At 41.3% G+C, this 144179-nt stretch overlaps 1 protein-coding gene across 1 annotated transcript; it reads right to left on the bottom strand.

Moving 5' to 3' along the window:
* Positions 1 to 67720: 67720 nt before the first annotated feature.
* foxo6b (forkhead box O6 b) lies at positions 67721 to 127027 on the bottom strand. Its single transcript, XM_041967287.1, has 2 exons — positions 125446 to 127027; positions 67721 to 70311 (listed from the first exon to the last, which is right to left on the bottom strand). Exons 1-2 carry the CDS (start codon positions 125947 to 125949, stop codon positions 68587 to 68589), a joined length of 2229 nt encoding a protein of 742 aa, XP_041823221.1. The 5' UTR covers positions 125950 to 127027; the 3' UTR covers positions 67721 to 68586.
* Positions 127028 to 144179: the final 17152 nt, after the last annotated feature.

Here is a 144179-nt window from a genome sequence, read left to right as displayed (position 1 = left end):
TCCACCCACCCATCCATCCACCCATCCGTCCATCCACCCTTCTGTCCATCCATCCATCCATCCGTCCATCCACCCTTCTGTCCATCCATCCATCCATCCATCCATCCATCCATCCATCCATCCATCCATCCATCCATTTTTTTCTGCTTATCCAAGGTCAAGTAAAAGTCTAAGCAGAGAGAGCTGAACTTTCCTTTCCCTGGCCACTTCTTCAAGTTACCCCAAAGGAATCCTGAGCTGTTCCCAGGCCAGCCGAGAGATGTAGACCCTCTGAAGTGTCATGGCTATTCCCCAGGGTCTCCTCCTGGTGGGATGTGCCCAGACAACCTCTCCAGGAAGGAGTCCAGGAGAATCCTGAGCAGCTGTTCTACGCTGATCTCCTCCCGGATCACCAAGTTTCTCCCCCTATCTCTAAGGGAGAGTCCAGCCAGCTTGCGGAGGAAACTCATTTTGGCCTCTCATATTCAGTCACTGCCCACAGCTGGTGACCATAGGTGAGGGTAGGAACCCAGATCGACCAGTAACTCTAGAGCTTCTCCTTTCAGCTCAGCTGCTTCCTCACTAGGACAGACTGATGCAGAGTCCACATACACTACAGTGATCCTCCTTTAGATCTCCCGCTCCATCCTTCCCTTACTCGTGAACAAGACCCCAAGATACTTGAACTCCTTCACTTGGGGCAGGACCTCATTCCCGACCTGGAGAAAGCACTCTACTCTTTTCCGGCTAGGGACCATTGAGGATTTGAAGGTGCTGATTTTTATTCCAGCTGCTTCGCACTTGGCTGCGAATCGCTCCAGTGGGAGCTGAAGATCACGGCCCGATGAAGCCAACAGAACCACGCCATACACAAAGAGCAGAGACCCAATCCTGAGGCCACCAAACTGGATCCCCTCAACACCTTGGCTCCACCTATAAATTCAGTCCATAAACGTTATGAACAGAATCTGTGACAAAGGGCAGCCTTGGCGGAGTCCAACCCTCACTGGTAACTTTTCTGATTACTGCCATCAATGCAGACCAAGCTCTGGCACCGGCCATACCGAGACCAGACAGCTCGTACAACAGGGTCCGGCACTCCATTCTCCCACACGAGTCCCTGGGGGACATGGTCGAATTCCTTCTCCAAGTTCACAAAGCACATGCATACTGGTTGAGCAAACTCCCTTGCCCCTCCAAGACCCTAAAGAGGGTGTAGAGCTGGTCCCCTGTTCCACGACTGGGATGAAAACCACACTGCTCCTGCTCAATCCTGGGTGTGACTCTCTGATGGACCCTCCTCTCCAGGACTCCTGTATAGACCTTACCAGGGAGACTGAAGAGTGTGATCCCCCTGTAGTTGGAGCACAACCTCCAGCCCCCCTTTTGAAAAAGGGGGACCACCACCCCAGTCTGCCAGTCCAGGGTAACTGTCCCCGATGTCCACCCGATGCTCCAGAGGCGTGTCAGCCAAGACAGCCCTACAACATCCAGAGCCTTAAGGAACTCTGGGTGGATCTTATCCATCCCTGGGGCCCTGCCACTGAGGAGCTTTTAAACCACCTCAGTGACCTCAAGGTGGGATGGTAGAGCCCACGACAGGATCCCCAGACTCTGCTTCCTCATCGGAAGACATGTCGGAGGGATTGAGGAGATCTTCAAAGTATTCCCTCCACCGACTCACAACATCACGAGTCGAGGTCAGGAGCCCCCCATCCCCACTGTACACAGTGTTGATGGAGCACTGATTCCCCCTCCTGAGCCACCGGAGGGTGAACCAAAATCTTCTCAAAGCCATCCAAAAGTCATTCCCCATGGCCTCTCCAAACTCCTCCCATGCCCGAGTTTTTGCCTTGGCAACCTCCAAAGCCACGTTGCGCCTAGCCTGCCAATACCCATCAGCTGCCCCTGGAGTCCCACAGGCCAAAAAAGCCCGATAGGACTCCTTCTTTAGCTTGACCGCATCCCTTACTGCTGGTGTCCACCAATGAGTTCGGGGGTTACCGCCACGACAGGCACTGACGACCTTACAGCCACAGCTCTAGCTGGCTGCCTCAACAATAGAGGCACGGAACACAGCCCACTCGGACTCAATGGCCCCCGCCTCACCCGGGACATGGTTGAAGCTCTGCCAGAGATGGGAGTTGAAACTCTTTCTGACAGGGGACTCTGCCAGACGTTCCCAGCAGACCCTCACAACACATTGGTCTGCCAGGCCTAACCGGCATCCTCCCCCACAATCTGAGCCAACTCACCACCAGGTGGTGATCAGTTTACAGCTCCACCCCTCTCTTCACCCGAGTGTCCAAGACATGCGGTCGCAAGTCCGATAAAACGACTACAAAGTCAATCATTGAACTGCAGCCTAGTGTCCTGGTGCCAAGTGCACATGTGGACACTCTTATGCTTGAACAAGGTGTTCGTTATGGACAGTCCATGACAAGCACAGAAGTCCAATAATGAAACACCACTCGGATTCAGGTCGGGTGGGCCATTCTTCCCAATCACATGTCTCACTGTCATTGCCCACATGAGCATTGAAGTCCCCCAGCAGAACAATTTAGTCAACAGAAGGAGTGCTCTCCAACACCCCATCCAAGGACTCCAAAAAGGGTGGGTACTCTGAACTGTTGTTCGGTGCGTAAGTACAATCAACAGTCAGGACCCATCCCCCCACCCGAAGGTGGAGGGAGGCTATCCTCTCGTCAACCAGGTAAATCCCAGCTTACATTCGTCATGTCACCAAATAAACGTTATTGAACTTTCACTTCCAGTGTTCTGTCTGTTCCTTCAGTCCAGAATCCCAGCTTGGGATATTATCATGACCAACGTTATAAATCAGTAGGCTGGATTGTTGGTAAAGTAGATTACAAGCCATAAAAATGGATAAAAGACACACACACACACACACACACACACACACACACACACAAACACACACAATAATAACAAAAATGTTTTTAATAAAACAATGAAATATGCATGAATTATTTTAAGCCATGAATGGATTTTACAAAGAAAACTTTAAAACAATATATAAATTTAGGACCACTTCCTTCCTCTGATATGAACATTTACAGCTAGCTACCTGATAATATCTAATATCTTTCTTTTTATGTATTTAAGCTTCTGCCTGTATGTTTCTTACTGCTTCTTCCTATCAGAATTTGAAAATGAGTTTAGCTCATGAATCATTCTTCAGACAAACTGATGATACTGAATGTAATTACTAAGGGTAGTACAGCAGGTCAGCTACTTCCAAACAAGAGATATTTTGAACAGGGAAGGAAAGAAATAATGAGAAGCTGCAACATGTCATTTCACAGATGCTGCATGCCTGTGTTAATGAATAAGACCTGATAGTAACTAATCAATTTCTCCATAACTTTTAGGTTTAGTTCATCATTTTGTAAATGTGTCATTATTCTTTCATTTTTATTTTATTTATCAATTCATTTCAAGCACAATAAGCAAGGTTGTCAAGGGACATTTTCATTGTAGATGTCAATCCACTAAGAGGGAAACAATACATCAGTTTACAGCAATACATCCCTTAAATGGTCATTAAACCCACATCATTGATCCAGATTGAAAATATCAATCAATCATTGACTTCTGGCTCCCTACCCAGACCAAAAGATTTATGCATTTAGGAGCAACTTAATCTGAACCACCTTCTAGTAGCCAGTTGGACTCTTTTTCCCTCCAGAGCTGCCTTAATGCTTGCTGTGATAGATGGAAGCAGGCGGTGGAAACTTTCCTCAGAGGTTTTCTCCATATTGACATGACAGCATCACACAGTTGCTGCAGGTTTGTCGGCTGCATCCATGATGAGAATCTCCCGTTCCACCACATCCCAAAGCTGCTCTACTGGACTGAGATCTGGTGGCTGTGGAGGCCGTTGGAGTCCAGTGAACTCATCGTCATGTTCTAGAAAGCAGGTGGAGATGATCTGAGCTTTGTGACATGGTGCATTATCCTGCTGGAAGTAGCATCAGAAGATGCTCCACTGTGGTCGTAAAGGGATGAACATGGTCAGCAACAATACTCAGGTAGGCTGTGCTGGTTAAACCAGGCCACGTTGGTACTAAGGGGCCCAAAGTGAGCCAAGAAAAAAAAAAACCCCACCATTACACCAGCAGCAGCCTGAAGCTTTGATCCAAGGCAGGATGGATCCATGTTTTCATGATGTTTCCAGCAGATTCTGAGCCTAGCATCTGAATGTGGAGCTGAAATGGAGACTCATCAGACCAGTAACATTTCTCTTCTATTGTCCAGTGTTGGTGAGTCTGTGAGAATTGTAGCCTCAGTTTCCTGTTCTTAGCTGACAGAAGGCACCAGGTGTGGTCTTCTGCTGCTGTAGCCCATCTGCTTCCAGCCTGGACGTGTTGTATGTTCAGAGATGATGTTCTGCTTCCTCATTCTGATGTTCAATTAGGACTTCAGCAAGTCATCTTCACCATGTCTGCATGACTACATGATGCCATGTGATTGGCTGATTAGATATTTGTGTAAACAGGATGCTGAAAAGGTGGATCTAATAAAGTGGCCAGTGAGTGTATGTGAAAATCTGCACAAACCACATGTGCTTAGGTCTAAGTCTAAGTCCTTTTGGAAATGTGTTTAGACTAACTAGCAGTGATGTATTCATTGCCATTACTGTATATTTAATGCGCCAGGGATGGTGGGCGCCATCAATCTGTCATGGGTTACATAGACATAAGGTAACCACAAAGCAGGAAGACCCATATTTCAGGGAGGCATCAGTAGTGTGCTGACCACAGTGAGACCAACATCTGGATGGGAGCACATTCCTAAACTGTTAACTTCTAAACTGAAATGGTTCAGTTGCAAACAGTGAAGTGTTGCCACAGCCAGTGCTGGAGTGGAAGTATGTCTCCAATCCACAGGGTGTCCTTCTTCGACTCATCAGAGGGATTCTGGGCTTTTCTGATGATGGGGTGTGACTGTGGTTTCTGGGGAGTGTCTGGAATGGGTGCCATCTCTCTGCGGTGCTCCACAAAGACCTGATGACGGGAAGAGAGGGGACATGTCACCATTTGGTTGTGGCCATTGGTTGACACAGAAGGATGAGGAGGAGAGGGAGGAGATTGGGAAGCGAGTGAAGACAGAGAGTTCCTGGGAATGGCTCATTCTCTCTTCCACCGCCCAGCAGCTCTGGCATGTCACCAACGTTATGGTGGTAATTGATTTTCTCTGTGCCATTAGTCTCTCAGGCAAAGATGCGCCAATGAGGGGGTTGCTGTCGCTTCAAGGCTGGCGTAGAGCCCAGCCACACACTATCTCCTGCAGACAAATAGACACATGCAAGGTTTTCTCATTTAACAGGTGCACACATTTAGTTTTTCACACAGATACAGAGGAAAATTTTATAAAATGACAGCTGTCAAGGTCTTTTAAAAGAAGAACGTTGCTCATTGTCAAACAGGCCAAAAATCAACAGTATACAGCACAAAGAGGGTTAATGCACAAGTCTACTCAGAGAAATCAGTGGGAATGCAAATGTTGAAGCATCAGGATTGATATTCTCCTCTTACACATGACATTATTCTGTTTGTGCTGTGGTAGTGGGGTTATTGTGTTAGCAGTAGAGCAGCATTCCTCTAAGAGACATACACTCACACACTTGAATTTAAAAGAAGAACTCCCCAGACAAAGAGAAAGGGCATGTCTTTATCTCATTAAAGTTAACGAGAGGCTGCTGTCTTCTGCCTGCAGACCAGCAGTAATCTGATACCGAGGTCTGTGCTGTGGGCATCGGGCCTCCGAGCCGTCGCTACCAGCGGCGCAGCGCTCATCAGCAAACCCGCAGCTGCTGTCGCTGCTGCCACCTTGGTGCTCATCACAGTCATGATGCTAATTCACCGGTCATTACCGAAATCTTCCCCATCGCCATGTCATCGCCTCAGCTGTCGACACGAACGCCAAACATTGTATGCCATCACCATGGTGATTGTCTATTGTCATTGTCTGTGATGCTGTTTCTCATCACCATGGCCACAGGAGCATTACCTTCTTCACACAGAGAAAGTGAGGCAGAACAATAGCAGGTAGAAAAGACTTACGCACACACATACTAACAGAGTGTGTGCACTGAATGCCAATTAACTAAATGAAGGATAAGCTGGTGCTTACAGTGGCCTCTCAAAGTCAGTTACAAGCTAATTAAAGAACATATAGCACACAGTCTGAGATCAGTCAGATCAGTTTGCCCAGAGGTGCTGAGCTGCTTGTTAAGCGTTCTTCCAAACCTATAAAATGAGCTCTCAATAAATGTAGGAGATGGTCTGTAAAGTGATGGCACACTTCCGTCAGTCCAGCCAGTTAAAGCAGCCCTGGCTGACTTTATTCCTTCTACTACTTGGATGCTCTTTTGGAGTCTGTAATTAATTGCCTCTACTTTTTTTTCCATTTATTTTTGTTTGGCTGTTGACCGACGTGTGGTCCTCTTACGCGTTCATCTTCAGGTCGACGTGGCTCCCTAATTAAGACTCCAGAGGACGGCTAATTGCTGTTGCGTGCCTCTCGGCGGAGCAAGGGAGCCTTCTCCCGGCGCTGCCCGGAAAGAGCGCCCGTGTGCCGAATTAAAGGGGCTTATGTAAGTCTGCGGTGGAACTATTAAACAGCAACCAACTTTTCCTTGTGAGGAGTTGCCACTTGATTTAATGGGCCTCATTAAAAGTGCACATCACAGAGATCCAAACCGCTCGCTCCAGCTTCACATAACAATGGGATAATGGTTCTTCCTCCATGCTGTCAAAGACTAATCCCAAATATTGAGCAGTGCTATTGCTTCTGCAGAACGATGCAAAATGGGCTTCAGCATTCTTAAAAGGAAGGATTCACATCATTTGTCTTTTTTGACAAGGGCCAGAAAGGAGGAATAGGTGGCACTGAGCAGCCCTGTGTTGTTTATTAGGAAAGGTAAATGGAGAAATCTAGAGCTGAATGAAAATAGATCCAGTATAAAAGCTAAAATATAGGTTTTACTGCACTCTTTAAAATTTTGAATGAGCTTCCTGTGATGGGGGGAGAGACCAGATACGCATTGGCATTGTTTGTTGAGTGACTTATATGGAAGAGATCTGATTAAATGTCATCCAGTAAATGGTCACATCTATCATCTTTATGAACTCAACTCTTTAGAAACATCTTTAAATTGAGTTTGATATTGAAAAGTATGTTTCATTTATTATTTCTGAAAAACTTGGACGCATACGTTCAGCGGCTCCTTTATAAGGTCCACCTTCTAGCATCCGGCCGGGCCAGGTGGCTGGTTATTTGTTAAGTAACTGAGCTGGTGGTCGGTGTCTGTATGGTCTAAATGTACCAAACATCCTGGCAGCATCGATGACTGCGTGGCACACACACACACCGGAGGTGTGGATGAGGTAAAAGTCATCAGCTTTTGCTTGTCTAAAAAAACCTGTTTGGAATGAGGTAGACCGAGAGCTAAATGAAAATGTTATTGTAATTTTATAACTAAATGACTCAACATTTTTTGTAGAAATTATGGAGCTAAAGAAAATATTGGATTAGATAGAGGCTTAGAGAGATCCTGCAGAAAAGAAGAAAACCCAGCAGTAAAAGTTACTTAATAGGTATAAGGCACGAGAACCACAAAGACCACGACCACAATAGAGCAGATACCCTTGAAACATTCCTGCACTTCAAACATATAACTTGTGCTTCTCATTGAAAAAAAAGCTCTAAAAGAAGAAAGAGATGGTTGGAAAAAAACAAAAACAAATCAGGAAGAAGCTGGAAATGAGTGCATTTCATGCATAGCTTCAAACACTCCATCTTCAAAGTTGCATAACATTAAAACCCAAGTCTTCTCCGAGCTCCCCACATCAAATACCAGCCAGCATGGAGGGGACGCAGGCGAGCCTGCTCAGCCATGCCCTCACTCTTAGGAAAAAACATACACCCACCCTCCTCTTCATCTTCATCCTTTCTTGTCCCTTCCTGTCATCCTTAGGGTATTTGCTACAGCAGAGCAATGCGACGTTATAGGTAACAGTTGGGTCAGGTTGTATCACACATAATGACCCAAGAGAAAATTATAAAACACAGATGTCCTGTGAATTCTTTCCTCCTGAATGCACCACATGCACATATTTCTGTTTGTGTAGGAGAGCCTCTAACCATCAAGGCTGGCTGGAAACATTTTTTTGGATTTTAATGATTATTTTCTAATTGGATATTTCTTCAAACGCAATCGTATTCTTTCTTGGGCAACATTAGCTCACACACAAAAAAAAAGTTCACACCAAAAAAACAGCAAAAGAAAAATGTTTCTTTGTATTTTTGCTTAGACAAAAATAATTAGAATAAATGTTTGTTAGCAAATGGTTGAGATAAAAGTTAACAGCAAACAATAGCGTAAAAAATGAAAAAATTTAAAACTGCACTGGGATAAAAACACTTAGGGTATTACATGCCAAAATCTGTTGGTAGAGATGGCTGAGGTGGGGTTAATTCCACTTTTTTTTTACATTCATCATAGTCACTGAAAATTTGGCTCCACCAAAGGGTAGAAGATTCCAAACAGTCTGAAGAAAAGTTAAGGATTTATGATTTAATTTGATAAAGTTATTGAATATGCAAATTTTAAAAGGGTGAAAAGGACCACCGTGGCCATTGTGGTGTCAACGAACCCTGAAGTAACCTTGATCAGTTTTAGGATTTGAACGGAAATGCAAGGCATCTTCCCATCATAAAGACATTACCATGACTTCAATTTCACCCAACTGACGAGGCAAATGTGGCTCAATGTGCATACAAACAGTCCAAGGACAGCTGGTCCTGCAGAGCAGAAGTTCAGATCTTCCAAGGAAAGCTTCTTCATTTTCTTCATTATATAAATTTCCACTGCCGGCTAAATTATAATCAGAATGATTTAGTTCAATCTGAAATAAATTCATTCACCACATTAATGTAGTAAATCAACTTTTTTCAGATTAAACGAAATAATATTATTTTTGTTTGTTTGTTTTAGCTGGATTTTCATTTTCAAATTTTAATAGTATGTATTTTTACTATATTTATATATATATATATATATATATAATAAAAATGTAAAAGTGCTTTGAGATGACAGTATCGTGAACTATCTCTATAAAAATAAAACTAAATTCAAATTCCAATGTGACCCAGAAAGTTAGCGTGGGGTATCTGTTCCCTCAGATAACAGCAGGATAGATTGAATTATATTTTTAATTCAGTGCAGACCATTTATGACCCTAAACTCTTTATTTATTAATGCTATAAGCAGTTTGGTGCTTTTAGCCCAGAATAGCTTCTGTTTTGCTGTTATGTTTCATGAAGGAAAAAAAAAAAAAAGGTGAGACATTTCTAAAGTGGGAGTACTTGTTTGCAGTCTGCAGACTTGCATACCTACTCTGTGCTTAATCTTTATTAATTAATAGACTGTAAAGCAAATTCTCAGTTTGCCATCAAGTCATCATCTTCTCTAGAATGGAGCCCCTACTTCCTTCTCTGTGCTTTCCACAGTATCTCAGCCTGCACCCATAATTGAGGATATCAGGTCTGGTGGTGCAGCCCAACTTCATTACTTTGTTCTTGTGGTCAGAAGGCGATGACAATGCCAGGGTGGGTGCCATGGGGCTGTACTATTGAAAAACAAATGACCATTATTTAGTATGGAAGTGGCCAGTAATGTAACATCTAAGCCACATCCACACTATCTCAGCTCTTCTTGGAAACCACAAATATAAATATTATCTGTCTGATTGTTTAAGAGCTGACCAGCTGAAATGGCTCCAATAACTGAGACAAAGGCCGCCATTGTACAAGGATATCTTCTCATGGCTTCTGACTGGAAATAAAATAAAACTTTCAGTGCGTCATGTCATCATTAACAGCTTGTCACAGACAATTAAAACCTAATTTGGCTCCAGTGTCTGAGCTGCAGAGCTTCAGTTGTAGAATCTGGGGCATAGCCGTTGGCCATATGTTGAGGCCCCTGCTGGAGCCCCTCCTGTAACACCACCCCACAAAATTCACAACAGTTCATGCTCAAAGCTAAAAGACAGGGCCAGCCCGAGCCTTTATGGGGTCTAAAGTGGAATTTAATTTTAGGGGCCCCCTGACCACCTCAGAACCACCAGAGCTTAATTATTACTGGTGTTTGATCATTTTATCCCCTGCAAATGTCACAGAGCCAGACAGTTACTGGAGTACCTATCTCAGCAAAATGTTCTAGTTTTAATTTACACTTTTAATATTCAGTGATGTACGAGTGTGTCAAACTGAAATTCTGTATTAAGTAACAGAAATCATCAGCATAAAAATGCTCCATTTAGAGTAAACAAGTTAATAAGTCAGCGAAGGATGGGCATCCTGTCCAGGTGAACCTGCCTCTCACCTGTTAGTTGCTGGGATAGGCTACAGTTTCCCCGCGACCCCCACTGGATTAAGCACTACAGAAAATGACTCAGGAATGAAGCCAACTTATCGTTGACTTCTTACGTTACTGACCCTCAAAGGTTAGCGATAGCAGCAGCGGCTTGAACTGACTGAACCAGTAATTTTCATGCTCTGTTTTATTTAAATTACTGTGTGCATTATCATTTTTATTTAAATTATTCTGCTTTATATTTGTAATTCTTACTATCATTCTTGACTTTTCAATTGCTAATTTTTTGAAAGCTTCTCTTTTTTCTAAACTGTGAACAGGAAACCCAATTTTCAAGCTACATTTACAAAACCTCAGACTCTTCAAAACCAAGCTCACCTCAAAACCGTTCAGTCTGTGCACAAAACTGAACTGTGTTGTCAAATTCTGCCCTGAGTCAATTCACTCCAAGTTAAATGCATGTTGCAAAACAAATAACCTGCATCTAGTGCTTGTACAGGAAGCCTACATAAAAATAAAGTACATCATATACAAATGAGAAGTGCATTACTCAGCCACAGCATCAGCTCTCCGTACTGGGTCAGGCCACGGGACTTCATCCACATGACAGGCCACATTTTGTCAGGCCAGGCAACGGGGAAAAAACCCACTGGCATGCCACATCCAGGCTTGGCATGCCTCCATACCTGCTGTGATAGGTGTGGAGGCATGCCAAGGAGAGTCACCCTGGTGTCAGGTTGGCATTCATGTACCTTACACCGCCATTTTGTAGTCTTTCAATTCTACAAAAAGAGAATGTGCAGTTACAGAAATATACATGGAATACTACACTCTTAGAAAAAAAAGTGCTGCCTATAACCATATATGGTTCTTCGGCTTGTCCTCGTAGGAGAACCCCTATTGGTGCTTGTTAGAACCCTTTGTAAGGGTTTTAACTGAAACCTTTTCTGAGATTTCCACGAAGAACACTTTTATATCCCAAGGGTTTCATCCAGGACCCTCACAGAGAGTTCTCGACAGATTGAGGATCCAGAAATGCTAACTACAGAACTAAAAAGGAAATAACAGGTTATGTTATGTCTGTAACCATCACCATTTTACTCATGATGCAACATGCAACTTATAAAGAATGTGGTTGGTGGTGGTTTCTTTTACTCTACTGTTCATTTCACTCATGGTACCAACTTTAAAATTCAAACCGGTCAGAACTTTCTAACATTGTCTAATTGTTAACATAACACAGGAGTTAAAGCACAAATCAAATTTATAGCACAGCAATTAAAAAAGGTTAAATTTCAACTGCATCTGCATTTCCCATGAGCCTTTGTGGTCCACATATGTTGAGTTTTGAAAGTAGCCCCGCCCCCTCTAATAGAAACGTAAGTTTTCATTGCTAATCATTATTATTACACTGCACAATGTAGAAAATATTAGAAACAACTTATTTGTTTTAGTAATGAGACACTTTTTATATAAAACATAAAATGCTAATTAATCAACACTAAAAAGTTTATGTTCAGTCAAATCTGGGCTAAGAATACAGCTAAATTGTAAGGTTAACTGGCAGAAGCAAACCCCTGAGATTCTGTCCTCCTGGCTACTGATTGGCTCTATTGTAAAAATTCTGCCAGAAGTCAGCCTCATGGTTTAAGTCTTCACCTGACAGGTCAGCACAGTTGTCTATCATGAATCTCAGGGTTCCAGAGCCAGTCACTGGGTGTGTCCCAAACCGCGCACTTCTATACTTCGAACACTACATTTAAGTGCTTAGTGCGCTGACACAGAAATTTCAGTAAAAACTCAGTGCACTGAAAGTACCCGGATGCTGCCCTAAACTCGGCCAACAATCTTGTGCGAAACGATGGACACTACACGCACTAAATGTTGCTGACGTAGCGGAAGGGGAGGGACTTTCAACCAGTTTTTCAGAGCTGGCAGCCACCGACTCAGCGGTACCGATGCATGTGGAGGGTATTTTCTACTGTTCTAAGTATGCAGATATTTGATCATAATTCTAATATAAACTGCAGCATGCTTCTTATCTCTTCTACCCCTGATGACAGTTATGGATCTGATCATTTGTTGGAGGCTGCAGTAGAGTTAGCCACGGAAATGTTAGCAGTTTTATAGACAATTTCGCGGATGTAGATGGGCTATAAGTGTTAAAAATGATTAATGCTATAGGTTCTGTATGTTTATTCATGATTGTTGAACCTCCAGATTAAGCACTGCGGGGTCTCTGGCGTAAACGAAATGGTCCTTAATCTGAAAACTGATTAGGAAACACCGCTGGTTTAGAGAACCGGCCCGTTTCCATGGTACTGCTGACGAAGCCGTAGCTGTACATCACTTTAGATAAGCGTCTGCAAAGTACCCATAAAGTACATAATAATGTTATTCTGTGTTCACCGTAGGTCACTGTGGTATCAAACTACAGAGCCAGTAGTGGCACTGAGGCATTTACCACCTGTGGGCTAGGACGCTGCTGTGGAGAAGAGGAGGCGGCAAGAGAGAAATGTTATAATAAAAAGTTTAAATAAAATGTTTTCTGCATCCCTGTTTTAGCGTCTTCATTACTGCATTTCATATTTTAAATGATGATTTCTAGTAAAATCGGTTTCCTGTTGCCAGGCGTGAACGTATCAGAGTAAACATCAATGAAAACAGATGTATAATGTAAAGTACTTTAATTCAGTTAAGATATCTTTTCATATTTAAAAGCTGTTTTATTAGTGTTTTAAATTGCACTTTATACTAACAGGTATGGGGGAGACATTCAAAGACACGAACGTGTGCTGATGGTTTCTATTGTTATCTACTGAGATAGATTAATACAATGGAGGCCACGGTTCTTTGTTTCATTAATGAGGCCTTTTAAAATGCATTTAATAGCATAAAAGTATGATGACATGCAAACACGTATGTTAACATGATTTTGGATTTTGGAAGAAAAAAAAGTATTAACGGAGCGGCGCTGCTAAGCTGGTACGTCACTACCGGAAAGTGCAAAACTTTAGTGCTCAATCTGGATCAGCACTTACCCACGATAGTGTCACTACAGAAGGTAGTGCTTAATGCGCACTACACACTACCTTCCAGTGCATTCATGTAAGTGCGCGGTTTGAGACACACTCACTGCTTTGCTAAATGCTATACATTTAACCAGGCTATGACAAGACATAAAATTTCATTTTTTTTTTTTTTTTTTTTTTTTTTTTAACTTGTCCTGTCCAGCATCATAGCAGCAAAATGATAATCTGGTTGTTGTATCGTGCTGAACAAATTTGCTCTGCCAAGGGGAGGCCTATGGGTAAGGCTCCTCTTGATAATCTGATTCATTTATTAATTTATTTACTTTGAATCACGGAATCTATGTAATCTTGCTGGACCTGACCGGAGGGGACAGAAAAAGATGGAAAATAGCGAAAAGTGCAAAAGGGAAAGAAGAAAGGAGACAAAAAGATCACAGACAGAAGGAAACGACCCTTCAATCCACACCATCACCAGACAACAAACTGTTACACCTGTACATGAACACACCAGAAAATTTCCTACAACTTTTACAAAAGCAGAAACACACACACAGAAAAAACAGGGCTGCCAGTCATGAAGAGTTTTTAAAAAATAACCAAATCAAAAAGACATAACAGCGACCAGATACTAACTCACAGGAAAAATACAAAAAAAAAAAAAAAAAAAAAAATTAATAATTATCGCTTAGTATTAAAACCCACTAGACAACTCAGTGACTGTGTCAGCATGCAGATCATGAGAAACAAGCATGAGAAACAAGGAGTGATCAGTGATGAAGGGGTGGTGAGTGAGATCATGCAAATGCGACCTCGCCTCCACGGAGGCCAGAGGCAGACCAGGGCCTGGGCCGGGCCCTCAGCAGCAGACCCGGAGCACCAACCCAAGCCACCCCACCACAAAGACGACTCCAGCCCCACCCGAAGGGCGGCAGAGGAGAGCCCCAGCAAGAGCCCCCCACGGTCCCGGGGCACAGGCCCCAGTGGGCCAAGATCAGCAGCCGCCGGCCCCGCCAGGGACAGGCCACCCAGGGCAGCCCAAGCGAAGGGCCCAGGGCCCCAGGAGCCCAGAGGCAGCCGCCCCACCCCCCAAAGGCAGAGGGCCCGCAACATGCCTAGGAGGACCAGACCCCCCCAGACAGCCACCCGGCGTAGGCCAGCACACACCCCGATGTTCCAGCCGCACACCCCAGGAACCAGCATCTTTTTCAAGACATGAAATTTCAGACTTTGTTAGAATCAGTGAAATGAAGTGGTGAGAGCATTCCAGACACATGCATTAAAAATACTTTTTAAAATATGAATATTTGAGGGTGATGATCTCCTACCACCTGTACTTTCGCTAGGCCTTAAAGAACCTTTTCTCCCAAAAAAAGGTTCTTTGTATTAAAGGGGTTCCTATAGGAACCGTAATTCTTACAGAGAATCCTTGAAGAACCCTTGATTGAACCTTTTAATGAAAAAGGGATTTTCAGACGCAAATGATTCTGGGTAGAAACTCTGCCCTTCATGGAGAACCCTTTTGGAACTCTTATTTCTAAGAGTGTAGGCCTACAAACAGTATACCGTGGCACAGTATGTAGTATAGTCATACAGTAATTGCTGTCAACATTTACATACTGTAATGTCAAGAAAGGTAATTACCTGTTCTCTTCTCTAAATCTTGGGATCATGGTGGACACAGTGGATCTACTGGTTTGGTTGTTGTCCGGCCTCCCGCATGCTCATACCATGGACAAGAACATGGTCAATCACAGTAGCTCTGATTTCACCAGATATTACTGTTCCCCGTCTTCACTGACCACCTCTCACACACCTCTCACACGCCTCTCCTCCTCTCTGAAAGTGCTGATGGTTTTTCCAAAAGAGTAACTGATTGACTCAGTGGGTTTAGTGTTTTAGCAGTTGAGAAAAACTGTAAGTCAAGTTATCTTGACATTTCAAGCACACTTGGGGCCCCCAAGCGGCCGCTTAGTCTGCTTATCGTTAGCCTCATAGCATAACTGCCTAAGTCATATCTTGTCTAAACTGTGACATCTGTCTAACTTAAAACATATTTACCAATCCACCTGTCTTTGCAGTCATCAATAGACAGTATGAGGTAACAACAGCTCATTGTGACACCTATAAAACCTAAATATGATGTAGGCAATTATGCTATGAGGCTAACAATATGTCTCATGTCGGCTCTGCTAAAATATAAATCGAATGTAAATGTGGATGAATCAGGTTTGTGAGTGTGAAGGCTGGTACAGATGATTCCCTCTGCCTGTGCTGCTGCAGTTTCTGTAAAAGTAAAGGCTGTTCAACATTTATTAGCTTTCATATAGTCGTAGAACTGGAGTCACATCCTTCAAGTTCTGTTTTTGTTGATTAAGCAGAGTCAGAAATCCTGCTGTCACTGCACAGCACCTCAGGCAAATGCTGCACAAGCATTCTGCTTACAGACGCTGCCTCTTACCTTTGCTCCCACGTAAATTAGCCTGGCAGTCAGGCGTAAGCAAAACGTACCATAGTAGAAACATTTCTATGGGACATTTCACACAGACAGAGGAGGTACTTTTAGCAAGACTGGAGAACCAGGACCACATATGATAGCTTTCTAACTGGATTTTTCTGCATACAAAAGGTTTGGGGACCTTTAGGTGAAATTTAAGGAAATGTAAAAGGTTGATGCTGCACTGATGTTATATTCTGAATGCAGGATATTTAAGTAGAATCGTAATAGTTCCTCCATCTCAAGCAACTTACTGAAGAAAACCTAAATGATGTCTGAATGTGAAGAAGAAGCTGTCATTGAACCAGAACAGCTAGCGCTCCATTCATGGTTCAGACACTTTTCTGAGGGTTTTTTGTGGTTCTTCATCTTGTCAGAGAACATGTTATGTAACAAGCCCTGAAACACTGAACTCTTGCATGTGCATTTAAAAATTTAGATATCAAATCAAACTTTATTTATAAAGCACTTTTCATGTTTGGGCAACACAAAGTGCTTTACATGAAAAATCAATTCTTCCATATTAAAACAAAAAGAAAATGCATAACGGGAGAAAGAAGAAAGAAAGAAAAAACATGCATTTATACACACGTAGCATATACAAAGGAACAACCCCCAACCCATATTCGGCACATGACTCTTTGATTTCTTTCTCTGTACTAAAAGTATTAAACACTTGAAATGATAACCATCTGGCTTGATGTTGCTGCTGTGAGGAAACAATATCATGGGGATCCATCCACACCAGGAGCCAGTCAACCCATGTCCTACAAAGGCTGCCATCACAACAACCACCTGATCAGAACAGACCGGGGTCCACACCACAGCATATGATCTAATTAAGTTCACCTGTAAAGGTTTTAGTGTGTTTTAGGTAGCTTCTGAGATCACACAACAAGCCAAATATTCCTAGCTTTATGTGAGTATGGGGACTTGAGTCTGGGACTCACTCAAGTCACTCTTAAGTCGCATTTCCAGTGACTTGAGACTTGATTTGATTTTCTCTTAGCTGTCATTCGCCAGACATAACACTGATGCCTCCGCATGCAAACTAAATAAAATCAGCGGTAGGCTGGGTGAACTTTTTAACTTGTGGGTTTTACAAAGTTCATACAAGAGACAAATAAAAGAGGATGTGAGGAGAGTGGTGAGGACAGCAGAAGAAAACCATTGGATCTCCTCTCCCTGCCGTCCAGGACGTTGCTCTGCAGTGAACTGGCTCTATGAGTACCGTCGCTGTGGACTTCCACCACATCACAAACTCCCATTTGTTCATGTCATCCATTTTGTTTTCATTTGGTTATTTTAATTACTTTTTCATCTAAATTAGTCTTTTTTAGCCTGTTTTGTTAAATTTATTATTGCTGTCATGACCGTTGCAATGAAATCTTGTTTTATACATCTGAATGAGTTGAGCTGATATTATTATATACACATATTAATCACTGCATACAAACAAAAGTTTAGGAACAAAATAACCTGAGGGGTTACAGTTATTTACGCCAAATATTTTAAATACATTTCTCAACTTCTCTGAGTTGTTGCTTGTAAAACTCTGAACTGGAAAATAATTCTGCAGTTTGCATCAGCGGGAAATCAAAAAATGGGAGGTGACAACAAGCAGATTGTAATCAGCAGGTTCAAAGTATCATTCAAGACAGAACAGATCTATATGAAGTAATGCAGATCAACAACTCAAGTTGGCTTTTCCTCTCGCTCACTTCTAAATGCCGCTGACAAATTCTCCAATATACTGATAAACACACAAACCTGCCCACACGGCTCTTCACAAGCACACCTTTCCACCCACATATGGTGACACACGTTCATGAACAAACTGGTAATGTTCCATCAAAGCTTATAGCGCCCATTAAAACGCAGAGACACACGCAGAGCCACGCTTGTGGTTAACACCCACACACTCTTGATCGGTGTGCCTTTCCATCACTGGGATTGCTGGTGACAATCATGTACCCCACTCAATTACACTCTGCTAATTGTTGAGGTGCCACATTACCATAGAGAAACACACCTTATGTTGTGTCCATGTATAAACATATACTCAGTGCTCTCATCATTCTGAGGACACATATAGTATTACAGTTATGCATAATGTAATCAGATAATGGATTATTTAAACACTGGTCTTACCATTCCACACGAACTGATGAAAATATTGTAGATTTTCTTTCTTTATTTCTCTCAAACTGACACACATGCACAGCTCACACTTTGCCTGAAGGATTTTAATTTGAGATGCAGACTCCAGTGTCATAGTGAATGATATTAAAAGTCGTATCATGAATAAATCAGGAGACACAGGACTCACTTCGGCAATGTGACAGATAAGCAAAGAGAAACAGCACACAGGAGGAGACGGAGAGACAAGGAGGAAGAGGTTCAGGATGACAGAAGAAAGACCAATGAATAAAGTCACTTGCATTTTAACAATCCAGCCAGCAGCATTATGTGATTTGGGCCATTAGTTTATGGTATGACCCCCCCCCCCCCCCCCCCCCCCCCCCCCCAAAAAAGACTGTAATGACTTCAATAAATCCAAAAAATGCCTCCATCTGATTGCTCTTTTTATTTTAGTTTTTAGGAAATGTTTTAAAACAGGAGAAATGTTCATGATGAGACCTTCTCTGGTAGAAACCACTCAGCTGTAACATCGGTAAAAATAGACTATTTGTCAATTTGCCATGTAGCAAACAAGAAAGGATTGTTGAGGTAAACCCAAAACTTCTGAAGGGACAAGAATTTGTTCAGCGCTGTCAATAATTCAAACTAGAAGAAACTAAGAGCGCAGACCTCCACCAAGCCACCATCATCTTTTTTCTTAATGATAGTGGGCATTATTTTTGAGTAGAAGCTCTAATGGCTAAATGATCCCTGTCTCCCTCTAGAAAATAAGCCTTTAAAACATTCCTGAATCCAGGCGGTGAACGGATCACCCCCAAATTCTACTCACTTGTTCCCTTAAAATTTAATTAAAATTCATCCATAACTTTTTGAGTTATGTTGCTAACAGACAGTCAGACGCTGAATACATGACCTTCGCCGTGGAAGCGGTAAGAGAGGTGATGCACAAAGATGAATGTTCTGGACAGATTTTTACCATCAGCCTCTCACATGTGATCACGTTTACGCTCAGAAAGACACCTGTTCCTGATGCATGTGCACGTATCACCTAAAAAAGGCAGATCACATTATATTTGTGCACGGATCAACTTGCATGTTTATGTACAATTTTAAAACTCTTTTCATGCATATGCAGCAGCAGCCCGGGAAGCGTTTCACCATCGCCATTAAAGAGAAAAAGAGACCTAAACACAGTGTGACCAGACGATACAAGAAGGGAAAACATGGAGCTAGCCTTCTCCAGGTAGGAGCTCAAGCAGAAAGATTTTTTAAAAAGATGCTGAAGTTGCAGCTTTCTCCTCAATAAGCAAGACAGTGGTGCTGCCTAAACTAGCCTAAAGCTAACTTTTTTCATTGGGTTTTGTTAGGCAGTGTTACTGGTTACCATGGTTACCATGGGAGGCATAACAGTAGTTTCTGCTAAAATACACCAGCCTCGTTAGTACAGAAGTGAATGTTTACATGGTTTCAATCACTTTCACATTCATGGTAAAAGCAGGCTTTCAATCGTGGTAAAGCCGGATTAAAAGACCACACCATTAACTGCCTCATATATTATCAAAAGATCTTTGGATCAATGTTAATAAAAATAATTGCAATGATAATATCATCATCAATAATAGCAGCAATGCTTATACTTACATATTCAATAACCATAATGATAATACATGTACTACTAATAATATGATAAGAAAAAGAAGAAGAAGAAGAAGAAGAAGAAGAATATGACCAATGAAAATTACTGCCCCTCGTTTTTATACTTTTGGACGATCATGTGCTTATATGATGATGTAAATAGTGTATATCTGGACATGGTCTGTGTTTGCCCCGCAGCCCATCCCACAGTTCAACCCACATACAGAAACACAGAAACTTCCTTCTGCTTCTTATCAAGAGCATTTTGAATATTGCATTTCCCCGTAAATTCTCATAAATAAACAATGCATCTTCGATCTTGAATAATGAAATATCTCAGATGAGAATCTTTGGTCACAAATAGTGGAATGTGTTGAGAACAAAATATCATCAAAATAATTGATGTGAATCAGAATTATCAACCACTAGAGGTCTGGATTCAGGCTCCATATGAACCTGGAAAGTTCAGATCACCGGCTGACCCACCTTCTGGTCCTCTAGACCTATCTTCATTGGGGACCCCCTTCATGCAAACATTAAAAAGCCATGGACCCTCTGCACCACCCGGGCTGAAACCATTCTGGTTTTATGTTTAAAAAGTGAGATTCTTACTACAAATAATGTATTCTGGCTGAGTTCTTTCCTCCAATAAAGCCAAAGTTAAATTTAAAACATACAGCCTTAGTTTTTCTTAATATAGGGACAATGTGTGGACATTAATCACATTGGCTCTTAAAGTTCAAAAACTTGGGGACCCCCTGTACTCTTTGGGGGACCCTGTTGGGGGGTCCTGGACTTCAGGTTGGAACCCACTGCTCTAGACTTTTCAGAATGAGGTTCAGTAGTGGGCGTGGCCTCCAGCTGCTTTCAGCACTCACTACAAGATCTGGCCTCCTGATGAAACCACGGATGTTCTCCTGGATCAAGGTTATAATAGTTTGGGATTTTTTATTAGTTTTAGTTTTTATTTCATTTTGACTTTTTATTTTCAAATTGGGTTAGTTTTAATTAGTTTTTAGAGCAAATTTTCTAGTTTTTATTAGTTTTTGTTTTTTAAAAATGCTTACTTTTAGTTTAGTTTTTATTAGTTTTAGTGTTATTTTTAGTTTTTTGTTTGTTTTTCTAATTTAGGGTATTTAACAGGTGCAAACTTCTAAATAATCAGAATAAACACTGTATAATAAAAACTCAAAAGATACCATTTTTAAAAACTATATCAGGAGGAAACATGAGCAGCCATCGACAAATAAAATACAACAGCCCAGAAGATAGCAGCCTTAAGTAAAACAATGTGTGCAATGCTGCTTCTGAGATAGTGTGTTAGGTAAAAATCAACGTAACAACATACTAAAGACACGCATCAACATAACAACATTAATCCATTCATGCACTAAGATATAATATAAACAGGTATAAAGTAAAAACGAGGCAATAAGGTGCAAGTAAAGTATAAAATAGAATGCAATAAAAAAAAATATATAAGTTAAATAAAATAATATAAACAAGCACTGCACACAGTAGAGGTGGTACAGATTCCCAGTTCACTTATTGCACGTATAAGTATCTAACTTATCATGAACAACTTTAACAACCCAACAAACTCTAGACCAGAGCTTTAATTCATTCAGATGAACCAACTCATTATTAACTATAAACAGAAGGGGCATTGGACATGATAATGCAGTGAATGTTTTAGAAAATGAATGTGTCCAGGCCAGAGTCCAGACCAGAATCCAGACCAGAGACTAGGCCAGAGTCCAGACCAGAATCCAGACCAGAGACTAGGCCAGAGTGCAGACCAGAGTCCAGACTAAACATGGAGAAGCAGCATTTAGCTGTTATTGTTAAGTGGAACAAACTGCCAGCGGAGATTAAACTTTCACCAAATGTCGACATTTTTACATCCAGGTTAAAAACATTTCTTTTCTCATGCATCTATGTATGAAACCTGCATCCTAACTTTTAACTCATCTTGCTTTTAATCATTTTAATGTAATTTATTATTTTATTGTGATTCTTGGTCTGTGTTGCTGCCTTTTACTATTTTAAATATCTGTAATGCTTTTGTTTTATGTTAAATTCATGTTCCTTCCCATGCTGCTCGGCCTGGCTAAAGCTTCTTTTTCTGGGGAGGGGGGCAGAGAGGCTACCTGGTCCAGGTACTCCTGGTTAGCCTTCTTGTGCAACTTTTCAAATGAACTTTCAGCTTCGTGGTTTTTCCTTCCACATATTGTGTCACCTGCTTCTTCTACAAGGCACTTTTATCTTTGACATGGTCATAATGAAAGAAATCCCAAATAGGAGTCCTTTCTTCTAACTTTCTCCGTAGCATCACGCTAGCCAGCGCGGGCGAACATGCTGTTGACACGTGACGTCACGGACCTTCAGGTGCCGTACGAGGCAGACCTGGCGTAAATCTGGCAGAGCGAAGTAAATAGATTTCATATCAACCCGAGGGCTTATGTATGAAATAAATTTACAAAAAATGAAAAAGAAGGACATTTTGCAAAAATTTTTGTTTGTTTTGTAAACACACAATACAGTTTCAGTTAGTTTTAATTTTTTTTACTTGTTTTTATTTTTATTTCAGTTAACGAGAATGTTTTTTTCCATTTGTTTTCGTTAACTATAATAACCTTGTCCTGGATCTGCTCCCAGAACTGGATCAGGGCATCAGTCAACCCCTGGGCAGTCTGTGGTGGACGTGGCGGTGGATAGAATCAGACATGATGTCCCAGAGGAGCTGGACTGGATTCAGGACTGGTGAATGGGCAGGCCAGTCCATAGCATCAATGCAGTCATCATACAGGAACCGCTGACTCACTCCAGTCATACGAGGCCAAGCATTCAGCAGAACCCAAGTCCCACTGCAGCAGCATGTGGTCTAACAAGGGGTCTGAGGATCTTATCCCAGTACCTAATGCCAATAAGGCTACCTTTGGCTAGCACATGGAATTCTGTGCAGCCCTCCAAGGATATGTCATCCCAGACCATCACTGACCCACTGCCAAACCGGTCCTGCTGGAGGATACTGCAGGAAGCAGAACATTCTCCACGGCGTCTCCAGACTCTCACGTCTGTCACATGGTGTCCATGTCAACCTGCTATCATCCATGAAGGTCGCAGGGAGCCGGTGGCCAACCAGCCAATCCTAGTGGTCTTTAGTAAATGCTGACCAGGCTGCACGGTGTTGGGCTGTGATCACATGGTAAAATGGTAAATGGTCTGTATTTATAAAGAGCTTTTCTGTACCTGGAATGATACCCAAAGCACTTTACATTATACATCACATTCACCCACTCACACACACATTCACACACTGATGGTGGAAGCTGCCATGCTTTACTTGTGGACTTTGGGCCCTCGTACCTCCCTCATGGAGTCTGTTTCTGACAGTTTGAGGAGAAACATGCACATTAGTAGCTGCTGAAGGTCATTTTGTAGGATTCTGGCAGTGTTCCTCCTGTTCCTCCTGGTCCTCCTTGCACAAGGGAGCAGATAGCAGTCCTGCTGTTAGGTTGTTGTCCTTCTACGGCCCCTCCATGTCTCCTGGTATACTGGTCTGTCTCCTGGTAAACTGGCCCATCTCCTGGTAAACTGGTCTGCCAGGCTGCTCTACCTGAACATCTTCTGTGAGTTGCAGACCCGCCTAATGTTCCCTCTAGTGGTGAGGGCACTGGCTACATGCTAACAGGAGCTAAAACCAGCAAGAAAGGATGAAGACAGGGAAACGGTCTGTGACCTCCAGCTGCAGGATCATTCCTTTGTAGGGGTTGTGTTGCTAATTGCCTCATTTCCACCTGTTGTCTGTTCCAGAAGGTGAAATTGATTTACAATCAGTGTTCCTTCATAAATGGATGGATATCCCAGCAGTGGAGCTGGTTTTGAATTACATGTTAATGATTATGTGTTCCATTATTTTTTTGAGCAGAGTATGTTCTTTAAGCTTTTGCTGCATTTGGCACTCAGTCACTGGCTAGCTCCACTAGTGCTGACTGATACCTTTGGACAGGGGACATCAGAAAGTGGTTAAACAATAACATGAAGAAAGGAACATGTGTCAAGTGTCCCGCCATGAAAATCAACCTTTTCCAGCAGCTTGGATGATTCCAGCAATGTGCTGAGGCCTAGCTGGTCCCTGGTTCATTCATCCTTCTTCTCCTCTTCCTCCGTAGGCATCATCTGCAGCTCCTTGAAACTCACTCTGGCTCTAAACCATCTTTACAAAGGGTAGTAAGTCACAATGACATTTTTACTGACATTATTTTTAGTATGTTAGGTTTTTGTCTGCTGCAGATGTTTCCTTTATGTTTTATTGTGTGTAGGTTAGTTACTGAGCGTTACACCACAGTTCCTCTTTGACTGAGATGTAAAGATTTGGCGAGTATTTGCTGTGCACCTGTGTTGTTTTGCATGACATGGAATCTCTTTATTAACCGTAAAGTGTAATCACTGGAATTACTGGTGAGATAACAAGACCAACTTTATCCTACTTTCGGTTAAATGTGTCACAGTTGATATTAGCTGTGACCAGTGTTGGTAAAAGTGTTTCTTTTGTGTTTTTGTTTTTAGATGAAAATACTTTTTATGGTATTCTGTACCTAATCTGCTTTGATATTGACCAAATATTGGATTATTAAAGAGGAATTTGTCCTCTTATAAAAGGCTAAATTAATTTGATAGGACCTGCCTATGTTTTTATAACCTAACAATGTAAGATGTTAGGTTAGAAAAACAATAATTAAAGGCATAAATCATTGTGTTAAAAGCAGAATCTATGTCTTAAAAACAAACAAACAAAAAAAAAAAACATACTGTACATCCAGCCTGTCGCTGCAAGATTAAACGGGCACTTTTGGGCTTCCGTACATCTTGAAACATCAGCTTCTTCAATTCTGTTTCTAGGTTGATGAAGGTCCTTCTTTTCCAATAAAACCAGCTGTAGTTTGCTAAAGACCTTGATTTCCCTCCTTAAGGCTGAAATAAAATTCTCAAAGTCTCTCTGAACACCCATCCATGAGACCCACCCACTCAGAGCCCTTCATGGGGGTCAGGAGGACAAATGAGCCAGGAGAGTGAAAATCCGCCTGCTTTGAGGTGCATGTGGGAGGCGGCATGTCATGTGTGGCTCAGAGCAGGCGAGATGAAGGTCCTCCACGTCAACTGGTGTCTTATGTGTGCATGTGTACATACGTGTACATGAATATGCATGTGTACTCGTGCATCTCTGTTGTGGTTACCTCAGAGGGAGGGATGGTGGAGCTGTCGGCAGGTTAATCCAGCCCTCAGGCTAAGCATCAAACTTTCAGATCAGACAATCAATAATTCAGACCGCAGCTTGTCAGGATCTTTCACAGAACACAGACTGAGACAGGCAGCGGCACGACAAAGGCACAGAGGTGATTTACAGCCTCGCGCAGCTCACACACATACAAATAAAGCTGTTTGCATACTCATTGCGTAATTGCGCACAGATTCACCGGCCCACATCCCAGCCATGGATACATGCATGTAATCCTTAAAATGTCTATGCATACATTTCCATCCACATAAAGAACTGCACCTTTACTTCAACCCAAGCTGATTTTAACGTGTTGTCAAGAATCTGATTGCCAGAAATACTTTTCTTTCCCAAACCTCTGAATCTCAAGTCATTCCTGGCAGAAATGCATCACAGATCGACTGCTGTGCTTAAAATCCACCTGGCAGTCCTTGAAGCGTCTAGCACCATATTAATACAGCCGTGGCTCTGCTTTAAATCCCCTGCAAATCAGAGAAACATAGCAACAAACCATCGCTGTTCAGTGTGCATTGTGGGGGAGTGAGCTGGTAGGGGGTAAGCAAAATTGAGGGATATTTCAGCGTGTGGGTGTATAATGGCTATCAGAGGTGACTTTCAGTGGGATCAACTCAAAACACTCGTGCAAACACACAAACAAGCCTTTTTTTTCCATCCCTGATAAAGAACTTTATACACAGAACATTAGCTTATAGGAATAACCATCTTAAATGATCATGCAGCATGGTAGCAAGCTCTGCTGTTGCATGTGAGTGTGACTGCATGAGGCAGTCATAGTGTGAAAGAGCGGATGCTCAGAGATGTTTTCCTGGAGCAGAGTGAGCCCCTGCAGGCCTGGTAACCTTGAGGTACAACCTGTGTGTGAACCCAGAGCCTGACAGTGAACGAAGCAGGTGAATATGTGTGGAAGTGTATGTGCATGGTCCAACCCTTCTAAGCTACACTCAACAGCTATTTCATCAGGTCCACCTTGATAATACCAAGTTGGACCCCCTACTGCCTTCAGGACCGCCTTAAGTCTTCGTGACATAGATTCACATTGACATGACAGAACCCTCTAAGCACCAAAGTTCAAAATTGTGACAAGCACCAGGTTTTATCTCCATAAAGAAAGCGTAACCTATTACCACCTCCCAGCACTAGATGGCAGACAAGTGAATCTTCAATGTAATACGAGGGCGTGGGGGGGGCTTTGAGGAGTTTGTGAGGAAATCGCGTTTGAAAGACAGATGTGGTGGAGGGAGCAGTAGAAGTCCAGACAGTCAATGATGATGCTAGATAGAAAAAATTAGGAAGTACATCACTGGGTATTTTGGAAATTAATATTAATAAATACTAAAGCCACTGATTATATACATGAGGGCAGCACGGTGGGGGTTAGCCTCACAACAACTCTTTCAGGCCTCGGTTGAGGATGGGTTGTAACAGCGGCCTTTCTGTGCTGAGTTTGCATGTTCTCCCCTTGTATGCATGGGTTCTTGCTAAGCACCCTTCCTCCCACCATACAAAGACACGCATGTCGGGCCGATTGGTCATTCTAAACTCTCCCTAGGACTGAGTGTGAGTGTAAGTGGTTGTTTGTTTCTCTGAATTGGCTCTGCGATGTTCTGGAGACCTGTCCAGGTGTGCCTACCTCTCACCTGCTGATTGCTGGTTCTCCAGGAACTGGAAAGTTTGGCTAGATATTTCCCGACCTTGCCCCCATTAGGGGATATGAATGTTCAGCTGTGGCGCTGCCCCTATAGCTCCGGGGACAGACTGATGGACAGGTACCTTACCTTCACCGGTGTGGAGAGAATGAATAATGGATTCAGTGTAAAGCACTTTGGATGCCTTGAACCCAATTAATCTAATCCATTAGTGATTTTTTATTCAGTGTTAATGCTTTGTCTAGTTTTTAAGAGAAAATAAAACTATTCGTAGCAGCTCATAAGTTCAGAAGAATATTCTTGCTAGTTTCTCTTGTTTTCAGATTTTTTACACTGAAAGAAGCATTGACATGGTTTTAAGGGTTTTTTTCACTCAAAAATGGACTTGAAATGAGTGTAACTTATTTTAAGAAGTGTAGTTATCTTTTTGCTCTGACGGTGCATTTTACTTGATTATAGTCTGAATCTTCTCAGTTTAAATGTTTGTCCTTATATTAGGATAACTCATTTTTGCAGTGTGGGAGGTCTTGAAACAAGTTTTAACAGCTAAAATTAGGTGTGAAAGGTACAATGTGATCTCAAACAGTGTCTAAATCAGAGGATTTACCTTAATATCAGTATAAAATAACCACTTTTAGAGACTAAGCAAGAAATAAATAACATTTACTCTAAAAACATGATTAATAAACACATTTTCCCATTAGATTTAATGGGTCCGATATTGTGGACAGCTGTGAGAGAATCAGAGGGGCTTCATAACAGGAGCAGGACAAGCCCAAAGAAGCAAATACACTCAGAAAAAACAAGCCCAAAAACTGGCAACTGATTACTTTTGCAAGAGATTTAACAGAAAAACCAGCCCAAAATCACTGAAACGGGCATATTTAGCAACTCTGCTGCCTTTCTCCGGCGCAGTCGCCTTTAACCCTGCTTTGTTTGATCTAGCTGCAGTTTACTGCCACACCAGGAGCCTCACGCACTGATTGGCTGAGGGCACCACATGGGATGGCTTACTTCACTCGCAATTGGTCTGCGTGTTTCCTGACCGCTACTGTGAAGACTGCAAAAGTTGTGCCAGTTAAAGTAAAAGCACCCCGTCAGATTTTATATTTTAACTCCATGTCCATATGGGACATGTTCTGGGTCAGAATCTGGACTGCGGTCCACTTGTCAGTGACCTCTGGTTTAGGGCGTGTTGGGCGGTTGGAAACAACTTCATAGCAGGGATAGACCAGTACCGATACTAGTATCAGAAATACTCACCGATCCTGCCAAAGGTACAGGGATCAGTATCCGCGAGTATTTCTGTCTAAACACCATCCGATACCATGGAAACGGAATCAAAATTCTTTGTTTCCTGCCCAACACAACCACACACAGACAGGAAGTTACGCAGTCCTGCCGTTGTTTTGAGTTGGTAGGTGGAGAAGCAGCTGCACTATTGTGCTAACATTTAGCATTAAGGGTATGTTAGTAATTTGGCATCATTATTTATTAGAAAATCCCGCTAGCATAACAGCGACATGCCTCATATGCTGGGCTGAAGTTTCCAGAGGCGTCATGAATGCTGGCACGTTTACCACCAGTGAGTTTATAAAGCGGTTTGGTTAAAATCATGTGAAAGAGCGGGAGTTTGTTGCCTTAAAGGAAATGCACAACGAACCACAACAATAACAAATGTTGACAAATGCTTTTAAAAAACATGAGGAATTTGCAGAAGAAAGTAGTAGTAGTAGTAGTAGTAATAGTTGTAGTAATGGTAGTAGTAATATTGTTATTGTGAATTTGGGGGTTTTAAAACAGATTGTGAGCTGGTCATCTTGGCCTTTTAGGATTTAAATAAAAATAACATTTATTTGATGGAAAACTGTTGATTTTTCCTCAACCGCCCAGAACTGAACGCAGTGAGCGACATAGAGAGCAGATGAGGGGGTGTGACCTCCAGAGGAGAAGCAGATAAAAAGATAACAGGATAAAGAGGGATGAGAGGTGAGATGAAGGATGTGAGGAGCAGAAGGGACAATCTGCCTGCTTCCTGTGTTCGTCCATATTTCACAGCCCTTTCAATTAGCAGCACGAAGCTGCAGCTGCAGGTTGGCTGAGAGAGATTAGGAATGAGCTGGAGAGAGAGAAGTCCAGGTCATATCCTGGGTACAGCCTCTCTCTTATCTTTCTCTGGATTTAAATGCGTTTGCAAACATCAAGTCTGTTTGTGTTGGCCTGAAGCTACATGACCACTCTTGGATTGTTGAGTTCATATTTAACTCAGGTTATTTTTAATGTGGCAAAACTTCCAGCACGCTGCAGTTTATCAGAAGAAGCCACATGGAAGTATATCTTTCATTCACAACTTGGGCGGGGGGGACTGCTTTACAATTTGTTCCTCTACGGCCGGGCAGATGGGGGGTCGAGTTCAAAGTCCAAACATGCAAAAATCTCAGACTATGATGTTGACAAGTACAAATTCCCCTTCATGCATGAAATATGACAACCTCAGGATTTTCTAAGCATCTTTAACTTTGAAAATAATCTTTAAATAATTTTTTTTTTTAATGTACTTTTCATAGAGTTTTTTTTTACATGTTTACTTATGTGTGCATCATGGATTCTGACTATTAAATATGTATCGGAGAAAGAAATAATATGAATGTATACTTCAAAATATAAAATAACAAAGACTATTATTTTGAAATAGCACATTTTAATATTTATCTACATCTATTATTGTCCAGTAAAAGTTGAAAAATGAACTTGTCAGCGTCTCCCCTCTTGATGCTCGTGTTTCATCCCTTCAGGTGTCATTCAGGTTTCCAAATAAATAAATAAAATATACTGTCTGTGAAACTAAAGAAGGAGGAACTGAATGTCTTAATGATGACTGATCTCTGATTTTTGAACCTCAGAACAGCAATCTATCAGTATAATAAAGAACACTTAATTAGATCTACTGGTTCTGATCCCTCAACTTTTACTTTCCACTGAAAGTGATTTCAGTGGTTTTCTTATTATTCTACTTTTATTAATCCCAAGCTGGGAAATTATTTCTCCCATCCTAGGAGCAGTGGGCTGCCAGATTCCAGCACCCAAGGAGCAGTCAGGGAGTTGAGGGCCTTGCTCAGGAAACCCCAGTGGTTTACCTTAGTTGCCAGCCCGGGGAGTTGTACCCAGGTTCTCCAGACCCAAGCCCACCTCTGTAACCACCAGGCTACTACTCCCCCAAATATATATACCAAATATTGCTGCTTTTTTCTGTCCTTGGGCTCCTGAACATCCTCAGCTCCTTCAGCATCTTCAGTTTCACTGTCTTCACAGCTAGAACACACACATTTAATGAAGTAAAACTTTATTTTTATAGCACCTTTAAGATATAAAATCACAAAGTGCTTCACAAGAGCCAACAATGCATAAAAACAAGAGACATTAATAAAAAATTTAAAATATATGCTTTTAACTGGTTTTTACAAGGAAGAGAGTTTCAAAGTCTGGGGGCCACTGAACAGAAGTTTAGCATGGGGGCACCATCAGCAGGACCTCAAGGACCTGCAGGGAATGTGTGGGTGCAGAAGGGGTGCAGAAGCCCTCTAATTTAAGGTAATACAAGATACCTGTCTTTGAATGTCAGTAATACTAATGATATTGTAAATAAACCTTTATCACAAGCACAAAAAACACCTCTGTAGCATCTTATTGGTCCTTACAACGTTAAAAGCAAGCCTACATCCTTGTTCAGAATAGTACACAAAATAGTGTTTATGTTACAAACATGTAAGTTACAAACTAAAAATTTTAATACTTCATTTGATGCTGAAATAGTAACTGCTGTTGATGTTTCGCCTAGAACTAAAGAAGTCAAGACTTAAGTAAGAGTAAGAATTCTGTTGAAATACAGCCAGTGATGCATGATGTGCATTTTAATAGTTTACTGCCCTTTAAATGTCCATAAGTGCACCAACCATGACGTGATGATTGCAACCCTCACGTAATGGAGTAAACTGGAGAATTTCAGGTGCAGCAGAGATGCTTTGCTCTGAAACACTCCTGGTGGGACAGAATTCCAGGCAGAAAGCTTGGCATAGCTGCTCCATTTTGCAATTTCATCCCATGTTGCAAACATGTAGAAAAATCTGTATTTGTCAAAATATCTGTGTACATGCTGCTGGGGTGGAGGGCTGGGTGGGTCTGGGGCTCATGGGGCCCTGCACTCTGCAGCCTGGGGCCTGTGCTCCATGGCCGTAAGGGCTCTGGCTGGAGCCATGTTCTAGGTGGTAAGTGGTTGTCCCACCTAAGATGGAGGACTGGCTGGGTTTTGTCCTCCATGGTGGCTGCTGGTTGCCTGGGTCTTGGGGGCTTCACTGCATTTGTTCCATCACACTCATCACTGAACACATTTCATTCATACTTTCACTACGGCACCAGCTCATACAGTTACAGTCCTGTCCTGCAGGTTTGATCACTAACAGCTACAGTTATATTTTCATATACTTGTTGCTAATGTTTTATTCATGGTTTCCTCACTTTTTCTTACTGGTACTCCCAATGATTGTCTGCTTTGTTTTCTTACTGAGGCTGTAGGATGTTTGCTGTTTCTTTCCAGGTGTTTTAGCTGGTGGTCTGCTTTCTCTGTTCTGGTTGTACAGTTGTTGCTGTTTCTGTTTCCCCTGATCAGGTCCAATATAAACATGTAACTTAGCAATAGTCAAAATAAGGAGGAATACTGGAGTATCATGGTGAGCATTAAATCAACAAAGCTTTATTTCTGTTATATCCATTAGGCTCTTTTTGGCAAAGCCAACTTGTTTGGCATAACACGACAGCCAGAGAGGATGATGGTGAAAAGAAAAACCAACGTTCTTGCAAACAGGCCCTGAGACAAGCTGAGCCAGTCAAAAGCTCCTCCATGTTAATTATCGTCATCAGACTTGTTACAAGACATTGTTGGTCCATATGACTGGTTTTTAGGACGTAGGGAAATTAGTTGTGTTTCCATCTGATTGTGAATTTAAACCCAGCTTTTCACCACCAGCCTCCCCAGTCTCTAAATGTGGAGATCTGTTGGTTTTAATACAACCTGAATAACACACAGGTATTTGTATGACAGTTAAAACAAACATGTGAGTGTTTGTCACAGAAAACTGCTAAATGACTTTCTGTTGACAATGTTTCCATGGTGATGTGATATGTTCTGGTTAGAACACTTTTCGTGGCACCACAGTTTAGTGTTACAGATGGTTGTGGTTGAATGTTTGTGGAAACAAGTTTATAGAAATTGTGGTTAAAAGTCAACACATTAAAATACCATGAATGTCTTTAATTACAGCTTTGCACAAAAGACTTCCGCCCCCTTCATTTATATATATATATATATATATATTTTATATATATACATACATGAGAAAAAACTGTAAATATGAGCAGATATTTATTTAAACTCATGCAAACATAAATGGAAATACAGCATGTGTGGTAAACAAAAAGTCACAGGTTTGGTTGGAGCAGCTTCATCACAGTTTGAACCCTCTTAGACGAGCTTTCTTGTAAGTTCTTTGAGTAGTCTTCAGGAATAGTTCTCCAAGATGCTTGAAGGGCTTTTTCAAAGCTCTGGTTTTAATGTTTCTGCCTTTTGTTCAGATGATGCCACACTGCTTCAATAATGTTGAGGTCTGGGTTCTGGGGAGGATCCATCCCCCTATCAGACGCATTAGGTTCCAGGTTCTGGGGAGGATCCGTCTCTCCATCAGACCGTTAAGGTCCAGTGTCTGGGGAGGATCCACCCCCCTATCAGACCCGCTATGGTCCAGGTTCTGGGGAGGATCCATCCCTTCATCAGACTTGTTGCCACTGATCTTCAGTTCAGTTCTGGTGTTGTGTGACATACCCCAGCCTTTTTTCCCTGTTTCCCTTTTAAGAACAACTTCTTGACAGCTACGTTTCCATGGAGACCATTTCTGATGAGGTTTCGGCCAACAGCTGATGGATCACCTGAAGATCCAGATGTATCTCTCAGGTCCTGTTTCAGGATTGCTGGATTTGTTTATTACTTCTTCAGGACATCCAGATCCTGTTCAACTGCTGTAGATAGTTTTTAGTCCTGACTCTTCTTTTGTCCTCCACGTGTCCAGTTTCTGCCTCCATGCTGAGATATGCCACGTTTCCAGCTTACAGCTCTTTGGGAATCACCTTGTTGCTGCTAAAATAAAATTTCATGTTTTCCAAACTAGTATTTCTTTTAGATGTGACACTTGAGGCCTTGGAATTAGGAGCCCATTTTATGCTTGAATGATTCATAGTTCAGTGTTAATGGACTTAAACAAAAACACATTAATCTGGAAATGTTCAAGGACTGGACTGAAAATGAGTAAGCCAATAACCTCAGACCTTCAGAAAGTCTTGAGAACTCTTGATCAAGACCACTTTAAAAGATTCAAAGGGGATCTGGCTGATTTGAAATAAAATATGAAGAAATTAGAGGTGGCTCAAGACTTTTACACAAACCTGTACCTCAAGATTTAATAGCTTCATGTGGTCGATGTGATAATGTACCTCAAAAAATCTATAACTATACACACAGGTAGATGTCTTGCTTGTTTAGACATTTACTTTGAACCACAAACGTCAATCTGCTGATGCAGCATGAGGACGGGTCCTAAGTCATAAAGGTGTTGCAGTTGTAAATGAATGTTTGCAAATGTGCAGACAAGGGTTTGCATGGATGTATTTGTAAAAATAAAAATAAAGTTCTTCTGCAAAAACCCTTTTAACAGATGCAAAGCACAAAACTGAGCGCAAGACCCTGAAGTTGGGGTTTCATCTCCATATCTTTACACTTCTATCTGATTGGATGGTGACAAATAAAATTATCCAATCAGAGAGCAGACGGCTTCCCGTCCTTCTGCACCATTGCAGACCCTTTTCTGCACATTTGCAAACTTGAATTTTTCAGGCAGATTGTTTTTACAGGATGAAAAGCTGATTTACAGATGTAAACTCTAAAATTTTTTGCAAACATTCATTTACAACTGCAAAATCTTTATGACTTAATATTGACCCGACAATCATTTAAGCAAGACACATCATAAGAAGACCACAAATTTTTTGGTGTCACCACACCGAATCATCTGCTTCCAACTCCAAGTCAATTAACTGATTCACATATTGATTTAGCATAGGTTTTACATCACAATCTTCCATCCAATATCTCTTCACTAAACACAAAAAAGAAGTGAATGTCATAGTGTTTCTGCAGGAAAAGGCAGAAAATATGCAACTTCATCGAGCACCTGAATGAGAATGTTATTGCTCCTGATAGTTGTAGAGATATTAAATGCCTGGGTTTCAGTTGCTGACTTACTTAAGTCTGTTAAACAAAATAGTGGTCAAACAAACCAAAATGGTTCATTTTATGCAAGGAAGATGTAGGACAAATGGACATTTTCATGTTCTGGATGAAAGTTCATGTGAAAGTTAAGCTGTATGATTGCATAAATCCTTTTAGCTTAACCAAGAAAGATTGAAGCTTCAAAGGCTTGGAAATCAAGGACCATTTGGGACTCAGTCTCTTCATGACAAAACCTGTATTTTTTCGTTGCTTGTAAGTATAAAATTTGGTGGTGTTATTATAGTGTTGATACTATGTATGTTTTGTGCAAACAAACCACAACCTGCTGTTTCACTTGACTCGTGTATAAACTTAATAAACATCCAATTCTTAATCAAATGTCTTCAATGTGACATTGGGCCACGACTTCGAGCACTAACAACTCTAACTCTTCTGGGAAGGCTTTCCACAAGGTTTAAGAGTGTTTATAGGAATTTTTGACCATTTCTCCAAAAGCGCATCTGTGAGGTCAGACACCAATTGTAGAGGCAAGGATGTGTTATTCTATTTCCTGTCACTAGGGTGTGTGTGTTTGGAGGTGTGTGTGTGACTGGAGCTGAGTGATTGTCTAATTAACATCACCTGTGTCTACCTGTGTTTTTTTGTTTGCTTGGTAAAGAGAGTGAGGGTAGAGGCAGGGTGCCGATATTTTCTGTTGACCGCTAAAAGTTTACCGCAAAGGGTTTTACTGATAAGGTAACATGTAAAATCTGATAAGTCCAACTATATACAATAAATACCCTTAAATTGCAGTAAAGACTCTGGATTGTCTTTGGATTAAGTGTGTCAGACAGACCCCTGTGCTCTCCTCTCAGCGACAAAATTTGTAGTCACGATACATTGTCAACAGAAACCAGCTTAAGATCCAACGCTTCTGATGCTTTGCTAGAGATGTGCATGTAAGACAATGGACCACTCAGCCACTTTGGATGCTGACCGTGAGTAAATGAGAAAGAAATGATGGAGCACAGCGCAACCTGTGGTATGTTGGACTCAGTTTACTCACACTGTGAAGTTGATACTTGCCTGGACACAGTTGATGCTGATTACTGCTGCATATTGGATGCAATTAGCTGCTGTGGCTGTTGTTGATGTCATTCTTGCCATATTGCTCAAGACTGAATGAATCTTTGGAAAAGTGGATCAATTGTTTGTGAGCATTAGAAGTGGAAGTTGGATTTGGATGTTTCATGCAGTTACTGCTGATGCTCAAGCCTGAATTAAAGTTTGGATTTTGTTCTTGGACACAGTATTGGATTGTTCATGTATGGAGGCAGATTTGTGCCAAAAGCTGAAAGTGGATTGATGATGCTGAACTGGATGTGTACAATTGCTCTCTGAGTTTGTGATGCATACTTCTGTTTGCTGGGTTTCAATATGAGCGGATCAAAGGCTGGTTCACATGTGGAGGAAACACATAACATTGAAACTGTCAAAAGAAAAATCATTCCCACTGTAAAAGCTTTGGTGTCTAAAATGGAGAAGCTTCAAAAGGAACGCCAAGCAAAAGTGAATAAAATAAAGGGGGTCATCATTGCTTTAAAGGAGCTCATGGATATTGATGATAATGTTTCAAAGGTGGAATCTCAACTGGGCATTTTAATGCAAATGAATGAAGAAGCTATTTCTCTGCATGGATCATTGATTAAGATAATTCCTGAGGAAGAAAAAGATAAACAAAATGAGTGGTTTGGAAGCATCAATAAATACAACAAGGGATTTATTGAGGATGTGACACGATGGATCTCTGAAACTAAGAGACCAGTCTCAGGACATGCAACAACTGACACTGTGGAAACACTACAAAATGACAAGGAATGTAAAAACCCTTCAAGCTTGCCACTGACCAAGTCTGAGGTTGATAAGATGCCATCAGATGTGGGACAGGATGACTTGTCTGAAAAACTTGGTACAAGATGATATTCAACCAAATGACAGCATTTCAAATGTTGGAAGCAGGAAACATGGATCAGAAACAAGGACTGCAAGAAGTTTAACCTCTTCTGTTTCATCTTCACATGTCAAAGCAGAGGCTGAAATAGCTGCTCTTCTTTCTCAACAGAAATTACTCAAACAAAAACAAGAGCTGGATCATCAAGAGGAGGAAATAAAGAAAAGGAAAGAGAGATTTGAGCTTGAAGAGGAGATTGCAGCTGCTCAGGCTAAGATGGATGTTCTAAGACTCTCAGGAAGCAGTGTGAAAAGCAGCAGAAATAACAAATCAGATGGCATGGAATCCTACATGGCCAGAGGGGGTCATGCTGCTCTTAATCCCGAGATTGATCCATTTATGCCTGGTGATCAAGGAGTGCATGACAGTCATATTGAACTCAAGTCTCATCTGACAAAGCCAAAAGAAGGGAATGCTGGATCTCAATTAGCTCAGCACAGACCATCTGGGCCCCTGACGGCTCCTAATATAATGAATGATGTTTCAATTTTTTCTCAAGCTGCAGATCCTACACATACTCAGGTGCCAGTCATAAATGACAGTAACAACTTGCTATCTATAATTGCAAGGCAAAATGAAATCTCCACTCTTCTAGCACAACAACATAACATTTCTAATTTGCCAAAACGGGAAATCCAGATGTTTAATGGAGATCCTCTTCACTATCATGCCTTTATGCGAGCCTTTGAGCACAATGTAGAAGGAAGGACTGAGGATTATGGAGATTGTCTGCATTTTTTGGCTCAATACACAAGGGGAGAACCACAAGAACTTGTTCGAAGCTGTCAACAAATGCCTGCAGACAGAGGATATCAAAAGGCAAAGGCATTGTTACAACAACATTTTGGGAATGAACAAAAGATTGCTTCAGCTTATTTGGACAAAGTAATCTCATGGCCTATGGTGAAAGCAGAGGATGTCAAGTCTCTCCAAGCTTATGGTCTCTTCTTAAGAGGATGTTGTAATGCGATGGATGACATAGTACATGTCTGAGCTTAACATGCCTGTGAACATGCTGATGGTGATCAAGAAATTACCGTACAAGCTAAGAGACTAATGGAGATCAGTAGCCTGTGATATTCAAGAGACCCATCACCGTAGAGCTAATTTCTCTGACATTGTGAATTTCATTGAGCGCCAAGTAAAAATTGTAGCAGACCCTATATTTGGTAATATACAGGACACTTCAAAGACAATGCAAATCAAAGATGGCAGGACAGATAACTACCAGCATCGCACACGAAACCAAAGAAGTAGTTTTGCAACCACAGTAGCAGCAGTTAATGGAAAGGCCCATTTTAAGAAAGGAGTGCCACAGAACAAAGGGACCTGCTTATACTGCAAGGGTGAACATGCATTAGAGTTGTGTTTTCTATTGGGAAAGAAAACACATAATGAAAAGATCGCTTTTCTGAGAGAACATGGAGTCTGCTTTGGCTGTCTGTGCATAGGGCACATAAGCAAGGACTGCAGGAGGAGACTGTCATGTAAAACATGTGGAGCAAGACATCCTAGCATGCTTCACATTCACCCAAAGAATAAGGATCAAAATGAAATTCAAGCAGGTGTGACGGATACAAACACAGCAGTGAGCACCTCAGTGATGGCGGTGCAAAGCAGTGGACTCACTGGGGCCGATGATCATGACTGCAAGCTCTCCATTGTACCAGTCAAGGTTAAATCTAAAAAGGGTGATAAATCTGTGGAAACTTATGCCTTTCTGGACCAAGGCAGTTCTGGCTCCTTTTGTACATCAAGTCTCATGAACAAGCTTAACGTATCAGGAAGAGGAACTAAAATTCTTCTACGTACTATGGGTCAGGAAAAGCTTGTGGGAAGTTGCGTTGTATCAGACCTGGAGGTAGCTGGCCTGGAAAGTGACATCTATTGTGACTTGCCAGATGTCTTTACACAGAAGAAAATGCCTGTGTGCAGGAGCAACATACCACGACAGAAGGATTTGGTCAGGTGGCCATATTTGCGAGGGGTGCACCTACCTGAAATCGATGCAGATGTTGAGCTTTTGATCGGCTTGAACGCACCAAGAGCACTAGAACCAGTAAATGTGATTCCAAGTGAAGATGGAGGACCATACGCTGTTCAGACATTGTTGGGATGGACTGTAAATGGACCAATGTCTGGTGATGCAGACTTGAAGCAACCTAGCATCACTGCTAACAGCATCTCTGTGGTGACATTGGATGAACTGTGGAAGCAGCAGTTCCGTCTAGACTTCCCTGAATGCAGCAATGAAGAACAACTGGGTCTGTCAAGAGAAGATTGCCAGTTTATGGAAAAGGTGAAAAACTCTATTGAGCTGGTGGATGGTCACTACACCATTGGTTTGCCTTTAAAGAAAGAAAACATATGCATGCCTGATAACCGCAAGTTGGCAGAGCAACATGCCTTGAGTCTGAAAAGAAGGCTCCAACGAGATGCCATACTTCATGCAGATTACACCGCCTATATGCACAACATCATGTCCTGCGGTTATGCTGAAAAGGTGCCTATTAAAGACCTGGCATGTAACAGTGGCAACGTTTGGTATATTCCACATCATGGTGTATATCATCCAAAAAAGAAAAAGATCAGAGTGGTGTTTGATTGTGCTGCATCATTCCAGGGTACATCGTTGAATGCACAGCTGCTACAGGGACCCGATCTTACCAGCTCATTGATCGGTGTCATGACTCGTTTCAGAAAAGAATCCATTGTTTTGATGGCAGATATAGAGGCCATGTATCATCAGGTGCATGTTCCAACTGAAGACTGTAACCTCCTGAGGTTCCTATGGTGGCCAAATGGGGATTTCTCACAGCCCATGGAGGAGTACAGGATGTGTGTCCATCTGTTTGGGGCGACATCATCGCCAAGCTGTGCGAACTTTGCTCTGACGAAGATGTGCAGAGGATAATAGCAAACTCCTTCAGCCAGCAGGTGGTGGATACCATTAAGCACAGCTTTTACGTGGATGACTGTCTTGTCTCTGTTCCTTCTGAATCTGAGGCCATCGATCTCTATCACGACCTTAAAGCCATTTGTGCAAGAGGTGGATTCCAGCTAAAGAAGTGGATAAGTAACAGTCGAAATGTGTTGGCTGCTATTCCAGAAGACGAAAGGGCAGTGGATGTAAAGGAGATGGATCTAGACTGTGACCCACTCCCTGTTGAGCGAGTACTAGGAGTGCAGTGGTGTATGCAATCAGATGCATTCAGGTTCAAGATTTCAATCCAAGATCGACCTTTGACCCGTAGAGGAATCTTGTCTGTGGTCAGTTCTATATATGATCCACTTGGCGTGCTTGTGCCAGTTGTGCTGAAAGCCAAACTGATCTTACAGGATCTGTGTAGGAAAGGTATTGGGTGGGATAAAGTTGCACCCACACCAATTGCAATGGAATGGACAAACTGGCTACAGGAGCTTCATCTACTTGAGGATTTCAAGGTCAGCAGATGTTTTAAGCCTGAGGACTTTGGCACTGTAACTTCTGCCCAATTACATCATTTTGCAGACGCAAGTGAGGTGGGTTATGGAACAGCTACCTACCTGCTGTTGCGCAACACTGATGGAAAGCTACACACTATCCTGGTCATGGGAAAGGCTAGGGTGGCACCATTAAAACCAATCACCATTCCCAGATTGGAGCTAATAGCAGCAGTAGTAGCATCACGCATGGATAGATTGTTGAGAAAAGAGCTGCAAATGCCATTGCTAGAATCTGTCTTTTGGACGGACAGCACCTCAGTGCTAAAGTACATTACAAAAGAAATATCGAGGTTCAGAACTTTTGTGGCGAACAGGGTTTCTGAGATCCTTAAAGCATCTCATGCAGCTCAGTGGAGATATGTGAGCACTATGTCTAATCCTGCAGATATTGCTTCAAGGGGACTTGGAGTGAAGTCATTTCTGAAGGATACACAATGGGCATGTGGCCCACAATTTCTGCTGGAAGAGGACCAGTGGCCTGAAAACCCAGACAGCTCAAAAGAACTATCGGAACAAGATGATCCTGAAGTCAAAGGGAATGTTTTGGCTAATGTTGTTTCAGCCAAAGAAGAAGTTGACTCAATTTCTCAACTGATTGACCGTACATCATCCTGGAACCATTTGAGAAGAGTGATGGCTTGGGTGTTAAGATTCAAAAATAAACTCTTGGACTTATGGAAGAAGAGGAAGGAAGTCAAGGTGCGGTTGTCACATTCAAAGAAAGATGAGAAACAGCAGAAGGATATTCAGCTTCAGAATGTCAAGGATTTGTTCCATGTTTCTCTCACTGTGGAGGAGGTGAGAGAGGCAGAGCTGAGAATAATTGGATTGTGTCAAAGGAAAAGATTCCCAGAGGAGTTCTCTAGTCTCCTAAAGAATCAGAACGTAAAACGGACAAGCCATTTATACAAATTGAACCCATCAATTGATAATGGCATCTTGAGGGTCGGTGGAAGACTCAGTAGGGCAGCAATGCCTGAAGAATCAAAGCACCCAGTGATATTGGCCAAAGATCTGCATATCTCTGACCTCATACTGAGACAAGTTCACCAAGAAGTTGGCCATGGTGGAAGTGCTCATATGTTAGCACGGCTACGCCAAAAATACTGGATTACCGGGGCCAGTGCAGCTATAAGAAAGATCTTGGCCAAATGTGTTGTATGCCGACGGGTTTGTGCAGTACCAGCCAGCCAACAGATGGCAGACTTACCACTCAACAGAATTTCCCCAGATGAACCACCATTCACCTCAGTGGGAGTTGATTGTTTTGGTCCATTTGAAGTGAAGCGTGGCAGATCTAAAGTAAAAAGATATGGAGTGATATTCACCTGCTTAGCTCTAAGAGCTGTGCACATCGAAGTAGCTGTATCATTGGAGACAGATTCCTTCATCAACGTCCTACGTCGCTTTATAGCAAGAAGAGGACAGGTCAAAGAGCTCTGCTCAGACAATGGGACCAACTTTGTTGGTGCTGATCGAGAGTTGAAAAGATCATTGGAACAGTGGAATCAGTCTCAGATACACAATGAACTCTTGCAGAAAGGAATAAAGTGGAAGTTTAATCCTCCAAGTGGTTCCCATCATGGGGGAGCTTGGGAAAGATTAATACGTTCAATCAGAAAAGTTCTTAACTCTACTCTGAAAGTACAAACTCTGGATGATGATGGTCTCCACACTGTCCTATGTGAAATTGAAGCTATTCTCAATAGCAGACCAATTACAAACGCGTCCACAGATCCTAATGATCTAGAGGCTCTGACTCCCAACCATCTTCTTCTCCTTAAAGGTCAGCCATCTTTTCCACCTGGTGTCTTTCAAAAGGAGGATGTGTATGCTGTACGTAGATGGAAACAAGTACAGTATATGTCCAACCTGTTTTGGAAAAGATGGACAAAGGAATATCTACCACAGCTGCAGGAGCGCCAAAAATGGAACAAAATCAAGCGCAACTTTGTTCCTGGAGACATTGTGCTTGTTGTGGATGACTCTGCACCCCGCAATTCCTGGATCATGGGGAGAGTCATCACAACTGTTCAAGATAAAAGAGGACTCGTTCGTCAAGTCAAGATCAAGACCAGGACAAGCTGTCTCGACAGGCCTGTCACGAAGATGTGTCTGCTTCAGGAAGCCGAGGATCCCTAATGGATTACTTTTTTTTCTTGACATGACTTGATTCTGAACATTATGTGGGACAGATGATGTTCTATTAAGTTCAGGAATTTCTGATCTAGAGACACTTGGAGACATGTGAAGAACCTTCTCTTACATTGAAATACATTGAAAATGGACTATCCTCATATTTGTATCATCTATGTTTTTCTTTGCATATATTCTATGATTAATTATTCCATATTGATCTTATTAGTCGGCAATTATTATGTTATAATAATTAGGGGCCGGAATGTAGAGGCAAGGATGTGTTATTCTATTTCCTGTCACTAGGGTGTGTGTGTCTGGAGGTGTGTGTGTGACTGGAGCTGAGTGATTGTCTAATTAACATCACCTGTGTCTACCTGTGTTTTTTTGTTTGCTTGGTAAAGAGAGTGAGGGTAGAGGCAGGGTGCCGATATTTTCTGTTGACCACTAAAAGTTTACCGCAAAGGGTTTTACTGATAAGGTAACATGTAACATCTGATAAGTCGAACTATATACGATTAACACCCTTAAATTGCAGTAAAGACTCTGGATTGTCTTTGGATTAAGCGTGTCAGACAGACCCCTGTGCTCTCCTCTCAGTGCCAAAGTTTGTAGTCATGATACACCATTGTTGGACAAGAAGGCCTGGCTCTCAGCATCCGCTCTGATTCATCCCAAAGGTGTTCTCTTGGGTTGATGTCAGGACTCTGTGCAGGCCAGTCAAGTTCATCCACACAAAACTCCTCATCCAGGTCTTCATGGACCTGTTTTGTACACTAGTGCACAGTCATGTTGGAACAGGAAAGAGTCATTCCCAAACTGTTCACTCAAAGTTATGAGCATGGAATTGTCCAAAATCTGTTGGTATACTGAAGCTTTTAGAGTTCCTTTCACTGGAACTAAGGAGCCAAGTCCAGCTCCTAAAAAACAACCCCAAACCATAATTCCCCCCTCCACCAAACTTTATACTTGGTACAATGCAGTCAGACCAGTACGGTTCTCCTAGCAACTGCCATACCCAGACTCTTCCATCAGATCGCCAGATAGTGAAGTGTGATTCATCATTCAGCGTGTCTCCACTGATCCAGAGTCCAGTGGCAGGATTCTCTACACCTCTGCATCCAACGCTTTGTATTGCTTTTGGTGATGTATGACTTGGATGCAGCTGCTCAGCTGTGGAAACCCAATCCATGAAGCTCTCGTCGCACTGCTCTTGAGCTGATCTGCAGGTCACATGAAGTTTGGACGTCTGAGACAATCAATTCTGCAGAAAAGGCTAAATGTATGATGAAACAGTAAGCTGAGACTTACTACAGAAGTGTCAGAATTAAAAAAATATGTACTACTGCGTCAGAGTAAATGCCCCTGGAACACAGTAGAAAATGTAAATGTTATCTCCTCCTAAAGAAATCCACATTACTTTCAGTGACAACCAGAAGATCACAGCCCAGTTCATCTAGAAATGAGTAAAGTAGTCCTAGCAGTGAGTAAATTAATCTTAGGAATGAGTAAAATAGTTCTAAGAATGAACAAAGTAATTCAAGGAGTTAAGTAATCCTAGGAATCAGTAAAGTTGCCCTAGGAATAAGTAAATTAATCCTGGGAATGACTAAAGTAATCCTAGGAATGAGTAATGTAATAATATGAATGAGTAAAGTAGTCCTAAGAATGAGTAAAGTTGTGATAAGAATGAGTAAATTCATCCAAGGAATAAAGAAAGTAAGGCAAGGCAGTTTATTTGTACAGCACATTTCATGTACAGGACAATTCAAAGTGCTTTACATAAAACAAAGACATTACAGATATTTAGAATAGTAAAAGGCATCAACACATAATCAACACATAATCACAATAAAATAATAAATTACATTAAAATGATTAAAAGCAAGATAAGTTAAAAAAGTTACCGTGCAGATTTCATGCATAGACGCATGAGAAAAGAAATGTTTTTAACCTGGATTTAAAAATGTCTACATTTGGTAAAAGTTTAATCTGCACTGGCAGTTTGTTCCATTTGTTTGCAGCATAACAGCTAAATGCTGCTTCTCCATGTTTAGTCTGGACTCTGGTCTGGACTCTGGTCTGGACTAGTTGACCAGAGTCTTTGGACCTAAGAGCTCTGCTAGGTTTATATTCTCTGAACATATCACAGATGTATTCTGGGCCTAAACCATTCTGGGATTTGTAAACAAGTAATCTTAGAATTTGGTGATGCAATCCTTGGAATGACTAAAGTAATCCTAGGAATAAGTAAAGTAGTCCTAGCAATAGGTTAAGTAATCCTAAGAATTAGTAAAGTAGTCATAGGAATAAGTTAAGTAATCCTAGGAATAAGTAAAGTAGTCCTTGGAATGAGTTATGTAATCTTAGGAATGAGTAAAATAATGCTGGGAATGAGTCAAGTAGTCCTAGGATGAGTTAATTAATCCTTGGAATATGTAAAGTTGTCATAGGAATAAGTAAAGTAATCCTGGGAATGAATAAAGTAATCTGAGGAATGAGTAAAGTAATCCTAGGAATAAGTAAAGTAATCCTGGGAATGAATAAAGTAATCCGAGAAATGAGTAAAGTAATCCTAGGAATAAGTAGAGTAATCCTGGGAATGAATAAAGTAATCCTGGGAATGGGTAAGAAGTGTATATGGACTCCTATTAGGATTTTAAAAATTAAATTAATTATTAATTATTGGTTGTCAGTTAAATTTAAGTAAAATGATTTAATTTCTTGTTCTTCAGGGTGATGACCTCATCTACGGCACCTTTCTGTGTTACGGCGCACCTGAAGGAGCCTCTGACTGAAAAGTCTTGTGTTTTCTCTCTGTGTTTTGTAGACTTTGTGAAGAATTATCCATTATGTTCAGCAGCTCTCCTCTCATCTGCAGGAGCTGCAATTATCACCAACACAACTGAAGTGAAATCATTTACAAACCTCAACCAGGTGATCTTCAAACCTTCAAAAGTCATATTTCTCCATGTCTTTTCATAAAATGCTTGACTTCCTCTCCCTTTTCTATGGCTTCATGAGAAACCCTGAAATAACCTCCATCTGTTTCACATTTTCAACAACTGGAACAACCAAAAACAACAGAAATGCGAGGTATTTTTCTGAGATCAACAACACATTTGCCACACACACTCTAGTCAACAAGCTGGGCTGATCACCTGTTCATGTTAGGCTTTTAAAATGACTATGATGTCAGCTAAAACCCAGAATTTTATATTTTTCATTAAAAGCACAATATTAAAAAAGGAAAAACACATCTTTTTTTTGTTTGTTTGTTTGTTTTTTAAGCAAATGTATGCCATAAAGACAGAACAAAGTCCAACTCATTGGTTTGTTATCCAGCAAAACACATTTAGGTGTGAAAATCTGGTCTCACAAGTCAACGCTGGTAAAGTCCTGCTTCTTTCAGAAATCAAGCCTCTCTTGTCTCCTGTTTCAGACTCCCTTCACTGGCTACCTTTATCTATGAATCTATTTTATGATTGTTTATTTGTTTTTAAGTCTCTTAATGATTTTGATCTTTTCATTTGTCTGAGCTGCTTCATCCTTACACGTCATCAGCTGCTCTTAGATCAGCTGACCAGATGCTTTTAAGTGTCCTGAAGACGTTTTATAATCCAGAGGAGACGCAGCCTTTTCATTTTTAGCTGCTAACACATGGAACAAGCCGTAGGTTAGACGGCTTCTTTTAAAACTCGTTTAAAATCACACTTTTATGTCTTAATCTTTTAGCCTTTGTATGTACTTGAGTTGTTTTATTTCATCTTTATTTGTACTTTAACCCTTCATCATTTGTGCTGTTTTTATGCTTTTTGGCTTATTTTTCAGGACCTTGTCAGCAGTTATGTTGTTTTTAAAGTGCTTTAGAAATAAAATGGTACGGTAGATACTAAATAAATTCCATGTATTATAAATCTCAACACCAGGATCAACATCAAACATGCAGCCAAAGACATTTTCACACAGATACAAACCACAGTGAACTGGTTCAAATGGAGAGAAGGATTTCAGTTTGCGTGTAAGGAAAGAGCATTCCTGCTGCATGCAGCAGCTGTTCTCTGGCACCACCTGCTTCTCCAGGGAGCCAAGGCCTACAGAGAAGGGACGCCAGCCCTAAGGCATAACCCCCGGCGATGTATGTCAGCCATATGCCCGCCCTGATGCAGGGCCCAGTCAGGAAGATAAAGAATGAGTCCAGTGTTGAGACCGAGACAGAGAAGCACTGTCATTTCAGGTTGAACTCTGGCTGGCAGCTCGGCCGACGCCAGGCCAGGTCAATCCTGGGCCACGGAGGACGAGGGGTTCAGCTTCATCCCCTTTAGCACCACAGTGGACCATTTTGATGTCAAACATCTTTGATAAAAGCAGAGCCATGGGACTCAGAGCAGAAGATATGACTGCGGGGAATGACGAAGAGTGACTTGTCAGGAAATTAATTAACGCGGGAGAAGTGAAGCACCTGCCTCCGGGCGTGCAGAGCTGAGCAGCCGTCCAAATCAATGAAGCCGTGTTCGGCTCTCTTTGACCAGCCGGCCAACCCGCGGCACTTAACAGCACATGAAAGTGTAATGAGATGTCTTTTTCCTCGCTCAACATCACTCCTTCCGTTTCATGCTAGCCAAAGCTGGATGGCAAGACTCAGACATGATAGCGGCAGCTGACACCTCGGGAATTGTAGAGAATTGTCCCCCTTGTTACAAAAAAAATAAGGGAGAAGAGTCTGGAGGCAGACTGTGTTTTGGGGGGAGATGATTCTTCTTTGATAGATGCAATCTAGCTGCCATCCAATCTAACACTCCTCATGCCTCTCAGCTCAGACCGATACTCCAGGTTTCCTCGCCCATCATCTGAAATGAGGTTTTCATCATGGTTGGATGATGATCTGGGAGCATTTTTGGTTTTTATCTTGAGCAAACCTTAGTTTACTAAAGTCATACAGTGAGACAAATGCTGCTAATAATGGACATGGTCTCCCATCGTGTCTGCAGCTCATTGCTTCTTTATTGTTGATACCACTTACAGCCAGAATTTTACCCTCACTTCAAGGCTTTATATGTTATACGCTACATAAATCGTGTTTTTTTCTGTCAGAAAACTGTTTGTTTGTCCCAAATTATTTTCTTTTTATCGAAGGGTGCACATATATAATTATTTCTAGTTAAAACCTCCGGCAGAACCAGACTCAGGAAGGGAGGCCAGCTTCATCAACGGGTTGGGGTGGAGAGGACCGGACAGAGAGCTCAACAAGCACCGTAACTTTTATCCAAGCAATGATTCTCCATTTTCAGATAGTCATCAAATTGTAAGATATCAAACAGTTTATCTGATTATCATCTTGATACGCAAGTGTCTTCTCTTAACTACAAGGTGGAGCCAGTTTACCAAACTGTTTTCTAACTACCAGGAAAAAAAAAAAAAAGCAGAAGAAGCTTCACGGCTTCTGGGCGTGTTGCTGAGACGTGATTGTAGAAGAGAATTTATATAAGAAACATGCAGAGACAAAGAAACAACCAGTAAAAAGTTCTGTGTGGAATAAACCAAAATGGGGTCCAGTTTAACCTCTGCAGGTAAAGCTAGCAGATCATCCGTCTACCAGGACTACGGACAGTCGGAGCAAGGCTGCCAGGTTTCTTTATATAGCACGTCATCAACTACGTTCACACTGCTGGGTTATAAATCTGATTTTTTTTGTGTGTGGTTGTCCACATTATTATGTGAAGCATCTATGGGCAGAGAATTGTTCGGAAACAAATACTCCAAAACATTTACTAGAATTTGCACTGACTGCTGAGGTTTATTCTTTTTTTATCTATATTTTGTGTATAATTTTTAAATCTCGTGTGGTAGATTTTATATAGGTACATATTTTGAATGTGCTCAAAGTGCTTCACATACAACATTAGGAGCATTACAGGAAGAGGCAGAAGAAGCATTACAAATGCGAGAAATTAAACTAACAAAAAATAAAACATTATCTTTGTAAAGATTTCTCCCAATCTAGTCCTCCTCCTAAATCCTCCCCAGTCTGGGCCTTCTTTGCTACAAAAAAGCTGTGCGTCTGGACGAGAGGGTCAAGGACCACTAAATGCAAATTTCTTCCCTCCTGTTTCTCGCTAGCACATCCCCACCTCCCTATCGGAATGATGAGAACAGAAACTTGGAATTTCTGATCCAGAATTATACTAAAATGTGCTCGTCAACATGGTTAGCTTTGCCACCAGATGAAGTAAGTTTGATGTTAGATGAGAAGAGCAAATAGAAGACTGGATCTCAGAGATGTCAGCGAAAGATATGCTTCCATAGGTTATGTTGAAGGTTTCATGGAATAAGCTGAGTTTGAGTTTAGAGTCCCAAGTCCAAATTGAAGAATCTTTATTATCTCCTCGAGCAAATTTAGTTTGACAGCAGTTGGAACAAACATGCACAACAAAACAACAAACACATGATCACATCACAACTAGGAATGTCACGATTACCTAATTCCACAATTAATTGCCGTATTAACACCGCGATTACTTAATCTTAAAGACTGTCCCTTTCCATGAAACATTAGGTCTGAATCACATTTGTAGATCAGCCCAAGTTGCCCACAAAAGAAAGAAAACAAGACACATCCGAGTGTTGCTGCTTGTGTTGTTTTGGTTCCATGTGAGTTGCCGAAGAGTCGTGCCTCAGTGGGAAAGTGCGGCAGAGGAAGAGTCATTCTCTCCAAACTCACGGACTAAACCATCCTTGTCTGAAGGTGTGATTGTGGAGGACAGCTCACCAGCCTGGAAAGCAGAACATAAAAACTAAATACATCCAATGTTTCACCACCTGCAGGATAACAGCACCTTTTTACGCTAAAGTAAATGTAAATGTTCCTAGTTTTGGTTTAATGATTTTATCTAACGTTAAAATTAAATTAAATCTTTGTGTTTGCACTTTTTAATCATGTGTGACTCTGGTTGGGTTTACAGCCCCGTAACGTGCTCAGCAACATCACTGAAATACACCTTTTTAGTTTGGTTTCACTGTTCAGACGTAACCGAAAGTGTCAGTGTTTATGGTCTGTAGAGGAAACCATATTTAAGTACAGATTAAGGACAGCTGGAAGTTGAAGCCAGCCAGGTGTTTTTCCTGCTTTCTAAAGAAATGTTCTAAAGCTTTTTTAAAATATGGCTTCCAAGAAGGAAGCCTCCCACATCCAGGTAGCTTCTCTCTGAGTTAATATTCTGCACACAGAATAAATAAATAAATGGTGGGGCGGCTGTAGCTCAGGAGGAAGAGCAGTTGTCAACCAACCTGAAAGTTGGTGATTCCAAGCTTCTCTTGACTCCGTACCAAAGTGTCCTTGGGCAAGACACTGAACCTCGTGTTGCCTCCCAATGTGCCTATGGGGAATGAGTGTGTGTTAAAGCAAAGCAGTTAGTATATAACAATAGTGTCTTAAAAAATCTCTTAACACCTTCGTTCCTATTGGTGAAAAAAATGCACCACATCAACCAATCAGAACATTACATGACAATGTGACACATCTGGTTGCTGAGGAAGAGGAGAAGATGTGGGAGTGACCTATATCCACCAAAAGCAGATTGAAGTGCTGCCTCCGGGTGGACAGGAGGACTAACACACCCCGGACATGTCCAACCTGTGATGTCCTACCTTTTCTTTGGTCGCCAGGGAAAGGTTTCTGGACTAGAACCAACCATTTATGTGGCATCTTATGGTGAAAACTGTTTTTATAAATAGCTGTAAAAAAAAAAACACCTGAAACATTTCTTGAATTTTGATGTAAATGTATGTTTAGAACTTCGTTTATTAAATTTGGACATACGTTATTGGTTCATTAAACATGTTTGTAGTTTTCACACAAAAAAAATCTAAATTTTTCCTGCTCGGATTTTATGTTTTTGTTTGTTTGTTTTTTTTTGTTGTTGTTTTGTTTTTGTTTTTTTATTTTAGGTCCAGTGTCAAAATGGAAGAAATAGGTGTAAAATCACTGATGTGAGGTTGTACTGAAAAGAATTGAACTCAAATAGGTGAAGTAAGGTTTAAAGGTGAAATATAAAAGGTAAAAACAACTCGGACCAGAGGGTGAAGTTATCTGAACTCTTCCCATCAGAACCAGACTGAAGACACCGGTGCTACTGTACATGAGCTGAATGTTGAAAAGCTGTCTCACCAACACAGTCGCATGAAACTGGAAATAACACAGAGATGTTCTGGAGATAAAACTGATGAAAATCAAATATCTCAACCATGCCAGAGAAAAGAAAAACTAGATCTTTGATGAATGTCTGTCACTGCAAGCCTATAAAAATGCTGCTTTATTTTGCCTTAATAACAAACACGTCCTGTTCCAGTACAAGGACATCCAGAGTAGAAAAGGTCAACAAGGTTCAAACCTTTAAGCGTCTAAAATTCCATCACAGCTCTCTTTAAGGTCGGATCACCAACACGTTAAAATCTGAGCTGATGTGGCAGCAGGAGGGTTTTGATTCCACACAGGCACCTCTCCACCAGTGGTCTGCTCTCCTGCTCTCCAGCGTTCCCAGCATTCCCAGCATTCCCAGCATCTGATATGGTGTTGCATTGATCTGTTTTCCCTCTCGCTTGTCTTGGCATCTCAACACGAAGTTGACATGAAAACATCCCAGAGGCGGCAGAGAACGGCTAGAAGCAGGATCACATGTCAATATGTCAGAGACGAACATGAGGAAACTTCAGAATATTTAAATTATGCTTTTTTTAAGCTTTAAACTTAGTTTTAGGATCATGTGATTTACTTATTTGGAGGCTGAAAACATTTGTTTGGAAAAACAAATACAAAAAAAAAAAAAAAAAAGATACCCAAACAAAGATTTTTCTTCCTCACCATAACACAGTCTTCCTCTTCTCACATCGGACTGGTTATGGAATTACTTTAGATGGTATTAACTTGGCTTCCAGTACTACAATGAGGAGCCTTGGATTCTGGACCAGGATCTGTCCTTTAACCTGCATATAAAACAGGTTTCTAGGACCACCTTCTTTTACTACGTCATATTCCAATAATGATGGACACTGTGTCGGAGTGATGCAGGAAAACTGCTCCATGGATTTGTTTCTTCCAGACTGGACGGCTGTGATTCCTGATTATTGATCTGAAAAGTCTCCATCTGATCCAAGATCTGCAGCGAGGGTTCTGATGATCATCAGAGATCATATTTCCCCAGTTTTATCTTTTCTTCATCGCTTCCTGATAAATCCAGAATAGAATTTAAATTCTTCTCCTCACATATAAAACTCTTAGGGACTGAGATCCACTAGATCCTAAAGATCTCAGAGTTCCAGATTTCTCCATCAGAGCTTAATGAACACAAGTGAGTAAAAGACATGGAGCATGTTGATAATTAAATGGTGAAAAAAGAGAACTAAGGGGCATTTTTATGACAGCAGTAATCAACCAATAAAGTACAAGTTCAGGCAAAACAAGGTCTGAAATAAGAATGTGAAGCAAAAGCAGCGAGCCGACACAAAGGAGCAGGTTCTGCAAAATAACACATTTAATAAAACCAACCGTGGCACAAAAGAAAGATTTATCTATAAAATAGAACAACTAGAATGCAGAACATGGAACTCCAAAAACAAGGCCAAAAAATGGAACTAAAACTCAAAGTTTTCTTATGCTGGTGGTGAAATGATTTCCCATCAGGGAATAAAACCACAGCAGCCTGCTGAGTGTGTTAGCATGAAAGATGATGAAAGAGCATGAACACAAAGAGCACGGGTTCGTCCGGAAGAGACCGACTTACTAATGTGAGCCGGATTATTTCATTAAAAACATGGAAAAAAGTTAGGAAGCACTCTCAGACTGACCCAGGATGGAGCAGATCCATGCTGGAGAAGAGGGCTCTGCTGGTGGTCTTCCCCAGTAAGGAGGTTCAGATTCACATTATTTACTGTCATTAAAGAGCATTACACCAGAGATGCACTGCAGAATGAAATTATGCTGCATCAACCCACCATAAAAGCAACATGTAGATAAAAAAACATGGTCAGAAAAAGTAACCAGGTATAAAAGTAGAGGAAAAACTCCTATAAGAATATAAGTAGTTGTGAGTCCTCTGGTGGGTGGAGCTGGGGTGGTGGAGGGTGTCTGCGTGATGAGGTAAGGATTGAATAAACAGAGATGCAGTGGAAAGACTGAACACATGCAGAGACTGGATGAATTATAGAACAGGAAACAGGGGGTTAGATGAAGGCTAGACCAGAAAGGGAGAGCATGAACAGACCAGGCTCGGACTCATCACCCAGTCACTGATAACGTTCCTCGTTATTCAGTCTCAGTGTGCAGAATGTTTTATACCTGCAGTAAAATGAAAACATACCTGTGTACTGTGGGCATAAAATACAAGCTAATTATAACGTTAGTCACATTGGCCCTGTATTGCAAATATCCACAATAGTTAGATTTAGACTGAGAAAATACTTGTTTTTATTTATGCATGCGCGTTTTTACCATGGCTGCTTTGCATTTGTTTAAAGGGACTTTTGTGCACATCCTCAGAAATGAACAGGGTGTAATATAAAACAACCAGTCAGGAGCAGCATGGGAGGTAATTTGACTGGACGTAAGGTCACAGGGTCAACAGTGGTAAAGATCACAAAAGTTCCGAAACATGGCATGCTCAGTTTAGGGACCTTATGCACCATCCACCATTCTGCAGCCATGAGTTTTAAATTTAACAAATGCTAACTCTCCTCTACTGTCGCCATTAGGAATGAACGATTTAGAAGAAAAAGTCCAGTTATGATTCTTCTGACAATTATTATGATTTAATCTGTTAAATTAAAGTTGAGACACAAACATCTACACTCACCAGCTGCATGATGCAGCCTGTGGCCAAAACACTGAAGTTTCCTCTAGAGCAGGTTTCTACTTTGTCCTGGCAGTAAAAAGTAAACGGTCTGATGTTTCAGATCCGGTTTTCACCACAGCTCCTCATTTCTCTCTACATGATTTCTGCATCACACACAGTCTCACCCTGATGCCACACAGGCAGGTGATCACACGCCAACAGCAGCCAGGAAACATGTGGGACCACACGTGTCTTCATCCTCCTGGAAATCACACAGAAATCCTGCTTTTCTAAACTCTCCCAAGGAGGTGACGATGCTGAGAACTTCATGTCCATGGTTGAGATGCAGCTGAACAAGCTGAATCTACATCATTGTAGGAATTTCTGAGTTGTATGGCGGCTTAACCCTTGAGGTGCCGAAGTCATATTGTAGAGAGAAAATTTAGATTATGTACCAGAGTTCATGGTGGCAGTAAAATCATTCATCTAATTTCATATTGTGGCATCACAGGTAGGCAGCAGCACTAGATTTCATGACTTTTCCTATAAACTGCACACACATGCACACACACACACACACACACACACACACACACACACACACACACACACACACACAGATATATATATACATATATGTATATATATATATATATTAGTGCTGGGCAACGATTAAAATTTTTTATCGCGATTAATCGCATGACATGCTGCGATTAATTGCGATTAATCGCATCGTTATGCGCAAAATGTCTCTTTCCTTTAAAAGAAGGCCTACAGCTATATAAAGAATTTTGGTTTACTAACACACATCAGGGGTGTTTAACCTGCGACTCTGGACCTTCCACGATGCCTCTAAATACGTGGCTAAAATATTTTTTTTAAATCTATCTTTCTTGTCATTAGGTTGGAAACCAGGGACTTTTTTTTTCTTTTACAGCATTTTCCACAAATATCTACATTCCTTATAAGAAAGTCTGTCTATCCTCTTTTTATAAAGGTTTTATGTGTTTCCTTTATTTTATAAAAATGTGGTTCTTCAAAAATAACAAACATCCTATGGTGGCTCTTTATTAAAAATATATATTAAGTTTCCTTTTTGAAAAGTCCGGTAACATCTGCGTCTCTAAAGGAGTTTTATTTAGCTGGCTGAGGGAAAAATGTCTCTTTGGATTGGAAAGGCTGCAGACTCCTGCACTAAACACATAAACAGGTTTAGCAGCAGTTTTCTCTTTAAACACCAACAGTTAAAATATTTCTTCATATATATTTATAAAATCAACTATTTATGAGAAAGAAGGATGAAATGTTCAGGATTTACTAACTAAAAGGTAAAAAGTCAGCAGGATGAATTTAAAGCTGTGAAGCTGCTTCCTTCTAAACACAGAAGGAACAATATGTGATGAATATCAGCATCAGGTGAACAGACAGAAAGCAGGATTAGAATCTCACAGCTTCTAGATGGTGAGGAGAGAGAAATATTCACAATATGCACAATAACTTCCATCCATGCACCTTCACTGCTTCATTATCGAGGTTTCTGGCCTATAATTTCTCTAAACTTTACTTTTCAGCCTCCGCTACCGGGAGTTAAGGGTTAACATCTCGTTCCGGGTGTAACATCAGGTCTGTAGATGTAACTATAAACATGTGTGGTATCCACAGAAAGTCCAGAATCTCAGCTACCAGCTCAGTAAAACCATTTCTACCACCAAACACAGTTAAGACAACAAATAATTTAAAGAGCAGCTGCACAAAGTCCGAAAAATATGTAAACAAATTACGTTTCCCCGTGTCCACCCCACGGCATGAACACGAACAAACGACTCCTCTACTGAAAGCTCACATCTCACAGATTCCACAGCTGGAAGTTTCATCTCGCTACGACCAAGATTCACCGAACCAGAGACAGAAGAAGACCCGATTTATGCTGCACGTTTTTAAAAGTCAGAAAGCATGTCTTACCTTTGCTGTCTTACATAAATTAAAACCGTATTTATTAAAAAAAAAAAGTTCCAGACAGAAAACGTCTCTTCATTTTAATAAACCCGCTCTCTCCTGATCATGTCAGACGCACCGCTGCAGCAGGGAAGGGAGACATGGACGCCATGTTTCTGTCATCAAAGCCAGCGGCCAGCAAAAAAAAAAAAAAAATAAATAAATTAACGCGCAATTAAAAAAATTAACAGCGTTAATTAAACATTGCGTTAACGCGGGATTAACGCCTTAACGTGCCCAGCACTATATATATATATATATATATATATATATATATAAATTGTATGTATATATACATACATACATATTTCCAGCCAGCTGTTGTATTTTAGTGAGTAAATAAAAAGTAAATTTTATTTATCGAGCACTTTCAAGAGCGATTGTCACAAAGCGCTTCACAATATTAAAGCACAATCATGCAATAATTAAAACAACTTTTAAAACAATATTAAGAGCAGAGTAAATAAAACACAACAAAACTCAAATATAAATTTTTTTTTTAGCTTTAATTATTCCCCTTTGATTGAAACTGCTTTATTAAACTGCTGGTTTTTTCTAATTTAAATAAATTAAAACCAGGAAAGAACAGCTTAATGAGAAAAGAAAACTTTTTTTTAGCAACTTTAAGATGTATATTAAAGGAGCCTTATACCCATAAAGCTCTGCTTGGCAAAGCAAATTTGCTCAGCACTAAACAGCAGCCAGACCATCATTCTGCCACCACCATGCTGGACAGGACAAGGTAAAAAATAAATAAATAAGTAAAAAATATGTATATTAATATCCTATGTCTTTATTTTACTATACAATACAGACCAATACATGAATGAAATATGGATTGTATTCTCAGAGTAACACGTTTCTGTACCAGAGAACAGTTTTTCCAAATCTTCACCCTCCCCCACATCAGTAACAATCAGCTTCCTGGTCAATTAGCATTCAGTATCAAATCTCACAGTTTTCTCAGCCCAAGCCACGTATTGTTGAGGGGATAATTGCTGCCTTGCGGTGGTTTGAAGTTGCTTGCTGACTGACACTGATACATACACATACATGAATATTAATTACTATCAAGCACATAAAGACACATAAAGAATGAGTGACACTGATAATTAACACACATGCAACACATGCACTCCTCTGTTTTGTGCCTTTCAAAGAGGCCTGTGTACGCCACCGTCAGAATAATCCATCTCCATCATGTCGACACTGCACTGTCGCTGGGATTGTTGCACTCGCTAATTACTCTTTAAGATAATCAGCCTGTGTGGCTGGAGATGCAGCTCCCCTCCATGGCTCTGTCTTCTTGGGGAATGAGAGGTTTAATCTGTGGCGAGATCAGAGCTACTGGGAGCAGGGGGAGGAGGGATGGGAGGAGGATGGAGGGAGGCGGGTGGAAATGAGAAGGAATTTGGGCATCTTAACAAACTCTTAATTACGTTTTCTATCCTCTGCTGGTGGCAGGCATAAATGGCGGTCCCCAGGGAGTCTCTGATCCACTTTCTGATCTGCACAATTCACAGCCGAGCCGCTGATCAAAAAGATGGAGCGGCCTAGATGCTTCAAACACTTGGGACCTTTTTCCAGCATGGGACTCATAGCTTGTCATTGAGCGGAAGTTTGAATTGTCGAAATTCATGCTCAAAAAGAAAAAAAAATCCCTATTCCTCTTTAAAGACCAGAAAAAAGAGAATTTGAAGAGACTGTGAGTTTTCAGTGTCTCCATGAATTGATAATGAGCATTCATGCAACGTGCTCAAGGCGTTTGTCCCATATATGAGGCAGGATTCATTGGAGATGACCTCCACCCACATTCGTGCTGTTCTAATATGGCAGGCATGGCTTTGATGTTCGCCATCAGCTGAATCCCTGGGGAGCTTCTGCTATAACAAACCACAGCAATGAGCACGCTAAAACATACTTAGCAGCAGGAAGTCCTTTCAGCTCATCGCATTGGCTCTCTGGGAGCTGAATGGGGGTAGCAGGGTGATGAGACCCGATCAGGACACATGACTGCACAGTGTGTATGATGTCCGCCACTGTCATCTGGTTTCTGACTGGCTTACAGGCTTCTTTCAAGATTGCATTGAAGCATATGTTTCGTTCAATGAGTCAAAACACTGACACCTGGCAGCTCTCAAACCCTCCAAGGCAGGGCATGAGAAAGACTTCTGGAGGTGCCCATGGGTGTCAGACATCAGAGCGTAAAGATGGATTTATACTCGCGCTGCGTCTGTGTGCTGTCCTTTATGGCGTAGGTGATGCTGGTGAGTTTGCTCTCGCACTCGAGCGTAGAGGAACGCGTGGTTTTGGTGTCATGTTGCAATTTCTCCTCCTAATCTGAAGGTGGCAGCAGGGGTGGTATCAGCCAGTAAACCAGGTCGGAGTTCTTTTGATGGTTCACTTCAGTTCCTGTAGGTATTTCCTGTTTTAAAACAGCAATGCCGTCCAACATGGTGCAGTGTCTTGTGGAAGCAAAGGATGAAATAATTCGATCAGTTTGATCCATTAGGTGTTGTTTTTAAAAATGGCGGTTACCAGAAATTCAGTAAGAAGATCCAGAAATACAGAAACGCGTAATCCCAAACTGACCAATTACAATGGAGTACTTCCACATCTGCGTAGCAGGGGTGCGCATCAGGTCTGGAAGAGGTGCACTGTTTTTTTAGGTTTTATTTCATTTTTCCACTGATTGTCGGCATCATTTTTTAGTTAGAAGCTTGAATGGCAGAATGATTCCTATCTCCCCATAGCAAAGTATCCTTTAAAAAAATTCTCGATCTCGGAAGAAATCTGGATTAACCCCCAAAAACAAATCACTTCTTCCTTATTTAATTTTTTCTTTATTGTTCCTTATTTCAGATTTTTTCCTGGAAATTTAATGAACATCCATCTATAACTTTCAGAGTTATGTTGCTGAAAGGCAGACCGACCGAATATGTGACCTCCTCCTTGTGTTCATACAAACCAGTTCATAAACACCAGTAAAAACAATCCTCTAGCTAAAGAAACCAACAGGTTGGATCAAACCGTCAGACGGGTTCAATCCACTATCCCGAGCTACACAAGGAAACAGTGGAAACGAAAACCTCCGTCAAAACCAGACCCAGGAAGGAAAACCTCCATCAAAACCAGATCCAGGAAGGAAAACCTCCATCAAAACCAGACCCAGGAAGGAAAACCTCCATCAAAACCAGATCCAGGAAGGAAAACCTCCATCAAAACCAGATCCAGGAAGGAAAACCTCCATCAAAACCAGACCCAGGAAGGAAAACCTCAATCAGAACCAGACCCAGGAAGGAAAACCTCAATCAGAACCAGAACTGGGAAAGTAAACCTCCGCCAGGACCAGGATAGAAGACCTCTAACAAAACCAGAACCAGGAAGGAAAACCTCCATTAAAGCCAGAATCGGGAAGGAAAACCTCCATTAGAGCCAGAACCAGGAAGGACGGCCATCTCCCTGGACTGGTTGGGGGTGGAGAGGAGAGGAAAGGTGAGTGAACCAGCAGCAGAACGTTAATCCAGGGATTCCTGCTGAGAAAGAAAAAGAGAAACACAAATGAATGAAACAACAAAGTAATTTGTTTCTACATGGAGAGTAAAGAGAGTAGAGAGGAGCCCAGTGCATCATGGGATGTCCCCCAGCAGCTTTGGCCAAATAGTATTTGAGTTGTAGTTGATTTTTTTTTTTTTTTACATAAATTCTCTGGATTCTTTTGGTTGGTGATAACAATTTACTTTTGTTGATTCAAGCACAGAGAACCAGTTTAATTTAATTGCTTCCATTTGTTGAACAGAGTTCTTCCAGGTTCATTTATTAAGTTAGTTCAGATACTCAAATAATTTAGTCCCAGTTATTTAGTCTGCAAAGACCTAAAAAAAACTCCAGGTAAATGCATGTTCTCCTCTGCCCTCCACGTTTCCATACCAGCTCCCACCTTCCTCTTCCATCCATCCATCCATCCATCCATCCATCCATCCATCCATCCATCCATCCATCCATCCACCCATCCATCCATCCATCCGTACATCTCACTGTTCCCTTTGCTCGCATCACTACCTTCATGGTGCAGAGCATTCAGCTGCTCTGCTCCCCAGTTAAAGAGCTCACTTCCCCCTGATCTCTGAAACACTGAGTCATTTCTGCTTTTTAAATCCAAAATCAGTTTAAAAAAAACTCTGAGACTCTCTGTAATCTATTAGCTACCAAACTTCTTTTAATGCATTTTATTTCATTGTATTTTATTCTATTATGAGGCGATCTTGAGTCATGGAAGGTCTTCAAGAGATAAAAAATAATTATTTATTATTCTTATTCTTATTCTTATTCTTATTCTTATTCTTATTCTTCTTCTTCTTCTTATTATTATTATTATTATTATTATTATTATCATTATTATTATTATTATTATTTTCACTTTAAGCAGTATTCCTAAAATGACATTTTTAATCATCTACATATCTCCAGGTTTCAGCTCAAAATGTCCTGGCCGATTTTTTGTCCCAGTCCAGCCCTGCTTCAGACTGTAACTCCATTTTGTTTTCCAGGAGACCATGCCAAGCTATGTTTTGAAAGACACCTCAACCAGCCCTGTCCTCCAAATGCTGCAGGAACAGCTTCACATTTACTTTGAGTATACTTTTTCTTCGGGTGTTCCTGCAAAAGATTGCAGGAATGACGAGGGGTTAAATACCGAACTGATGTTGCCTGGAGATATGTGGTCCATCATTATGCAAATGATAACGATGAAAGACAACATCACTATATCTATTATTATTATTATATTACACAAAGCTAACCAGATTATTATTATTATTATTAATATTACTGCAAATTTTATTTGTGGGATTTATTTTAGAAAAAAGTGACCCACCACTTTTTTTTCTTTGCTTTTGTTTTCATTTTACTTCAGCAATTTGGACCGTTTCTGTATATTTTATGTCATGTAAATGTCATGTAAAATCCCTTCAAAAACACATTTAGAATGCTACTTGTATATTTGTCCCAGCTTCTATATGTAAAGTCTCTCAGTCTAACTATGACATCCGTCAACTATGAGTTGTTTTTTCTTTAACTAGCTTCATCAGAACTGTAGGTTACAATATCTTATTATTACCAGCCAGACACTGAACTATATATATATATATAGTTCAGTGTCTGGCTGGTAATAATAAGATTTTGTAATTATTCAGTGTAGAAATGGTGACTCTTTCTTTGGACTGCACTGCACTAAAACAGTAAAAGGGAAATAAATCTTCATGATTAATCCCAAAGAGAACTGATTAGCAGTCAGAGGAGTTCAGCAGAGACTGTGAACCTTATAAAGCATGGTATACAGTTTATTCAGTTATCATACACCAGAACAAAGCTCACATATCAGCCTGCAGCCTTTGTCAGATCACAAAATTCCATATCCTGTGAAATATGGGGACATCTCTGAACTAAGCTGAGGAACACAGGAGATTAGGGGGGAAAAGTGCATTAAGATGCCCTGGTTGTTAATATATACAAGGAGGGAGAGCAGGAGAGGGAGAGGGAGTGTAGGTTTTTAAGTTGCTGTCACCGGGCTGTCACCGTGTCTGTCAGAACAAATCCATCACGGCTCTGACACGTCAGGCTTCACATTTGCATGGAGTGCAGCAGAAGCCGTCCTGATTATGCATTCTGTCGCACACTAACCTTCTTCTCTCCACCAGATGAACTAACTAGCATCCGAGAGACATATTTTACAGAAAGGCATAAGCCAGAGATGATGAAGAGCTGTTATTGGCTTTTGACAGCATCTGTGTGTGTGTGTGTGTGTGTGTGTGTGTGTGTGTGTGTGTGTGTGTGTGTGGGTGTGTGTGTGTGTGTGTGTGTGTGTGTGTGTGTGTGTGTGTGTGTGTGTGTGTGTGTGTGTGTGTGTGTATGTGTGTGTCCCAGATGCCGCCATCTTCCCAGGTGTACAGAGATCAGCCATCTTGTCAGGTGAGCTAACTTAGAGTTTCTTTGACTGTCTCTCTGCAGGCTCACACCACACACACAGTAACCGAGGGGGGGGGGGGGGGGGATAACAAGGACACATTGTGGGTGTATACGTGTGTGAATTGTGCATTATGGTAGGGCAGATGCAGTCAGTCCCCCGCTGAGGAGGCCTCCTCTGGGACAGACACAGCTGTGGCATGGTATCGGGTTGCTAACAAGCCTTATCACACAGGCGATAGACTAAAAAACACACTTAAACAGCTGCATGTGCATGCAGACATACAAGGGTTGTGCACAAATACACAATCAGACTTTCATAAAACTGTGTGTGTCTGCGGTGATATACAGGTGGGTTAAGTCTCCATGATGTACATCCATATAAATATACACTGCCTGGCCCAAAAAAAGGTCACATACTCTAATATTTGGTTGGACCGCCTTTAGCTTTTATTCCAGCAGCTTCTCTGTGGCATCATTTCTATAAGCTTCTGCAACATTACAAGATTTATTTCCATCCAGAGTTGCATTAATTTTTTTACCAAGATCTTGTACTGATGATAGAGAGTCCGACCACTGCGCAAAACCTTCTCCAAAAATCCCAAAGATTCTCCATTGGGTTCAGGTCTGGACTCTGTGGTGGCCGATCCATGTGTTAAATTAGCTACATTTGCATGAACAAATATTTCATCTAACCTATTAAAATCAGTCCGATTGAAGATTCCTGCTGACATGTTTATATGACACATTTTTATTCTGATTGGACGTTCAATCAAATTAAAACTGCTCCATGTAAACATGGCTCGTAATGTCTCCTGTTCCCTGAACCGCTCTATCACAATCTGAGCCCCATGAATCATGGGGCCATCAGGGAAGACGGAATAACCTGTTCATTCAACATATCCGCTGACCTCATTCTTTGGAAACATAATGTTACTGACCCAGACCTGAACCTAGACCTGACCAACTGCAGCAACCCCAGTTCATAGACTGCCCCCACAGGCTTGTACAGTAGGCACTAGGCATGATGGCTGCACCACTTCATCCTCCTCTCTTCTTACCCTGATGCTCCCATCACTCTGGAACAGGGTAAACCTGGACTCATCAGACCACATGACCTTTTTCCATTGTTCCAGAGTCTTCATTCCCCCTAGCAAACTGAAGCCTTTTTCTCCGGTTAGCCTCACTGATTAGTGGTTTTCTTATGGCTACCAAGATGTTCAGTCCAAACCCCTTGAGGTCTCTTTACATTGTTCATGGGGAAACAGTCCCCAACGGGCCCAACCAAACATTCCTGGCGACAGAGTTCAGGAGGTTGAGACCACCAGAATCTGCTTAAACACAGGTCCTGGCGTTAAAGGCAGAGGAGGTGTGACCTTCTCGGAGACGTGAACCCCAGGAGACAGGGAAGGTGCAACTACCTTGGAAACTTGAACTATGTCCACATGGCACCGATGCCGGTTCAGGTGTGAAAACGGTGGCAAAAACTAGGAGAAAGGCTTCAACATCTGCACGAAACTGCCATAGTACATGCTACAAGGCTGTAGGGGGCACTACGATGATTAAAGAGCTAAAACAAGATATAGTACATGCACAGATAATGACATATCTGCTTGCTCCCGCTGTTGATGGTACAGTAGTGTAATATTGTTGTAAAAGCAGTGCATTTTAGCGCTAAAGATGTACACAAGCCAGGAATATCTGGAGCAGCACCACAACACAGTTGGTCACAGTTGGTCACAACAACCATTATTGTTGTTGTGTTTGGCGCGCGTCACACTGACGTCATATCTTCTAGTGGTGAGGTTACGCTGTCCTCACCATACCACAGACGGTGGAGGTTTCAAACCTATCCACCTTGGTACCTGGTTTCAGACATGGTCAGTTTCATGGAGGCTAATCCATAGCTTCGTGGGGATGAAAGGGTGGTTTGCTAAAATACTTTTGCAGTTTCAATGCAATTCAGCGCCGTGGGGACAGCCCCTTGAAACACAGGAGATGAAAGAAGTGTGACCTTCTTTAAGATGTGAACCACAGGAGATGGAGGAGCGTCCCGGCTCGAGACCCCCTTGGGAACATGGACTCGAGCAGGATGAGGAGCATCCCCTCCAGGGATCCCCTCGGGAGGCAGCGTGAATCTGGGTACCAGAGATGGACGCTAAAGAAGATCTGGCGTGGAACGCTGCAGAGCTGGAAGAGACTATGGAGACATGGACCGTGGAGCTGGTGACGACACTGGGGACGTGGACCGTGGAGCTAGAGGCAACACTGGGGATGTGAACCGTGGAACTTGGGGAGACACTGGAGACATGAAGCAGGGAGCTGGAGCTGACACTAGAGATGTGGACCATGGAGCTGGCAGCAACAGTGCAAAGTGAGGTCAGGTCGTCTGGAGCTTCGCCTCCTTCTGGCCACCACCATGGTCCATGCAGACCCATGAGACGTGGGTCTTACAGGAGGCATCTAGACCACCTGTCTGGACCCCCAGAATGGCGACCTCTCAGGAGAATCAAAAAACACAGAACTAAACATGACCCTAAACACCAAAGACATAAACAGGAAACATGATCACCCCAGAACATGAAACAACATAAGTAAACCAAGGAGCATAAACCGTGAATCATGACACCGTTCGCCAACCACATAACTCGCTTCAACAGCAGCATCAGGACCTTCTGGGCCTCATGGAGAAGCTTTGCTGAGAAGTTCATTCTCTGTGTAGCTGTGTCGCTCTTTTATTCCTCTCATCTCCCATGTATTTTTCATACTGCTTTCTAATGGCTAAACATGGGGAGACCGCATTTCTTTAAAACCACAACTTATTCCTTGTATATGAGGCATGTTGGACTTCCACTGAACTCCACAAAAAAAAGAAAAAAAGACCTGCACCAAAAATAATTTAGGTGCACAACCCATATTTGTGAAATATTAACCTTAAATTTAATCTCAGAAAATCTTATAAAATAAAAACATACATAAAAAGGGGTTTTTAAGTTGAGTTTTTGAAGTCTGTTGTAGTTTTTAATTAGTGCTTAATCACGATTAATCACATTATTACTTACAAAACTTAATGAACATTTAAAACTGGTTTATTGAAAACATTTAAATGAAATGTTAAATACCTCTATTTGGACAAACGTCCAGAAACCTTTGGTTCATAAATACACATAAAAAATTCTTGTAAATCTCAATTGAAATATTTGAATAAACTAAAATATTTATAAGAAAGAAGGAACAATATCTGATGAATTTCATGCCATCAGGTGTGTTTACCTGCTGGAACAGACAAAAAGCAGGATTATAATCTTAGATATTCTATATTGTGGGCGAATAAGTAATGTTTCAAGGTAAAAAATAAAGATAATGACCTCAAACTTGTGTAAATATTCAGTTAATCTACAATTAAACATTTTCTCTAAATTCCCGTTTTGTCATATAAGCAGTATCTAATCTTTCCTGAATTATTCCGGGAAGTGGGCACAGCATCGAGTGCGCCCTTGTTTTCTCGTGCGGGGAAGTCGACAGTCACCTGCTGCAGCAGTCCACACAGTAGATCTTAATGGCTGAGAAGCAAAAGAACGGTCGTCCACAGCCAGGGCCACCAGAGCTTGTCTGTGTATTCAAAACCAGCAACAATGAACTTAACATTGTGTTAACACACAATAAAATAATTGTCTGCATTGATTAAAGCGATAAGCATCAACATGCCTGGACCAACTTTTAATAGAGTCTACAACATGTAACAGCAAAGCATTTATAAATGTAAATGTTTTGTCTATCTACATTAAGGTTTAACCACACCCTCTACTTTCTGCGTAACTCCACCCACTGCCAAATTTTGAAAATGCCAGAAACTGCAGGGGTTGGGGTGAAAGGTGTGGAGGGAGAGTGGGCGGTTCATGAATACACAGGCGGAAATTACTGAATGACAGTCAGCAGCTCTGCGGCCACTAGGGCTGGACGATACCGCAAATTCTGGTATCAGTCTGATCACCAATACTGATATTTTTGGTTAAAATTTCACAATCATTTAATGAGTTTGCTTTTAATTATCTATCATTATTATTATCATAATCAAACACAGTATAAAGACTACTGTCAAATAAATTTTTTTTTATGTATGGCAGAACTAAAACAAATTAATTTAGGCTTTTTGTGTGTATAAACAATAAAATAACAATAACAACAAGGTAACAAAATAATAAAATAATTCTGTTATTCCTCTTTATCACGTTTGAGAAAATTAAGTCAACAGTGCAAATTGTCTAAACAGAAGTAAAACCTATTATCGGCTTTATGTCTCATTCACATTTTTTGGCTTTTTGCCCTCAAAGCACTTTAAAAGAAAAATGTTAGTCTCATCACGCTGGTATCAATCAATCCTGATACTAGCTTTGGCATTGATAATATCTATATATCTATATTCATTCATTCATTCATTATGTTGACCGCTCCCTTACGGGTCGCAGGTAAGCTGGAGCCTATCCCAGCATTTTAACAGGTGAGAGGCAGGTACACCCTGGACAGGTCGCAGGGCCAAAAACAAAACATCACAGCCCAGACCTACGGCCCACCACCCCCGAGCCCACACAGGCCTCCCCCAAAAGTTAATGAAATCTGTCCCATTGCTGCAAAATTGTTTTCAAAAGCTCTTGAAAAGTCTGAAACTTGTGAATAAACATCAGATTGACTCCAAGTTCCAGCTGTCCATATGCGTCTGTGGGCCTGGTTTCTTTGCCTGCCTTTATTGCATCCGGAGGGAGGGGGCTGTGAGGTTTCTAATGTTTTTTTTTTTTTTTTGTGATGTAGAGAAGCACGAAGTTTACCTCTATGCCACGAAAAAAAAAATGGTTTGAGTCCTTTTTGATCCACAAAATCCCATCTTTAAATAAAAAAATTACAAATTTTAACAATAGTAAAGATGGTTTTCATTACAATTATGTAATATGTTTACAGCTCAAAAAACACATTTTAGGGTGCACTACCCCTTTATGGACAAATCTGCTATGGGCAGCTTTGCAAATACATGATTCATTTTCAGTCTGGGAGCAGAGGTAAACATCTCCTGCTCTGACTGCACCTGGAAGGGACTGCAGGAAACAGCCACGAGATCTGATGCTAACTACTTTAAAACAATTTCACTAAAGGGGTCTGAATACTCCGTAGATATAGCAACACAGTAAGTTGGGATCAGTGCAAGTTACTGTCTTTTCCCTTACTTGTACATGTGCACGTGCAGTCAAAAATTAGGTGCACTTCAATTTTACGTGCTGTATTTTGTAGAGCTGAGCAGGATGCAACTTGACTCTCACCTAGTAACACTTGCATTGGAATAAGCAGGGATAGACCAGGGATGAATTCATTTAAAATGCCTACATAACATCAGCTTGACTGCACACAGATTTTACAACTAAATATTTCTGTTCTTCCATATTCATTCATCTATATATGATTATTAATCAACTGGCAGTTTCCAGACATAAATGCCACCTACATTTTTAGTGAGCTCTTTCTTCCACTGTAGAATACAAATATAATTGAAAACGTAGTGCCAGCTGACCCTCCCTCTCTGATTGGAGTTAGTTTTCTAGCCTGAATCTTTGCATTATCCATGAGGATGTAAGACTTCATATGTGGCACTCATTGATTAAATTATAACTCTGAGTAAAGGTGGATCCCAACACTTTATGGTTTTTTGTTCAGATCAGGACCAGGAAAATGTATAGCAGCTTGACAGCGATGCAGACATGGTCGTGTATTCGAATAACTAAAACACAAAAAGATTTTTTTCTGTTTGTTTTATTTTACAGTCACCAGATGAGCAGATACATCATTTTAGAAAAGAAATTGATATTTGCAAAAAAATTATAATACAATTTTCTCAATATAGATTATGTACAGGATGAAATGCAGTCAAACTGAAATAGCATTCGGACTCTTTGTCAGCAAGAAGACAAAGCAGTGAGGGGTCCTCGGTAGACCCCAGCCAATAAATAGAAACTGTATATATTATGTATGCTGCACTCAGCCTGGCATGGACAATACCAGAGCAAGTAACTTCTCAACAATATTCCCTTAATCAGTTCTTGTACATGACTGTGCATCACACACACACTCACACACCCATGAGAAGCTTGACACACAAGTGCACACAGGCCAGAGAACAAATTACGGTTGGGTTACAACAATGAGCCATCTTAACTCATGAAAAAGAAAGAGGAATCAAAGGAAATGTGTATGGAAATACCCGTCATTGTCCTTGATCAGGAGGGAGAAGTGGCTCTCTGGTCGAAGCTCACTGGAGCTGGCTGAGTAGCACTTGACATTTGGCCTGATTGAAACAGCCAATTTTACAGAAAGCTACTGAGCTGGAAAATCTCTTACAGTCCAACAGATACAGCCAACTCATTTAGCTTCTTTCCTCGTTCAGTTTTTTACCATCTACCTTTCCTGCCTCTTGTGGTCCCGTGCCTTCTGTCCTCAGGGGGACAAAAGCCAGGACACTGTTTAGCAATGCCCCCCACTTTGTCTGTTTTCCAGCTGCAAACAAAGAAATAAAATGAAATAAAGCACACCACAGCTCTTATCCACACTGTATAGGACGGACAACTGCACAATCACAGAACGAGCACAAGAAAAGACGACAGCAAAGTAAAGCCATGGCCGGGATTGGGTGGGAACACTCATATAGATGATGCTTGAAAAGACTTGAAGGACACTGTATGCAAACCACTTTCCAGCTGCTTTACCTTGTCAATGGGCACCACCTCTCAAAAAAATCACCTTACTTGTTCTTGACAAGGAGGAAGAAATATGACTTTGTACCAATGAGCGAATACATGCACTTGCATAAATCATCCATCTTGTTTGGCGGTTAATTACTCTTGTTTACCCTCCGAGTAACCTCGGGATGGGATGGCGTGATAGGAGGAGAGCCTGGGAAGAGGAGATAGCGCAAAATAGTAATCTGCTGACGTTGTTAATCAGTGAGTAATTCGCAGGGGTAAAAGCACACAGTGGGCTTGAACCTGGATGCTGGTGAATTAGGCAAGGTTTCCATGGGTTTCTAAGGACGGCAGCTCCATCAACGTCCTGGTCTGACCGCGGCTGCAGGCTAAGCTGATCTGGGGTCAGCGTGCGAAGGTGCCACGCAAACCAATCAGACAGCTCGTCAGGATGTACAGCAGGCTCTGATCGGTACTTATTTCATTACGGGGAAAGCTACATAAATCCACAAAATGGAGAGAAGGAGGCACAGAGGGAATATTTGCATTTCTCTTCTCATCTCCCCTCAATGCAGATCACCCCCCACCCCCACCCAGCTCCCCATGCCCCCCCTTTCAATCCCTCCCCCATTTAGTGCAGAGTGACTTTTATCATCACTTTCACCAAAACACATTAAGCCGGTGTGTCCGGAGTTGAAGCGAGAGAGAGGAGGGGGTTGAAAAAACAGAGTGGCGCATTAGATTTGCAATAGTAATGCATCAATCTGGCATTACTTTGGAGATTAAAGAAAGGATGTGGGTGCTGATGGTTGCCTGATGGATGACTGTCCTCCAGTGGTGAACTGAACAGGATACACAACCGTCCACCTGCAAGTGGAGTAATCAAACTGACCCTGGAATTCCCTTTGTTGCTCCAGCTCCATCCCTTCAGCTCTCATTCCCATTCTCTCTATCCTCATACCTCAAAGCCTCCCAACCTGAGAGCACCTCTGCATTGAAGATATTTATGCAGCTGTTTGATCATGTTCTTAAGTCAGGAACAACACCTCCTTTGTAGGAGGAGATAATACTGTAAAGTGGATTGCATACATTAAACTTAAGTCAACACACAGCGTGGCTTTGCCTGGTATTTGTGTTACTGCATCTGCATGAAAAGATGGATGTAAAGTGCTTGAGAGCTTAGAAGAGACAGGATGAGATTGGGAGGAGAGAGAGAGAAAAAAATCTAAACAACACAAAATTGAGGGGGGGGGGGCTTTAGGATTGGGCTTAGAGGGAGCAAGTCCAATATGGAGACAGAAGGCTTTATAAACAAGGTGGAAGAGGGGGAAAAAGTACAATGTGGAAGTGAAAGGAGTCCTAAGGAAATAAAATGACAATATGTATCATCTCAGAAAAACAAAATCCCAGTTGGTCCAAGGGCACAGCCCACCAGTAGCCTGACCCAGAGGGTGAGCTTCCTGGCCATATGTCTTTCCAAACCTTTGGGCTTAAGTTCACCCTGGCACCCAACTTTGGTTGCTATGTGTGGGTGGAGGACAAGCAAAAGCCCCTAAACTCAAGCCCATCCCCATGCCTACTCCTTGGGATAGAGAGCCATCAAAGTTGTAGTCCATGTTTTCTGCTTCCATAAAGTCACTGAGGAGGATGGAGTCCACATCACAGTCAACGCTATTAGGGATGTTCTCCATCTCCATCTGGGCAGCCATTCTGCTGTGGGAGTTGTGCTGCTGTCCCTGGTATCCAGCACTCCCTGACTGCTGGTTGTTGTGATAGTAGCCATGCCAGGAGTCAGGCATGGCCTGATGGTGAGCTCCTGGATAAGACTGGTGACGAGGGTGAGGTGCCGATGCGAGGCGACAGGGGTCCTGGGGAACGTCCATGATGCCTGCAGGGTTTGGTGGCAGGGAAGGGGACGTTGGGAGGTGGGGGCGCGGCCCATAGTGGTTAGAGGTCTTGAGACTGTAGGGCTGCAGGATGTCAGTGCTCACCCGTGGGGACAGAGCCTGATGGTGTGGCCCGCTGTGCATAGCATTAAGAGGGTTGTGGGAAGTGTGGTTGTGCAAGTGACTCTGACTGGAGCGAGGATTGTGATCATGACTGGGATTGACTTTGTTACTGTGGCCATGCTCGTGACTCTGACTATAATCGTGGGCAGTGTGGGGTTTGTGGCTGTGGCCATAGTCAAGGCTGGCTTGGTGTTTGTGACCCTGATTGTGGTTCTGATGATGGGCTGTGTTCTGATCGTGAACCGAGCCATGGCCATTGTGTAGACTGGGATTGTGAGGATGCTCTTGGCTGTGATTGTGGTTATGATTGTGGCTGTGATTCTGATTGTGGTTGTGCTGGCTTTGAACGCCATTTCCCTGTGTCAACAGTGCATGTGATTCCCGTCCCTGACCAAGCACTGAATCTTTGTTGCAGTATGAAGGACCTCCTGTGAGTAGACTCTGCAAGGCGTTGTTCTCTGAGTAGCCTCTCATTGGACGTTGAAAGCTGACTGGCTTGTTCTCCTGGATGGTCTCCATGGGGGTGTGGTGTCTCAACATGCCCATGGAAGACTGTCCGTACATGGGCCCACAGTAAGATCCCTCTGTCTTTGGCCCAGGCACATAGGGATAACCATTGCATTTGATTTGCTGTTGCTGGGGGTAGCCACTTTCATCAAGACTAATTGCCCCGGTCAGATCAGTTAGCTGAGGCAGCTCCACATTGGGGCAGTGGCTCCCAGTGCCCAAGGCTGGAGAACGGGTGCTGGTGGGACTGGGGTAGAGTCGAGGGGAGGCCGAACAAGACAGTCCGCCCTCCTCAGGCTCGTCAGCCTCTGCTTCTGCTAGGATTGGAGACAAGCAGCTGCTCAGTGTGGAGGCAGAGGATGATGTGCGAGAGTGGAGGTCTGTCCAGGTGTCATACTCATCACCACCCATGCCCACACCTCCTTTCCCTGCTGGACTGCCGTGCTCTGGCGAGCCCTGCATCGCTGGGCCAGCTCCCTGAACTTGCCCCCGTCCAAGGCCTATGACCCCTGCTCTCTTTCGGCTGATGCGACCCTTGGTCTTCAGATAGCGTGTCCCATTGTCTATTGCGGCCGCACGTCGTCTGGGTCCCTTCCCCATCTTCCCTCCTTCTGGGTTGAGCATCCACCATGAACTCTTCCCCGTCCCTTCATTTTGCACCCGAATGAAGCGACTGTGGAGGGACAGGTTGTGTCTGATTGAATTCTGGAACAAGAAAAGACAAATGGGAAGGAGAAGAGGAGGAGGAGGCAGAAAAGGGATAGAAAAAAAGAGAAATATATTAACACACAAGGGAAAATTTAGGGTTAAATAATCACTTTTTAAGGAGACAGTCATTTAAAATTATGTCTAAACTATCATAGCTCCATGGCAAGTGAGAAAAATGATGGATAAAGAAAAAGCTGGAGATGGAGGGCAGAGCAGAAAGGCCAGGGAGGGTGAAGGACCAATCGATACCTCCCTTGACCAGCCTCTCCTCTCTACACGCGCTCACTGAGTCATAATATGGACATGGGTGCAGCCTCCACATGAAACCATCACCAAGGTTACAGAAATGAATCACGCGAAGCAACCCAATCACAGACAGCCCATATCGATTGCAGGGCGTCCAAATATGAAAACCTGAGATCTAGCCAGAGCTGGGGAGGATAGGGAGGAAGTGAAGGGGTGTGATTTGGCAGGAGAAGACTTGGAAGAGCACCAGATTGCAAAAAGAAACACTAACACTCAGAGTTGGAGTAAGATAGAGGGGAAGCAAAGCAAATCAGAGGAAAGACATGCTCATTTAACCTCTTTTAAAATCATGGCACAATTAACATGACCGTAGGCAACCGCAGCAGATATCACTCTGATGAAGTCTTCCTGAGAGCAGCTTTGAGGAGAAGATGGATGTGGCGGGCTGTGGGTGGGTGTGCGCAGGGGTATGTAGGATAAGCCTCTCCAGACCCCTGTTTAAGTGTCTGAGTGACGGCTGTATAGTTAATCCCAGGCTTCACAGCAGCATTTGAAGCCAGCGCCAACCTGGAGTGAGTTGATGAGATCTAAGCCTGCCTAAAGGAGAGCTTAGCAGGGATACGCATCATCTCAGCTGGCCAAGTTAGTCTAAGTACAGCATGTTCATCCAAACCTTTCCTGCTTGTATCATTATTCTCTTTTCCCTCATTGCTTTTCTGGCCACTCCTTCTTTTCTGATCAGTAACAAACTCAACCCTCTAGCCCCGTGTGTGGATTCACACTTTTCTTTTTCCTCTCTGGAGATATCTATCTATTCTGCCTTGTTTATTACCTGCACATAGCTCACAATCTCTGTCTCCTGATATCTTGAGCCATTCTCCATCTTCATTCACTCCCCGCCTCCTGTCCAATTTTCCTGCTTTCAGCCCCATTCATCTCCCTCTCTGTGTCCCAGCCTCTCTTGATCACGACATTGCTCATTCTTTCCCTCCCTCTCTAGATCCATACTGTCATCACCTTCCACAACTTTCACCTCCTCCCTCCCTTCCTCTTCACTGTAACTCATTCATTCTTTCACGTTGAAAAGCAGACAAATGTGGGGAAAGGAGGGGGTGGGGAGCTAAACAGAATGCAAATCTTTGTTTAATGGGAATAGAGTAGTTTCATCCATACAGTCAGCATATACACCCCCTCTGGACAAACAATGGAGCTGCATGGCTGTGAACTGGACGGGCAGCTGAAAGAGGTGGCGTGTCTTTGTTATTATAAAAAGCTGCACATTCAGAAGAGCAGGTAATAGGTTTCCCGCTATATGTTTACAGGCAGAACACAGCTCTAAGTGGGTTTCATATGACTCTTGTATCCTTCCCACTACTATTTTCATTCATGTAGAAATGCAGCCATCCCCTCAGCGTGACTCCTAACAGGTAATTTCATCCCATCCTCCTCTCAAATCATGCTGCTCTGACTAGTCTCTCTTCACAGACGTGGAAATTGGATTGGAGATATGTATTTATGGCTTTTTTCCCTTTTGTCTGCTGTTCAGATGGATCCTCTCCAAAACACGAGGTCGACAAAACTGCACGAGCTTAACGCTCGGTGAGAAAATAGGACGACTGCACTCCTCAGCCACATTGCTGCAGACAGAGGGAGAGCAGACTTAATCAAAGCCAAATTGAACAATGTTGCGCGTGAAAGAGGCCGCCGACGGAGGCGACCCGCATCAGGTGATCTGAGAGTGAAGCCCTGACAGGTTCCTCCACGACATGACGGCTCTGGCTGAGTGTAGCTATGGCAACAGAGTAAACCAAAAGAGGAAAAAAAGAAGAGAGGGGATGCAATGGTGGGGAAGAGAAGAGGAGAGAAGAGGGAGGTGGGGAGGCGGCTGATGCTGTTTGATGCTGCAGGCAACTCCAAACAGCCTTTTATCTGAGTCTGTCAGATTCCTGCTTCCAATCCACCAGGGAGGCTCAATCACCAGCAGTCCCAACGCCTCACTACCTGTACCAAGCTGTGATTAGCAATCCTGTGTGTGTGTGTGTGTGTGTGTGTGTGTGTGTGTGTGTGTGTGTGTGTGTGTGTGTGTGTGTGTGTGTGTGTGTGCGTGTGTGTGTGTGTGTGTGTGTGTGAGAGAGAGAGAGCTTCTGTACTAGAGACACAATTACACCACAACAGCACACCAGTTCCTTCACCCGCCGATAAGCTGAACAACGTACTGCAGCTCTCCATCTTTCTCTGTGTGTGTATACATTTCATATACATATACATATATATATATATATATATGCTATATATATATATATATATAGTATATATATATGCAGTATGGTGTACAGTGAATTTACATATCTGTATCTGTATTGACTACCTGAATAAATAAAGGTCAACAATGGAAAATGCTCTTAGATGTTTCCTACTGAGCTTTCCCTTCTCTATGCCCAGAGGAGATGCCTTCTTATTGTCAGCCTTATTTTAACACAGGAGGGCAATAAGGAGCCAATAAATCATCAACAGATTGGATTAAGTAAAAGGAAGCTGAGCGAGGCCTCTGGAGTTCTTTAAATGTGATGTGTTGTGGCGTCCACATGAAACTTATCCATATTCATTTGGGAAAACTGATCAAGATGAATCAGTTTTGGGTATGTAGTTGGGAGGATATCCAGTAACCAATTCATCAAATGAAACTGGAAAACTGAAATGAAGATAAATACATGTGACGTCGGTCAAACTAAATTAAAATTCATCATAGTGATGTTGAGAAAAACAGGCTGACATTTTGGTTCTTTTTAGTTGGTTTTCTCTACACTTTCAGTGAATACGTTCCAGGGTTCTACATTGATCTGCTTTAAATAAATTCAGTTCCATATTCAGTTCCAGGTTTATTAGATATACGAAGCTAAAGCCAATGTACTGTTCAATGGACCTTTCTGTCAAGAAGGCTCTCACATGGATTTTTCATCAGTCTGTTTCTGCTCACATTAGACCAGTTGGAACCCATCGCAAATGTCTTTACCAAAAGTATTATTTTTATACCTTACAGTAGTATTATTCCTAAGTGTGTAGCTGATACGATAGAATAATAATAACATCCCCAACCGCAAATAAAAATCCTGAATGTCTGCAGCTTCTTTTTAAACATGGACCGGCTAAATGGTTTTGGTTGTTTCTTTATATTTATTGTGTGTTTGGGTTCATCACCTCTGGTCCTTCTAATTTATCTATTATAGGAAAGCCTGATCTAAACTGCTGAATAGAGACAAAACTGAAATAATATTTTTGGAACCAAAAGAAGAAAGATTAAAAGTCAGAACTCAGCTTCAAACAGCTCAGTTAAAAACCACCAACAAAGCCAGAAATCTGGGCGTAGTTCTGGACTCAGACCTGAATTTCAGCATCACATTAAGACAGATGTGAAGTCGGCCTATATTATCCTGCAGAAGTTCAATGTTTCCCCGCTGCAAAACACATGATTCAAATGAAATGGATCTCTGAAAAGTTCTGCACAAGTCTGCTATTGAGCCATTAGAGTCAGATGTGTTGCAGCAGTGAAACATTGAACTTCAGCAGGACTGGGAGCCTTGAGCCGCATGAACCAGTCATTGGAGATCCCTGACTTAAAGAACTTATTGAGGATTAAAGGACTGATGCCTCAGCAAGGTTTTTGCATTTATCTTTAGTCGACTGGACTACTGTAATGCTGTCCTCAAAGGTCTCCCCAAAAAGTCCATCAGACAGCTGCAGTTAGTCCAGAACGCTGCTGCTTGAGTCCTCACTAAGACCCAGAAAGTGGATCCTAGAACTCTAGTCCTCAGATCTTTACACTGGCTTTCTGTCTGGCAAAGAACTGACTTCAAAATCCTGCTGTTAGTTTACAAAGACCTGAAATTGGTTTAGGACCAAAATCCATTCAGGATCTTGGTTGGAGATTTATAAACCCACCAGATCCCTCAGGTCATTAGGGTCAGGTCTACTTCCTGTTCCCAGACTCAGAACAAAACGTGGAGAGGCAGCGTTCAGTTTCTGGAACGAACTCCCAGAAACCTGCAGGTCTGCTGAATCTATCACCGTTTAAAACTTTTCTGTTTCCGGCCTTTAATCAAAGCCAGTTAAGTCCTCAAACTAGAACTTTTATTTCTTGCATTTTATCTTATTTTATCTACTTCAGCTCTTTGTTTTTATTGAATGTCTTTTCTTTCTTTTTAGTTTGTTTTTTAACGTAATGCTTCTTTTGCCCTCACTGTAATGCTTTTTATGTTTTACTTTGAATCATCTTGTACATGAAACGTGATGTACAAATAAACTTGCCTTGTTATACCACCTTCTGAAACATCACAGTTTTATTTTCTGTGTTATGTCTTAGGTTGGAAGAATTTTTTAATTTCCTTTAGAAAATCAGCTAACACTACAAAGTCTGATGAACCTCACCAGCCCTGACTTGAAAATCCAACATGGTGGCATTGTGTACAATGTGGTGATAACGGCAGTGATACACTGTTTATCAGTCTCACATATATGGTTTCATCTCCATCAGTAAACACATCACTACAGTGTCTATAAGAGAAGAATATAACAGTGTATTGTTATTAGCTTCTGATGCAACAGCTAGTCAGTTTCCTCTGATCTCCACAAAGTAATTTACTGTAGTCCAAACTAAACCTTAATTGCACCTGATTTTATTTTCCCATGCAATCAAACCTGCGCTACAGGTAGTTCTGTGAGAAATGCTTACATTTTCTGTTTGGAAGACTAATGTCATCCCGTTGACTTGCATGCTGTTAAACATCAGCAGAACTTAATGAATAAGTGCAGTGGAAGGGTGAGGAGTTTGCACTTTATAATGGCAAATATAGCTGGTATATTGCAGCCATTATTAGCACACTGCCAGCCACAGAGGAGCAGATCCTCCAGCATCGCCTCTGGGTTGAATGAAACCTGTAGATTCTTAATTCTCTGTGGCACAAAGCTCTCCATCCCAGCCTCAGCGTATACATTAACTTGTCAGAACGAGTGATTCTGATGTGGAGGAGCCTGTTCCCTCTGCTCTTAGCCTTTGCCTTTGTGCTAATGCAGAAGGAGATGGGCTGTTTCAGCAAGCACAGTGAATGAATGTGTCCTTAAATCCACCCTGCTTTTCTACAGGGAATCCACTGCACTGTGTGCAGCTCCACAGCTGGATGTTATTCATAAACAGTGACTGAGTTTGACCCCGACACACTGCCACTTTCCCTGAGTCAGGGGATAGCCAGCCCAGTGCTTGGCTAATGGCCTGTGGTTACACAGCTATGCGTTTGCACAGAATTCTTACACTCATCCCATCTAGAATTATGCCACACCGGTAGGCCCTTCATGACTGGCTTTAAGCATAAGAGAGCATTGGCAGGGCAGGATGACTGAGTTATTTTATATTACATTTTTTAGACCAAACTCACCAGACATGTTAGATATTAATGCTTGTCCATGCAAATAATATGAAACAGTTAAACTAGCAAGCTTAAAAGATGTGCAGTGATAAAGGTTTTTTGTGCTAGTTTGTGCCATGTGACAGGAACTGTGACCACGCATTGACTAGACTATACAGTCTAATCTAACTATGTACATTACTTTTAACCCTAATTATCTACAGTATTTCAACCTGTAGTCTTTATGACTGTAGGCTTTATGAACGGTGAGACACTATACCTTCTCTTTAAAAGGATGCTGTGTGCTCACATGCTGCATTTCAGAACAGCAGTAATGGAGCAGTGGCTAATTTTCTAGATTATTATTTTCAAGCCCCTTGTCCCTTTTATTATTCTGGGTAACCTAGCTAACACTAATTGCATCTATTGCAAATTATCCAGTTTGTGTTGCATAGCAACGAGAATGATGTAAACCATTCTGCCTCCTTCCCTCTGGCTGGCTCTCTGTTAGTCGCGGCTCTATCAATGAAGCTTTGTGTCTGAGAAGAGAAACACATCATTCGTTGAGTCTACACAGCAGCATATATGAAATTTCATGCTCACAATGGCTAGAGCAGTTTTGAGATGATGTTTGCTAATTATTAAAGGTTCTTGGGTGTAACAAGATGTTTCTGAGGCCACAGAGCATATTTGAAAAGGTCATTCAGTCCTACAATGATTGGTACAGAACTGTGGTGCTACATTTCTCTCTAAATCAAAGTTTTGATCAAACTGAAGTAAAAATGTCAATATTTAATGGAGTTTTTTGGCTTAATGGGTTTAAGTGTCTAGTAAAGGGATCAACAACTACAGACCTCTTGAGCCAGTGTCCTGCAGGTTTTAGATGTTTGCCCGCTGCAACACATCTACTCAAATTAATCGTTAAGAGGCTGGTGCAGAACCAGGTGTGTTGCAGCAGGGACACATTGAAAACCTGCAGGACAGTGGTTTAAGATGTCCGGAGTTGGTGATCCCTGGTCTAGGCCAGTGGTTCCCAAACTATGTTGGGGATAAAACCAAAGTTAAGCTAATTACCAAAATACAGCCTTACTTTTTTTTTTTTTCTCAAAATAAGAACGGATCATCTGCACCGTGGCATTTCTCAGACATGTTTCATTAATGAAATGAAGCAAAGTGTTTTTAGGCTTCCACAACTCTTGTTCCATGTGAAAGAAACACCCAAATGAAAAAAAAATAATAATAATAAAAACGTTAGTGAATGCATCTCAACTTGTCTCTGTGTGGACATCGCCATTATTGAAATCACACTGGCTGCGTGGGGGTCTAGTGACCCAAGGTTGGGAACCACTGGTCTAGGCAATACTTATATGTGTTATCTGGTAAAGACCACTAAATCGTATCTATCAGGTAAAGGGTTGCCCATATTCCAGCAACAGCTTGATAAATAAGCACACGAGAAGTTAAAACAACTGCAAAGAGGTTCAAGACAAATACAAAAAGATATGATACCTCCACAAAACATTTAGCTAAAACTTCTGTTTTACACAGAGACGAATGAACACACAGAACTGTATCGCAGCATTTTCATACAGCATCATGTCCTGACAACAGCGTTTCCTACAGAGATAACGCATAACAGCACCACTTGAAGTTCTGCCCTTTGTAAGCAGCAGGAGGGGAGTACGACTCACATGAGCATTCACAACAGAAAAAACCTCCATCTCAAGCCTTGTGTTTCTCTTCTTCTGTCTCAGCAGGTATCCCTGGATTAGAGTTATGCTGCTTGTTGACCCTCCTAGATGCTTTAATCCACCCAACTGGTCCAGGCAGATGGTCGACATTCCTGGTTCTGGTTCTCCCGGAAGTTTTTCCTTCCTGTTAGTGAGTTCTGAGTTTTTCCTCTCCACTGTCACCTCATGCAGCTCAGGATGGACAACTGAAGAGGGGATCTGATGCAATCCTTTGGTTTCCTAAGCGAAGTATTTATTTTTTGGATTCAAATTATATTAATAATTATTCTAAATTGGACTAATGTGGATCATACAGTATGATCTTCAGAACCTCCATCTGAATCTGTACCAATCTGAATATAGTGTTTATGTACAAACTCTGGACTACTTGAGTTCAAACCAAAGACTTTTACCTCCTCTTTCGTCTTTTCCTGCTCTATCTCCTTTCGCTTCTTGTGACTAGCCTTGTTCTTTACACTGTCCAACCACCTCCATATTTCTGTTTTCCATCCTACACATCATTGTATTTAAAATTCATCTGCACTTTGTTCATGAAACCACAGATGCTCAAGCAACAGCGTCAAATGTTTGAGTCGGGGGGCCTAAACCAGTCCGCCAGAGGCTCCAATCCAGCCAGTGGGATGAATTTAGTAAATGTAAAATAACATAAGATATTAACTGCAATTTTTTAATTAAAGTGAATACATTTCCTAATTTGACCTTGTGAGGTGGATTTTTTTTTGTTTAAATACAGTATAAAACAATTCCAAGGGAGAGGGAGAACTTGTTCTATCTTTTCCATCCTTCTGACTTAATAGATGTGACTTTAGTTTGTATGAAGAGCTGAGTCAGTTCAGGTGCTCAGCATTACTAAACACGTGTGGAAATGTACACGTATGTACATTTAGAAAAACTTGTAGACACATAATGTGAAATACTGGACTTTTCACTTCCAGATATGTGGGATGTTCAGTGATTTCGTAGCTCCGTTGTGATCTGGAAGTTGTACTGCACGTGTAAATGAGTAAGGAAAGTTAATAAAATTAAATGTAAACATCTTGGTAATGTACTTCTTTGCACTAAACTAAGGGAAAATTTAGAGTTTTCATTATTTATAGGTTATTATATTATTATTTTACTTGTCTGACCAACCTGAGATCAAATTAAGTAGAATGGGACCCCTGAACGAAATTTACTTGACGCTAAAGTAGTTCATCTAGTGATGCATGTGGTGATAGCACCAGGACAAATAACTGAAATGATTTGCATCATTCATCGCCTGAAAAAAGTGAACTATAAGTTTAATTTACAGCCATAAAATTAATTTTAGCCCACATTTGGTGGGTTAGGCAATGGTTCCCAACCTATTTTCCTTGAGGACCCCTTCATGCAAATACTAAAAAGCCATGGACCCCCCGCCCCACCCAGGGCTGAAACCATGCTGGTTTTATGCTTTCAAAAGTGAGATTCTTACCACAAATAGTGTATTCTGTCCTGTCCTAAATCCAAAGTTAAACTAACAACATATAGCCTTACTTTTTTTTCCTAAAATAGGGACAGTGTGTGGACATTAATCACAATGGCTCTTAATGTTCAAAGCCTCTGGGGCCCCCTGCGCTATTTGGGGACCCCTGATTGGGAACCATTGGGTTAGTGGGTGTTCATTTAAAGTTCTGGTACCAGGCAGTTTGGTTGTTTGTGTCCCTTTTTCTGGATGTCTTGGAGCATGAGGAGGCATATATGTGCCCAGCCTGTTCATTTAAAATCCCTTTATGAATATTGTTATAATCTCCAGTCTGTGTTTCTTTCCCTTCATTCTTCTTTACATACTTTTGTTGTTTAGTTCTTTGGATCATCTGCATCTTTATACAACCTGCTATATAAATTCAGCTGAGTCAACACACCGCATGCAACACATACAGACAAAAGCCAACGTATGTTTTTCATAACTCGTTCAACTTGACGTGGATGTACACACAGACACATGCACACTTTACCTACTATGCCCCCCCCCCCCCCCACACACACACACACAGACACACACACACACACACACACACACACACACCAAACTGGCAATCATACTTAATCCCTCTCCAGCCTGAGTAATCCCCGACAATCCGAGGCTAATCCTGGTTAATTCTGGGCACTCCTCAGCTGGGTTTCACCCTGAAACCACAGCGACAGGGTGGGGATTGGTTGGATCATGGCGAGTAAGGGTGGGCGCACCCTTGATAAACATAATTGGTTGGGCAGTTATCGGGAGTCAAGAAAAACAAGCACAGGTTTTCACTGTCTTCAAAATACATCCAGATTGACCCCTGTGCTATTTGTCACATCCCGATCTTGCCGCTGGCGCTGCTCCAGGTAGAAAACATGTTTTTCCCCAGTCCCACGTGTTATCGTGTCCATTCAAACACAAGGCTACAATAGCTTTACGTGCTTCCACAGATTGCAGCGATGTATGAAAACATTTTTCTTAAATCATTTAAAGGAAATATAAGAGTAAAATAAAGCTGAAAAACACAAATGGGATGTACAGTTTGAGCCATTCCTCTATTGTACAGGCTTCTCAGAAGTCATTAGCTTCTATCCAATCAGCTCTACCTAGCGAAGCTCCTAGCTCAATTCTTCTTAGTGGATATTGATCCTGATTCCAAATGAAGCACTTAAGATGCCTTGATCAAGCTGCTTCTTAATCTAGCATTAAGGAGATTGAGACCTTTTCACCTCATGTCTCTGACAGACTTATTACTTTGGCACAGGGCACAGTGGCAGTCATAGCACACTTCGCTATCAAAGCCTCCGGTTGGGTTTTATCGTCTGTTTAAGCCCCTTTGGTTCAGAGCAGGCAGTAGGAACACTTTTACTCTCTGCCATTTAAAAAAAGAAAAATGCCAACGTACACAAAGCCAAGACTGTTAATGAAGCTATATGTCACTGACAGGGGATGGATGGGGACGCTTTGTTAAAACAAGGAGTCCTCTAGTGTTTGCAGGCTCGACAGTGTGCCTTTCAATTGAGTTTGCACATGGAAACTGCAGGATATGTGTCTTTGAACCGAATGTATACTCATGAGAGCATGAAAGCAGAAGCCAAAAGGAAACTGATTTACCTTCTCCAGCAGCTCTGTCAGCAGCAAGATGAGGAGGGAGTTCTGCTTCTGGACATCTTTCAGGCTTCTCTGTTCTCACAGAGGCAAAGCCTTTGGGAGGGATGCAGTACAACATCATGTAGTGGATTTTATAGGGCTTTCTGTTTCACATTTTAAGTAGCCCACCTCTAATTTATGACACATTCCACAATGCATTCAAAGAGGACTGTTGCGTTTTAAATTACATGCAGCTCCCTATTAGATGTGGTCCAACACAATCCTGCTGAGTGTTGTTAGGATTGTTCTACTCTGCCTTGTTGAGAAGTAGTGGGACTAAGCAAAGCTGTTTTCTCCCCTTGCTCAACCATTATTTATTAATCCATTTCACACAGCCAGGAGTCATTATGCACGGTCCTGTCAATGGGTATCTCTCTATGCCACGCATTTATTTGATAATAAGCAGGAGTGGGGGAGAAGATAAAAGCGCTGACTGCGTTCATTGTAGAGCGCTTTCTGCAGGCGGGGAGACTTAAATGAGAGCATCCAGGCTCTGTGTGGGAATGGGTCTCGTCTGCTAAGCCTGTCTTGAGGCAATCGATGGAAATTAGTCAACGTTAAAGATTCACTTCCTGTGACTGATGTCACGGGCAGCGCTTGTCTCTTTGAAGGGAAATAAAGAAGTGGGAGGCAGAGGGATTAATGGGGTTGGAGAAGGTGTGAGCATGCAGAGTTTGAGTGGGGGCTAAGCTGGAGAAAAAAAGATGCTATTCTTTTGGCGTATTACAGCAAAATAATAGGTTAGAACATCCAAAAGAATGCAGTGCAGCTTGGAACGTTTAAGGGACACAATAACTTGGCAATGGATAAGGCCAGCAACAAAACAGACCAATCAGTTTTAGTGTAGAATAATGCACTGTTGAAACATCACTGCATGGAAAGCTAAAGTACTAAATATTACTTGGTAGACACAGCAATCACTGAAAAACTTATTTCTTCATGTCAAAAAGCAGATTTTCAGACAGGGGCCATGTTGTGGATCCTTCAGCTGCAATACAAAGACCTGCTTGAGTCTTCTAAAAAGCAGTAAATGCTCCACTTAAGGGGGTTTTTAACAAAAAAACATTTTGAAACAGATTTTGAGTTGCTTTATAAGTGGCTGGTTCCTTGGGTCCCAATGGTCCTACAGAACAGAACAAACATCAAGAACTCCTCTTTTTCTGAGTGAGGATGAATAACTGTACTAGCAGCAACTTTACTTATACACTTGCAGCAACTGTGACAATTGGATCAGAGTTAATGTCTCCATGCGCTTGCCTTCTGAAAGCTGCACCAGTTACCTTTTCCTCAAAGCACAACCGAGAGACTACAGCCAGCCTTCAGGCGACAGAAGGCCTTTCACTCCCCTTACTCCCTGTGGAGCTGCAGTTAGGGGGTGGAGGGAACGAGGCAGGAAGAGGAAAGACAAGAGGATGGAGGCAGAAAGTGAAGCGCCGTCTGGGGCTAACCTGAGAAAGGTAGACAGGGAAAGAGCCTGAGGGGCCGGGGGCGGACAGCAAGCCCAATTCCCAGCGATGAGGCTTCTAATTGGAGCTGCTGGCCTGCTGAGGCAGCCTCTCCCTGTGCGGATGGACATAGGGAGCTGAGTGAAGACAGAGAGCCCGGGGGTGGGAGGAGAGGGCAGATAAAAATAGAGCTGGCAGATTAACGAGCATCTGAAAGCGGGGCAGGAGATCGGAAAATCCTCCCTGTGTGCCAAAGATGCCCGGTCCTTAGGCTACAGCCAGTTCTGTAAAGCCTGATGAACCCAACGTGACCACGAGTGGTGCTTCCTTCCTGTTGCCCTTCTTTGCATCAGAAAACAGCAGGACATGAAGAAAACCACTGCTTGAAGATTTAATTTCCTAAATTTTAATGAAGTATTGTGGTATTAAAATTTCTGGGATATAAGTAGGGCTACCCATGCAAAGTTGTATCTTAAAATGAAATTGTAATTCAGTTATAGGCTAAGTGTTATTTATTTTTTGATTAATGGAAACAGTTTGTGAGCACGATTCCTTCAATTTCTCCTTTCAGTAGTGCATTCTCATCCTCATCAGCCTCTTTCAGTAAACCATAAAAGCTAAGCTAAGTTAGCTCATCTATAATTTACTCCTTTGTTCTCATGCACATTAAACAGAATTTATTGAGTATGTTTGGAAAACTAAAAAGAGAGGTATTATTTCTGAAATTATGAACTGATTATTTTAATTTTTTACAGTTGTTAACTGGTAAGAAAAGCTAGCTATTTGGCCGTTTTGCTCTACCCTACCCTCATAGGTTAGCCTGACAGCAAGTAGGCTACAAAAGTAGGTGTGAAGAAAAAACAAACTTATGTGTAAATGTTCACATGTAATCCTTTAAAGAGTTTATGTTGGTATTACAAACTAGAAGAACAAACTTTAATTGTTCATTTAGCTTTTCAACTTCATCCAATTTCAAAGCACTAGCTAAACTAGCTAGCTGTTTTGCTAGCCACTACACACATAAATTAACCTGCCAGCAAATACAAGAGAAAAGTGTAACTTAGGTATAAATGTTCACATATAATCCTTGACAGTGAAGATTTTATAAAGGCATTATTAAATGAAAGTGTTCATTTAATTGTTTACACAACTTTTCGTATAAGCTATCCAACTTCAAGACAATAGAAAACTAGCAAAACAGGCTAACAATTTGTTGTTTGTTTGCAAGCATCTAACCTTCGTATGTTAGCTTGACAGCCTATACCAGGGGTCTGCAACCTTTACAATCCAAAGAGGCATTTTTCCCTCAGCCCAGCTAAATACCCCTAGTTTAGATGAACAGATGTTACAAGACCTTTTGAAAAAAAAACTAATTATAATTTTTCATAAATATCTACTATAGGAAATTTGTTTTTATTTTTGGAGAACCACATTTTTATTGCAAAGTTTAGGTTTTAAAATGAAGACAAACAGACTTTCTAAAATAAATAAATAAAATAAAAGTCGTAGTTTCCAACCTCATGAAAAGAAAAATAGATTAAAAAATGATAATAATAATAATAATACCAGTACTTTTAGTGTCATTATGTTGTGGAAATTAAATGCAAATATTCTATGAAAAAAAAACAGAAAAATTGTTATAAATCTGCATTTGTTATTAAATGTATATTTTAAAACATTAGTAGTTCTTTAGCATTTTTAGCCATGTATTATAGGCCATTGTGGAAGGTCCAGAGAGCCACTCCATAGCCACAGGTTATAGCCCGCTAGTCTATTCAAATGAAAAGTAAGAAACAAACTCATCTTAAATGTTCACTTATATTCCTCAACATCAATGATTCATTTTAAGTATTTTGAACTAAAAGTGTTAATTTTTGTTATTTATGTAAGTTTTGCTTTTAGCTATTCAACTTAGAGATTCTTGCAACCTCGCAAAATTAGCTAGCTGTTTTACGAGTTTTAGTGAAATAGTTTTTTCTTCTTTTTTTTTTTTTTTTTTTTTTTTTTTTTAGTTTGATAGGTCAAAAAAAGTAGCATAAAACATAACTTGTCGAACAATAGACCATTGTTGGTTGTCTTTCTTTTACATACTATATATCAACAATACTCATACTCTGCCAGAAAAGGAAGATAAAAGTTGCAGTGCAAGTTTAACAAAGACAGCGTAATTATATCCAACCTAACATGCTGCGTGCTCCATAAAATGACTTAGATTTGATGCAACTGGTTGGTAAAGCAACATTTCCAATAAAACTACAAAAGTGTTAACTCTACATTATAGTAACAAGAGTATCTTTCACCTCCACCTTTGACTCATTAAAGGAGTCACCTCCTCAGCTTTTTGTCCCACCCCTGGGAGTTTTCACACACCAGGTGTAGCACCGTTACACCTATGGGAAGCCAAAGAAGAAGCTGATAAACAGGCCTGATCACACCTGCTATGAGGTCTCAGGAGAACACCTCCCACCTCAACGTTCAGCTGTCACATCCATCCACACCGGAGGCTGTGCACGACAACAACTGCACTGATCCACACTCAAAATCACATTATTAAGATGCAGGAAACACTCTATTTTCTTGTTAACTTGAAAAAAAGAACATGCAAACACCAGAAACCTTAGCATTTTCTCTTTTGCTCAGATTATAGCTTGAAATTCTTGCCCTTTTAGCCACAATTTAAGAGTTTCTCAATAAAACATTGTAGCCTTGAATGAATAAAAGACTCCAAAAGCAGAGGTGATTCACTTAATCTGTACCTCAATTACAGAATATAGTTTGATTCAACCTTAAGTAGCACTGAAAAGGCACTTAATCGTGATCATGGTTATTCAACACTTTGTATTGAATATACATAATTAAACTGAGGAATTGTTGAATATTCATTGTTTGCAACCTTTGCTCCTTAACTGCTGCTTGACGACAGGACCAAATGACTTCACCATTTACTACTTCAACAGGAAATGCTGTAAAAGCCTCACTTGCTTTATAATGTGACTAAAATGCCATTTTGCTGCATTACATTCAGTTAGTCTAGCAATGTTTTCAAATTAACTCAACTTTGTTAATGAGGTGGAAGTATTTTATCAGGTTTCACTCGATAATCAGCTAAAATTTGACACTTCTGCTAATGCCATTTTCAGACATGTAAACTGAGGCAGCAAAGTTATATGCAGTTGTTTTCACCAAGACTGAGAAGATCTTTTAAAAGATAATACCATAGAAAGACTTACAGTTTGTGCTAAACATCTTCCCATCTGTTCATCGTGGCTGTGAAGTTATTCATCCAATGAGCAGCTACACTATGAGCAGGAAGTCCACCAACTGACAGGATGAGGATGCTCTATAAATTTAGATAGGCAGAAACCCCAGACTGGTGAGTCACATTTTAGCATCCATTGTTAGCACTGACTAAAGACTGTGGGCTCTTACCCTCATCTTATCCTGCAGAGTCCCTCCACAAAGTTAAAAATCAATGTAAAACTTCAATATAACCATATTTTTGTCACAGTGGCTGCTTTGTTTAAGGTTGTATGGCAGGTTTTTCAATGTTTTCAGGCTAACCTGTAGTATTAAAACAATGTATTATCACCTTAAATTTATTTTAAAAGGAGCTAAATGTATTCCATAGGACCAAATTTTCACTTGCAAGAAGTTTTACAGCAACCCGGTCATAGTTCCCAGATTTTCTTGTCAAATTCCGCAGGTAGTTTTTGTGCCACATGGAGCGACAGATGCATCTCTACTTCTCGCTTTGCTTCGCTTTTGGAGATGTTTCCAAGAAAACATCTTTGGCCTTAGAGGGCAAGTTGATCGTCTTCAGCAGCGGTCCAGTAGTGTTTGGGTCAACAGTGCAGTTTGTATTTCCTGGCCAACAACACAACCACAAAATTATCTGTATTTGTTTGCTACACTTCATGATAAAGTGATGATTTATCACCAAGGCCCAATGGCTTTGCAGGGAGACTGATGCTAAAAGTTGTCTGTTTTGTGTTGTCATTCAGCGTATGAATGGTTTTAAATTCAAAAAGGGGCAAAATGTTTATTTTTAAGTGTTGTTGAATCAGTGCAACCAGTTCATACCAAAAACTGATTCTTATTTTTGTTATGATATGAATTTGTCTAAAACCACAAGCACTGGTTGACAGCCTATACGTTGTTGGGAACGAGGCCCAGTAGGAAACTGAGGGGGGACTGTTTTCTGAGCAGCAGAGCAGCTGTAATGTTGGAGATGTTGAGCAGTGAAAATGGATGGAGAAAGTTTAGAAAATGAAACTGTAGCAGACATTATTCAAGAAAGATACACTAGTTTTCCCAGGTTGGACTTGGACCAAATAATTATTTCCTGCAAACACTTTCCACTTAAAGTTTTAGCCAGAAGCAGCAACACCAGCAATCTGCTGCACCACCAGCACCAAAAATGTCTGAAACTTAAATCAGTCCCCTCCACATCCTCAGGTAAAACCAGAAAAGATGGAGGACACCCCCCTCTGATGGTTTTTCTTGCCTTGCTCAACCATTATTTACATTATATACAACAATCGGGAAAGAAAGGAGGAGGTGGATAAAAGTAACCAAAGCCATCACAGTTCATAGACCTAAGTTATGTGGAGAAATATGAATTCAGGACTATGATCGAGCCTTTAGACATTAGTATGTTTTATTCATCCATGTTTTGTAGAATGTACAATTGTCATGACAATGGAAAAAGCTATTCTTAGCCAATCTACTGCAGTAATTATTCTCTGAATCAGTGGAAATGTGGTTAACACCCAGTTATGCATGAAGAAAAGAAAAACCGTCAAATACCATGAAAGATACCAAGGCACTGTTTATAATTTTGAATACATTTAATGAACCAGTTTCCTAGTCTTCTGATTTTCCTTGTCTAATATTATCAATAGACTATTTATGCTGAAGAGTTCTATTCATTGATGGTATGTCACGGCTGGCAGCTGGATGTGATCTTTTGCAGTGTTTGAGTGCTAGTTTTTTCCCCAGACACCCTTTCATTGCCACTGGTTCTTGACATTGGTTTGGTTTATATAGTTACTACAACGTTGTCGTCTTTTTTACAGGATGTGCCGTAGTCCACAACCACCACTGGCTGGTGCAGGCGCAGGGATCTCCAGAGTGGAAAAGAATCAAATCATTTGAATTTAACTATGAAGAGTTATTTTTCCAACTATATATGCCACAAGCTGAATAAGTGTGCCAGTTTCACCCACGCTTGTTGAGATTTATGTGGCAATTGCTTTATGGTTTTTCATAAATCTAGCATTCTTAATCCTGCCAACACAAAGCTCGGAAATATGCGATTTAGTATTAAATCAGGCATGAACGTCACATCAGTTCACTGTGAACCTTTACAGAGGCCCCAGTTCATAAACTGTCACAGTTCAGTAAATCACTGGAATCGTAAAAATGGCCTCAGATTTATCAAGACAAAACACTCACGCAGTTCTGTTTCCATTGTTTTGTTTCCATACAGTTTGGGTGGTCATGATGAATGATTATTATTTTTTTTTATTTTTCCCAGAAATCTGATAGCTTCTTTGGGATAACAATAGTGTATTCCCAGTAATATTCAGTTTAATTAATCATTTTTACATCCAGAAAGCACTGGACACACTTCTAAAGGAAGTTGCATGAAGGGATTTTGGATTGATTTATAACCATTTTCTGTCATTTCTAGTCAGATGTACATTTGGAACGAGGCCAGTTTAAAAAAACAAAATCCAACTTTCATCTGCAGCATTTGTGATTTTATAATTGCCATTATTCAAAACCAAAACCATGATTATCCTTGTTCGAAATACATATAACAGGAAATTTCCTAACTCTGTTCAGCCTGTAAAATCAGCTGACAGCCTGCATCTCAGCCATCACGTCTCTTGCTTCGCTAGCATGGCACACTGGGACGGCTCATTACTACAATGCCAAGCTACTAGTTGCTAAGGAGACCTGAGGGAGAGGGAGGGTTCCTGTTGCCATGGCAGCAAGCCTGCATCCTGCCAACTGTCTTTCCCCGTGAGCCCTGACCATCGTAGACAGAGAGAGAGAGGAAAAGTGAGGGCAGAGCGGAGCGAGGAGGGAAAGGCTACAGGGGGGTTATGTTTTAGAGGAGGACTTGTAAAGAGGCCTGCGAGGCAGCGGAATTGTTGGGGAACCACAGAGACTTGGTGAAAATTGATGGAGTGAGACAGAAAAAAGGGAGACCTTGAAAAAAAAACCTCCACCTCTCATAGAGGAGCATTCCCATCTCTAACGCACACAACTTCATCCAGGCATTGACAAATATGTCCTAAGTACCTCAGACCCCAAACCTCATCGTGACTCCTTCACTCCCCACCCTGAAAAGCAGGGAACGTCATCATGGAGCCGAAGACCTGACAGAGTCCTCGGATGAGTGCTCTCAGAGCCCATCCGTCATGGAGAGAAATCTGCTTCAGTGAGAGGGAGCAGTAATGAACGATGTACGGTGGGGGGGGGGGGGGGGGGGGGGGGGGGGGGGTGAGGCTGATTGAAGAGTAAAGAAGGGCGAGAAGGAGGTCATACAAGGTGAGAGAAGAAAGAAGAACTTCTCAGTCTCAAATTCAAATTAGCTTTATTGGTTTTCAAGGACAAGGAATTTCATCCTCTTCTTTCCTCCGTCCTCCTTCTAGCATGCAAATCTTTCATTTCCTCTGATTCTTTTTCTTATTAATTCATTCTTTTCACTGCCTCGTCGTCGAGGGGGGATAACCGCAGAGCTGCAAAAAATTAACACCCTTAAAAGCTCACAGGTCTTTATACACAACCACATATTAATAAACTCAGGTGGCAAACTTTCATTTCTTTTGGACCCTGATGAGCATTTAGTTGGTATTTTTAGTTCAGTCTTTCTGTTCTTTCTGTCTGGATTTATGACCCTTTCACAAACCTTCTGTTTAAGGAGAATGACATTTGTTTCTAGATCCCGTATAAATGATTTTAAATGAAATACCTCTTCCACCAGTTAGCAAAGGTGATGATGAATAACGGTGAGGATTGGGAAGTTCACGAATGGAGTGTTGCGTTGGGTATACATATCAAATATTAGGTGTGAAGATGCTGTCTCTGTCACTTTAAATTCTGGAGTGCTCAGTGCTTTTGGAAGCAGGCTTGTTTTCTGATGGTGAGCTGCTTCCAGTTCCACTGGGGAAGTACTGAGTGATTAATAATATTTATTACATGTTTTACCATTTTAAGTTTACTTTTCTGACATTACAGCAAAACAGTTGTATCAATAAACCTTGTGGGTTTTTGTTTTTGGAGTCTACCTTTATGTACCACCATGTATCTACAGTGGCCCTGAATGGCCAAACCAAACACAGCTCCACAGAGCGCTCTTAGCATTTTTCTCCTTCCTTAGTGGCCACTGTTGTTACAACCACAAGCTTGGAAGAGGAGGACAGTGGTTCCAATATGTAACTTCACAAGTCAATCCCTTAAACAGACATCATATTTCTCCAGTTTTATCTTCTCTTCATCGTCTCCGGTTAAATCAGAATTCCAGATTTTTCCATCAGAGCACTTCACTAACACTGCAGGTTTACTGGTGGTTCCTATAGCTTCTAAAAGTAGAATGGGAAGCAGAACCTTCAGGTACCGAACCCTCTATGTGGAACCAGCCCCCAGTCTGGCTTCAGGTATCAGACCCCCTTCTCTACCTTCAAAACATCTTCAAACTTTCCTTCCTGATTAATCTTATAGCAGGTCTGACTTGGTGACCCTGATCCATCCTTTAGTCCTGCTGCTAGAGGCCGAGGCTGCTGGGGACGTCCCATGATGCACTGGGCCCCTCTCTGCTGGGGGATGTCCCATGATGCATTGGGCTCATCTCTGCTCTCTTTAATCCCCATGTAGAAACATCTGACATTGTTGGTGTCATTAATTTGTGTTTTCTTTTTTTCTCACCAGGAATTCAGCAGATTAGATTTCTGCTGCTGGTCCACCTCTCTTTCCAGTCCTCTCCACCCCCAACCAGTTCAGGAAGATGGCCATCCTTCCTGGTTCTGGTTCTGATGGAGGTCTCAGGATGAAGGATTGAGAAGATCCAGATGAAATATGATAGTTTTCCTTTGCTCTCCTATTTGTTTTAATAAACTGGCTTTATAACTATTATAAATGAGAATAATGTGGTTCATATAATCGTTTGGTTTAACTGGATTTTACTGGATCTTTAAAAGTGACTTGATATGACTTTGCTGTGACTTTGTAGTTTTTAAATAAAGCTTTATTAAAAAGATGTCTAAAATTCTACACGCTGAATTCAAGTTCCAGAGATTTCCTTAATTCTTAATGTAGATAAACTATATACTTGGGTTGTTTTGAAGACTTGATTCACATTAGACCGAAGCAGAAACATTCATGCAGTGTACATTTGACTAAAAGATTGAAATGACTCGAATCACCAGATTTTTTCAGGCAGAGCGACAAACATGAAGCTAACATGACTGCCCAGGGCCTTCCCAGATATAACACCCCCAAAAACTTCTCAAAGTTGAAAAAGTGGGATCATTTTTTTTCTTAATGGCATCCTGTCATCGTTGTCGTGGTTTGTTTCCAGTGAGAACAATTACTTCTTCTGCTGAATTACACCCATGAACATGTGACTAATGCCACCCGGTAGTGACATCATTTATTGCTTTACACCAGTCAGAGTGAACAACTCACATTAGGAAATGGTTTTAGAGTAATGGAAACATGGCCATTGCATCCAGACATCTGTATGTGCTTTTTATAGCTTTGGTTGAAGACAATACAGTGATAGTTTAAACAATATCACATGTGCAACTCTGTGACATGTTTTAATATGACAATTCCTGAATGGTTAGAGGACCTCTGTGATTGGTTTCCCTGATTTGATCCCATGCAACACCTTTGGAATGAAGCCAGCTCTTGTTGGCTGAAGTTGGGCTCTTGTTGCAGGATGATGGCAGATTCCAGCAGGTTCCAGGTTCTAACATCAAGCAGGAGATTAAATGGCTGGAATGACGTGTTTGGAAGTCCACACACTTTTGGGAAGAACAAAAAGCCTCCAAACTAAGCAGTTCTTGTCTTTGAAAGCGGGAAGGGAAAAACTATGATCTTGTGGCGGCTTTGGTGGGTTCAGCTGGGCTTGGCCCGGCATTTAGGACCCAACACACACAAACTCACACACGAAGCACAGAACCCACGTACTGTTGCTTCCAGACAGTTTGGTGCATCATGCAAACATGCTGTAAGTGTCCCAACCAATTCAACGCTCCCCTCGTCCCTTTTTTCTTCTTCCCCTCGCTCCCCTCTTCCCCTCTTTCCCTCGCTTCTCTCTTTCCCTCGCTCCCTCTGGATTTGATCCCTCTCTTCGTCTCTTCTCTCGGTCTGTTTCTCATTGCGAGGGAATGTGGCGTCTGTCTCTTTGTCACAGACACTGGGAAACTAGAAGCCTCATCACCCTCATCTGATTCTCCTCTTCCTCCCCCCACCCTCGCTCAGCCTCTCTCTCTCTCTCACACACACACACACACACACACACACACACATATGCACACTGCACAGACATGGGTTTATTGACTTATTCATGCATGGGTTTGTTTTGGGGGCAGAGCTCCTGTCTGCAAGTCTGACAGACACACCATGAACCCCTGAGACCCCCCCCCCCCCCCCATCTTTGTCTCCACATACAGACCACATCACCCCATCCTCCACCCTCAGACCCCGCATCCCTCCTAGCCTGAGCATGGCACACGGGGGTCTTCGTAGAGCAACTGGAGTTCAATCAGGGTTCTCCTCCATCGTTTCCCCTCCCCATCTCTCTCGTTTCCCACCTCCTCTTCACTTTCTACTTCCCTTTCCTCCCTCTGATGGGGAGATGGGGAAGGTATGCCCACATTTCCCAGAACAAAGACAGCCCAATTAAGTCAGTTTGAGTTAAGGTCTGTGTGGCAGAGAAGGATCGGAAGCGAGGAAGCTGGAGAGAAAAGCAACGTAGCGGGGAGGAGAGAGAGAGAGAGAGAGAGAGAGAGAGAGAGAGTCTAACGAACAGGGAAAACAGAGGGTGAAAAAGAAGTAGAGGAAGAAGAGAAAAAGAGGAGCGCAAGTCACTTTGTAGCGGAAGCGGGTCGACTTCGTTTTTAGCTCCTCAATGGGAGACGATGAAATATTAATAACTGCTCCAGCCATACACTTCAGAGGCCCATGGTAAAACTTAAAGTCTAATGAGACGCTGCTCATGAATTGCAAATGTGGATGCTGGAATGTGTGTTTGTGTGTGTGTGTTTGAGTATCTGCACGTGTGTTTGTGTGTGTGTGTGTGTGTGTGTGTGTGTGTGTGTGTGTGTGTGTGTGTGTGTGTGTGTGTGTGTGTGTGTGTGAATAAAAGGGAGGAGGAGGGTCAAGCTGGTAACGGAGGGGTGAAGTAAAGCAGAGCTTTCATTCTTTCAAAGAGAGGACGAGAAACTTCATTAGAGGCTTGAAGTTGTTGCACATCTGAGCAATGTGGCGTTTTTCTGGAGCCCAGAAGTTCCTTCTCTGTTCCCGGCCGTCCCAACGCAGCCCAAAAACTTTAAAACTGTCCTGGTAATTAAAGCAAAATGGAAATGGATGCGGAAACACCCGCCTGTAGCATCAACTCCATTCTTTCCTTCATATTTACATGTTTCTGAAAGATAAGTCAGCTTTCTGGGTTCATTTTTCTCCACTGCGTTTAAAGTGAAGGAACGTCTGTTTGCAGCAATGTCAAGTTGGAATCTGATTATTTATTATTATTATTATTATTATTATTATTATTATTATTATTATTATTATTATTATTATTATTATTATTATTATTATTATACCATTGTTAGGTTGAGTTTTGTGTGGTGTCAATTTCAAAATTAATTGAATTAAAGAAAGAAGGGAAATGAAAATTTGCAGAAAGATGATTTATAAAATGTCTTCGTAAATAATTAATTTTATTAAGTCATTCATATAGTCATATAGAAAAATAAATAGAAATAATTAAAAATGAAAAAATAAGTTATTGTTTAGTAAATTAAACTTTTTAACTTGACATAAATATCTACAAGTTATCAGAATTACTGAAAATCTTGTGGACGAATCTCAAAAGTTACAGATTCAAATTTTATTATTAAAAACTGATGAATGAAACTTGATGTTTTCCTGGATTATCAAATAGTCATCACCTCCATCACCTCCATCACCTCCATCATCTTCATCTCCTCTATCATCTCCATTATCTTCATCATCTCCATCACCTCCATCACCTCCATCATCTCCATTATCTTCATCACCTCCATCACCTCCATCATCTCCATTATCTTCATCACCTCCATCACCTCCATCATCTTCATCTCCTCTATCATCTCCATCCCCTCCATCATCTCCATTATCTTCATCATCTCCATCACCTCCATCACCTCCATCACCTCCATCATCTCCATTATCTTCATCACCTCCATCACCTCCATCATCTCCATTATCTTCATCACCTCCTTCACCTCCATCATCTTCATTATCTTCATCACCTCCATCATCTTCATCACCTCCATCATCTCCATCGCCTCCATCACCTACATCATCCCTATCATCTTCATCTTCATCAAATCAAATCAAACTTTATTTATATAGCTCCTTTTATACATAAAAATAGCAACTCAAGGTGCTTTACAGAGAGTAAAATTCCCCAGAACCCCAACCCAATAGCAGCAAGCCGACCCCCCACCCCTTCCCATCAAACACACACACATCACAGAGGATAAAAGCAAGTTAAAAGGACCAAGGAAACGTTGTCATAAATTCTGGGGTCTAGTGGTGTGGGGAAACACTGAGATAAAACACTGTAAAACCAAATCTAAAACAATCTAAAAACCAACCCTGGGTATAAAAGTAATATTGCTAAGACCCATAAAATAAGAGAACCCATGAAATAAGAGAATACAAAATGATAAAACAAATACATAAATGATAAATAAATAGAAGCTGAATACAGCCTGTGTGTTAAGAATAAAGAGATGAATAAATACAATAGTAATAATAAAAGTAATGATTAAAATGCTAAACTAAAAAGGTGGGTCTTGAGTCTGTTTTTAAAGATATCCACACTACAGTAGTAGCGGTTTAAAAGTTCCCATCCAAGCTGAAAGCCAGCCGAATACCTGCCGGCTTCCAGCCCAGTTCCATTCCAGTTCCAGCCAGCTGCCTTCCAACTTCCAGCCGCCAGAGAGGCCCCCTCCTTCTCCTGGGAGTGTCGATGTTTTAATCAAACTCCACCCATTCCTTGTAATATAGGGTAGACCCAGAAGATGGCGCTTCTCTCACAGAATTCTCATCGCCTGTAGTCTGTCAGATTTTATCTGAATTTACACTGACCGGCAGAGGCGCCACTCAAAGCACCTCTGATGGCCAGTCACAATTCATAAAAATGCATAAAACTTAATACATAATCATCGTTTGACGTGGAATGTGAAATTGTAACATGCTTGTGCGCTGCCAATTGTTTTATTCAGAAATGAATGCTAGTAGGTTAATAAAACCTTTCAAATACTGGATCACAGCCCCTAGCTCTATTCTCAATAGGATGTATTTATCATACTGATTAATCTTTTAATATTAGCATTATTAACATAGACAAATCAGATTTGGATCAAGCAACACAGAATCTGTTTGAGGTAGCTAGGAAGGGTTATTTTATTCTCATATTATTTATTTCACCTCCATAAGAAGACAGGGCGACAGATAAAAGCCCCACGCAGGATCGGAGATAATTTCTTCCACTTCAATGTGTCTAATCGCGGGGGGACATCCAACACTCGCTGTGCTGCGACTTCCTGCTCGCCGGGAATCCCGATTACGTCACCCCTCCAGGTGGGCTATTCCCCGACACGCTCTGATTACCATTCCAAAAGGTACTGTATGCAGCCCCCAACTTGAACATGCGCCTTCTTCAACATTCGCACTTGCTCCAGAAAATTACCATCTCTTAGGCTCCTCCACCACCACTTTGACTGTGGATTGATACGTAAATGAGCCGCAATGAGGCAGCTGAACAAGTGACCCAGTTTTGTGATTGTTGCACATTGGGTAAGAGTGGTCAAACGAGTCCAGTTTGTGTTGTCATGCTACCAGAAATTCAGTAGGCTAGTCGGTCCTAATGCAGTGAATTTCCATGTTAATGTTGCCAAATTCAATAGCATAGCAAGAGATGAAAAAAGAAACAACGATATTTCTTCAACATGTTAACCAAAATATTTACCTCTTAAAGCATAAACCAAGTATTTACAACAAGCAGTGTGCTTTTTAACGTTAACGTGTGCCATAGCCTACTGCACCGCTGTTCCTCCTTTCGAGTCTTCTTTTTTATTATATTGTTGTTTTATCATCTGAATATACTACAACAACACAGAGAAAATATATGAAAGTTTATTTTACGCTGGTATTTGCGCAGCAGAGTTTTCTGCCACCGGATTTGTAGTCCAGGAACGGAGAACACAGCTGCTGCCAGGAAAGGTGGATTACATTTTGTTAAAGCACAGCAATCTCCGAGTAGCCTATTATAAATACCCTCTCAGTGGCAAAATAAAACACACTGGTCTGGTTTAGTCTTCACTCTGAAATGGTTCAGTCAGAGGAATATAAAGCTGTTTTAAAAATGTTGAGCAAGCTTAAAATAAACATTCATAGGCTATCTATGTGTTTTAGATTAACACAATGATAAAACAACAATAGGCTATAATAATGGAAAAGAAGCGGTGCAGCATGGCAATGATGCGTTAATGGCTCGGGTCGCGGGTTAAACATCAGTCTGGTTCGGATTTAAATGGAATAAATACATTGGTGACGAGTCGGGTTCGGGAGTCATTCTAACGGGTTAGAGCAGGTATGCGTAGCAAAACGGAACCGTGCAGGACTCTGCTCTAAGCAGTTCGGACTTGGTTGACCTGGAACCATTTGACAATAAAATCTGGAGCCATCCTGCAACGCGCTCGCTTAGGCGTCCAGTTAAACCGTGTTTATTCAACCAGTCCCTACTTCATTGCATTCATTCTTTCCTCATAGCCTACATGCACATTTTTTTCAAGATTGTTTATGTCAGTTTTGTTTTGGAAAATGAAAAAGGAGTCTTTGCGCAGAACTTATAACATTATTCTAATCTTGCCACTTGCCTATTTTATTATTGTGTATTTTTGTAATAACATGTAAATTCACTGCATAGGAACCAACTAGTCTACTGAATTTTGTGTGACAACACTAACAGAACTGTTTTGACAATGCAACAATTACAAAACTGCGGCTCATTTACTTATCAATCCATAGTCAAAGTGGTGGTGGAGGAGCCTTGGAGATGGTAATTTTATGGAGCAAGTGCGAATGTTGAGGAATTTAGCCTTTGTTCAAGTTGTGGGCTGCATATATGCAGCCCACAACTTGGTATACCTTTCAGAATGATAATAAACAGAACAAGACACACCAAACCAGGAGCTAAGACCACGAAGTTCAGCATCATGCTTATCTATCTTTGGCGTTTTTACACCAACATTTTTATACATTGGATAATGATAATAATTATCGATTAAAGTCACGGATAAAACTGCTGTTGTTAAAACACACCCATCTCTTACAAAATCTAAAATGTAAAACAAAAAAAACAACAAACAAAAAATCTGGATCACTGTAGAAATATCTTTATTCATTGCTGATCATCTGGCCATGGAAGCATTTTTATTTGGAATTGGGAACAAATATTTTCCACCCTGTTATATTCTGTTCCACTCTGTTATGTTCCATTCCACCCTGTTAGTAAGGTGTTTTTTAATTTTTTTTTTTTTTTACTAAAAACATTGAGGACTGTGAACCTTGTTGCACCATATTAGGAAGTGAGGAACATTAAATTGATTTTGCTTTTCTGTTCCCAGGTCAAAAGGAATGTAATTATCTCTCATTTGAAATACTTGATTATGCTTTCCTTCTTGCCTTTGTGGAAACAGAAACGTGATAATCTCTCACTTGAAAGCAAGCTGGGCGTACAATAGTGTGATGACGATGAAAACTCACATGACCAATGCTCAATAAAGGGTACATGAAAATGTGAGAAATGGTCAAAAGCACATATACCGTTTGTGGTGAGTGAAACTATACAGCACAGTCCCTAGCTCTTTTCAAGCACACTCCTCCCCCCAAGGAGTATGCTTGAACAGCTAACGGCAGGTAATGGCTGTGTTTACAAATGTAAAGGTGCTAATTGTTGGCCATTGAATTGTTAATTTCAAACCGGGCAGCCTTTTGGTTGTACTCTGGGCATGGTAGAGGGATAAGAAATCTCTGGGTTTTCTAGTGTTAAACACTGGAAGCGTCGCCAGCGGTCTTTTGATGACCGCCAGTCACGCTACCATGCTTATAGTGTATTAAAAACTAAACGGCTGAACCTGGTATTTTAGGACTTTTATTATATAGTTGTTGTCTATAGTTTTACCTGCTTACTTGTTTGGAAAAGTAAACACATCAATATTTACGAGCAGTTTAGCACGTCTAAACTTCCACAGAGCCGCTCAGGGAGACTCTTTCTCAGCCAAACTGTCGTATATCACGGCTATGGAGTTGTAATAAATGGCCGCCCTACTCTGCTTCTGATTGGCTGTAAGATCACAAACCCTGTGTGCTGATAGGCTGCTGGTTCCTGTCATTCCTACCAGCCTTTGCGCATGTGCCTGCTTCAGACAGCGGGCAGGCAGCTGTCCCACCGCTGAGACAAAGTTGTATGACGTTTTATCACGTTTTATCACTAGATCGCTATGAATAAAATCCAGGGACACTTCATTTCACAGTATAAACCATTTATTTACTTATCTACTTAGGATAATAGCACTTTGAGGCCTAATTCAGAATATAGGTTGGGCTGGGTCCGGACTTTTGTGATCCCTGCTTTACACATTATCAGTATTATGTTATTTTTACCTGCCGATATTACGTTATGATTTTGTCAATATTCAGTTATGCAGCAGCTGTATCAACCCCCACTGTGAATAACTTACGTTGCAGTCAAATGACCGCTGGCGGCGCTCCTCGGGATGTTTAGAAAGCTCGCTGCTAGTGACATTCACCACTTACCCGACTTGAGGAGGTTGTGCTTTGCCTCATAACACCATTAGCTACACATGTCGGCTTTTTTGATACATTTATTTGACGCCATTTTCAAATCAAATCATTTTTTAAATGTTGGCAAAAATGCAACAAATGAGCGACACAGCTCATTATAAACTGTTTAGAGAGCAGCAAGATCAAATCACTGCTCCTCCCCGTGGACAAAAGAGGGATTGCAGCTGTTTTTTTACTTGGGCTGCTTAGGGGCAGAGCCTCGCTGACGACGTCATTGCGGGGGATTACATTACCCCCACAGACCTGTGAAGGATCGGCCAAGGATCAGTCAAGGACCAGTCAAGGACCAGTCAAGAACCAGTCAAGGACCCATCATGGAAACAGGGGAACTTTTAAACCGCTACTATTGTAGGTGCTCCCCTCACGTCCTCAGGAAGGCTGTTCCACATACGAGGGCCGTAGAAATAAAAGGAGGACTCGCCGTGGGTTTTTGTTTTTACTCTGGGAACAGTTAAAAGGCCAGTACCAGAGGACCTGAGGGGTCTCGTGGGCTCATAAGATAAAAGCAAATCAGATAAATAAGGTGGGCTAAGACCATTAAGAGACTTAAAAACCAATAAAAGAATCTTAAAATCAATTCTGAAGCTGACGGGGAGCCAGTGCAGAGACTTTAAAATGGGTGTAATGTGGGCCCTCTTTCTGGTCTTTGCCAACAGACGTGCAGCTCCGTTCTGTGCAAGCTGCAGCTGGTTCAGGTACTTCTTCGGAAGACCAGAAAGAAGAGCATTGCAGTAATCTAATCTTGATGTGATAAAAGCATGAATCAGTGTCTCTGCACTGGCTCGAGAGAGAAACGGCCTGATGCGCGAGATGTTCTTTAGATGATAAAAAGCAGTCTTAGTTATGTTTTTAATATGCGGCTCAAAACTGAGATCTGCATCTAAAATCACTCCCAGGTTTTTACTTGATTAAAATGGTTGAGTGCTAATGTTTTCAGTTTGGCCTCCAGTTTCTCTCTCTCAGCTTCAGGTCCAATCAATAAAACTTCTGTTTTGTCCTGGTTGAGCTGCAAGAAGTTTTCTGCCATCAACCCTCTGATATCTAAATTACAATCTAACAAGGCATCAATGGGCCCGTGCTCATCAGGAGTCACGGCAACATATAACTGTGTGTCATCACAGTTATATGTCTCACCTCCATCACCTCCATCATCTTCATCTCCTCTATCATCTCCATCCCCTCCATCACCTCCATCATCTTCATCTCCTTCATCACCTCCATCATCTCCATCATTTTTATTATCTTCATCACCTCCATCACCTTCATCATCTTCATTATCTTCATCACCTCCATCATGTCCATTATCTTCGTTATCTTCATCACCTCCATCATCTCCATCACCTCCATCATCTTCATCTCTTCTATCATCTCCATCACCTACATCGCCTACATCCTCTTCATCACCTCCATCACCTCCATTGTCTTCATCTCCTCTATCATCTTCATCCCCTCCATCATCTTCATCTCCTTCATCACCTCCATCATCTCCATCATTTTCATTATCTTCACCACCTCCATCACCTCCATCACCTTCATCATCTTCATTATCTTCATCACCTCCATCATGTCCATTATCTTCGTTATCTTCATCACCTCCGTCATCTCCATCACCTCCATCATCTTCATCTCCTCTATCATCTCCATCCCCTCCATCACCTCCATCATCTTCATCTCCTTCATCACCTCCATCATCTCCATCATTTTTATTATCTTCATCACCTCCATCACCTTCATCATCTTCATTATCTTCATCACCTCCATCATGTCCATTATCTTCGTTATCTTCATCACCTCCATCATCTCCATCACCTCCATCATCTTCATCTCTTCTATCATCTCCATCACCTACATCGCCTACATCCTCTTCATCACCTCCATCACCTCCATTATCTTCATCTCCTCTATCATCTCCATCCCCTCCATCATCTTCATCTCCTTCATCACCTCCATCATCTCCATCATTTTCATTATCTTCACCACCTCCATCACCTCCATCACCTTCATCATCTTCATTATCTTCATCACCTCCATCATGTCCATTATCTTCGTTATCTTCATCACCTCCGTCATCTCCATCACCTCCATCATCTTCATTATCTTCACCACCTCCATCACCTCCATCCCCTCCATCACTTCCATCATCTTCATCTCCTCTATCATCTCCATCCCCTCCATCACCTCCATCATCTTCATCTCCTTCATCACCTCCATCATCTCCATCATTTTCATTATCTTCACCACCTCCATCACCTTCATCATATCATTATCTTCATCACCTCCATCATGTCCATTATCTTCGTTATCTTCATCACCTCCATCATCTCCATCACCTCCATCATCTTCATTATCTTCACCACCTCCATCACCTCCATCCCCTCCATCACTTCCATCATCTTCATCTCCTCTATCATCTCCATCCCCTCCATCACCTCCATCATTTTCATTATCTTCACCACCTCCATCACCTCCATCATCTTCATTATCTTCATCACCTCCATCATCTCCATCATCTTATTATCTTCAACACCTCCATCATCTCCATCACCTCCATCATCTTCATCTCCTCTATCATCTCCAACCCCTCCATCACCTCCACCCCCTCCATCACCTCCATCATCTTCATCACCTCCACCCCCTCCATCACCTCCATCATCTTCGACACCTCCTATACCTCCATCCCCTCCATCATCTTCGACACCTCCATCATCTCCATCACCTCCATCATCTTCATCTCTTCTATCATCTCCATCACCTACATCCTCTTCATCACCTCCATCACCTCCATTATCTTCATCAGTTCCATCACCTCCATCATCTTCATCACCTCCATCATCTCCATCGCCTCCATCACCTACATCATCCCTATCATCTTCATCAGCTCCATCACCTCCATCATCTCCATCACCTCCATCATCTCCATCACCTCCATACTTGGATGTGGCAACACGGTTGCTAAGATGGATCAGATTCTCTGCAGCAGAGGGAATTATTTGAATTTATTGATCTAAACATCTTTTCAGGGCTCCTCTTTGTTCTTTGTTTGCTCAGTTTGTTTCTTTTATAATTATTATTATTATTATTTCTGTCATTACGGCACTGATAAGGACAGGGATAACTGTCCCTGTTTATGTCATGGTCCTGGGTGTTTTACGTTAATTGCGACATTGAAAATTTTTGAATAAAATATTTTTAAATGTAGTGTTTTGGATGTACCTGGATACAAATGTTACCAGAGGTGAAAATAGCCCAACATAGAAATCTTCCTTTTTCAGAGCAGATCTTGAAGCGGAGCTGGATGTTGTCAGATCACTCCCGTTTTGTTTCTTGTTGTTCTTCCTAAACTTGTTTTTAAAACATTCATCCAAAGCTAAACAATGATCCACCAACACGAAGCTGAATTCTAGCTGAACACGCCACACAGTATCCTGGCTGGATAATCGGCTCCTCCTGAAAGAAACCGGCTCTTTCTAAATGAAGAACTTTGTGGTACAGCTAGCGGTTTATAACTGCTGCTGGCCTGACAGCAAGTCCTGTCACTTAACTGCAGAACTGCTGGTTTAATACTGTGTATTAATTACTTCATAACATTTGTATCTCAAGGCCATAATGTCTTATTTAAATGAGGAACTGGAGAGCTTTTCCTAATGGCATGGCTCTTATTAAATATTTAACATCTAAAGAGAGATTTCCCAATCAGAGAGATCATTGATGACCCACAGCTCAGCTGATCTATGAGCTGTTTCTGCTTTTATCGTTTAAAAGAAGCAGGACTAATTCCACAAAATAAAAATACTAACAAAAAACTGGAAATTCCCCCTCTGCTCCAGTTTGCTCCTTCCCGTTGGTCCCAGATGTTTCTACCTGGCCGGGTCTTCTGGTTTAATGTGTGCCAGAGCCGGCGGGCCTTGTAGAACCTCACATGACCCCACTGAGCTTGAGCCATCATCCCACGGATTGAAGGCTGGAGACAAACTGGGACCAAGGAGAGCCCAGAGGTGTTGCCTGCCTCACACGGCTGCTTACTGACCTCATTTCTTACCTCCCTGTAACCCCCATGACAGCACAACCAATCACATTGTTATTATTATTATTATTATTATTATTATTGTTGTTGTTGTTATTGTTGTTATTGTTGTTATTTTATTATTATATTTTTTATTATTATTATTATTATTATTATTATTATTGTTGTTGTTGCTTTTTTATTATTTTTAAAATAGCATAAATGTATATTAAATAATAATTTTTATGTGAATTGATAATATGAAAATAGATAGATAGATAGATAGATAGATAGATAGATAGATAGATAGATAGATAGATAGATAGATAGATAGATAGATAGATAGATAGATAGATAGATAGATAGATAGATAGATAGATAGATAGATAGATAGATAGATAGCAAAAAGTTTACAGGACATATTTTTAAGTGAACATTTACAGCTACACTGAAGAAATGACTGTCTCAACAACACAAGGCTGGAGCTAATCTTTTTCATTATCAGTTAATTAAACTCTTACTTTCATGATTAATCAATCAGTCATTTAGTCTGTTAATACAGTAACCTCTCAACACTTCCTGTTTAATTAGTGGCAATATTAAAGTTATTTAACATATTATACTGTGTCTGGAAGGAGATTCACAGTCAACAGATATAACATACGTGTGAGCGACTGTGGGTGGCCTTCAGGCTATCCATTAATAACTATTACTGTCATAAAGTTTTCTAAGTAGTTGATGATAAGTAGACATTTTTTATTAAAATTATTTATCAAATCTGATTTGATAATTGTTTGATCGACTCAGTCCAAACCAGTCCAAACCAGTATAAAGAACTAGTATAAACCAGGGTATAAATCCAGCTGCCTCTGTTGCCACCTTTATTCGGGAATCTGTGTTGTTTGGTTCACGTCTGACCTTTTAAAACAAAGAATCTCCAGACAACAGATGCAGCTCCCTATTTCTGTGTTTAGTTCAAATTCATCTGTTACCGCCTGAGACAAATTCACATGACAAAAATATGAAGTGGATTTCAGTGCAAAACAGCACCTAGCACTGCTGGCCACAAGTTATTTATATTGTTCTCATGTACAAGTCATCCATGGCCCTGCCTTAGTAAGGCGAGACCACAGATTATTAGATTTTCACAGATGTCACCAGATGGGTTCCATAGGTTCTTTGTTTCAGCACAAATAAATCTAAACGATTAGGTTTTGTCTTCCAGGACCGCGATGCAGCTGAGTCTCCAGCAGCTCCACGTGGGTCAGAATCTCCAAAGAATAGCAAACAATGACAAGGATCAAAAAAACTGCAAAAATATTCTAGCCAACCAAAATCCCTGCTGGGTAAATTTCCTCAGTGTGACCTGCCTGAACGTTGCAGACACTTTGACATATTTGGTCACTGCGTAAAAGGAGGAATAGTGTGTGGATGAGGTGTTAGCCCCCTAACAATCACACCAAGGTCCACCAAGTTCGAGACCCATCATCCAGGTCTTCCGCTCGTGTTCATGCTGGCTTTACCCTAAAAAAATGGTTAGGGATGATGCTGCAGTCTGATCATTTCTAACCAAGCATGTGTTGCTACCATTTGTATATATTTTGCTCTATCTCAGACTTAAAACTTCTCAATGACTGTCACTCAACTTTCACATGCAACTGTAATCAGATGTGTGCACACTTTTCAGTCCTGGATGCAGCCCACCTTCCTCCAGAGGACGGTTTGTTTCCAACAGCAAACAGGGACCAGTTTTCCTCTGATGAGTGGCTGGAAGGTTACGTACATGGTCACTAAAGGGCTAAAAGGAAGTTAGCAGCCACTGCTGGTAGCATCTGGGGTCACTGGTCTGTTACCCCACCCCTCAACCCCAGAATGCCAGACTTCAAGGTCAAGATGCCTTACCCTGACCCTGGAAGACTTCAGGTAACTTCATCTCCATAGACCTGGTTAGTTATTTAGTAGATGCATCCAAACTTTAAAGATATTTTGAAGAAATCATCACAAGGAACAGTTACCTTCACTCTCTCATTACATCACTTCTTCATCGAGTCGTCTGGCTCAGGCAAGCAGGAAAGTATTGTGCTGCAGAAATTTCTCTGAAATGTGCCACTTTCCATTCAGTCCGATTCAATACTTTATCATTTGCATAAAGATGCATGGATGGTGAGTCAGCTGCCAAATAAGCACGCTATGTGATGGAAGAGGAGGGCTGCTCTCTCTGGATAGTACATACATGTGTGGTCTATTTCTGTGTTTGTCATGTGCTCTACATATATGTCTGCTGGCATGTGACTGAACAAATGGGCGTGATTAGTTAATGCAGATCTATCTCACCGTGAGCACTTATGCAAACTGGCGTGCATGGTGCATGTGTGTCGCACATGCATAGAAAATATGTAGCATAGTGATGCGCAGGAGTTCATTACTCCATGTGAGTGTGTGTGTGAGGGGGTGCAGATTTCCGCATGAGTGGGGCTGTCAGCGGGCATCAGTCAGCCAGGCAGCGACAGGCGGAGCAGATCATTAGCAGAGACGGAGAGGGGAACGGGAAAGGAGAGGGGATGGGAGACTGGGGAAGGCGAGGCAGAGAGGGAGTGCAGGGACAGAGCGGAGGGAAGGCCTCAGAGCTGCTTCTTTAATATCCGTCTTCTGAGAATTACACAGTCAGACCTGTTGGCTGCTCAGTCACGCAACCACTGCTGTGGCATCCTATCCTCCTGCCCCCCCATCAGCACCGTAGACCTCTACAGACACCGCATCCCTCAGCATCTCCGGAGTCAGGCTGGAAATCGTTTCCCAATAATAATAAATTCATATTGCTCAGTTATTTTAAGCCACTGGAAGTTTGTATCCTATTAAATAATGTGAAGGTCAATCTGTTCTCCACTTAAAAAGTAGATATTATTATGGGTTTTACTGCACGTATAACCATGCATTAGATTCAGATCAGATCAGTGTGGAGGGGTGCACCTACAGCAGTGGTGGGGAACCTTGTCCTGCAAGTTGTCCATGTGTCCCCGCTACAACACACCCGATTCAAATGAATGCATCACCGTGCAGAACTTGATTAACTGTTGGATCCACTTGATTTAATTCAGGTCCGTCAGAGCAGGAGTACATGGAAAACATCCAGGACTGTGGCCGTCCAGGACCAGGGTTCCCCACTGCTGACCTACAGGGTCAATAAAAGTGCATCACACCGATCATTGCAGGACTCATTCACTCGTCCTACATTTGAGAAATTCAGGTTTAGCATGATCATAAAGTTGGAGAACAGAAAATATTACTGAGGTACAGACAGAAAAGTAGACAGAGCAGATTGTATTTTAGACATTTCAGAAAAGTAATTTTTTTGTATTTTTATTTATTTATTAGGCCTTAAAGGTATCCAATAAACTTTAAAAGTACAAAGGTTTAAGTCCTCCCAAAAAATGACTTAAAAGCGACAAAGTTAATCAAAATGTCCTAAAATGAAGTTTTATGCTTGTTTTCTCCAGAAATTCTTAAAAGCTCCAAAACTAAATTTTTCTGGCTAAGTGGAGTAAAATTAACACAGCAACACAGATCACGTAAAGAAGTCGATGGGGAAGAGGAGGTTGGTCACTCACAAGAATGTGACTGGTGTTCCAGCCCAAGCTTGGGATTGTTTTGTCCCTTCACTTTTTCCATTCATCTTCCATTCTGCTGTACATTTAAACTATTTAAACTACTCAACATGTGCAACAGATGTTTTTTTTTAATATATTAGAAACCATATGAAAAATGAGCTAAATGAGCCATCCACGCTGGGCTGAAGATTTCTATTTTACTGTTTATTACATCTCTTGGTGTCAGGACACTCTTGTATCAAATGGTGGAGACTTGGATGATTTAGTGATATTACAACCCTTATAATAAAAGTCTGTTATGTTATAAACATATTTTAGAATACTATTTAGCTGATAATTACCACAATTATGCACAGTAAAAGTGCAGAAATACAGATTTTACAAACAAATCAAATGTAATTTCAGGCTTTTGACACCTTGTGTTGCTGCAACAACCTGCTCGGACAGTGCCATCAGATAGGTTTACTTTAACTCATCTGCTCTCCTCCACTGGTTTGCATTTCTGCCCTTTCATCATCTGAGGTCATAACTCATCTTTTAGTGCTGCGTCGCTTAGTGACCACCTTCCACTCCACCATACCATTAAACAGGCAGATTAATGCTGCTATTAAATCCACACACATCGACTATGGCACTCACCAAAGACAGTATATATATGACTATCGGTATGTAAGATTTGATTAAATCAGACTTTCAGGGGCTGATTAATCACTTATGGAGACACAAGATGCTTCACAAGGTAGAGGTGACAGAGGAGAAAGCAGAAACTGGACAAATAACCCTCAGCCAAAAAAAGTGGTCAGAAAACTCTGAATGATCCCCCACTAACCCACCATGTGTGGGTAAAACTTCATGATGGTGGGTGGAAATAACAACTTCCTGTCCAGTTCAGCAGGTGATGAAACCACCCATCCATCCATCCATCCATCCATCCATTATCCAGCATCACAGCAAGCCCTGACATGCCTTTGGTTAATTTGTGATTAAATATAATTAATTTGTAGTATATTGAACATAGAAGAAGAATACCTTAATCTCATTGACTTAGAACCAATGACTGCTACAAAACAAGGCCACAAAATGAGCTAAATTCCCTTTATTATGTCTGATAAATACATAATGTCTAACATTCAAATCCCTGGAAACCAACTGACACACAGTGAACCGGAGACTTCTGACGTCCTGAGGACTTTTGGTTATTGGAAGTAATTCTTTTCATTGCAAATATACAATTACCTAAAACCTATTACTGCATGTAACCATGACTGCCATGTTCAAATCAGATTTTCCTCATATATTAATGGATCTGTTAACAGAGACACTGCAAAGCCATTTCAGGGGCCCTTTAAATGGCCATTAAAACCCAAAGTGGTACACTTACCACTTCAGCATCCTATCCAACAGCAGGACTTTGTTCTAAAGCAAAGTTTTCCCCTGAGGGGGATGCTAACGGAAATGGAAAACAATTATCCACAGCCATAATAATATTTAGCCAATTTGGATATTTGTTGCTGTAGTGTATACAGTGATACACACTCTGAGAAAGATCTGCATCTTTAGGCCCTGAATTCAATTCAATTCAATTCAATTCAATTCAATTCAATTCAATTCAGTTTCCTTGCACAGCACCTATTTACCAAATATGTCATCACAACAAACCTTTAACAGATAATGATTAAGTTCAATCAAATCTTGTTCAAATTTAATACAAATCAGTCCAATTCATTAGAGTTGTATTGATGTTACTCCAGTTCATGGAAAATATCGTAGCTCAGGAAGAAATATAAATGAGTAAAAACAACAGTTAGCTTGAAGCTGTTAGCACAACGGTTTTGTTAGCATAACAGCTCCCAACCAAACATAGGGGGTGTGTCCCAAATCGCGCACTTCTATACTTCGAACACTACATTTAAGTGCTTAGTGCGCTGACACAGAAATTTCAGTAAAAACTCAGTGCACTGAAAGTACCCGGATGCTGCCCTAAACTCGGCCAAAAATCTAGTGCGAAACGATGGACACTACACGCACTAAACGGACGCCATCTTGCTGACGTAGCGGAAGGGGAGGGACTTTCAACCAGTTTTTCAGAGCTGGCAGCCACCGACTCAGCGGTACCGATGCAGGCGGAGGGTATTTTCAACTGTTGTAAGTATGAAGATATTTGATCATAATTCTAATATAAACTGCAGCATGCTTCTTATCTCTTCTATCCCTGATGACAGTTATGGATCTGATCATTTGTTGGAGGCTGCAGTAGAGTTAGCAACGTAAATGTTAGCAGTTTTATAGCCGATTTCGCGGATCTAGATGGGCTATAAGTGTTAAAAATGATTAATGCTATAGGTTCCGTATGTTTATTCATGATTGCTGAACCTCCAAATTAAGCACTGCGGGGTCTCTGGCGTAAACGAAATGGTCCTTGATCTGAAAACTGATTAGGAAACACCGCTGGTTTAGAGAACCGGCCCGTTTCCATGGTAACACTGACGAAGCCATAGCTGATTGCAGACTCTTATCTAAAGTGATGTACAAAGTACCCATAAAGTACATAATAATGTTTGCTTTTATATAAACTTCCATTCTGTGTTCACCGTAGGTCACTGTGGCATCGAACTACTGAGCCAGCAGTGGCACTGAGGCATTTACCACCTGCGGGCTTGGATGCTGCTGTGGAGAAGAGGGGGCGGCAAGAGAGAAATGATTTAATTAAAATTTTAAATAAAATGTTTTCTGCATCCCTGTTTTAGCGTCTTCATTACTGCATTTCATATTTTAAATGATGATTTCTAGTATAATCGGTTTCCTGTTGCAGACGTGAACGGTATCAGTGTAAACACCAATAAAAACAAATGTATAATGTAACGTACTTTAATTCAGTTAAGATATCTTTGCTTATTTAAAAACTGTTTTAGCATAAAAGTATGACATGCAAACACGTATGTTGACGTGATTTTGGATTTTGGAAGAAAAAAAAAGGTATATTAACCGAGCGGCGCTGCTAAGCTGGTACGTCACTACCGGTAAGTGCAAAACGTTAGTGCTCAATTTGGATCAGGACTTACCCACGATAGTGTGCACTACAGAAGGTAGTGCTTAGTGCGCACTACGCACTACCTTCCAGTGCACTCATGTAAGTGCGCGGTTTGAGACACACTCAGGGTGTGTCCCAAACCGTGCACTTCTATACTTCGAACACTACATTTAAGTGCTTAGTGCGCTGACACAGAAATTTCAGTAAAAACTCAGTGCACTGAAAGTACCCGGATGCTGCCCTAAACTCGGCCAAAAATCTAGTGCGAAACGATGGACACTACACGCACTAAACGGACGCCATCTTGCTGACGTAGCGGAAGGGGAGGGACTTTCAACCAGTTTTTCGAGCTGGCAGCCACCGACTCAGCGGTACCGATGCAGGCGGAGGGGATATTCAACTGTTGTAAGTATGAAGTTATTTGATCATAATTCTAATATAAACTGCAGCATGCTTCTTATCTCTTCTATCCCTGATGACAGTTATGGATCTGATCATTTGTTGGAGGCTGCAGTAGAGTTAGCAACGTAAATTTTAGCAGTTTTATAGCCGATTTCGCGGATGTAGATGGGCTATAAGTGTTAAAAATGATTAATGCTATAGGTTCTGTATGTTTATTCATGATTGTTGAACCTCCAGATTAAGCACTGCGGGGTCTCTGGCATAAACGAAATGGTCTTTGATCTGAAAACTGATTAGGAAACACCGCTGGTTAGAGAACCGGCCCGTTTCCATGGTACCGCTGACGAAGTACAGCGTACATAAGTTTAGATAAGCGTCTGCAAAGTACCCATAAAGTACATAATAATGTTTGCTTTTATATAACCTGCCATTCTGTGTTCACCGTAGGTCACTGTGGCATCAAACTACCGAGCCAGCAGTGGCACTGAGGCATTTACCACCTGCGGGCTACGACGCTGCTGTGGAGAAGAAGAGGCGGCAAGAGAGAAATGTTAAAATAAAAATTTTAAATAAAATGTTTTCTGCATCCCTGTTTTAGCGTCTTCATTACTGCATTTCATATTTTAAATGATGATTTCTACTATAATCGGTTTCCTGTTGCAGACGTGAACGGTATCAGTGTAAACACCAATAAAACAGATGTATAATGTAAAATACTTTAATTCAGTTAAGATATCTTTGCTTATTTAAAAGCTGTTTTATTAGTGTTTTAAATTGCACTTTATACTAACAAGTATGGGGGAGACATGCAAAGACACATGAACGTGTGCTGATGGTTTCTATTGTTATCTACTGAGATAGATTAATACAGTGGAGGCCACGGTTCTTCGTTTCACTAATGAGGCCTTTTAAAATGCATTAATAGCATAAAAGTATGATGACATGCAAACACGTATGTTAACAGAGCGGCACTGCTAAGCTGGTACGTCACTACCGGTAAGTGCAAAACGTTAGAGCTCAATTTGGATCAGGACTTACCCACGATAGTGTCACTACAGAAGGTAGTGCTTAATGCGCACTACGCACTACCTTCCAGTGCACTCATGTAAGTGCGCGGTTTGAGACACACTCATGCTGTTTTGCTAAATTAGCTTATGGCTAACTGTCAGCTAGTAGAGAAACCTCTCCCCTGAAGACAAGTCTTTGACTGTAAAATACTTCTCGTTTTCTTCTGGTAATCTAACTGGACGCACATAAACTTCATCCAAGGATTAGATCAGCAAAATTCACCTGAAGTCATCCTTTTTTTTTCTTCTTCTTCTTCTTTTTTTTTTTTTTTTACTCATCCCTTTCTTGTTGTTAGGGTTAAATTTACCCAGTTTTAGTCTACAGCTAGCACATGCCAGAGGTGGTTGTTTTATCTGAAATACTGAGACTTAAACATAGCCCAACACTGAACTGGGTCATCTGAAAGCAAATTTACTTTTAAGAGTCATTTTGAACGTATAGCAGTCATGAAAGATGAGAATCTTCTCTGTTGGAGCACAATAAATCAAACAAAACAGATATAAAGGTGGCATATTGTGGACCTTACATGGGCCATTGCTGCACATAAAACTTCAAAGCACATCAAAAGCTACAATACTCAAAAGTACTTCTAAATCAAACAAACTCCACCAGACGTGGTCTATGGCAGCTTTGAGTTTAATTTCTGTAAAGTTTTAACCTACATCCCACAGATCTGAATTTCTTTACACGAGCTGGAGGCGATATCGGCAACAGCACTGAGACGGAAGATGACGGGACAGAGTTTAGAATACAAATGGAGAGGATGGAGAGTGGTGGCGTGGAAGGGGGGGGCTAAGAGACAGAAAGAGTCTGGGATTTGAGGATGGCTGTTGTCAAGCGCAGCGTCAGCCATCACATGATCAAAATGCTAAACGCCCTGCTCTGAATCCTGACCTATTTTCATCAAACTGACATGGAAATCCCCAGAGAGGCTGTCTTGAGCTGCTAACCTCTGCGTGCCTCCTGGATCACCATCACGCACACACACAACACACCTCTTGGTACAATCTGTGCATACCATAACGTAAATCTATTTAGCTATGATTTAAAGCAGTTAAATGGTGTTTGATTAATAATCTTCAAAATGACAAGGATGTAATTTATTCCTACTCAGCCCCAGTTTGAAAAGCTTTTATTGTAATTTGTCCAAACATGTCAGCGGCCTGATGCATATTCATTAGTGAAAATACTCCTTCCTGACCTGTCTTTGTGCTGACAGTAGACAGAAGGCATCCAGGCTCACCCTGACATTGTTAACAGACACCTTCCCTGTTGTAGCAACAGTTTTAACAGGACATTCATAAAGACAGTGGGCAAATAATTCTGGTTAAAACACAGTAAATGATCCCACTCTTCAGACACTAATGGCTCCTACTTCCAACAGGCTTTTATCAGCGGTAATTAAAGTGCAGTAAGAGACATCTTTAATGAAAATGGATTCAACTGTGAGCAAATGAGTGTGACTTGATTGATGCCAAACATCACCTCAACATGACTGAACTACACTGAGAACAAAACACATTAAAGGTGACTGATAGTACTCCGAAGTTAGGCAGTGTACTTCTTTATTAATGTACACTTGTGAGTCCTTTAAACATTACATTCATTAGTTTCTCTTAAAAATGTCAACCTTTCCATCATCTATCAGCAGAGTACTTGTGAAATTCTGCCTACGGCTGGGAGATCTGATAAAAATTATTTTTTATACTGACTGATCAGGATCTTGATTACAAAATAGAGTTCGTTGAACTTTTTTTTAACCTAAAGTCTTTATCTGACCCTTTAACAAACTGTAAGAAAGTAATACTTTGTCTATATGTATTGTAGATGTCGTGTGTGATATAGCAGAATTATTGTAATGCAAAAGGTATCCACCAGGGGGCAGAAGACAAGTATCCGAATGGATCTGCAGGGTTTTGAACTAAGTTTCTGTTTATGGTGATGCATTATGTCTTTAAAACTGTATGTATTTAATATGATAGATTATGTTATCCATTTCAAAGTAGGCCAATAATAAGCATCAAGATCAAACAAATATAGTTGAACTTTAATCAGAGTTTAGTGCCTTTGTAAACTCCCACATTTTCATGTTTTTGCATAGCTCCTGCTGTGGTACCTTTCAGGTGAATAAATAAATTAATTTTCCCATTTTGGTGATCACTAACCATCGACAAAGTTTGCACATTGCATGAGTCCATTCTTCATTAGTGTTACTAAATCCAAACCACTCGCATATCACTAACATAGAGGGATTACCTACTTTTACAGTTTGGAAAGAAAATACAAGCTCAGTTCAGTCTCATGCTGCATTTCGTAGTTCTCTTTGGCTTTTTTCCCCCTTTAGATTTTCTAAAAAGCTGCCACCTGCATTACTGCCACCTAGTGGACTGGAGTGTGCCAAGGGATACACAGCTGGTTCTGTAGATAGATGGACTGAAAATATCTCATGCTTTCAATCAGTCAAGAGCTACATAACTTTAATTGTGATCTCCATACTCCCAGATTTCATGAATCTATAAAAACATGTAAATGAGATATTTATAGCTGCAACTTACTAAATGTTGTGGAATTATTGAGATAAGTCTCCTGATATCTTTATTGTAAACTGTTGTTTGGGTGATCACGAAACAACAGAAACCCACTCGAGTTTTAATCTTTACTGTCTGATCATGAAGAATTAACGTGCAGGATCACTTGTGATTCAGTTACAATAATCCTGGTTGCAATAATGAATTCATCATTAAGATGATTGAATGGTGATGGTTCAAAGTCATGTTTAATTAATGTGAAACAGGAAACAAGCAACCCATCTCCTGCGCGTCAAAATCACAACAACCACCTGAGGATGCCGTCACATTTAAATTAGTTTTTAAATGAACAGTTTAATTAACTGTAAACATGATAGTAGAATCCAGAAGCCTCGGCTGTTTCTTCTGTTTGCTTCGAGGCTGGAAACATCAGAGATGGTATTCTACAAAAATTATCATTCATTAAAATTAAACTTAAATTTAACAAGATCTTTTAAAAATATTTTTAAAAAAACTTCTAAAATAGTTTTTTAGGTTTGATTTTTGTTGTTTTTAGTTTTTAGTTTGTTTCTAATAAAGAGTCTACAACATGTTGTAACATTTATTGTCTACCACAGTAAAGTTGCACCAGTGCATGAGCTAACTGAGCAGCCGCTATTTAGTAGAGGAAGATGCATGTTTATGCCGGTTAACCTGATTACCCTAAATGTGCAAATAAAGACCAGACCATTTTTCTAAATTTGCTTTTCCAGTAAGGTTAAAAACCTTACTGGTATTATGTAAACTAACTACAAATAATCCAAATGAATGGGCAGTTAGCTAAACTGCCAGTTAACAGTTTTACACGTGCAGCCAGAAATTAGCTGCAATTTCACATACACATGGTATTTCAAGTCCTGTTGGCTGGAACCAATTCTTTAAGGTGAAGGATGCTTAATTGTCATTTTCATTGTGCATTAAATACACAAGACAACAAAGTTTTGTTTCTCTATCACTGCAGTGCAACACAAAATTAACAATAGTGAACTTAATGATAAAATTGAAGTATCACAATAGACTTAAAAACAGAAATCAAATCAGATAAAACAGGAAAATTCTCCATTCTCTCGAATGCATTCATGTGCACTTATTTGACTTCCTGTTGTCTTTCTATCATCTCCAGCCCGTCTGTCTATTCTCCTCTGACCTCGGACATCAACCAGACATTCTGGTCCAGACAGCTGCTGCTCGCTGGATATTTTCTCTTCTTCAGAACATTTTCTGGAAACCCTGGAGATGGTTGTGTGTGAAAATCCCAGTAAATACTCAGACCAGCAACCATGCCACATTCAGTCACTTAAATCCTCTTTCCTGATTGGCTGATTATCTATTTGTGTCAACAAGCAGTTGAACAGTTGTATCTAATAAAGTTTATGTAGAATAATTCTTTAATAATGTGACTTAAAAGGGAATCCTCCAGTGTTTCAAGGTGTTTATTGGATATGGAGCACAGTGGACATTTTTCAACATGAAACAAGGTCCTAATCCTGGCAGAGTTGGAGTCTTCCACACCTCAGTGGGTTTTAGCACCACAGATTTATTATCTCTTCACTCAGACTAAGAGTTTTATGTCAGAGATCCCAGAACACCCAGTCCGGGGAGTTATAAGTCCACATTCTCTCACTAACACATGGTTAGAGGGATTAAAGTTATGAAGAGCTGATTTAATTTACAACATCTGGTTTTATCGCCTGTATGTTGTCTCTGAGCAACAACTTTCACGTTAACTAACACTGCCTTAGTAAAATTCAACCAACATTTCTCTAACAGCAGCAGTTTCATCATTTACATGTCGAGGTTGAAAAGCTGTGGTCCAAGACGTCCATGTGATGCTGAGAGCTTTGCATTAATCACAAGGCTGCTGTCCTCTGACTGATTACCTACCATCAATCTAAGTTAGCTAAGCTCTCCGACAGGAGAAAGACCTCATGATGATCTGATTAAAAACGTAAGTGACTCATAACAAAAGCACATGGCTGGCCTCGGAGAGGACACTCTGTGAGAGACAAAAGCACTGAGAGTGACTTATCTGCTCATCTCCACATGTCCTACATGTGATCCGGACCTGATCTCTGTGAGGAGGTGAGGTCTGGATGAGAACCAATAGAAATCTCTGTGTGTGTGCAGCTGCAGACAGGAGAGGGAGTGACTCTGAGAGTGTCTGAGAGGCACATCCTGCCTGCAATTAAGGTGGAATCAGAGAGAGATCTGCACTGCCTTGATAATGAGCCTCAACTGAATTATTAACTAGAGCTGTACCCCCCGGACTTGGACTCCCATCAGGCCTGGCTACACAACAACAAGAGCAGATACACACACACGAGTACACACTGAATTTTCAGATCCATACAAACCTCTATCGAACCCACATGTGGAGATGCTTAAAAACTAATCCCATTTGCACTACGAATAAGAGCAAGACATTACTTGAAGTGGTCCTCATAAGACAGAAGGTCTCAGAAGCCCAAAATAAACACACTATGAGTGCATAATGATTTATTCAAACTGGGGCAGAGTATAATGAGCACAATGTGCTGAAAGTTGGGGGTGAATTCTTTATGAGGGAAACTCTGTCATTAGTCACATTAAAATTTTGCGCAAGCTTTGATGCATGATTACATTCTCTGTGATTCCAGTGAGTTTAGCATCAGTTTGATGCTGCACTGGACGGACGGACTGGGAATGTGAGGATGACTGGCTGGAACAACTTTATGTCTGTCAGTATGAAATGTGAAATTAAACTACATTACTAATCATTGTGCTTAATCTTTTAATCAATTGTTGCAAAAAATATGGAAAAATTATGGGATTTACTTGAACCTTTGTTGTCACGGATACAGATAAACACCCCAGTCTAACCAAACAGCAGAAAGTTCTAACGTTAACGATAAAATTGTCCAAATCCATGTATTAATTATATTAATAAACCCAATAAGATAGCTTAACTCCTTAACACCTGCATTTGTGTACAAAATAGTAAAAAATCTGAACAAAATAACAATTAAATTAAATTAAATTAAATTAAATTAAATTAAATTAAATTAAATTAAATTAAATTAAATTAAATTAAATTGAATGTATTAGAAAGCAGCTGGGCTGCCGTATAATAATAATATTAAGAAGTAGAAGAAGAAGAAAAATAATAAATAAAAATTAAAAAACTTAAATTATATCAAATAATATCATAAATAAATAAATAAATGAGCTAGATAAGAGAAATAAAATAACGGTTACAAATGTTTTGTTGAGTGGGGGTCTGCAACTTTTACTAGAGCCAGTTTTACCACCTGTCCCATGATACGCATAATTAACAAACCTATTTCACTCTTAGTAACTCATAATAAACAAAACTTTTCACATTTTACTCCTTTAAAACATATACCAGCTATTTCAAGGACAGAGGAGAAAGGCACTCCCATGTTACAGTCAGTACGTTAAGACCCATAAAATGATGGAGAAATCAAGTTAGAAAAGTCCTGTTGTTCCATATGGAATAACTTTCATGTCCGAGTAGAAAAGCGCCAACTTTCAGGGGACAAATAGAGAATTAGGTTGATACATAAGCAAGAGCATGTCGATTACTTCAGCCTGACTGGAAAAGAAATGTGGAAAACCTCCACAGTAGAGCCTTGTAGGGGGTCTGCATAACGTCATTATATGTTTATCTAAAATACTCATAGTGCCAATAATTGTAAGAGAATATCTCAAGTTTGCAATGTGAGAAATGTGAGAATTTAAGATTCATTTGGCAAAATGATCCAGGATGGGATCTGGCAGGATAGCATGTCTAATTCTGATCTCTTGGGCCAAAATATATACAAAGAGATAGGTTTAACTCATTACAGCATGAAACGTAAGACTCCGGTATTAAGCAAACTATGGATGATGGGTCTGATACCAGATAAAAGCTGTTGGAAATGCAAAGAATGCATTGAAGCATTGTTCTTGTTACATGGGAATGCTCTGTGCTTTATTTCTTGCTATACAGGAGTCCAATATATGGATTGGAATATGTCTGTGTGGTAATGCTGGTTAACAGGTTCTTCCAGTGACTCCTAAATGATGTCTCCTGGGTGATAAAACTCTTCTGCTCGTGGGTGTCATCAAAGTAAAGATGGTATTAATACTGACAGGCTGCATCATTTCAGCATTTCTAGTTTGTGACGCTGGAACGCTTAAAAACTCCCAGTTGGGTTTTATTTATAACGGAATAAGCTTCCTATGGCAACAGATATTTAGAAAGGAGAGTTTTCTCTTGTATGCTGAGGGCTCATGAGATTAAAACTTGGGAGAGAATGAAGTTCGATGGAATATCGAAAGAAAAGTACAGTGTTTGGGTGATCGTACTAACCGGACATTTGGACATTTTGTGGGTGTTTACCTTTTTCTTTGTATTTTCTTTTATACGTGTGATTTTCATTGTGTTCTCTTTTTCTTAATTATCATTAGTCTATTGTTAGGCTTAGTGAGAATGTAATATATCCCTGTAGCTGGGATGGGACGGGCCGGTTATACCGTCCTCGAATTATAACGAAGACAAACGTGACACAGAAACAAAGAAAGAGAATGGTGGACATCCAGCAGTTTGTCTTATCCTTTCTGTTTTCTGGCTTTAAACAACAATAAATTAAACCATAAAATAAACACAGAGCTTTTCCTGTTTTGAACTTATTTTTTGTACTTATTATACAGGCTAGCTCTTGACCAATCAATTGATTTCGGTGTCAATCGCCACCCTTTAGGGTTGAATCAGTAAAATTAGGACCCCAACGGAAGGGTCCCAAAAAAGTAGGAAAGCACAGATGTAATAGTCTGGTACCCTTCCCAGTTTATACATGTGAAAAGGCAAAAAAATCTAGTTAGATGTTAATTAGCACAGGTATCGATACTTAACTGCCACTTTAACATCTGCTGGTTCACAGAAAAGACCCATTTTAAGCAGTGTCCAGCGATTCTTGTTTTTTGTTGTTGTTGTTGTTTTAAGCAACTCACGACAAATCTAGCGACACTTTCTGGTAAAATCGGGAGACTTTTAGAGACTGATGTAAAGTGGCGTTTAGTTTACTCTTCTTAAAGAACAGGTGCATCAGTCCCAGGTCCCAGCTGCAGTCCCAAAGCCCAGTATCAGTCCCAGCATGAGTCCCAGCTTAAACCCCAGTCTGAGACCCAGCATGAACCCCACCATCAGTCCCATCATCTGCCCCAGTATCAGTCCCAGCATGAGTTCCAGTTTAAACCCCAGCATCAGTCCCAGCCTGATTCATAGCATTAATCCCAGCATCAATCCTAGCATCAGCCCCAGGATTAGTCCCAGCATCAGCCCCACCATCAGCCCCAGCATCAGTCCCAGCATTAGTCCCATCGCCCAGCACCAGCCCCAGTATCAGTCCCAGCATCAGCCCCACCATCAGCCCCAGCATCAGTCCCAGCATCAGTCCCATCGCCCAGCATCAGCCCCAGCATCCACCCCAGTATCAGTGCCAGCATGAGTTCCAGTTTAAACCCCAGCATCAGTCCCAGCCTGAGACCCAGCATTAATCCCAGCATCAATCCCAGCATCAGCCCCAGGATTAGTCCCAGCATCAGCCCCACCATCAGTCCCAGCATGACTCCCAGCATCACCACCGAGGAAGGAATTTATGGTTACTAGGGGTGATAAAGTTATAAAACACTGTACAACACAAACAATGGCTTTAAGGATAAATGGAAACCAATAAGAAGCCAAAGAAGCAGATGATGAAATACAACCACTTTGCTAAACTAAATATAAAAAATGCTTTGGAAGTTGTAGATGTAGTTGTAAATGTAGAGTTGATGTGATTGGCTGAAAGTGAGCTAAAGAATGTGGAACCACTGGTTTCGTCCTTTAGGCTTTAATAGCTACACAGCATTACATGCTGATGTGTTTCTGAGTCATGGTCTGACAGCGAGGACAGAGAACTGGATGTTTTTTGTTTTTTTACGGGCACTTTGCTCAACGTCTGGGCCACACCAGAATATTCTGAAGCCTTGAGGTCTGGCAGAGAATACGGAGAGAATGCAAGCCGAGCCGACATTTTATGACATACCACCAGGCACAATTCCCAAGATCCGCCTGCCTCCCGACTGCTCTGTGTCTGGGTTGGGTTTTCTCTGGAATTTCCGTTTGGAGAGTGTTTCTCAACGTTTTATTCCAACTGATTGAAGTGTGAGAAAATTCTCTTCTATTCCAGCCGCTACGAACACCCCGCCTACGCTGCCGGTGCATCCCTTGTTTACATCTCAGCCCCTCTCCAGATTGAAGTGATATCTGTTCAGACGTCTTTTTGTGGCTCCACATCCACAGACAAGGCAGCTGATCCACTCAGATCAAATTGTGTCTGTCTGCTTTCCATTCAAGCCCTCAATGACTCATTGAAACTGTTTTCTCTCCATTCCCAGGATTGATCAGATGAGTTTTATCACAGTCTCAGATTCAACAGCACCATTCCCCATCCTCCGCCCCCAGTTAACCCAGCGCCAAGCCCGCCAACTCAAGAGCTGCCTCTCCTTCTGCTACCCCTTTGTGATGATAACAATAACTGTGCAGCCCTGCAGAGGGCTTTCAGTTGAGCCAGCGCCAGGCCGGCTGGCACAGGGAGCCCTCTGAGCTTCTTCCACCATCTCCAACCAATTCCCCTCCGTCTGGGCTGGCGCTGGAGCATCGCAGGCGTTCAGGCTGCTATCAATGTGCTCAGCAGCAGGGGCTACCACCACCGCTTTCTATTTATCCCTCTTCCTTCTTCTCCCACTCACTTCCAAATCCAATTCAGACAAGGTCTTTGTTGGCAGGGTAAATAATACCTTCTTCTTCAGAATCCCTCTTTGTCTCTGTGCTCTCCTTCTCTAGCTCAGACAAGATAAATCTCAGCAGAACAAGGTGATGGCCATCAGCGCGGGCGGGGACACTTTACAGGAAGTACATTGAGATACAATACAAGGAGATTAGCAGCACACTGGAGGTAAAAATCCACTTTGCCCTGTGCATATATAGAAGAAGAAGGTTATTGAAAGTCAGTTTACCTGGATACTTTCATCCATCATACATGTGATCAGTCCACTAATTTGACTGGTTGATTTCTCTCATGCTGCTTACTGCTACTCTTGACTTTGACAGCAAGTTACACAAGCAAAATGGACCAGAATTTCATTCTGTAGAGCAGGATGTCGTTCCATGTAAAATAAATATGTCTAAAATGCTTCGACCCTGCCTTTACTGCTTCTGCTCCGCTGCTGCTGGAGGAAGCTTTTCTGTGAGGAGGTAAACCTGCCTGAGCCATGCCTTTTGCTCTGGGTGTGTAATACCAACAGTAAGTCTGGTTATCATGTTGCTTTTCAGATTTTAATTCTTAGAGCTGTCCCAAGGAAATGGAGAGGAAAAAATGCAAAGAAACATATTCCCATTGTATTTTCTGAAGAGTTTATAAGGATCTCATGCGTGTTAAAAGGAAGGAACAGAGAAGTTGACATTACATCCTGTATGTAAATATTTACCACTACTGTTATTGTTTACCTTCAGGGATTAATAGTGAGGGAATTTCTGATTGGTCAGGATTATAATCATGTGAGTAATGTTGGATGTGAACAGAAGGGGATTTTTTTTTTTTTTTTTTTTTTTTTTAATGGTTTTGGTGATTTATAGGAAAGTCATGTTTTTGTGGAAATTTTATTGTTTGATGTTGTAATATTTTCTTTTAAGGACCAGTCTGTAAAATAACTTTCCCATTAGGAACAATAAATAAATGACTTTATACACTGTTTTTTCCTGATATTTACTTATTTTATTATTATTTATTTGATCATAATATAATATAATATTGTTTTTCCAAAAAGAAAAGAAACCTTCAACAACAATGTCATTTCCTTCTAGGGTTAATAAAGTTTTTTTTATTTCATTTCATTCTATTATTACATTTGTAGTAATCATATTTGAGTTTTTAATTATTATTATTATTATTATTATTAGCAGTAGTGTTAGTAACATTAACAGTAGTAATAGTAATAGTTGTAGTAGTAGTATTGTCAAGAAGAATATTATGATGAATACAGTTATGGTTATTTCTGTTTATTCTATTTGTTTCTTTGTTTTTTATTTACGTCTGAATTGTGACGTTTTGAGTTATACTCACAGCTACAACATATCCACACATGTCTGCTGTTATTTGCGTTATTTTCTCTATTTATTTGTCACGTCTTATTTGTATTATTTGTTTGTTTTTTGTATTTATATAAAAAGGGGGGCAAATGGGGATTAATAGAGTATTTCTTTCATTACATTCCTAAGTAAGACTTCAACATGTTTATCCTACATTCCATATTCAAACCCAATGAAACTGACTTCACGGGATTAAGTGGAAACCTTCCTTCTATTTAGTTTCAAATAAAATATAATAACCAGGTTAGTGCAGTCTGACTTTATCATGGTTCCACAGCATCCACGTTTTCCTCATTAATGCCTTCATGTTTAATTTATATTTATTAATGTGATTGTTACACTCCTGGTATTTCATGAAAATGATGTTTTTTGAATTTCGATTGGAGTGAAAGATGTTGCGGCCAGCATCTAGTGGCCGTCAGTGGTATTACACTTGAAACCACTTTAACATTTAAGGTCAGATGATAATCTCCATCTTTTACATATAACTAAACATTAAAAAAAAGAATTGTATTTCATTCTGATGATCTCTTTCCAAGATCCTCATATTGTCATTGACTGATGATTTTAATGTAAAAACAGTTTATTACAGGCTGCACAGCCCTGCTTCTTCTTTGTCTCTGAACCCATGATCTCCACATGCAGGTTTTCACTTCTGAAGGAATGTGAGAGAGACACATATTATACTTATTAAAGGTCACCAACCAGAGTGGGAACAGGGATCTTGCAGATCACAGCTGGAATTTCATGCAGAGATTAAAAATGCTTCATATTTTCACTATTTTCTGTTGGAAGTGAGGCTTCAAGCACAAACTGATCAAAAAACACAAGTCAGGTAATGAAAGATGAATGAGTCTCAGACACAAACACAGAAAAGACATGATGACTTTCTTCATTCATAAATGATCCTCATATGCATTGCTGCCTGTTTTCAGCAGCTGTCCGCATACCACGGTCCGAGCCTTCGACGTGCTGCTTGGTGATGCCTCCAGGTTGAGCCAGATCTGTCCTACCTGCTGCTGCTGAATCTGTGTGCAGCACAGCCTGCAGAAAGGCCACAGCTCTGCACAGCTATTCCCACGCACAGCTGCACAGCCCACCATCACCAGCAGCAGAAGCAGCAACGCCGTGGCCACCTACAGAGCTGAACTCACTTCACAAGGACAAACAAAGCCTCCCACCTCAACTGCAACGTGGCCAAAACACTGGACCACAATTACTGAGCACAGAGATCCATACAGTCAACATGACGAGCCGAGCATGTGTCCATACGTCGACAAGGAGAGGAATCCAGTCAGTGCTGGACACAGAAAAAGAGCTCTGAACTCTGAACTGGACTGGGCTCTCCTTCTCAGGCCAGATTACACTGCAGCTCTTTTAATAGCAAGACTGTGACCGCATCTGATTTTCCTCCCTCTCAACCTGACCATCCACCCACACACACCCCATCCCCAGCCTCCACCCCCATCCACACTGACCAGTCACATTCAGTCATAAACAAACCTCCACGTTTCTAATTTCATTAAGGATGTCTGCTGGCTGTGTTGCTGTTATTGTTATTGAGAAGTGTTTTTTCTTTTTTCCACCAATCAGCTTCTTCCTCCAGAGGAGCCAATCAAGCCTCCGGGTAAAGCTGCTAACAGGGATCCAGCTGGGCATCCCTGGTCAGGGCAAACAAGTCCTGCAGAATTAAACCCTCTTAAATCCATGTATTTTTTTTTTCTTCTTCTTTTTAGACTTTACCATTATTAATCTCAACGTCCATGCTGTTTAACGGAGATGGACAAAGACAAAGTAAACAGGAAAACTAGGGGAAACAAACCAGCAAATGAACAGATTTTAGACCAACACTCGTGTTAGTAACGGGTACAATATCTCCTGGTTGTCTCACTAAAGTAAAACCAAACAAAAGGAACAGATGCCTCCAAAAGAAAAGAACTTCTTAAAGGAAAATGCATGAATTTCCCACAAATTATTCACATAACACAAGTTTCTCTCCTGAAGCTGTGAAGATAACTCCACTTCTGGCTGGTTTTAGTTGCAGACTAAGAAAAAAAAAGATTTTTCATCAGGAAGCATGTAATATGTCATGTTGTCCTCAACATAATAGTGTAACATGTAAATTTCACCTGACATGAGAGGAATATGTGGATCTAAAAATGTTTAACCCCTTCATTCCTGCCCATACTTTCAGAAAAAAAACAAGCCATACACACAGAAAATGAAATCAAAGGACAATATCCACAATATATTCATGTTTTTTGTATCTAGGAATATCTAGAGGCTTCAGAAAATTGATTCCCGGTGTCATAAATGTTGTGTGTGTTACTATGCCTGAGTAAATTACAGTAGAACAAGAGGAATGAGACATTTATATCCTCCCTGTCTGGCAGAGAATAATACCACCAACTCAATGGACACATGTCATTGATCTAACTCATTTTTAAATGTTAATGTTTGGACTCAAACACACTTTCAGAAGAGTTCTGGGAAAACTGGGGTTAAAACTTAAAGTAACAGTTGAAAATAAACACAATTTTCCTGTTTAAGCTTTTATTATAGATGATTGTATCTGTCATTTTTACAGCCATTATAGGAACAACAGGAGTTAAACTGTAGGCATGAAGTTTTATTTAATTTGTCATTTTTTCCACGTAAACTAAACCATGCACTTTTAATCGTCTGCAGGTGAAACTTTAAGAGAAATGTAAGGGAGGTGGAAAAGGAAAAAGAAACACTGAAAATGATGCACAAGACGAGTCTCAAACCAGCTATTGTTCTGACCAAAGGTCCATGGATCAGCTTCCATCCCCTCTAAAAAAAAGTGTCACAAGACGTGGAACGTCATCACAGGAACATAGGACGTCAACAAGCTGATGAGTCAAACCATAAGTAATAAAAACAAAGAAGTACCATTTTTTAACCTTTATTGTTAGACTGCAACATGCTGAGCTGCAGAACTACTGAAGTAATTCACATTCTAACATGAGATCCAGTTAGAAGACAGCGGAGGGACTGAAAAAGGCGTTATGAGATTTAAAAGTTGGATGATAAGAATTGGATCCATCATTTAATCAATGAGGGAAACTGAAAAAATGCTTCTGTACATTTGATTTCGATTTAGGTTGGGAGATACTAGGAAAAGAATCCTACGTTTAACTAAAATCTCTTTTAATAAAGCTCGTGCTAAATATTAAAGGCTGCTGAATCAGAATGGGGCTTCCCAGTTCTCACTCTCCTGCAGCCCTGTGAGAATCCCACAAAACAGGATTAAACAGAAGAGGAGACGTATTTTCAAATATGCATTTTCCATAAATCCCAGAGGAGTTTAATGAACAGTTTGTGACACTTCTACTATCACAAAGGCTCAAAGTGTCCAGAAGCTAAACTTTCTTGAGGGGGCTCAGTGTGGGGCATGAAAACAAAACACTGTTAATCCCAACACAGAAGCGGTGGTAAATTTAAGCAGATTAAAGCTGCCAATCTATTAGATTAACCTCATATTAATTTGAATGTAGGAGATAATCTGTAGTTACATCTGTTTACTGTGACACCCGATGTCATCATCTCTTGTTGTTGTGCTTTTAAGCCCCTCGCCTTGTGCCATGCTTTCGGACAGAACGTGCGTAAATCGGCGTGTGCGTAATGGATAGGAGGGAGGGGGGTGGGGAGGGGGGTCTGGAAACGGCTAAACATGAGCACCCCAACCGTGGCACGGGTGAAGCTTGAAGCCAAGGAGCAGAAAATCGGCCGCAAGCGCTCTCTGTCCCCCGCGTGACCCGATGTCACGGAGAAACACGGGCTGCAAAAGCAGACAGAGGCAGCGTTAATGCGTCACGGCGCGCCTTTCCAAACGAAATGGGGAAGATAAGGAGATTTTGCTCCGTGAGGCTTCTCCTCCTGCTCAGTGTGCAGTCCTTAAAAACGGTGAACCCAGTGAACCCGAATCCCGGCGCTTTCGCCGCCCCCTCTCCACACACGCTGTGGGCTGTGGAGTGACATGGAGACACTCCTCTGACTAAACTGCCGGAACCAAGGTTCAATTATGTGGCTTTAAAATATGCAGAGAAGAGGTTAGCTTGCAGACAGAGACTGGAGCTAAAAACAGTGTTTTCTTTACCATGTGGGGAGGAAAATCTCCCATGTGGCCTACCTTCCATCCGGCTGAACTGTTGCTGTCGCCTTTATCCTTAAAATAAGGAACAAAGCGAACCATCCAGTCATAGATCTGTGACAGGGTGAGCCTCTTCTCCGGGGCGCTCTCAATGGCACGGGTGATGAGATCTGCATATGACAGGTTTCCCCACGCGTTCCGCCTCGAGGACTTGGCTTTGCGCAGCTGTCCGGCCACGTCGAGCGCAGCCCCGGACATGCAGGCAGGAGCGGCCACAACGGGAGCCGGGGCGCCGGCAGGATGCTTGATCTCCGCCGGCGCGCCGCCTTTTCTCTCGGCGCGGCACGCCGGAACGTCGTACTGTTCCACTTTGACGGACGCCAGGGCCACCAGAACCCCACGGCTCGCCTCTTCTCCCCCGTGGAAATCTTCCGAACACGGAAGCGGCCAGGTACACGACCGCGACCGAGTGTGAGGCTCGAATTCCGAATCGATATCAACCTGATGCGCATCCATGCCGCTGTTCTCCATCATCATCAGCATGGTTATCTCCCGCTGGATGGATGGACGTCAGAGCCGGGCAAGGTCACTTCCAACACAAAGCCTGTCAATTTTGACGCGTGTTCGTGAGTAAAAATGCCCAGAGAGGTGCCTTGCACAAAGAAAAAGACAAAAAGAAGGTGTAGTTTCACACACAGAGATGCTCAACCAGTATGAAAAAGCCGGCAGTACGTTATCTTATCATTCCCCCTCAGCGCAACAATGTGGCATCACATCAGGACAGATAATATCCGAGTCATCAACAACCAAACCAGTCTCTCTTCCATGTTAATTGTGGCTGCGCGCGGGAGCAGGTGACGGTCAAGCATCCATAGTGCAAGCAGACACTTGGAGAATGTCTCTGCTCTCCGTCCGGCCGCAGCAACAGTTGATCCTGCTGACAAATGAGCTCCAGTGCTACTTCATCAAACTCTTCCAAATGATTCGACTTTGACCAGTTTCTGTAGCTTCTACAGGTTTGGCTTGAGCTTTAAAACTCACCGCGAGCGCAGTTTACTCCCTTAGAAATAGAAGCAGGCTGTCATGAATCATTTATACGAAGGGGTGAATTTCCAGACGCGAAAGAAGAAAAGAAAAAAAGAAAAAGCTCCTGGTGGGTTTGATTTGGAGCATCCTCCGTCTCCTCGCAGACGCCGTGGTCGTTGACGTTTCCACCTTTTGTCTTCTAGCTGTCCGCGCACATGTCACGCGAGGAACGTCTCGGTGGGTCTCCAGCTACTACAAGCCTGCGTGTCTCTGAAGGCTTCAAGCCACTTAACTGTAGCCTGGAATAAAGTGGAATAAGTGCTGCTTCCATATAATTGGACGCCGCCTGAATCAAGTCACTCCCTCCAGAACAGGTTTCCAGAAGGGGGAGGAGGGAGCGCGTGTGCGTGTGTGCGTGTGTGACGAGGCCGATATTCCCAGCACAGTTTCCAAAGGCAGTCATTTTACTGCAGACGGATTCAATCATAGACTTACACTTTATCATCGTGTTTTCTTTTCTCTTGTTCATTCCCACCCCTGCAGGTGACAATCACAATGAGTTTTAATGCAATTTTTTTCTAATTAAAGCCTAATATTAACTTCATTTTCCAGCTTTGTTTTTGGCTTTTAATAATTTAATTAGGAAGAGACTGTCTGTCCAATAAATTCATATTTGCTGCTTCTTTATTTAGTTTTATGTTTGCAACTCTGAATTCTTTCTTTCTTTCTTTCTTTCTTTCTTTCTTTCTTTCTTTCTTTCTTTCTTTCTTTCAAAGAAGGTTCAAAAACAAAATAAATAAGATAAAATAAATACTTCAAAGAATAATTAGATAAGATAAATTGATTAAATGGAAAAATACAGTATACTTACATCATACCAGTATGTTTTTTATCCGTAGCACATTTAGAAAAATGGTCTGGTATTAATCAGCACATTTTGATATTTAGAGTGATATAAAACTGAACTTGTATTTGAAAGTGACAGAAAGCATCAGCAGACTTTTAGAGTAAACAAGTTAACCAGCTTAATTAGTGCAAATATGCATCTACTAAACATTGAGTCCTCCTCAAATTTACTGCCCTCCGGTTATTTTCCATATAATAAATATTGGAAGGATGAGTCTTTGGTGGTGATTAGACACTTGCATTAGTGAAAGATTAGCAACAAAATTGATCATTTTTCCTTTGTTTTTATGTGGTGTAAGAAGCTTACTCTGGGGACTCATGCCAACATGCACAAAAATAACGCTTTAAAATCATCACACATCTGTTTTTTTTTTTTGTTTTTTTTTCAGATTTTTTTCATAAATCACTTGAACACCTACAGACCTGCTCAAAACTATTCAATCATTTTAAGACTTGACCATTTAAATGCCAGTTTAATTATTTGAATTATATTTTATTTTTAAATTTCTACTTAAAACTCATTTCTTCTCTTTTGCCTTTGACCCAGGCCCCAAGTTCAAACAAACTTGGGGGCCACCAGGTGGTATTGGAGCCCCAGCGGCTGCTTGGGACTTGAGTTCACTTGGGACAGCTCTGATAATCATCATCATCATCATCAATTAAAACAACTGGAGATTTAGAATAAATAGATGAATCCTTCATTTTGACCCTGTTAGGAAAAAAAAACAGCAACGTGAAGAAAAACAAACAAAACCATTAAACGAAAAGAAGTTAGAGTCCTTAAAGTGGAACGACATAACTCTCTCAACTTAAATTCTGTGTTTCTGACTAGTTTTTATTGAACACTGACATTTATTATTCACATTTCTGAAGCCGTTTTTGCCCTGCAGCATCCTGAAAATGAGAGAGAAAGAGACAAAGCAAGCGATATGACTAGTCAACATCAGACTAACTTTTACTGGCTAGAGAGATCTGAGAGAAGAGACAAGATGAAGATGGATGTTGACTTATCCTTCTTTAGGGGGTGCGCTCAAAGGGGAGAAGAAAGAAGCTCATTTACTCCTATCTCTTCCCCCAAATCAATAAAAAAAACATCATTATAACTTCTTGTTTAAATCCATCCCATATCCTACTTACAACTAGTTATATATCTTTATTCACATTAGGCCTGTAAACCAGCTAAATCTATGAATATTTACAACTGCATACACATTCATGCATGGACACACACCTACACATGTAATATAGAAATATAGAAATATATGAAAAATAATGAGTGCAATATTTAGTGATAACACCAATCAAAGCCCATCCGTTTCCCTGTATCATGCAAAAACCATGTTCTTGACTGGCTTTTTTAAAAGAAATCTTTCAATAATTTACCATCAACAGAAAGCAACACAGGAAAAACAGGATTAAAGTGTCCTGACACCCAAAGAAAGAAAATGATTTCACTTTTAAGATTTTATTTATTTATTAATACTTTGATTATAAAAAAACCTTTAACATTTTCCCAGTTTTTCAATAATTAATGCATTGGGGTCATCTCACCTTCATTTTAATGTGGATTTGTCATTCATTGTATTTCTACATCTTTGCTGGTTTTAAGGGAGATGCAGGGACATACTGGCTTTCTGGCATACCAGGCATTTTCCCAGTGGGCTGACACTTTATTTATTGGTCTGACTGGTCCATAAAACACAGTGGATCAGCGGCCCAACTAACACTGGGCCAGCCCACATTTTTAAACACTTCCCCCTAATAAAAGACACCTCCCTGTGTGTGAGTAATTCATTCATCCATATAGAACAGAACTTTCTTTCCTGAACAGCAGCCCATGAGACACGTTGATCTGCAGCCCATTGGTTTTTTTCTTCTTAACTGACACCAGGATGAACCAATCAGGCCCTTAAAACTGCTTCTGGTTCTGTATCAGTGGATGCAGCTTTCTACCAGACCCGAGGAGGAAAAAAGGAACGAAACAGCAGAGAAACTGTACGATAAAATAAGATGCTTACAAATGTCCAGAAATTATTGACATTTTGACTGTAGCACGGCCTTCATCAGCTGCCATGGATGATGATGGTAGAAGCTGCACTACTTTCACATCACTGAGGTTCTATTATAAGTAAAGAGACCATTAAACCCAGTAAGTCCGATCCATACAAGCCAGTAAGCGGTGAAAACGGTAGCTGGTAGCAGTGAACACACTAGCTGTTAACAATGAACATGCTAGCTGTTTGAGCTGAACATGCTAACAGTTAGCAGTGAACATGCAAGCAGTTAGCACAATATGATAACAGCTAGTGTTGAACATGCTGACAGTTACCAATGAAGACACTAGCTGTTAGCGGTGAACATGCTAGCTGTTTACGAAGGTAAGATGATGTGAATCAGCAGATCTCCCCGAACTAAATCTTATTCAAATCAAAATCAAATCAAACTTTGTTTATAAAACACCTTTCATGCCACAGGCAACACAAAGTGCTTTACATGATTAAAAACATTTATGCATATTAAAAATAAAACAAAGTGGAAAGACATAATAATAGAAACACTCACCAAAATAAGAAACATTCACCAAAATATTTCACACATACGCACACACACACCAAGCAGCCCCCCTGATAACTGAATGTTATTATAAAATACTAAAAGTGATAAGCATCCGGCCTGATGCTGCTGTGAGGAAACAATATCAGTGTCATGGGGATCCATCCACACCAGGGGCCAGTCCACATATGTCTAAAAGCGGCAACCACCCCCATCAGGACAGACCGGGGCCCACACCACAGCCAAATGGCTGCGGTGCAGGGCCCCAGCCACCCCTGTTGGTGCCATCACCACGGCAGCAGCCCCCAGGCTGAGTAGGCAAAACCTCCGGCGTGGAGGATCCCAACGAGGAAAACACTGGAGTTAAAATTAAAATTAAACAGCCTTAAGAAACAATAAGAACAGCTAAGAATTAATGAATAAATAAGTAAATGAATAAATAAATAAGAAGTAGTAGAGTTAAATAAAATTAAAATAAAATAACATGAAATAAAATTATGTAAAATAAATTAAGATAAAATAAAATTTAGTTAAAAGCTAAGCTAAAAAGGTAGGTCTTAAGCCTCTTTTTAAAAACATCAATATTCTGTGCAGCCCTGAGGCCCTCCGGCAGACTGTTCCACAGACAAGGGCCTTAACAATGGAAAGAGGCCTCACCGTATGTGTTGGTCCTCACCCTTGGAACAACTAAAAGGCCGGTACCAGAGGACCTCGGGGTCAGCGAGGGTTCGTGACTTAAAAGAAGGTCTGATAAATAAGATGGCCCAAGACCATTAAGACATTTATAAACTACTAAAAGAACCTTAAAATCAATCCTGAAACACACGGCGAGCCAATGCAGCGATTTTAAAACTGGTGTGATGTGTTTCTGCCCTCCGGTCCTCATCCCGCTGAGTTCTGAAGTAGCTGTAGGTTTGAGATGGACGTTTTAGGAAGACCAGAGAGCAGGGCATTACAGTAATCTAATCTACTAGAAATAAAAGCATGCATCAGCACCTCCATGCTGGCAAGGGAGAGCAATGGGCGGACTCTGGCGATGTTTTTAAGATGATAAAACCAATTGTTATATTTCTGATGTGTTTAATTAAAATCCAGCTCAGATTCCAAAAGAACTCCCAGATTTCTCATACACTGAGAGGGATTAAAAGGATGTAGTTTTGATAAAATGATCTCTCTCTTGCCCTCAGGACCGATAATTAAAACTTCAGGTTTGTCCTGGTTAAGCTGTAAGAAATTCTCTGCCATCCATGACTTAATATCTAAAATACAGTTTAAAGGGACGTTAACTGGCTCCAGGTCATCAGGAGGCACGGCGATGTAAAGCTGTGTATCATCAGCATAGCTGTGAAAATCAATGCTGTATCTCCTGATGACATCCCTAAGAGGTTGTGTTGCAACAGGGAGACATCTAAGACCTTCAGGATAGTGGGCATGAGGACCAGGGTTGGGGACCACTGACTTACGTGGTCCCGCATCCCTCGTGGCCCACATGAGCAAAACTGGAATATATTTAACTGACTAAATGTTGAATGAAACTCACATGACTGTAAATTCTGACTAAAACTAAATCATAATTCAGTCATGAGACTTTTACTACAGCTAGATTAAAATTTGCTGCCAAAATTATCACTGGCTGGAAAGTTTAAGAGTCTTTACACAAAAGATGCACATTGAACTAAATGACTGGTGTAGCTACTGCTGCAGCAGCTCCAGGATTATCTAAAACTACGAACACCAGAGCAAAAATACCATGTTTCCATGAGAAGATTCATCCGTGCTGCAGTGTGGAACAATCCATAACAATCAGGAAGATTCCTGAGCTTCCTGAAATATATCTTGGGAATATTTTTTTCTATCTTTGATACTAATTAAACTAAAACCGCATAAGATGAGGCGAACCTTCCTGTTTGCTAAGTGCAGAACATTGTAAACACGTGATTTAACATTGTCGGGTCAAAGAATCAGACTCCTCTACTGTCTTTGTCACACACCATTGCCTTTAGCGGGTTTTAGTCCATAAAGCAGGCTCCATCAATAGCTGCTCTGTGTTGTATGCTCCTCTGGAAACCCCCCCCCCCCCCCCCCCCCCCCCCAGCATTAATAGAGCCTGCCGCTCTCTGACAGCCTGTTGTCACTGACAACCGTAACCTCAAATGCACCTAAATGGAATGCTTTCATGAGGACTAAATGGGCCCATCAACAAGACAAGAGACGCGATCTGTGTTTGTGTGTGAAAGAGGGAGAGAGAGGAAGGAAAAAAAGGAGAGAGATGCTGTAAATGGGAACAAACAGAGGGAAAATTCAAAACACATGGCTCTGCGGTTTTTGAGTTTTTTTTTCATGAGATGCAGAGAAGTTGTAACAGGAATGTGGCGTGACTACTATCGTATGGAATGAAAACACTGAAGCTGTGCCAGCAGGGTGGATATAGGGTGTAAAGCTGTGGCTTACAGCAAAGTCCTCGTCATCACGACTAGGTGATGCACCGCCGCAGCGTAAACATAAGAAATATGAGTCACACGGCTGGACGCCACATGATGCAGACAGTTACAGAGTTTAACAGGCAGGGAGTGGATTTGTGAAATGTACGGTGAGCCTGGTCTACATGGAAGCATGTTTTCCAAACCAGAGTTTAATTTCCAACAATTATGATTGAGAGAGATGGATTTTTGTGTGATTTATGTTCATCAATTGTTCCTTTTGTTATTCCAACATCTGATTATGATAGGCACATTGAGTGTAGCTGCTGCCTCCCTCACACGCCACCTTTTCTTATTGATCTCTAATTCTACCGCTGCCATGAAGATGGGGAATAATGGAAGGTAAATAATCCTGCAAACCACATGTATATTTGTTCATCCAAGACAAGGAACAATTCAATATTTTAAGAAATACAGCAGAAACCTTAAAGCACTGACAGGTAAAGCAACACTGCAGATCTTCTCACAACACAGTGTTCTGGTGGGAAAATCCGTCCCCTGCAATTAACACTGAGGTTATTAGCCACGCTACCTAAACATTTCTGCAGTTAGCTGGCAACACTGCCCCCTGCTGTAGCAGCCTCCTCATACGCTGTGTATCGATTCGCGGTCTGCACACTTCGAAGTGCAGATTCGTCGGCTTCATACGTCATCGTGGTGCCAAGCACTGCCACACTTCGAATGAGCTGCCAAATCCACCCTACAAATCCCCACGTTTGGTGATGCATCCTTCGTGGCCTCTTCTCTCCTTTTTTTTTTTTTTTTAACTACACTTTAGTAGAAACATGACAAAACCAAGTGCATTAAAAACATGTTTCTTAAAAGGTGGCATTAAAATGATGTAATATTTGATATTTGTGGATTTTTAAGGGGTGAAAAAAAGGACAGTTGTTTATTTTAAACATTATTACTCTGTGTTAACGTTTATTAAAGTGTCCCATGATGTGCAAACAGTCATTTCAGAGGTTTAAGTGATTCAGTGTCCTACGTTGTTGCTATGGAAAATTCTCGTTGGCTAGGTAGGCTGTCCCATTACACGAACATTACGCGAACTTCGGAGTGTGCAGACTACGTAGGACAGCCTACGTAGTCTGCACACTCTGAAGTGCAGACCCTGAATTGGGACACAGCTATAGTCTGTTCACTTCCCAAATCCTGAAGCTGAATTTATACTGGCATAGCATCTGCATATGGTAGGTAGGGCCGGCGTAGCTGACGCTGGTGAAATGTGCTCTCACCTTCAACTAATGGCTGAGATATCAGGAGCTTTTAATTTTAAAATTTTTTATTTTTGTTTGTTTGTTTGTTTGTTTGCGTAGGGTTATGGCATCATGTTGCAGTTTCTCTTCCGAATCTGAAGGTGGCAGTAGGGCTTGTATCAACTGGTAAACTCTGAGCTTTTTTCATGGTTCACTTCATCTCCAGCAGGCATTTCCTGTTTTAGAACAACAAAGGTAGCCGACATGTTGCAGTATCTTCACCAGCTCATGGAAGCAAACGGTGAAAACTATGTTTATTGTTTACACCATACGGTGTATACAGAGGTACTGTCAGATATAATGCTGTATTGTATACTATGATGTTTGATTGTTTTGTTTTTGTGTGTGTGTGTGTGTGTTTTCTTTTTCACCCGTTTGTTCATGTGCTCACGATGTCACTTATTGGTATTACCTGTATAGATTTCACCTGTCCTGACTGATTTGTCACCCTGATGAAGGCAGAGTGCTCCAACGAATAGGTGCATCTTAACCTTTTCCATGTGTTAGCCACTTTTAATAAAGCTTTTTAAACTTTGGAACTCCAGAGTGCCTTGGTCACCTTTTTCTTTCCTTGTCAAATAAATAAATATATTGTGTTTTGTTTTTAAAAATGGTAGTTACTGAACAAATGGTATGAGACGCTCCAAGAATCCAGAAACACGTAACCACAAACTGACCAATCACAAATGAGTACTTCCACGTAAATGTGCTGCATGGCAGTGGTGCATGTCAGGTCTGGAAAAGGTGTGCGTCAAACATCCGCAGACATACGCAGAGATGATGACGGTGGTGCTGTTGCTGACTTCCTACAGATGCCGACGAAATGTGTTGCATGGAAATCCAGATCAACAGCGTCCTCCACCCCCTCCTTCCCTCCTTCTATGTGTTTATAGCAAAGCATGTGAAGTGGAGATGTGCATAGAAGTATGGAGCACAAATGAGATTGGTCAGGGAGATATTTGTTTAGGAGTGAGCTGCAGATCGTAAATGTTATAGCAAGAGGTATGACGATGTTAAATATCGTCATTGATGTATTGAGACGTCTTTCTATAAGACTGAAGAACAAAATCGATAAGAAAAGGGACATGATATGCTCGTTTTAAACACAGTAGGTGATGCATTGGTGTACACCCAGTCTATCAGTAAGGAATTTGTCGTAGAAGAAAGACGGTTAGGGTGCAGTTGACCCTATAATGACACGTGTATCATATTTGATATAAACAGTTTCTGAGACCCTTTGTATCATTTTATGGTAAAAACTTTGCTCACAACACTGCTGAACACAATCTGATATTTGTCTGCTGTCCCCTGGTGGATATAAAAATAATAACACAAAAATGCACTAATATAATGTTGGCATACAGTATCACAGTAATAAATAGTAAACTTACAAAAAATACTTAATTTTTTTTTTTTTTACATTTTGTTAAAGACTTTAGATTAAAATAAATAAATAAAAATGGACTTTTCTCCCCATTTTGTTTTGGGTCATGCTTTAAAGTGTTAAGCACTTCACTTTCAACAGTGGTTGAAATATATATATACATATATATAAATATATATATATATATACTTAACCAAGTGTCAGTACGTGATGAGCTGATGATGAGAATATGTTGGTCATTTATAAAATAATCTTACCTTTGTAAGGTTTATGGGCTCGACAACACGAATGTTGCCTGTCACTTGGCTGGAGGAGGGCAGCGATTTTCGCCTCAATACGCAGGTTCCACAGGAAATGAATGGAGAAGGAGCAACATCGCCTCTCGTGTGTCAAGCCCATAATGCTGCTGTTGCTACATGTCTGTTTGTAGTATTTGCTGAAACATCCATATTAACTAACCCAGTATAACATGCCAATAAGTCAGTAATAACATGTCAAAGATGATAAGAACCCTCCCCCCTATTTCGCCTTTTACCACCAAAAAAAGTTCATGCAGCTTTAGCCACAGAGCTATCTGGTTTAAAAACAGATGATAGGGTTGGGGTTTTGTAAAGCACTACCATGACCTACTTTGTCATTTAGGTATGGAGACTTGTTGTGAAATAAACCACAGTGTCTTGTTTGTACATTGTTTCCACATTGCATGAGAAGGGAAGCTTTTGGGGTTGTGTGAAGGCGTACTTTACGTCCTGAAGAGTCGAGCTAGCTGTTTTCCCTGCCTCCAGTTTTTGAACTAAAGTTAGCTTTACCACATTCCAGACCATGCCCCCAAGCCAGCGTAGGCCACAGGAGAATGGAATTTATGTTTAAGATGACTAAACATTGTAGGGTCCTGAAAACACACAGCCTGGTAAGTGTTGAATAGGTTATTAAAAAGTCAACAGAAATTGGTTCATAAAGATGGTGGTTAAATTATTTTTTATTATCTCATGGCACTAGCTTGCATTGCTGCTCAGGGTTTGCCTTCTTTTTAACAGTATGTCACTAAATATTCCAAGGCTTCATATACCGTATACTGAACTCTAATTGCCTCCTCTCCACAGGTCTTCCTCCCTCATTTTCATGCCTTTTCCAGTGAGCCAGCCAGTCAACCTGCGGGATTATTGATGTGTTTACCAGTGGAAGGGGGGGATGCCACTCCCTGCCTTGGGAAACCCTGAGGCTTTCAACTGTTGAGTAACACCGACTGCTGCCAAGGCCACTTCCAATCAGAAAAGTTGGAATGTGCTCCGATGTGCTCATAATGAGACAGAAGGAGAGAGATGGTTGCCCTCAGAGTTTGACTCACCTGTTTCGCTTCATTTAATCATAAAGTTGAATCTCAAGCACGGCTCTTTCGGTACATGTTTTTATGTTGACCTGGCGTACAGAGGCTACTTACAGCTCCTTCAATGTGTTCAAACTAGAAAGCTTTTCAAATTTAAATTTATGGCCATATTTGTTTTGATTGGCATGGCTGTCTCCAGATTTATTGGTATAACAACACTGCACCCAACCAGTTGCAGTAAACACAGTCCAGAAAACACACAGATATTTTCAGAAAAAAGAGGGAATTCCTCATTGAAATGACTAAATTATAAAGTTTTCTCTGTAAACTTTATGTTCATCTTTGACTTCAATGAGCTACTGAAAATTCTCAAAGGTTTTTATTATAAATATCAAATAAAGATCTCTCATCTTGAACACCAGGTGGTCCCTGCCCTCCAGTTTGTTCCATTATTCAATGCTAACTTGGTCTGAGGAATAAACATAATTTTGCAAACAGCTGCATATTTATGCTGTACAATTTATAGATGCTTAGCTTAAACTAAAACTAAAATGGAAACAACTCCAGATGATAACTGGATCTATGATTGATCTATACTATACGATTGATGTTACTGGTTTATTGATCATTGAAGTGATTGATATAGACTCGTCATCAACTTTATCAGGTCCAAATGTTCAACTACTGACTTATTTATTTGTAATCAGTGAGCTGGCCAGCACCTGTTGGTACTGATACAGTTATTAATACGTGGTGCATAATTCCAATGTTTTGGAAAATTTGGAACTAGTTTTCAATTCCCATCCTTAGTCACCAGATCTCAGTCCAGTAGAGCAGCTTTGGGATGTGGTGGAACGGGAGATTCTCATCATGGATGCAGCCGACAAACCTGCAGCAACTGTGTGATGCTGTCATGTCAATATGGAGAAAACCTCTGAGGAAGGTTTCCATCACCTGCTTCCATCTATCACACCAGGTATCAAAAAGGAGATTTGACCCGATTCTAAAAGGTGGTCCTGATGAAGAGGATGGTGAGTGTAGATTCATGTATTGATACATCATTAAATCACTGTCTGTATTTGCTGTTGCATGCAAAACACTGACAACTTATAAATACTTCACACATTTAAGGAATCACACTTAGCTTCATGCATAGTTCATCTTGACCGAAGATAATACAGATTAAACATGTTTAATATTTAATTACAAAGACTTTAGAAGCTCAAGTCATTATCTGCCAAATGTTGAGTTAAAAGAAAAACACTAATGATTGAAACTTGCTTATTGCAAGACTCCTGGTTGGGAACCTCTGGGTTAAGATCAATTACTGTACACAACTTAGTTTCTAGAACAACCTCCTCCTCCTTTTATTTTCTTTTTCTCCATCCATCATCATCTTTCCCTCTAGCCCTGCCAACTCTTTACAACCAACCTCAGTTACATAAGTATGCTGAAACTGTTGCTCTCCAGTGGGACTCACCGCTGAGTGCGGAAACTGTGGGAGCAAAGGGTTGGGCAACTGAGCCTGTATGCTGCCGACGGCCATCCCAGGAATGCATCCTCTCAATGAGTCTGGGCAGCGGCCAACCATGTGGCCTCCCAATGTCACAGAGCTCAAAGGCAAAAAAAAAGAGACACTTTTTTTAGCCTCTTAATTTTTGTTGGAAAAACAAAAGGCTGTTTTTTTGCTCACATATTGGCAGTAAATTCTTAGGTTCTCTAATACGGCACACACAGTCTTTCTTCTACTTTTAATAGGTAGAAAAAACACAGCATTGTGTTGCTCTGCCTCAAAGCCCTTTGATTAATACAAATACAGTTTTAGTAATATTTAAAGAATCCCCCTGAAGCAACGTTTAATGGTGAAAGGGTTCAGGCAGACGCAGTGACAGATCTCTCTCTGCCATACCTGACATAAAGAGGTTTAGCTAACACTACCCAACACCTACTGTTAATCCTATTTCAAATTGCACTCTCAACCATGAAATCCACTCAACAGAAGAGGAAAAAATTACAGTGATACGGTGCAGAGGTGTTGCACAGATAATCTTTCCCTGCCACTTTTCTGCACCAGCTTTAAAGCAACAAAAGCAGGTACAATTAAAGCATGGGTAGGACAACTTGGTGGGTGGGTGGGTGACATGTCTGTGTGTGTGGGGGGGGGGGGTGAAAATAGGTTGTTGAAGAAATAAAAAGGGAGAATGGTATCACGCTGCATTGGTGGGCGGCCCCTGACATATGGCAGACATTGGTGAATTTATTCGCCAAAACTTGATATGACCCAGTCCTGTGAAGCTTCTCGCTGGTTGTTGCAGAGACTTAATCACACAAACTCTTCCAGGCCTTGTGGTCTGCTGACCCAGCACTGATTCCAGAACTCAGGCACGGGTCTGGACGGCAGTCTTTCAGTCTCTTCAGCAACTCTCTGCATGACTGTGGGTTCATGCAGAGGAGCAAGAGATAGAAAGCCAGAACTCCATCAGCACCAGACCTCGAACTCAGGCTGAAGTCAAGTTTATTCTTGAAATGTTAAATGTACTCTTCATTTTCTTCATTTTTCCAAACATTTGATTATTTCCCAACTGCCTTGAGCCTTGTGTTATTCGGGGGAGATGGCGTCACAAAGGCATCAGGCTGACCTTGAAATGTCAAGTTTCTAGAAGTAATCTCAAACCAGACGGGAATTCTGGATGATACTGGTATTTGCTAAACAAGACAAAGGGAATCTTGTTAAAGACTATCTGGTTGCATTATGGGAAATTAGGACCCGGAGTTTGGAGAGAGACATATGTAAAGATTAAATATCAGGATAACTCGGATTGCACCGGTGGGATTTGGCCCAGTGTTGGCCTTTTATAATCCCCAAAACTTTATAGTAGCACAAGCAGTCATGGGCAGCGGTGAAAGACAGAAACTCTACCTTATAGACAGTATTTTCATTAATGTTTGCACATTTCAATAACTTGCTGCCCTGGTTTCCTGTTTCTGGAGTAAAAGAGACTTTTGACATTTTGCACAGAAAAAGAGCCACCTCATTGCATTTAACATAAGAAACTCAAGTATTCAGCAGTTTTCTTTTGAGCACACGTGGTGTCGTTGGAGAGAAAAGAATCTTCTAACAGGAAGAGAAACCTAAGTGGAGTAAATGTAATCTTGGAATGTGGTCATGGAAATAATGATTGAGAGGCAGCTGATATTACAGCGAAATAAAACTCCCTCCATCAGACCCACTGAGGTGCGGGTTCTGGGGAGGATCCCTCCCTCCATCAGACCCACTGAGGTGCGGGTTCTGGGGAGGATCCCTCCCTCCATCAGACCCACTGAGGTGCGGGTTCTGGGGAGGATCCCTCCCTCCATCAGACCCACTGAGGTCCGGGTTCTGGGAAGGATCCCTCCCTCCATCAGACCCACTGAGGTCCGGGTTCTGGGAAGGATCCCTCCCTCCATCAGACCCACTGAGGCCTGGGTTCTGGGGAGGATCCATCCTCCATCAGACCCACTGAGGTCCGGGTTCTGGGGAGGATCCTTTCCTCCATCAGACCCACTGAGGTCCGGGTTCTGGGAAGGATCCTTTCCTCCATCAGACCCACTGAGGTCCGAGTTCTGGGGAGGATCCTTTCCTCCATCAGACCCACTGAGGTCCGGGTTCTGGGAAGGATCCTTTCCTCCATCAGACCCACTGAGGCCTGGGTTCTGGGGAGGATCCATCCTCCATCAGACCCACTGAGGTCCGGGTTCTGGGGAGGATCCTTTCCTCCATCAGACCCACTGAGGTCCGGGTTCTGGGAAGGATCCTTTCCTCCATCAGACCCACTGAGGTCCGAGTTCTGGGAAGGATCCCTCCCTTCATCAGACCCACTGAGGTCCGGGTTCTGGGAAGGATCCCTCCCTCCATCAGACCCACTGAGGCCTGGGTTCTGGGGAGGATCCGTCCTCCATCAGACCCACTGACGTCAGGGTTCTGGGGAGGATCCCTTCCTCCACCAGACCCACTGAGGTCCAGGTTCTGGGGAGGATCCTTTCCTCCATCAGATCCACTGACGTCCGGGTTCTGGGGTGGATCCGTCCTTCGATGGATTTCCAACTGAAGAAAAGAGAAGAAATAATGAGTCTTTGTGTCGTGCTGCAACTAAAGAGGCAGAACCTCTCATTTAAAACTGGTTCATTGACAAGTTTCAGTTGTGTATAAACAACATTGGTTCATCCCTTAAGTGGTGGTCTGGATGGTGGGGGTGTGGATGGCGGTGGACTGGATGGCAGTGGACATTGAATACGTAGCAGATTCTTCTTCTTCTTCTTTGCTTGCAGATCATACATCAGCTATGCTGTTCCACACTGCCCCCATGGTTTCTGGTGGTACTACTGTGTTTGTTCGGATACAGAACAAGAAGATGATAGACAGTCACTACAAAATGCATTAATTCATTCATCATATACAGTATCTGTTGCTACTTAATCTTATTCAGATTATTTTATCCAAGCTACTGTCAGGCCAAAAGTGGAGTTCAATCCGAACAGGTCACTGGCCCATCTCCAGGTCAAAGAAAATATATTCACCTGAAAATGTAAGGACTGGTCTGAAAATTGCCATAAAGCAGCTAATGTCCAGAAAAACCTTAAAAGACCTTCAGAAAACTTTCAGAGGTATTGATCAAAAGCTCTTTAATAGATTATAAGAAAGTCTGGCTGCTGGGAAACAACTGATGAGTGCTTCAAATACATCTCCACAGCACTGAGAATAAAACTGAATTTCACCAACACAAAATGTTTGTAATGAATGTTTACTGCACCACAAACCAACATTTGTGAAGAAACATGCTCAAATTTCCGTCCACATAATTCAATGTTTTACTAAACTGTTCAAACTCTTCATGCAGAACTTCTAGTGAAGGGTATAAGAAGCTCAGAGAGAATAACTTGGACTCGTGTGGTCTCCATCCGGATGACAGGAGGCCGCACAGAGAGGCAGCAGACAGTACGGGAGCCCGGCGGTGACAGAGGATGGCAGGGTGGGTGTCACCAGGTACCATTCCCCCCTGTCTTCGCGTATCTCAAAGAGTTTCGCCTGGCTGATCAGGGACGACAGGAACACTGCTCCCAACCTTCAGTCAGCTGTCACACGAGGTCACAGCGAAAGGCAAAGCGTGCGAGTCACACTCTGTACAGGCCAGACGCACGGTGGCGGCGGCGGGCGTTGGCATTCAGCAGCATCCATGGCTCCAGGTTCCGGCTCAGGAAGGGATTAGAGGATGTGCTAAATCTAATTTCACTGTAATTTCTGTTATATCGGTGGTCACGGGTTAACAGCAAAGAGTGAAGATGGAGGAGTAAAACCACAACAACTTGGATTAGAGAGGAAAAAAAGAAACGAGGGAGTTCAGAGGGTCGTATATCATTAAGCAATTGAGAAAGTTAATTAGGCAGCTCTGATAATTATTGCCATGGCAACCTGAGCCACTCATGGAGATTTGATTAACGAGGTGCCATTTATTTGCACCGACTAGACGGCAGGGCCTGTACAGAGCTCGAGAGACCCCTAAAGGTGGAAGATATGTTATGTTTGCTTATTAACAGCTACAACGTCCTCAAAAACAAGTCACATTTCACCAAAGCATTAAAATTACTGATTAGTGACTCTGTTTTTGAAAAAGACATTACTTTTGCACTAAAAGGAGACATTATATGAGAAGCAAAGCATAAGATGTACATTTGCAGTTGACAGCAGAGAGAAGCCCTCAAAAAAAATAAGCAGCATTTTTGCAGCGATAAGAGGCCATCAAAGCTGTACAGTATTCAAAAAGTCTAGAGAAAGGATGTGATTTGCATGCAGAGGAGCATGGAGGGAGACACGGTGTGGATGTTTGTGGATTCCAGTACACATGTTGCCCTCTGGTGGAAAAACAACAACACAGACGCTTGCAGAACTTGCTACTGAGGATTGTAGGGAGCTTTTTCAGCTGCAGCCACATTTAAAAAGACACTTCATTACGCCGTGGAGGGAATTATTAATGACTGTTAAGAGAACAAAGTGCAGCTGCAAGTTGAAAAATAAAGCAATAAATCAGCAGATGCATCCAAAAGAGATGAGACGAGCCTTTTCTAACACAATAGCTGTCACCGTCAGAGGAGCGCGGAGCGAGAAAGAACAGATAGATGCTTGCATCTTCAGAGGATATTTCCATCAGCATGGGAGGAAAATGACACATTTAGCATTTGCTGGAGACATGCTATCAAAACCAGTTTGCTAAAAGAAAAAATAAATCACTTAATTAGCACTCTCAAGGGCTTTTTTATTTTATTTTTCTTCATAGATGGCACCATTGGCAGCAATGCAGACAAAAGTGAAAACATGAAAGTATTGTAAGCTCAGTGGGAGATTTCTCTAGGGACCCTCTAATCCTCCTCCACATCTTTCACTCAGAGCCAAGTGAGAGGTATGGATTATAGTTTATTCTACAAATATCAAGCACAAATGAATTCTAATAACAGTCATATCAATTATAGCCCTCTCATTCAAAGTGCTTCGTAAATTTCTGACATGTACAGCATTAAAAATAGAAAACATTTGATTTTACTGTCACAAATCTTACTATGGCGGTCTTTGAAGTCGGTGTTCACCTGCAGTTCGAGGCCCTGTCAAGGACTATTACAGGTATGTTCGCTGTGTTTCCAGGCACACATTTTTTTCCAACGACTGACCGAATGTAATTCACACAAAAAAGAATTCATACAGAGGCCGGTGAGGGAGAACGGGAAAAACAGGATTAAAACAGCTTCTTTACAGCTAGTTAAAAATGCCGTAAAGATTTACACTCAGTGGCCACTTCAATAGGTACAATGGCTCAATTTCTCATTCACACAAATAGTCAATCACATGGCAGCAACTCAATCATGTAGACATGTGAAAATGACATGCTAAGGTTCAAACTGAGCATCAGCCTGAGGAAAAAAGAGGGATTTAAATTACTTTGAAAGGTGCATGGTTGTTGGTCGGAGAAAAGAAAATATCCAGTAAGCAGCAGTTGTCTGGGCCAGGATGCAGTAGAAGACCACACCGGGTGCCTCCTGCCAGCTAAGAACAGGAAACTGAGGCTACAATTCACACACACTCACCAACACTGGACAATAGAAGATGGAGAAACGTTGCTGGTCTGATGAGTCTCCATTTCAGCTCCACATTCAGATGCTAGACTCAGAATCTGCTGGAAACATCATGAAAACATGGATCCATCCTGCCTTGGATCAACGCTTCAGGCTGCTGCTGGTGTAATGGTGGGGGGAGATTTTCTTGGCCCACGTTGGACCCCTTAGTACCAACGTGGCCTGGTTTAACCAGCACAGCCTACCTGAGTATTGTTGCTGACCATGTCCATCCCTTTATGACCACAGTGGAGCATCTTCTGATGCTACTTCCAGCAGGATAATGCACCATGTCACAAAGCTCAGATCATCTCCACCTGCTTTCTAGAACATGACGATGAGTTCACTGGACTCCAACGGCCTCCACAGCCACCAGATCTCAGTCCAGTAGAGCAGCTTTGGGATGTGGTGAAGCGGTAAGATTCTTTAGAAATGATGGCAAGCAACTGCTCATGTAAAGTCGACATTTATTACTGGTCATGAGAGAAAAAGATAAATCTGATGTAAATGTGGTTTTAGTTATTGTGTCTTGTACATATATTGTTAAAACTGCAGTGATCAACATTTTCAGATAATCAATAGAACTTTGTCAAAAACCTGTTTTTTGTCCTTGTTTTTGTTTGTTTGTTTGTTTGTTTTACTTCAAACCTCCAGCTTAAAGAAATTCTGCTTAGAATTTTGATGGATATTTATTGTGG

This window comes from Melanotaenia boesemani, chromosome 17 (assembly GCF_017639745.1).
Source record: "Melanotaenia boesemani isolate fMelBoe1 chromosome 17, fMelBoe1.pri, whole genome shotgun sequence".
Lineage (NCBI taxonomy): Eukaryota > Metazoa > Chordata > Actinopteri > Atheriniformes > Melanotaeniidae > Melanotaenia > Melanotaenia boesemani.
This window is presented reverse-complemented; position numbering and strand designations above follow the sequence as displayed.

Excerpts from the sequence above, each read along its gene's own strand:
- foxo6b (XM_041967287.1), bottom strand. The coding sequence starts at position 125,949 with ATGCTGATGATGATGGAGAACAGCGGCATGGATGCGCATCAGGTTGAT. Across the intron at positions 70,312-125,445 it reads ACAGTTCAGCCGGATGGAAG|AATTCAATCAGACACAACCT; the intron begins GTAGGCCACATG and ends TTCTTGTTCCAG.